Source organism: Akebia trifoliata, chromosome 11 (assembly GCF_017979445.1).
Source record: "Akebia trifoliata isolate Shusen 1 chromosome 11, ASM1797944v1, whole genome shotgun sequence".
Taxonomy (NCBI): Eukaryota; Viridiplantae; Streptophyta; class Magnoliopsida; order Ranunculales; family Lardizabalaceae; genus Akebia; species Akebia trifoliata.
Genome location: NC_141385.1, coordinates 3,311,189 through 3,432,647, shown reverse-complemented (window position 1 = coordinate 3,432,647; position 121,459 = coordinate 3,311,189). Strand labels below are relative to the sequence as shown.

The 121,459-nt window shown below is 34.7% G+C and overlaps 10 protein-coding genes, 2 non-coding genes and 1 pseudogene across 27 annotated transcripts; 9 read left to right on the top strand and 4 right to left on the bottom strand.

Moving 5' to 3' along the window:
* Window positions 1–375: 375 nt before the first annotated feature.
* LOC147390386 (protein STRUBBELIG-RECEPTOR FAMILY 3-like) lies at window positions 376–9,943 on the top strand. Of its 3 annotated transcripts, none has more exons than XM_086458136.1 (17): window positions 376–532; window positions 985–1,177; window positions 1,310–1,439; window positions 1,537–1,608; window positions 2,612–2,677; window positions 2,838–2,909; window positions 3,037–3,108; window positions 3,203–3,274; window positions 3,355–3,420; window positions 3,577–3,642; window positions 4,647–5,050; window positions 5,125–5,561; window positions 6,405–6,676; window positions 7,166–7,304; window positions 7,913–8,049; window positions 8,130–8,286; window positions 9,433–9,943. In XM_086458136.1, exons 2-17 carry the CDS (start codon window positions 1,042–1,044, stop codon window positions 9,529–9,531), a joined length of 2,397 nt encoding a protein of 798 aa, XP_086314262.1. In that variant the 5' UTR covers window positions 376–532; window positions 985–1,041; the 3' UTR covers window positions 9,532–9,943. The 3 variants fall into 3 exon arrangements, with proteins under 3 accessions (XP_086314262.1, XP_086314263.1, XP_086314264.1); XM_086458137.1 differs by lacking the exon at window positions 376–532 and adding an exon at window positions 630–819; XM_086458138.1 differs by lacking the exons at window positions 376–532; window positions 985–1,177; window positions 1,310–1,439 and having other exon boundaries at window positions 2,849–2,909.
* A 6,928-nt stretch (window positions 9,944–16,871) lies between these two features.
* LOC147390385 (katanin p80 WD40 repeat-containing subunit B1 homolog KTN80.1-like) lies at window positions 16,872–30,201 on the top strand. Of its 5 annotated transcripts, XR_015182560.1 has the most exons (20): window positions 16,873–17,059; window positions 17,160–17,186; window positions 17,366–17,496; window positions 18,748–18,865; window positions 19,175–19,401; window positions 19,502–19,604; window positions 22,301–22,371; window positions 23,427–23,501; window positions 23,583–23,726; window positions 23,860–24,040; window positions 24,925–25,455; window positions 25,594–25,650; window positions 25,737–25,870; window positions 26,481–26,624; window positions 27,103–27,177; window positions 27,970–28,082; window positions 28,271–28,387; window positions 28,629–28,697; window positions 29,683–29,969; window positions 30,105–30,201. XR_015182560.1 is itself a non-coding variant. In XM_086457521.1 (19 exons), the coding sequence occupies exons 2-19, from the start codon at window positions 17,162–17,164 to the stop codon at window positions 29,741–29,743; spliced, it is 2,373 nt and encodes a 790-aa protein (XP_086313647.1). In that variant the 5' UTR covers window positions 16,873–17,059; window positions 17,160–17,161; the 3' UTR covers window positions 29,744–30,201. The 5 variants fall into 5 exon arrangements, 4 of the variants coding, with proteins under 4 accessions (XP_086313649.1, XP_086313647.1, XP_086313648.1 ...); XM_086457521.1 differs by having other exon boundaries at window positions 25,740–25,870; window positions 29,683–30,201; XM_086457522.1 differs by having other exon boundaries at window positions 26,493–26,624; window positions 29,683–30,201.
* Window positions 30,202–35,802: 5,601 nt separating this feature from the next.
* Window positions 35,803–41,372, top strand: BRD4 (bromodomain 4). 2 transcript variants are annotated; one of them, XM_086458854.1, is made up of 5 exons: window positions 35,803–36,348; window positions 36,947–36,996; window positions 38,355–38,432; window positions 39,597–40,188; window positions 40,682–41,372. In XM_086458854.1, the coding sequence occupies exons 1-5, from the start codon at window positions 36,199–36,201 to the stop codon at window positions 41,195–41,197; spliced, it is 1,386 nt and encodes a 461-aa protein (XP_086314980.1). In that variant the 5' UTR covers window positions 35,803–36,198; the 3' UTR covers window positions 41,198–41,372. The 2 variants fall into 2 exon arrangements, with proteins under 2 accessions (XP_086314980.1, XP_086314979.1); XM_086458853.1 differs by having other exon boundaries at window positions 39,567–40,188.
* A 1,514-nt stretch (window positions 41,373–42,886) lies between these two features.
* Window positions 42,887–51,644, top strand: LOC147390383 (secretory carrier-associated membrane protein 1-like). Its single transcript, XM_086458342.1, has 14 exons — window positions 42,887–42,998; window positions 43,110–43,194; window positions 44,592–44,657; window positions 45,333–45,449; window positions 45,539–45,601; window positions 46,170–46,203; window positions 46,326–46,448; window positions 48,538–48,600; window positions 48,721–48,814; window positions 49,653–49,698; window positions 49,815–49,882; window positions 50,054–50,102; window positions 50,731–50,796; window positions 51,283–51,644. The coding sequence occupies exons 2-14, from the start codon at window positions 43,138–43,140 to the stop codon at window positions 51,367–51,369; spliced, it is 933 nt and encodes a 310-aa protein (XP_086314468.1). The 5' UTR covers window positions 42,887–42,998; window positions 43,110–43,137; the 3' UTR covers window positions 51,370–51,644.
* Window positions 51,645–58,195: 6,551 nt separating this feature from the next.
* LOC147390382 (putative sugar phosphate/phosphate translocator At5g05820 pseudogene) lies at window positions 58,196–58,660 on the bottom strand (annotated as a pseudogene).
* A 2,280-nt stretch (window positions 58,661–60,940) lies between these two features.
* LOC147390381 (ADP-ribosylation factor GTPase-activating protein AGD5-like) lies at window positions 60,941–68,800 on the top strand. Of its 3 annotated transcripts, XM_086457920.1 has the most exons (12): window positions 60,941–61,135; window positions 62,524–62,582; window positions 62,801–62,891; window positions 64,642–64,696; window positions 64,805–64,895; window positions 65,015–65,246; window positions 65,901–66,120; window positions 66,286–66,467; window positions 67,210–67,476; window positions 67,583–67,641; window positions 68,309–68,468; window positions 68,651–68,800. In XM_086457920.1, the coding sequence occupies exons 1-11, from the start codon at window positions 61,085–61,087 to the stop codon at window positions 68,466–68,468; spliced, it is 1,467 nt and encodes a 488-aa protein (XP_086314046.1). In that variant the 5' UTR covers window positions 60,941–61,084; the 3' UTR covers window positions 68,651–68,800. The 3 variants fall into 3 exon arrangements, with proteins under 3 accessions (XP_086314046.1, XP_086314045.1, XP_086314047.1); XM_086457919.1 differs by lacking the exon at window positions 68,651–68,800 and having other exon boundaries at window positions 68,309–68,566; XM_086457921.1 differs by lacking the exons at window positions 62,524–62,582; window positions 68,651–68,800 and having other exon boundaries at window positions 60,947–61,135; window positions 68,309–68,566.
* A 1,799-nt stretch (window positions 68,801–70,599) lies between these two features.
* Window positions 70,600–73,204, top strand: LOC147390380 (F-box protein At1g61340-like). Its single transcript, XM_086457922.1, has 4 exons — window positions 70,600–70,806; window positions 71,591–71,883; window positions 71,967–72,041; window positions 72,542–73,204. Exons 2-4 carry the CDS (start codon window positions 71,638–71,640, stop codon window positions 72,836–72,838), a joined length of 618 nt encoding a protein of 205 aa, XP_086314048.1. The 5' UTR covers window positions 70,600–70,806; window positions 71,591–71,637; the 3' UTR covers window positions 72,839–73,204.
* Window positions 73,205–74,291: 1,087 nt separating this feature from the next.
* On the bottom strand, window positions 74,292–74,364 carry TRNAF-GAA (transfer RNA phenylalanine (anticodon GAA)). Its single transcript has one exon. It is a non-coding gene; the product is annotated as a tRNA-Phe (tRNA).
* A 100-nt stretch (window positions 74,365–74,464) lies between these two features.
* On the bottom strand, window positions 74,465–74,537 carry TRNAF-GAA (transfer RNA phenylalanine (anticodon GAA)). The gene has a single exon. It is a non-coding gene; the product is annotated as a tRNA-Phe (tRNA).
* A 5,190-nt stretch (window positions 74,538–79,727) lies between these two features.
* LOC147390377 (uncharacterized) lies at window positions 79,728–80,718 on the top strand. The gene has a single exon (XM_086417469.1). It carries the CDS (start codon window positions 79,821–79,823, stop codon window positions 80,583–80,585), a length of 765 nt encoding a protein of 254 aa, XP_086273595.1. The 5' UTR covers window positions 79,728–79,820; the 3' UTR covers window positions 80,586–80,718.
* A 2,197-nt stretch (window positions 80,719–82,915) lies between these two features.
* On the top strand, window positions 82,916–86,872 carry LOC147390376 (uncharacterized). 3 transcript variants are annotated; one of them, XM_086457658.1, is made up of 6 exons: window positions 82,916–83,237; window positions 83,770–83,835; window positions 83,951–83,979; window positions 84,138–85,302; window positions 85,384–85,608; window positions 86,536–86,872. In XM_086457658.1, exons 1-6 carry the CDS (start codon window positions 83,196–83,198, stop codon window positions 86,602–86,604), a joined length of 1,596 nt encoding a protein of 531 aa, XP_086313784.1. In that variant the 5' UTR covers window positions 82,916–83,195; the 3' UTR covers window positions 86,605–86,872. The 3 variants fall into 3 exon arrangements, with proteins under 3 accessions (XP_086313784.1, XP_086313783.1, XP_086313785.1); XM_086457657.1 differs by having other exon boundaries at window positions 82,918–83,237; window positions 84,081–85,302; XM_086457659.1 differs by having other exon boundaries at window positions 82,919–83,237; window positions 83,717–83,835; window positions 84,081–85,302.
* A 1,260-nt stretch (window positions 86,873–88,132) lies between these two features.
* Window positions 88,133–102,222, bottom strand: MRE11 (DNA repair and meiosis protein (Mre11)). Of its 5 annotated transcripts, none has more exons than XM_086457652.1 (26): window positions 102,019–102,222; window positions 101,681–101,796; window positions 101,525–101,568; window positions 100,684–100,819; window positions 100,188–100,345; window positions 99,605–99,695; window positions 98,501–98,620; window positions 98,350–98,418; window positions 98,046–98,137; window positions 97,773–97,875; window positions 97,565–97,672; window positions 97,387–97,449; window positions 97,248–97,319; window positions 97,056–97,133; window positions 96,913–96,975; window positions 95,760–95,822; window positions 95,587–95,650; window positions 94,190–94,272; window positions 93,130–93,243; window positions 92,947–93,024; window positions 92,431–92,499; window positions 92,034–92,305; window positions 90,583–90,700; window positions 90,135–90,314; window positions 89,147–89,339; window positions 88,133–88,362 (listed from the first exon to the last, which is right to left on the bottom strand). In XM_086457652.1, exons 3-25 carry the CDS (start codon window positions 101,539–101,541, stop codon window positions 89,193–89,195), a joined length of 2,358 nt encoding a protein of 785 aa, XP_086313778.1. In that variant the 5' UTR covers window positions 101,542–101,568; window positions 101,681–101,796; window positions 102,019–102,222; the 3' UTR covers window positions 88,133–88,362; window positions 89,147–89,192. The 5 variants fall into 5 exon arrangements, with proteins under 5 accessions (XP_086313778.1, XP_086313777.1, XP_086313781.1 ...); XM_086457651.1 differs by having other exon boundaries at window positions 101,649–101,796; window positions 102,019–102,221; XM_086457655.1 differs by lacking the exon at window positions 89,147–89,339 and having other exon boundaries at window positions 101,649–101,796; window positions 102,019–102,217.
* A 2,842-nt stretch (window positions 102,223–105,064) lies between these two features.
* On the top strand, window positions 105,065–115,208 carry LOC147390374 (external alternative NAD(P)H-ubiquinone oxidoreductase B3, mitochondrial-like). Its single transcript, XM_086458243.1, has 10 exons — window positions 105,065–105,261; window positions 108,006–108,279; window positions 109,909–110,115; window positions 110,501–110,751; window positions 111,560–111,779; window positions 111,919–112,023; window positions 113,089–113,361; window positions 113,495–113,616; window positions 114,579–114,698; window positions 114,874–115,208. Exons 1-10 carry the CDS (start codon window positions 105,173–105,175, stop codon window positions 114,959–114,961), a joined length of 1,749 nt encoding a protein of 582 aa, XP_086314369.1. The 5' UTR covers window positions 105,065–105,172; the 3' UTR covers window positions 114,962–115,208.
* The last annotated feature ends 6,251 nt before the right edge of the window (window positions 115,209–121,459 follow it).

Here is a 121,459-nt window from a genome sequence, read left to right as displayed (position 1 = left end):
TTAACAAGGATGAACCAATGGAGTGGGCTTCACTTATAGTGTAGAAAAGGGTTGTAAATGGAGAATCCAAAACCGTTAGGAATTGGATCAGACCGTTGTTAGATCGAGTTTTAGTGGATCTGATAATAACTAGATTGAGCTTGGATTGGATCAAATACGATATGCTATACAAAATATAAATAAAGTTCTTCATATCTCAAATAGTTGACCCAAAAACCATGCAATAGGTAATCAAATCGGATTGGAACAGATCAGATTCGGGTCTGATTCGATCCATTTGACAGTAATCTTAATAGGTTTAGATGGGCCGAGTATGACGAAAAGCCCATTGTAAACATCTGTGCAACTGTTTACCGTTGAAAAATCTGGCAGCGTCAAGTAGGAAGTTTCGGCCCAGTCTCTCTCTTTCACATTCTCTCTTACAATCTCACTCATCATGTTCTTAAGAGAGAGAGAGAGAGCTAAAGACAGCACTCTGGTATCTCTGTAAACATTGTACGCTTGGCCTCGTCTCTCTCCACTTCTCCGTTAGGTTAGGGTTTCCAATTTCTCCTTTTTTTTTTCTTTTTCTTTTTTTCTTTTTTCTTTTTAATTAAATATTTATTGAAATTCGAAGAAAAATTCTTTATAATTATGTTTCTGTTCTTAGTTTACTAAGATTCATTGAATCTTAGCTTCTAAGTTTAATGTAAATTTTCGCTAAAATGTTCATAATTTAGGGAGATCTCTTCTTGTAAATTTTGGCTAAAACCTTTTTCAGGTTCAATGGCGTTTTTCACTTGAGAGTTCTGTTTGAATGCATGTTTTGAAGCTTTTAGGGTTCGTGAAGTTAGTTTTCTGCTTATTTCAGTTGGTTTAGTTCTGAATCTTCGGTGTCCTTTAGTTTGATTTTGTTTTGGAGAGTTTTGTTGTTGTAGATAAAGAAAGTGATGATTTACTGTGACGTAATTGAGATCTCTTACATGTTTCTCTTTGGTTTTTCAGATTCAGGAGTTTCGTTTGGTTAGATTTTCTCCAGTTTTGTTCTAGATTCAAGTTATAATGAGTTTTCAGGGTGTGAGTAGGGTGAGATCATCCAGGAATTACTTGAATTGGGAGATCTACATACAGATCGTCATGGGTTTGATTATGATCTTTACTGCAACATTTTCCCATGGATACACTAACCCAGAAGACGGTAAAGATGTGTGTGTGTCTGTGTGTTTGTTTTTGACTGTATATATTACAGTTTTTGAAAATTCTTAAGTATTTGTGGTGTTGTAATTCACTTGTGTGAGCTGAATTTTTTGATGTGGTTGGAAATTGTCAGTTTTTGCAATAAATAACTTATTTGTTGCGCTGGCCAATCCTCCCCTTCCGGGATGGATTCCTAATGGAGGAGACCCATGTACAGAGGCTTGGCAAGGTGTTCAATGTGTTGGTTCAAACATAACCGGAATGTATGGAAATATTTCCCAAATCCCTTGTCATATAAAATTCAAAATTCCCAAATTAAATGTTGAATTCGATTTTACTAATAGCATTTTTGTTTGACAGAATCATTAATGCTGCGAATTTGGGAGGAGAACTTGGCAATAATTTACAATACTTTTCTTCAATAACCGCATTGTAAGTGTTATTTTTATATCATTTTATTTATTTATTTATGATTTGTTATTTGGCTAATCATGCAAATTTCATTGTAAGTCTCTGATAGACCCACCATCCACATGGTGCACAGTTCAATTGAAAGGACCCATATAGGAGATTTTCTAACCTAAAATCAGTTCTATTGGATGGTTTGGGATCATCATAATTTGTCTGATTTTGGGTCGTCTGTCTAGTGAGCATCGAATAAGTTGAATGCTCCCCCTTAGTATGTGGTGTGCCATGTGGAAGGACAATTGGACCAAGCATCAAAATTCATTCCCCCCCTCCCCACCAAGGTATTAAATTTCTTTTTCAAGATATATTTTGAGTTCTCAGGAGGTAGAATGTGACCTAGAGTAGAAAATTGAATTTTTATTAGGAAACACTGGAAATATTGATAAGTTTTTCATTGAAATTTTGTAAACAACAAAACAAGCATGAAAGTGCAACTTAAGCTGTTGAAGTACAAAAACAATCTCACTTTTTTTAGACACATTTTGTATTGTTCTGATTATACATTATTAAGTTCATACATCTTCATCTGTTTTTTAAATTTTAGTAATAAAATACTAATGTTGTCAACTACTGAGAATGTAATTATTCTAGTATTCTTCTAAATTATGTAGAAATAAAAAAAGAAGAAACAATACAGTTTGGATGGTTTTACGGGGTTCAAATGCTATATTTACCTAAATTTTGAATCTATTGATGTAAACTTGAGGAGCTAATCCAATTCGAAATTTTACATAAGAAATTTGTGCAATGAATGGAGATTTCTATGGAAATATTGCAAAAAAGAAATGTCGGTTCCTTTCGATGTTGGTACTTGGGGAAAAATGAATATATTGGGAAGTGTTCACCAAATCATGAAAATTTAAGACCTTGTGCCAAAAAAATTCTGAATTCTTTTCCATTGTTCAACTATGTTTAATATGTCTATTTGAATACCTTCATTTATGTTTTGGTGCTATTTTTGAGGCAGAGATCTGAGCAACAACAACATTGGGGGGAGTATTCCATCCAATCTACCCGTTACCTTGAAGAACTTGTATGTTTTGTTCTTGACCATTCTATTATGATGCATTTATATAGTAAACTGGTTCACTCATATCAGCTTTATGTTGCTTGTGTGCTTGATCATGAACTTCTATATGGTTCTTAAGCACACCGTCTTATATGAAACATATGATTTTCTTCACCTGTGGCAGTTTTCTTTCAGCTAACCAGTTCATGGGAAGCATCCCAGTTTCTTTGTCCTCACTAACTCAATTGACGGATATGTAAGTTTGTATTTATGTTTTGTTTATCTTGAGGCCTAGTGTTGGAGCTCTTATGGTTTTTATTATTGGTTTTTTTTTTTTTTGAAGTCTTTGCTGTTTTTTTTTTTTTTTTTTTTTTTTCTCTCAGGTCACTCAACAATAATCTTTTAAGTGGAGAAATACCAGATTCCTTCCTGGCCCTTACGGGCCTGATCAATTTGTAAGGGTCCTGTTTAATTTTCACAATTATTTTCTTTTCATATTCCATTTGTAGGTTCTCAACGGTTGATATGGAATCATTTATCCTTTTGCAGGGATTTGTCCGGTAACAATTTGAGTGGGCAGCTGCCAAACTCTTTGGAAAACTTGTCATCTCTGACCACCTTGTGAGTAATTATCTTTACAGGTGTGCTTTTTTCTTCATATCATCAATCTTTTTAAATTCATTGAACTTCTTTGTTTGTAGGCACTTGCAGGATAATCAACTATCTGGGACTCTTGATATTTTGCAGGATCTTCCTCTGAGAGATTTGTAATCTTTTCTTCCACTTTGTGATTTAACTTTGAACTAAATTCATATAATTTAGATGGTTTTAGTGTTTTGGTATTACTTTCAATGTGGGATATAATAGGGACTTTTATCTGCATTTGTTTTTCTTATGAATTGTATTGTTTTCTTTTTTGACAGGAATATAGTTAATAACCTGTTCTCTGGACCTATACCTGAGAAGCTGTTGAGTATTCCAAATTTCAAGTAAGAGTTTCGGAATACACTTGCTGGGCTTACTTGATCATTGAAATATATTACTTTTAAATATGAAAAGATTATGGTTTCAGATATGGAAACCCTGTAAAATTTGACCCACTTGAGTGTCCAGGGGTTTCTCCATTGATTAGCACATAAGACACGGAAGGGAAGTGTTTAGATTAGCAGAAAGATCTAAAATTTATATAAATAAAATATAAAGAATATTAAAATAATTTTCTTTCTTTCTTTTTATACATGATGCTTGTTTCTTAGGTTCAGGGATCTAATAGGAAAATAATACCATCATAATATAGAAACTGGTATTTGTTACTGTCAAACATGTACATCAGTATTTACAAGGATGCCCTTTACAATCATGTTTATATCGAAGTATATGATTTAGAATGTATTGAAAGCTAATATATAGAGAAATTTGATGTACAAGGATACCCTTTACAATCATGTTTATATCGAAGTATATGATTTAGAATGTACTGAAAGCTAATATATAGAGAAATAGATGTACATGGACTACTGAAACACACTGAGCCACTTTTTTTGTCAGGGGTAGGCATTCTGCAATAATATGCTATCGTAGGTTTGATCATGCTTATCAAGGAGATAACCTGGCTGCCTCACTACTATGATTTGTCAATCCTCTACTTAAATTGATCCAAATTGGTATCCTGACTCTGGGACAACCAATCACATTACATCTGACCTGAACAATCTTATTATTTGCAGTGGGATGAGACCAAGATAAATTAATCCATTTTCTTGGTACTCTGTCCAACAATTGTGGGATGGTTTTCCTGCACACCATTTTGGTAGAAACTTTGAACTGTTCACACTATTTAATTCTTTTTTGTGATACATTAGCTTTGGCACTCAAATTTAAATTTGTTTGTCATATTTTGTACTCGGTACAAGTTTTTAAGACGGGAAATGAATGTTGGTCCATTAATAGTTGCTTTCTTTTGACCTTTGGCAACTGCGGATGTACTGTGCAGAAATAATGGAAACCTATTCAACACTACTGTTATTGCTCCATCAACCCCACTGCCACCCCCACTCCCACCTCCACCTCCATCTCCACCTCATTCTGGGGCACCACCAACTTCTGAAGAAACACCCGGGAAACAGGCAAAAGGACCATCTGCATCTGAAGGTCTAAATCCTGCAAGAACAAAAAAATTTTGGACAACTAAAAGGGTTGTTTGGATTTCAATTGCGGGGGTGTTAGTTTTTATTATAATTGCATTAGGAACTGTGCTTTTTATGTCGAGATGTTGCAAAGAAAGGCAAGTGGCTGATGGAATCCCCAAGAGACAGGAAATGAGTGCACTTAAAAGCCCCAAAGAGAAGGCTAATAGCAGTGAGTCCTCAGTTCAACCAAACAATCAAATTGATAAAGGTAAATTATTTTATTTTGTTAAAAGATTTCATTTTGCTTTAATAAATGGCTTATTGAAGATTTTGTCTGAACAGTTCCAAAAGAGGCAGTTGTGAGACCAAAGGATGAACATGAGATAGAAATTAGAACACCTGGTGCAATTCCGAAACTGAAGGACAAACAGGAGACGGAAATGAAACAAATGGGCTTGATTTCAAAGCAAAAGGAGCATGAGATAGATATAGGAGGAATGATATTAATGGAACCTCCCCCACCCCCTCCTCCTCCTCCCCCTCCCCCAACCTCACCCCCACCCCCTCCTCCTCCTGTTGAGAAAGTTATCGTAAATCCGATCGTGCCTACCAAAGTAACTGTAGGACAGCCTTCTGCCAAAAGTCTGAATCCTCCTACTTCTGTGAGGTCTTTCACCATCGCATCTCTTCAGCAATATACAAACAGCTTTTCTCAAGAAAATTTTATTGGAGGTGGTATGCTGGGAAGTGTTTACAAGGCGGAGCTCCCTGATGGAAAGGTAATGTTCATTTGGTTTTGAGACTATCTTATTAGGTTAGACTAATATTTAGTCTCATTATCTGGTCTTCTCTATATGAAGAAAACTGGTCTTCTTCTTGTTGTTGTTGCTGCAAACCAACCAACAAAAGTAACGCATATATTGAAATCTTGTCCAAAACAGTCAAATTATGAGGATCAGGTTAGTGGAAAAGCCATTCGCATAATGTATCACAATATTGACCTATATCCCATGCTTCCTGATTTATGCAGATAAATTATGTATCAACCTTTATCCGATACAACCTACTTATGTTACCCTCTCAAACAAGGACCCTAAGAGCTCGTAAGTCATAACCTTTTATTCAGACATTACTTAAAAAACAATAAAATAAAATAAAACAACAACAATCACTAAATGTTAAGGATCTTATGAAGTCTGAAGTTTTGAAGTAACCCTTTAATAGGAACAATTGAGACGAGAATGGTGGAGGCATCTTAGACAAACCTTTCCACCATACCATCTTGGTGCCATATGTTGGTACCAGATCTTAGAGTAGGGCATGGTTTTCTCTGTTAGAGCCTTCAAGATGCCAAACCTAAGTACGGTTTCCCTTCTTTTTGTTTTCAGTTTCATTGGTTGTTATAATCACTGTAATACCTCAAGTAAATCTAATTGTATAACTGCAACATCCCTTCTTTGAACAAATCTGTCCTGGTATGCACGTGGCGTCCTTGTGCTCTTATTGGACATGGTTTGTCAATCCCTCACTTACTCGTATTTGCTTCTGTGTTGTGTGCATGTTTCTTATGTGTGCATAGAATGGCTTCAAATGCTGACTTCTATTCTTTTACTTTTATTTAGTTACTGGCAGTCAAAAAACTGGACAATTCAGTTTCCAGGCAGCAAAGTGAAGAAGAGTTTTTTGAGCTGGTGTCGAGTATCTCTAAACTGCAACATGCTAATATTATTGAGCTTGTGGGTTATTGTGCGGAGCATGGGCAACGGCTACTTATCTATGAGTACTGTAATAATGGGAATCTCCAAGATGCACTCCATGCTGATGAAGAACTCAATAAGAAGCTTTCATGGAATGCCCGTGTCAGGATAGCCCTTGGAGCTGCAAGAGCTTTGGCGTAAGTACATCATCCAGTTTACATTCAAATGATCTTTGGATCACTTTTATCTTGTTCGTAGATGTTCTGATATGATAAGGGTACATTGCATGTGTGTAGAAGGCATAGGAAATGTATTAAAATGGGAGGCAAGCTGTCTTCTCTATTTTTTCTTGTAACCGAGTTGTCCGGGCCTCTTAGAGTGGCTGACTAATCCTCGGGCACGTGCAGAGATCTTCTAGGCCAATAAATGATGGCAATCACCATAGTGAAAGTTGTAATGAGCAAAAAAGAGAAGTCCAAGTCGATTAGGATTATCTTTTCAATTTGAATTTTGGCATAGGTGATCTCATAGATTGGAACATTAAATAGAGAGCTCCCAATCCCCTTATCCATGGACATCCGGGAGTACATGTTCTACCGGTACTTCTGTCCTTACATGGGTATTCCTCTAGAGGCAATGTGATCATTTGGTTAGTTAAATCTTGTTTATTTGTTTTTGTGACGAAGGTATCTGCACGAGGACTGTCAACCAGCTGCTGTACACCGTAACTTCAAGGCTGTCAATGTTCTACTTGACGATGAGCTTGCAGTACGTGTCTCTGATTGTGGTTTGGCTCCTCTAGTATCATCTGGTTCTGTTAGTCAGGTAATTCAATCTTCTAAAATCTGCAATTCTGGTGGTTATTATTACTACAATTTTTTTTTATAAGCTAATTTTTTTGTGCTTCCACTTGGATAAACCTGTTTTAATGAGATCAGTAACTTTTGAGAGGATAGGTCTTGAACCTTGGTTTGTGATATCAAGTTATCAACACCTATAGACTTTACCAACTAAGTTAGCTTGCACCTTCCTTAGTACACATGTTTGGGATGTTCACCTAATAGTGTATTGGATCGGATGCATTATAATAGGTGTATTGTGACAGGCCAAATCATGTTCTTTTGAAGATTAGGATAAATTTTAGGATCGGATTAGTTATAGTGTGCTTCTATTTTGGTTTTCCTCCATTGTCTACATAAACACTTTTAGGGTCGGTTTGATTGCATGGAAATTCATTTTCTACTGATAATTATTTTTCCCGGAACATCCTGCAACTGAAATGTGTGCGTACCCCAAATCAAGTTGAGTCTGACTTAAAGTCCTAGTTTTGAGTTGAAACTTGCCCACAAAATTACATCTATCTCAACTCTAAATTCCTGTTTTTTTTTCTAATTAAAAACAATGGATACTGACATTGGTATGTTTACTTTCAGTTGTCAGGACAACTCCTCTCGGCTTACGGTTATGGTGCTCCAGAATTTGAGACAGGAACTTATACTTATCAGAGTGATGTTTACAGCTTTGGAGTTGTAATGTTAGAACTCCTTACAGGGCGAAAGTCCTACGACAGGTAAGTGCTGCATTTAACCGATTTGGGTATAATGATGGCTTATTTTACAACTAATTTTGTTCTTGAAAAACTATTTGTAGGTTACGACCTCGAGGAGAACAATTTTTGGTGAGATGGGCTATTCCTCAGCTTCATGACATCGATGCATTGTCAAGGATGGTTGATCCTTCCCTCAATGGAGCTTATCCTGCTAAATCATTATCACGGTTTGCTGACATTATTTCCCTATGTGTTCAGGTGAGTTTCTTTGCAGCCTTCATTTCTGATTCAATGCACATATCTTAGTTAGATCTTCGACTAAAGTAGCACATCTTTGGGTTCAGAATCTCTTAGATGGATGTGGATGTTGTACACGGCAAGCTTGACAAACCCAATTCACTTGCATGGTTTGATATGAAAAGAACTTTGTCAAACATCCAAAAGAATATCCTAGAACTAGTTTCAATCTATAACATGTCGGCACTTGCAAAAGGCACAAGTCCCCCATTGACGAATATTTTATAGGGATGACAGATTAGCCCTACCTAACCATTAGAGAAACTATATGGTAGTATCAGGTATAAATAAGGATGATTTGGTTGTGGCACACTAGTGCACCTTTGTAGAGCTGCAACTCGGCCGGGTTTAGGATCAGCCTGCGCCCAACCCACACTTGACAAATATCAGCCCATGCCAGTGCCCAACCCGACCTCGGGCATGAAATGCTCAACCCAACCCAACCCAAGTCATGTTGATTGGGTTTGTCAGGCTGGCTCATTCCTCAATAATATTAGATAATTGAGAAATGATTATGACTTATTTAAAGATAAGTGGTTTGTAAAAAAATATAAAGTTTACAATTATTTGTCTAAAAATATATTTCAAAGTTCACAAACATGAAACTATAAGCAAATATTAAGAAAAAGATGATGATGATTAACAAAAGTTTGATATGCGAATTGTGAATGAGAAATAAACAAAGATATTTAAAAATATTTTTAAATTATAACCATATTAAGTTCGGATTTGGGCGACCTAATGTCTTATGCCCAAACCCAACCCCGTTTGGTTCGGTCAAATTTTTTTTTGCCCAAACCCGGGACCGAGCCCTAGCTAATTGTGCCCACACCTGACCCAAGGTTGGGTTGAACCCATCAGGTTTGGTTTTGGCCCGCCCAAGTTGCAACCCTATACCTTTGCATCTCGGTGGGACCCACTTCCACATAAGATCTTTGCCACAAACACACATATATTACTGGGATGGTCTGAGTTTCAAATATTTCTTGGATCTTGTTATTTTGGTTATAAAAAGAACACTAACAAATATATACGATGTTTATTGTTTCTTCTATCATATCATCATTTAATAAAAGTAAGTCAGCTAACCTCGAGACTCTTTTGCAGCAAGAACCAGAATTTCGTCCACCCATGTCTGAAATCGTTCAGGATCTCTTAGGCATGACACAGAGGGAGCCCCTGAGTAAGAGGTCAAGAGGGAAATAATTTTAGGCTTTGAAATGATTTTAGTGAAGTCAGCTCAAAGCTGATGAGGTGAGAAGCATACAAAGCTGAAATCTGCCGACAGTTCGTCATGCATTAGTGATGGTGTGAAAACAACTACAAACCTGTGGCCTTTGTTGACTCTGTAGATGATTCATGTGCTCTGAAGAATTCTTTTGAATGGAAGCATCAGAGTAACCCCCACTACAAAATCCTCTCGGTCCCCCTCCTGTTATTTGGCTCTTGCGATTGGTTTTTTATTTTATTATTTATCGTTATGTTCATTAAACTTAGCTGAATTGAATTGTGTTTGATAAAAATGTGCTAATCCAATTGTTATTTGTGGCACAATTGTGCCATACAATTTCTGTCTTCTTTATTAAGAAAGAAAAATAATGGTTTTCTGTTTTTGTTCTTTTTTCTTTTTAACTTTCAAATTGTTCATGTTGCCTTTTCTATTTCATTTCTTAATGACCCAAAAAATAAAAAAATCAGAAGTCAACTTGATCCTAGCTGTTCAACTGCATTATTTTCGATTTTGATAAAAAAAATTAAATTTTTTTTATAGGTGTAAAAGCTCATTAGATGGTATCTCTCTTCACGGAACTATAGATCATTTGCCTTGGGAAACACCCAAAAAAATCGAAAATGAAAATGATTCATACCCAACAAATACATCAAAAATACCTATAGGTGATAGTGCTATAGAAAGTTAAGTCCATCTCTTTAAGGTCACAACATACTATCATGTTCTGCAATCGACGTTGGTGATGGTTTATTTTGTGGGTATTTTTCCTTTTGGATGTCCCTTCCACTAACGTACCCGATGTACATTGTGTCAGTATCCTTTATCCTTCATTTTTGGGTTATCGTATAGCCCTTTTCCCAAGTAGCTCTTTTTTGAGATTTGAATCCAAGGCATTGTATTGGCTCTATATACAAATTATACAAATTCTACCAATACATCGAAAATACCTACGGTGTTAGTGGTGTGCAAACATAGAAATAATAGACCAATTATGCCCCCCAAGGATCAACTTTAAACAAAATCTTCAAAGGATGGTCCTAAATATTCTTTAAAGATTTTGTATGATAAGGAAAAAAAAAAAGATAAGATCTAAGATGCTCATAATCATGACAGAAATCAAATGTTCTTTCCATCGAAAATCAAAATCTTACTATTTTTTTCCCTTGTAAAGACGACAAATTGTGATCACGATCAAATCTCTCGTACAATACTCCTTCTAGATTTGAAAGTTGTGGAATGTTAGGTAAGCCATAAGAATGAAATGAAATGTTTGTAGAGAAACATCTAATAAAATATCAAAGAGATAGTAAAGGAGATATCGAAAATCAACAATAATAATCACACAATGATTTGCTTTTGGTGTTTATATTTTGTAGAAAAGGTGTGTCCACAAGTAAAATCTCTTTTGAGATTAACCTATTTTTATACTTGCTTGCAAACAGTTCCTACGTGCTGACCAACACATCCATGCCTAGAAATAAAAATAAATAACCAAAATAAATATATAAATCCAAAATCTCGAAATGAGGACAAGTAGCAGATTGGGGGTATGTGCAGGGTGCATGGATCACTCGTGGACAAAGTTCAAAATAAGAGTTTCTTGAAGAGGACAAGTTCTCTACACAGACAGAGGAGAGAAGGTCAACCAAAAAGTGCTGAGGTAGAGGTCTTCTATTTTCCACGTGGCATAAATCTGTTGGACAAATTGTGATATAAAAACACTCAAACCAAACTATTATTGAGAGTAATGATTATTGGACATCCCAACATGGCATATTCAAAATACTCTCCTGATGTGGCATGTGCTAGGATCATAGATTTTGTATCGGGATACACAACTGCACATTCTGATAAATTTATATAATTGTGTATCCCGATGAAAGAAAATCTATGATTCTAATACATCCCACATCAAGAGAGTATTTTGAATATGCCATGTAGACAAATTAGATTATTATGACTCATTTATTTATCACTAAAGAGTTGTGATTTTTGAATGCCCCGTGATTTGGTATGGGTTGAATCATAGATTTTTTTTCTTGGAATACTCAATTGCACATCTCCATAAATATGTACAATTGTGAAGAAAAAGAAATCTATGATTTTAACACATGCCACGTCATTGGGTTGATTCTTAGTATGTACGTGGGTCACTAAAATTAGGTGGAAGTGTAGAACAAAATATTGGTGGGGTCAAAGAGTTACTAAATAATGAAACATGTGGGCCCATCATCTCATGTGTTCTACAAGGAATCCTAGACATTTCCACACATAAAAAGTGGTTGGACCATGAATTCTTTTAGTTATAATTATAAATGATCACAAAGAACATTCTTTTTTTCAATTTTTATTCATTAATATTGATAAATTTGGTTGACCTTACAAAAAAGGAACATTTTTGTGGTTTATTATTTTATAAAAGACATAAATTTGTTATAAATGTTTTTTTTTTTTTTTTTTTCACAAGTCTTTGGATCCACATGAAAATGAATTGAAGCCTGATTTTTGGTGTTGATGAATTCATTACCTGATCGATCAGTTAAAATTACATAAAGTCCGAAATAGTTTTAAAAGAATTAGCAAATAACGCTAATGATATTCTGACTCGAAAATTTTCACTCGGTCTGTACCCATTTAATGTGGTAAGGGCACATAACCATTCATCTTTTCCTTGTGTATCCCGAAGAAAAAGATTCATGTTTCTGTGCCCTTGCTACGTTAGTCAAGTACAGAACGAGTGAAAATTTTTGAATCAGAAAATCATGACTCTTAGAAATAATCATTAAAATCTATAAACTTTCGGGTTGACTTAATTTTTTTATTTATTTATTCACTCTTATCTAAATTCATTTAGGCCTTCCTTTCTCATTGAGCATCGTAGTGAATCTTTTTAGATTGGTGTTTTTATTTTTGATCTCAATATTAGGATCCAAATTTCAATCCGATTGGATTTAATCTGATTTGCATAATTTACATAAATTTGGATCCATTCTAATTATTATTTAGTATAAAATATTGAGTCGTGATAAACTGACACTCTTGACACTTGACATGACAATGCGTAAAACCATTGATATTTTTTCTTCGTGATACACAAGGAAAAAAGATCTATGATACTATTCAAATGCCACATCAAGAACGTCATTTTATCATTGGTCTAAAATATTTAAATAAATGTCATATGTTTAAATTAAGAATAATGTTGAATTGACCTCAAGATGGGACCTCACATCGTACACCATGACATGAAAGTGTATGAGAACCATAGATGCTTTCCTTGAGATATGAGTGGACCTCACATCGTACACCATGACATGAAAGTGTATGATAACCATAGATGCTTTTCTCGAGATACGAGTGAAAAGCAACTATGGTTCATTTCCACTTTTACGTCAAGATGTGCGATATGAGGTCCAATCTTGAGGTCACTCTAGCACGACTTTTAAATTAAATACGTAATTTAATTTGAGTCGTGATAATATGACTCTCTAGGTGGCATACTCAATCGACTCCCTGACGTGACAAGTTCTGGAGTGGTAGATTTGTACGTCTTGAGATACATGAGTGCACTTCCCCATAAAAAGTGTATCGCGAGGCGTATAGATCTACAATTCCCAACATATCCACATCAGGGAGCCGATTGAGTATGCTACCTGGCAAGTCATATTATTATGACTCATTTAATTCACATAGTTACTATTTTATCCGATCAGAGCCTAACAAATTGGGATAATGGTTGATTAGAACCTATCCTATAGGCTATCAAATTGGATCCTTATGAATCCAAACCCTCGATCTAGATCCAAAATTATTCAAATAAATCGAATTTCGGTCTAATCCGATCCATTCACAGTCATAGGTCCTACCAATGTCACTTTTAAGAGAGAGAGAGAGGTCTATCTTAAAGCATGGGAACCAAAACAATCCACTGAGAATAAATCCGAGTATGACCCTCTTTGGGAAAGTTGAATAGAGTTGTCGATAAAATCCTCTCACCAACAGCTCAACCATGTGTAGAGAGTTGTTGATTAAACGAGTTTCTCTAAAAATCAAAATCAAAATTCAAATGAATACCCATAACTTTAAGAAAATAGGGATTTACTCAAAAATAAATAAATAAATAAATAAGAAATTTGTGTTTTTTTCCTACTTTTTCTTCTTTTTCATTTGAGTCGTGATTTTTTGATATCCCCTTCGACACGCATCACCTGACGTGGCATGGGCTAGAACCATAGATTGTTTCCTCAAGATACACAACTGTACATCCCCACAAATATGTGTAGTTGTGCAATCCAAGGAAAAGAATCTATATTTCTAGCACATGCCACATCAGGGGCGTCAGAGAATCATTATTCTTTTCATTTTTCTCTTTTTTTTTTTTTTTTTTCAAAATATATTTTAAAAAAAAGTTTAAAAGATTTAGGGAAAAAAAACTAATCCATTATCCTCAATTGGACAAAGACAATATATTCTTAAAAGTAATTCTAAAGAAGATTAAGTTTCTTGACAATGATATTAGGACCATCACTTGGATGGTAAGAATAGATTACCTACAACTAAAATTAGAGATAAAGTTAAGAGAAAGAAGAGAGTAGAGAAAGATGAAGTAATCTGAAGGAGAAAGTACCACGCCATGCTAAGTTAGTTAAAGTGTGAGTCTTGATCTCACGAATGAAGTATGAGTTTGTTGTTAAGAAATTTTTGTGCCAAACTGATGAACTACTGGCATGACGCCGTGTGTCTTGAAAAAGCACTAAAAATTTGAACTTCTAACCGGTCTTAAATTTTCTCTCCATCAACCAATCACCCTTGCTTTTTCAATAACACACATGACGTCATGCCATTGGTTCATCAGCTTAATAAAGAAATTTATTAATAGTAAATTCAAACTCCATGAATTGGGTTTAAAATCTACCTCCCCTAATAATTATTGACTTATATATTTAAAAAAAGAGTCACATTGGAGTGACCTCAAGATTGGATCTCGTATCCCACATCTTGACGTGAAAGGGGATAGAAATCATAGATGTTTTTCAATCGTACCTCGAGGAAAGCATCTATGGCTCCCATACACTTTCATTTTAGGGTGTGCGATGTGAGGTCCAATCTCAAGGTTACTTCAACATTATTCTTTATAAAAAAATGAAAAAAAAAAAATTGTTATATTACCTTGAAATAACACTTGAAGTAGCAGAAGATCATATAAATTTTTTCTTGAGATACAAATGATATAAAACTTGAGGATAAAGGACAATGAATGGTTCTTTGCATACTTGAGTGCTTCATGAAGTGTTATTTTGAGTCATGTAATAAGGTTCATAAAAATATTGTTAACCCAGAGGATATTGTAAAGACTCCACCCCCTATTTCTTTTATTTTAGTAATATAATTAATTGAATTTACTTTGATTAGTGTGAAATTCCTTAAATATCTTTGCCTTCTTCAAAATATCATTAACGATTCTTGTAAGTAGAGCATCTTTTTAAAGGATATATAGAGTAAGGAGGAACATTTGAATAAGTTTGATTCTTTATCAGATCGTAAAAATTCACTTTTCAAAAATCACTTCCTTATCTTCGAGATCAAACATTAATTATAACAATGTGATAGATGATTCATTGGGATTGATAGATGTAGCTTAATAATGTCCAAGCAATTTAAAGGAGATTTAAAAGATGTGAATTTAAAATACACATATATATATGGTTCCCGTTCCCCACTCTAAGCTTTACCCTACACTTTAACAAACGTGTTTTGTCCTACATAGGTTAGAAGTTTTGGAATGAGCTGATTTTTGGTGAGGATGATCTCTATGGTGAGGAGATCATCCTCACCAAAAATCAGCTCATTCCAAAATTTCTAACCCCATCAAAAATGATTTACAAAAATGGACGATCCACAATTTTTCAACTTTAAACATGGGATTAAAAATTTCGGAATGGGTTGATTTTTGGTGAAGATGATCTTCTAATCATAGAGATCATCCTCACAAAAAATCAGCCTATTCCAAAATTTCTAATCCATGTAGGACAAAACACTTTTGTTAAAGTGTGGGTAAAACTCAGGGTGTTGAACATTTCCCTATATATATATATATTTAACATGGGTCCTGTTCGCCACCCTTAGTTTTACCACACACTTTAACAAACGTGTTTTGTCTTACATGGGTTAGAAGTTTCGGAATGAGCTGATTTTTAGTGAGGATGATCTCTATGGTGAGGAGATCATCCTCACCAAAAATCAGCTCATTCCAAAACTTCTAACCCCATCAAAATTGATTTACAAAAATGGACGGTCCACGATTTTTCAACGTGTAAACATGGGGTTAAACATTTCGGAATGGGCTGATTTTTGGGGAGGATGATCTTCTAATCATAGAGATCATCCTCACCAAAAATCAGCTCATTCCAAAACTTCTAACCCATGTAGGACAAAAAACGTTTGTTAAAGTGTGTGGTAAAACTTAGGGTGCTGAACATTTCCCATTTAACATTAATGGTGGAGTGACACAAATGAAGACACAAATATTGTGATGACGCGCAACTAACCGTAAATACTTTTTACTCGTATTTTTATGAAAAGAAACTACGGTTGCGCGCCACTATGTCATTGTCTCCCATTTGTGTCCCTGGGCGCTTTTTTTTTTTTTTTTTAATTGAGACGCAAGGAGTAATTTGATTCTTCGTCCTTTGTCTGCATGCAGGCCATCTCTGGTCCTAAGCCACAAGTTTTTAATTTGGCGTTCAAATTTCAAATATAAACTTCTGTCGTATCCAGGGTATTTTCGTATTTTCAACAAATTCAAAACAAATGTAAAACATGTAAAAAAAACTTTGAAGCGGAGGCAGCCTACTTCAAAATTTTGAACAAACCCTCTTCATTGAATTACACGTGGCATTTAAAAAATATTCTAAAATTTGGTGAAGTGTAAGAGCGTGAAATAAATTCAAAATACCACGTGTCTTCTTACGAGGATGGTTGCTTCAAAGTTTTGAAGCAGCCTGTTCGTATTTTGATCAAAATTCATGTAAAAACTGTCTCTATCATTGTCTGAATTCTAAAACCGGGAACTGCTTTAATACTTTTACGGTTTTATCCTCCAGTAACATTGAAATTGACATCGTTCAAACATGGTGTGTATAGAATCATAGATGCTTCTCAATTGTATCTCGATGAAAACCAATTATATGGTTCATTACATATCTACGTCATCAATGTGTAAAACGATGTCAATGTCAATGTTACTTCAGCATTCTGCCTTTACCCTTCTCTCTTGGTCTTCTCTCTCTACTTTCTCAAATTTTACTTAAAAAAAAAATTAAATAAAGCAAAAGACACCCCCTTCTTTCCGAGCTTTTTCTCTGTAACAAAAATGGTGAATCTCAGCTACTCTTCCACCTAATAATTCTCTCTGAATCCAATTCTTCTCTTTAATTAGAATATCTCTGAAACTCCGCTCTGTATTTCTTCTCCTTCTGAGATTCACAGTTGCGTTCACACCAGGTAAATTTACAGCCATTCGGTTTCTCATCCTTTCATCAATTCAGTCTCAGATCTTGTTATAATTTAAAGATAATTAAGTAGATTTTCTGGATTCTTGCAGAGATGGCGAAGCGTGGTTACAAGTTACGTATCCTTTTTAGTTTAATTCAGCTGAAATGGCTGGTTTGAACTTTGAATGAGCTTTGGTTTTAGTAGTCTTGATCTAGGGTTAGGGTTTTGTGATACTTCATACTTATCTTTGTTGATTTGGAAGATTTTTTTGGTTGAATTATGACCATTTGCTTTTGCTTAACTGAATTGATTTAGAGGAATTTGTAGCTCATGCATCTAATGTCAACTGTTTGAATATTGGGAAGAAGTCGAGTAGATTTCTTGTAACTGGTGGAGAAGATCACAAAGTGAATCTTTGGTCAATTGGAAAATCGACTTCTTTGCTGGTCAGTTTAATCTTCAAAACCTTTCCTTTATGACTTGTGTTTTTTAATTTCTTTTGCTGTAATACAGATATTCTCTCAAATCAGATTAAAGAAAAAGAGAAACCCTTATCTACTATGTACCTTTCTGTAGATGATACTGAACCTCACAAATTCTATAGTTTAATCTCCAATTGATGATGAATTTTGGAAGAAAACACTTGTTGGTATTGTTTTAGGAAAAGAATTTTGGAAGAAAACACTACTGTGTATTGGTTTAGGAAAAGAATTCTGGAAGAAAACACTTGTGGGTATTGGTTTAGGAAAAGAGATTTCAATACAGCTGCACTGAAACATAAGTATTATTTTTCTAATCCATCTTTTTGGTAACTAGTTCAGCTTGTAGCTTCAACTTGGGTTTGATGAAGAGAATTAGGGCTGTGCCATCAAGAACACGTGCCCATAACCACAAAATTCTCAGAATATTTTAAAATTTGCTGAATAAGGGATTAAATTGGTGAATCAACATATTAATTGATGATTTTTATTGATTCATTGCCAAATTTGGTAATATTTTTTCCCCTTCAGCCTCAAAATTTTATCTTCTTTAACCTTCAAATTTCAAGAACGAGATAGGGTCTCTAGAGAGGTTGAAGATGATGGGTTTTGGGAAGAAATCCAACAACATCATTTGTATCATTGTATAATCACTGAAACATTCCCAAACTTATTCAAATAAACCGAACTGAACCCCTCAAATAATTACCGAATCTGAACTTGATTACTATGCATGTACCTAGCTAACCCAATCCTGCAAGAACCAAATAAACGAAAGCAAAGGTACTAGGCATCGAGGAGCTTCTGTAAAAGCTACTCCCTCAAAGCTGTTTCACAACCAAAGCAAGCTAACCCTTGACAAAGCCAATTACGGAAAGAACACATGCAAGCATAACACTCAAAAGGGATATATTATTCCTCCCTCAACAAATTTTCATAGTTCCACTTTTTCACTACAGCTGAAGCATGGTAGGTACAGTTTAAACTCTGATAATCAAAGGCTGATTCTCTTTATGCTTATTTAATTTTGATCCTGTTAGGCATTTCAGGTAGACAAGAAATTTTATGGATTATTTCATTTGTCCATAAGTGATAATAGGTTTTTATAGATAAACTGCTATGTTAGAAGACTCTAACGCGTCAATGGGTCTCTCCGTAGGTCAACATTTCTTGCTGTGACGAAATCACACTTATCTTTTTGTGTGTGTAAATTTGCAGAGCCTGTCTGGTCACACTAGTTCAGTAGAGTCTGTAACTTTTGATTCGTCAGAGGTTTTGGTGGTTTCTGGAGCTTCTACTGGTGCGATCAAGCTGTGGGACTTGGAAGAGGCAAAGAGTGAGTATGATTTTACGCCCATTCCCTTCTCTCCCATTGACTGGATAAATTGAAACCCTTGTCTAAATAATTGGTGACTTGGCTCACGGAGTTACCACTTATAAGTTTGTGATTCTTCAAATCATCTGAATCAACTCAGCCACCTCGCTGAGTTGATTCAATGAAGGAACCTAACAGTTCATGGTTTCAGATCTGAGTCCTTACTCATGTGGATTGAAACCTGCTGCCTACAACACCTCTGTTGAAAAACAAGAATTTAAGTTGGGTATGTGGACTTCTGATGTGCTTGTTATTTGCGTTTGAATGTAGTTGTTCGCACTCTTACTGGACACAGATTGAATTGCACTGCTGTTGAGTTTCATCCTTTTGGAGAGTTCTTTGCATCTGGTTCTTCTGATACTAATCTTAAGATCTGGGATGTTAGAAAGAAAGGATGCATTCATACATACAAGGGTCATACTCAAGGAGTTAGTACCATTAGATTCACTCCTGATGGTCGTTGGGTTGTTTCTGGGGGGGATGATAGTGCTGTTAAGGTAATGGTGGAGCTTACTATTGGCACTGCAATTTGATCTACTCTCACTCTTTGATTGATACAGCATTGCAAGTAATGTCTATTTTGAACTATCTGAACAGGTTTGGGATCTAACTGCTGGCAAGCTCTTGCATGAGTTCAAATTCCATGAAGGACAAATTCGATGCATTGATTTTCATCCTCTTGAGTTCCTTCTAGCAACAGGTGCTTATGTAATTCCTATGCACCTCAGTACATGTATTTTGTGCATTTCTGGTTGTTGTTGGCTTACTTGTTAGTTTTCTGTTTGAGATGCTGGTATTTGAGTGGTGACATCATGTCTCCCAACTGTTTTTAATATATACTTGCTTTAAGGACCCAATGTTTTCCACATATATTTCTTGTTCTACATAAGCTCATGTATCTTTTTGATAAATATAGAGCCCATGAAACAAAGAAAGGAGCTTATGTATGGAGGTCAAGGAGTTCCTTTTCATATGGGACTCAGTTTGTAAAGATTGTGGTTAATTTTGTTTTTTTTTCTCGGGTAGTCATCTCAGGTCCCTTGAATAAATTTAGTTTTCCCATAAAAACAAATGGAGGTTGAGGAAGGCCTACCTAGGGAGAAACTTAAATATATGAAAAGCAGAGACAATACAAGAACGATGCTAAAAAAAATCAGCTACTATCTATCCTCTCCACAAACAAACTTGCATCTAAACAAAAAAAAAATCTCAAAATAAAGACCCTTCAATTTTTTGAAAGCTTGCACCAAATATATACTTCATAAAATTAAGAAATTAACTTACAAAAGGAGGTCGAAATGCTAGAAATTCAGCCTCATTGGATGATCCTATCCATCCAATTGATTCTTTTTGGACAGCCAGAAATGCAAGGGCAATATTCTAAAGAGAGGGGTTATTTATTACACGGTTAAGATCATCTGATCCGAAGCGCAAGGCAAGAATCTAAAGAAATCACTTGATCAAGCTGATCTTTGGTCAAAAAGGTTTTTCATATGATTTCCATTGATTTGATAGTCCAGATTTACTCATTTATAAAACTATGCATCATTTGTGACATATAGACTAGGTACCACGATATGTATAGTATTTTTGGGACTATCTAATGTTTCTCTTTAAAATATTGGTGAATAACTTAGAATCTAGTAGTTTAACATGCATTTCCATACCTCTGTTAGAGTACCATTTGGTTTTAAAGCCCTATCTACCTTCATATTTGGTAAATTGGTTTCTCTTCTGATAGCCTATTTCTATGAATGCATGTTTGCTCAATAGTTTCCCATTCATATCCTGTTGTAGGATTCATAGTTAATATTATTTATTGGATTTTGTTGGGGGAAAGATTTGAACTCAAGACCTTATTTTCTCTTGAATGTGGTTGGTGTAGGGTTTTTCCATTTTTGGTGAAACCTTATTTAAGAGAACATTTTCCTTATTTGTGATAGTAGAAAAGTCAAAGATTCTTTCTTTTTCTTTCTTTTAAGAGTTGTAGAGATAACTCTCTAAATATTTAGTCCCACGTCGGGTAAATATAAGACTTATGATCAACTTATCTCCCACTTTCCTACTTACTTGAGTGTGAGAGAGAAAGAGACTGGGCCTCGCGCGCACATGGGGGCCCAAGACACTATGGGACTGCAGCCCATTGTGTTAGGGGCCAATCCGTCGAAAACCCTTAGTGTGCATGAGATGTGCGCGCAGGGGGAGTGCAAATCTCCAATTTAAGCCTTATGTGAGTGCGTGTGAAAGGCCCACTTTTGCTCAAATTCGTTTGATTCTTTTTTCTTTTTTTTACTTAAAGATCTCATCTCAATCGTTGATCTATCTAACCGTTAGAATTAATCTCTATTGACCGTTTGGATTCCCCAACGTTCAGAAACGAACCAATAAAGGCCCAAACATTTCTCTCATTAATTCATTGGACTGTTGGGCTTCTTTATACCGTTTGGGCTTTAACTATTATAAAAGAGGAGTATGTCCTAGAGTTCTGTACTCAGAAATACAGGCTGCAAACATAAACGTCTGATCTCTCTCTCTTTTGTACTTCTAATTCTCATTGCTCGTACACTGACCGATTTGATCAAGTTTGTAGAAGGTCTGTTATTTCCAAGTGCGTGGTTAACAGATTTGTGACTGTTGAATCTTGGAAACCGATCGCCTGAGACCGACTGCACTGTGAATATCATCCTAAGGGGGCAAAATTGGTTTTAAGTAGAGTGGCTTCTCCGTGCCTCAGTCACGTAATCCGATAAGTTCATTCCAACTATTCTTATTGCCTGATTTATATAACCCTTTTTCTGATTCAGATTTATACATTAGGTTCAACATGTCCAAGTCCTAGGCCCCATATGTTGTCCCCATTTAATAATTTATGAAAATAACTCCTCCACGTGGTCAACTAGATGATTGTATTTGACTAAATACTAAATCATAATCGATCTTAAATTTTTAGTGGCCCTGTGTTGCTTATAATTTTGTATTGATGCACTTAGTGAAGTCTACATTTTTTCTTTTTCATTTTGTGGAAGTGTAATTTTATTAGAGTTCATGGTCCATAAGGGTGTGCTTGGTTGTGAGTTTCTGGCTGTGTGGGACCTATTTAAAGTGGGGTGATATCAAGGGGTGTTGCTATCTACTTGATTTTAGGGAGCGTGGATTAATCTGGTTACTTGTTGACTCAAAAAGTTGGTTTTCACTTGCACAATTGATTCAGAGATGATCTCTTGCTGCAACTTGAAACCCATTACTGAGTGTCCCCCTAAAAGCCCTTTGACTTTGTAATTCTGTGCCTTCATGCCACATTAGCAATCTACTTCTAAAAAAAAGATGCATTTAGCAATTATCATAATTTCATCCATTTCTTTTGGCTGTAAGAATAACACATGAACTGCTTTCCAGGTTCTGCAGACACAACTGTAAAATTCTGGGATCTAGAAACCTTTGAACTGATTGGATCTGCTGGGCCTGAGGTACACGATTTGCTTTGTGTTCTTTTCCTGGAATTTGTACCTTTTGGCCTTTTCTTCTTTCATTTCTCATTTTCCTTGGTTTTAATTATTGAAGCCTCAATATTTTTTTGCCTGTTTGGTTATCTAATCATATTTTATTGATTTTACATGGTGAAGCTGCATGGTATGTATGTCAACATAGATCAAATGTGTATTAAATTCCAAGAACACATGTAGTATGGATATGAGCTGTGTATTCAAAAGTGATAGGAATTAGGAAACACTTAGCGCCTTCATTACTGCAACCATTCGTTTAATACAACACAGAACTGTTCCAACAAGGTCGAAGTCACAGAGAAAAGATTGTAAAGCCAAATCTTTCCAAGCGGCACCTCTTTAAAGGTTTGCCTATTCCTTGATGAATCGGCAACCCTGACATTAGCTAGGTGACCCTAGTCTTTGATCTAGGTGTTACTCATCACAGGTTTCTTGATCAGGCCCGTGGGTGGTAAGTATTGGGTTTGGGCCAATAATGAAAATCATGCTCAATTCCTACAGCTAGAAATCCTGTCAGGCTTATCTCTGGGTGTTTGCCGACCAAGGGTAGACCAAACAATCCCGGGGTCTGAATAATGGTATCATGTGGTAAGTTTTGGCTCCACAAACATCCATGTATATTACAAATACCTCGGGTTTCCTCCATCTATAGTCTCTTCTACGTGTATGCGATAAACACCTTAAGTCTCCTCCATCTATGGTCTCTTTTTTGGCAGATAGATATAGTATATTATATTACCTAAGCTCATCATCTTTTGTTGTAATATATGGTGATCTTCCTAGACAGACACTTGAATGCATAGTGCCTAGACAACTGCTTGAATCCATTTTATTAGCGCTTGCTTAGGCACTATTTCAGGTGCTAGGGTCCTGGCTTGATGAAGCAGTCACCTAGGCATTACTTTGACTACGCAACAAACCCTTATCCCAAAGATTTGGGGTTGGCTTTTGACTACAGTGGATATGTGCATGAAAGTTTCATCCCCCATTTCCTAATAGACTAATTTTGCTTCTTCCAGGAAACTGGGGTACGCTCTATGACCTTTCACCCTGATGGAAGGACCCTCTTCTGTGGATTGGATGAGAGTCTAAAGGTATAAATGTCTTCCATCTTGCAATTTGTGAGTTGTAGGTGGAAAAATGTTCTCACCTTTTCTATGTTTCTAAAACTGTAGGTTTTATCATGGGAACCCATAATATGTCATGATGCTGTTGAAATGGGGTGGTCTACATTAGGTGACCTCCATATTCATGAGGGAAAGCTTTTGGCATGCTCTTTCTATCGAAACTGTGTTGGAGTATGGGTTGCAGATACTTCGGTACTTTCTATTTTCCCTTTCACGTCATAATTTTCTTGTACACTTTTCTGATATGTATTTTGGCCTTTTTTTTTTTTCATTTTTTTCAATTTTTTATATATTATGAGTTCATATTGTTTGCTGTCTATGTCAGCTCATTGGGCCGTATGGAGTTGGAATTTCACCTCGGTCAACTGGCCAAGTAGAGCAGAAATTTAATCTTCGAGAAAGTCATTCTGTAGAGAAACTTGGATGCGGTGTAAAATCTAATACAAGATCGCCAACCATTCCTCAGGATAATGAAACTACAGAGATAAGAAACATATACGTGGATAGTAAGTCATCTTTCTTTTGACATGTTTGCTAGTAGGGAGGCCATAAAACAGTAATATCTATATTCTTTGTGTTGCAAATCTAGCATATTGTATGGCTGGTCCTTTTATAGGTGGCTAATGCTGCAATTGCAATCAGAGTTTAAGAACTCCACTAATGTAAAAATAAAAGAGTTTGAACTCATAGATTCCGCGGTTCCCAAAAGAAGATCTCATGGGCCTCAGTGAATTTATCTGCTTATCATGTCTGATCTTCTTTGTTCTTTTGTATTAAAAAGAAGAAGAAGAAGACAGATCCAGAAATGGATCTTTATATCAGATATTTAAAGTCAAATCATTGAAAAGAATATTTGGCCTACAAGATATCCTTGGTGTGACTTTAATTAGCAATTTCTCGAATTATAGTTTATACTATGTGAGTTTTTCACTTTTTAGTAAAACATGTTATGGTGCCTTCTAAAAGAGGGATTGACTACAAGTTGCCATATCTCCATAATAGAGTCTCAATTGTGAGGAGTTCAAAGTTATAGCTGTAAATTGATGTGAAGGCTTTCTTGCTCTGATTGAAGTGTAACATTTCAAAAATTCAGTAAAGTTTGATTATTTTTTGAAGATGTATTATTCACAAATCATACTTATATCAGTATATCATATTTGCATTGTTCACAAACTTCAGGAAAAAATCGCTTTTTATATATAAAGTTACAAAATTATCAATTTTTTTTTTTTCTGAATTTTAGTAAAAGCTCAAACTTTACTCGAACTATCCCTAATTCAATGAAATCTGAGTCCTCAGATTCAATATATATGTGATTGGACTAGTTTTCTAATGTACTTGTCTTTTCCCTATATAACATTTTTAACCTTTCCTCTGATGCTGTCTGAAGCTTCTGCTAGCAAAAAGATAACTCCAAAAAGAGTTGGGTCGATTAGTGCTCCAAAGGTGGTACTCCCTTCGGATTCATCTGAAATCAGTAATCCATCGCCTCCGAAGAAAAGTCCTGAAATTGAGGTGAATTCAACTGCCAAAGGCGAAGTAATCAAAAAACATTTTACTATACCTGTCATCGTACCTAGAAACAATCCAAATACTGAAAATGCAGTCAACTCTAGAAGAGAATCTATCACCACTGAGAAAATCAGTCCTTCTGTGCCACTTAAGCCAACTCACGTACGAAGGCCATCAAATGGAAAATATGAAACTGAGAAGTTGTCAGTGTCTGCTGAATCTGGCTCTTTTGGCAGAAAGACAAGTGGTTTAGACAGTAAAATAGATCCAAAATTTAATTTCAGACTTTTGAAAAAAGATGAAGCTACTGAAACCAGTGAGGACAACAATACAAACATCAGGAATGTTGCAGAGAAGTTGGAGAGGGTTCTATCACCAAATGTTCCTTTGAGCCCCAGCCATGAAAATTGTTAAGTTCTTCTCATATCTTCATAGTACCTTCTAGCACTTTCTGATTCTGGTCATAAATTGTCTTGTTTAATGGAATTTTTATTCTCTAAATTTTTTTCTTCTTTTCTTTTGTTATATTTTTGAATTTTTTTTGCAGGTGATGAGCCGCAAAGAAACAGTGCAGGAATAAACTCTTCCAAACATGTTAATGGAGGTATGCCTATGAAGATGCTCAACATAGTTACTCAAGAATAACTGAGTGGAACTTGACTTCTCTAGCTTTGTTTTTTTCCATTTCAGCAGTTCAACCAGGAAGGACACGCTCTCTAGTTGAGAGATGGGAAAAGAGAGAGAAAATTAATACCAATGAAGCCCTGATAGTCAGTCCATCCACTGACGTAATACCTGAAACTCCTACACCCCCTCACGTGTCGGTATGTCTACTTTTACCAGCTTTGACAAGATATCTGGGATGTGTTTATAACAACATTCTATCAAGCATGATACTTTAACACTATGACATGTCTACTGTTTGCATCGTCATTCACATGCTCGAGTTTTGGAATTTGATCGATGGACCTTCCTTTGGATATCTATCGGATCCAAAAACATTTCCATATGGTCCTAACCATCTGATTAGTTGCATTATTTTACATTTTTCGTGAAATGTTGAATGCTTTCGATGACTCATCAATTCCAGAATATGATATCTATTTGATGAGGTCTGTGTTTTGGATATATAGTGGAAACTTAGTAGTATTATTAGCATGTATACCGAAATAGTATCCCATCAGTCTCATACTGCCAGGTGTTACATTTAATGTTCCACTATATATTCTAATCACGTAGAAGTCCCGGTAGCTTCCGTCACTTCTTTAAGATTGACCACCTTAGTTTTATTCAGTTGCTAAACCAATATCCGCATCTTGGTTGAATGTGAATGTTGAGGCTAAAGCACCCAAATACAAACTAAATTTCCGTCACATGCATAAATGTATATAGACACATCTGATCAATTGAACTGAGTTTATTTTAATCATAAAGGTTGATGAGCAGAAAGGACAACCTCAAACGCCTGAAAGGGTGTCAACATCTGTGAGGGATGATGATGAGGCTGCTATTGAAGATCTAATGAAAAATCATGAGATAATCTCAAGTTCTCTTCGATCTCGCCTTACAAAATTACAGGTAATCAATCTCAATCCATTCCTGTATATGGTTTCGGGAGTCTTTTATAAAATTGGAATGCATCATAGGACTTCAGCAATTGGGCAATCTTGAGCCTTTCCATTACTGGTAATGTGCAGTAGTTATGCATCTTAAAACATTTTCTGGTATCATATGCATGGTGGTCCTGGAAAACCTAACATCTCCATGCAGTTATCATGAAAATCTATAAGGTATATTTATTGTGTAGTAGTATGTAAATATATAATCTTTCTGAAAAGGCAAATTTGATTAATCAAAATAGTTGACAAACATCACGGGTTTTGTCAAGAACTCTCTTTCAATCAAAATAGTTGACAAACATCACGGGTTTTGTCAAGAACTCTCTTTCCAGTTTTCAGTTTACTGCATTTGGAAAGTCTGCCTTTGTTAATTTTGTTGGTAAAATTATCTTTTGCTGCAACTAGCATAGAATACTAGTTCTGACCAAGTCTTTCAGGTGGTGCGGCATTTTTGGAAACGGAATGACATCAAAGGTGGCATCAATGCTGTGGGGAAGTTGCCTGATCATTTTGTAGGTGTTCTATTCAAGCATTTGATGCGTTATTCTGTATTTTGCAATGTTATCAAATAGCATATGCGAAATCGCATATTGCACAAAATATGTTTTATTTCAAAAAAATAAATAAAACAGTAAAAAAAAAAGAAAAAAAAAGGGGGAAATGTTAAAAAAAAACAGAAAAATATAAGAAAATAAGAACAAACCTATAACAATATATTTGGATTTTGGATAGCACACATTTTTTAAATTGAATAAAATTGATTACATTTAATCATTTAGTAACAAGAATAAAAGAACTCAAGAAGCTAAATAGTCAATAATATATAAACTATTCATGATACGAAGGTGGCCTACTTTAATTACCAATTTCTAGTTCTAGATAATTATAGTGGATTCTGCTTTAATAGTTTAATCATTGGATACTATGATCTTATGTTAGAATACATAAACTCAATATTTTGAAAAAATAAAGTAAAAATAGAATTTAAAGAGAATATATGCAAGTGAAAGAATAAAAGAAATAGCTTGTAATAATGCATGAATTGTGGGGTGGAAATAGGGTAGTTGTTGGAGAAGATAGATTAAAAGAAAACTTGAATTTAATGCTCCAATAGTCAAATCATTGCCCATTGGAGTAATATGCCATCGCATACTTTTGTATGCCATGGCATAATGAACCAGAAACCCTAAATCGATGCGATTTACTCATAGAAAATAGAATATGTGATTTCATTTGACAACACTGGTATTTTGGTCTTCTTTTGTGATACATACAAATAAATGATTTCTTGCTTCATGATGCAGGTTCAAGCCGATGTGGTCAGTGTTCTCATGGAGAAAATGGACATTTTTACCCTCGATCTGTTCTCTTGCTTGCTGCCTGTGGCTACGGGCTTACTGAATAGCACGATAGACAGGTGTTTTTTGCTTGATCCACATCTTTTTTTGTGTTTGAAAAGATGAAATAGTATTAGAACATTGGATCTTGGATGTCGTGTAGCCTCATCTTCCTGCAATGGCTTGAACCACATCTGATCCTAGTGGATGCATGCCAGTATAGTTCACATATCTATAGTTGCAGATGATGTTACTTGAAAATGTACAGGCACACAAGTGTTTCGTTGGATGTGCTACTGAAGCTTGTCGCAATCTTTGGGCCAGTAATCCAGACAACGATGTCAGCCACTCCATCTGTAGGGGTCGATCTTCATATGGAGAAGAGGTATTAGATTGATGTTTATCTGGAAATTATATCTTTTGAGAGCTTCTATTGTCACACCAACTTTTACTAACAGCACCCCAAGTGTGTGCTAATTCTTTGGTGATTTACATATGAATAGGGGTGGTGTTAGCTAAAGTTGGTGTGGCAACAGAATATCTTTATCTTTTTAGTTTTGTTTTCTAATGATGTCTGGAACTTAATCACATCGATGATTTACCTATTTCTGAACAAATGAGTACAGGCGTGAATGTTGCAACCAGTGCTTTGCCCATTTGCAAAAGATAAAGCTTGTATTACCTTCGGTCATAAGGTAAGCAAGCTTTCTTGAACTATTAACTTTAACTGGTTGTCTTGGAAAGAGGCAATGGGGTTCCTTCACAAATGGTCAATCAACTTTCTGGCATACTGGTCACTGGACACTCGTCTAGGTTGATGCAATGTGATAAGAAACAAATAAATGAACTTGACGTTCATCATAGTTGGCTCAATTATTGCTCCAAGTACTGATATTATACTTCTATTCCCAAATCCCTGGGAATAGCCACCGAGTGTTAGTAATGTTTTCATTGTTCTTTATACAGCTTTAAGTTTTTTGATATATTTATTATTGTACTGAATCTTTGTTTTACTCATGAAGTGGTAAATATTTATTATGAAATATTTTTCAACATAATTGTCACTTGTCAAGCCTTTCATGGCAACTAACAGTGTACATTTTTGCTTTTCATATCAGAACAATATTTGGTTCTATCAAATTAACATAGAATTTTATCCATAATTTAGAATGATTTATGAAGCAATATTTCAATTGCACTCAGTCATGGCAACTCTCATACTTACCTCCAAGCTCCAATTTGTTGGCCATCTTTATTTGTGATTATCCAGGGGTTTGGGTGGCAAATAGGATGAGAATGGAGTTTCTAAAATGCAGTATAACTTTGCCTTCTCTTTTAAATTATAAAAACTGCTGTATGAAGTTTTCCCTTACAATTTTAGGGGGTTCCTTTCCTTTTTGTGCAAAATCTGTAAGGGATAAAGAGGTAGGGTTTTGAAGATTCTTGGGTAGATGGGATTGAGTTTGTAGTATTAGAAGCTGAGGAGTATGGTTGGTTATGGGTTTAGTTATAGGTGGGCTTTGTTTGTTTCTGCTGTTTTTGTATTTGGAAGGTTAGCTCGACTTGTCTTTGATAATGAGTTTTACTTATAACCAAAAAAGGCAAGCCTTTTTGCTGAAGAGCTTGATCAGTTTCTTATTTCGGTTTACGAATTTTTTGTTTTTGGTGATTCTGGTGCAGGAGAGGAGGGTTGCTTGCCAAATGTGCCCAAGAATTGAATCTAGTTCTTCAAGAATCATAATCTACCATTGTCATCCAAAGCCTCTTGATATAGTGGAAGGGTCACACATTGTTACCTTTTTTGACAATACACATGAAATGCAAGCCTATTCAACCCGAGGTTTAACTTGGCGAATCTTATACTTAATGGGATAGTGCTCACGTTGGAATCTCACGATTTTGATGTATGCTGCCTTCAATGCCGCCTACTGCCATTACAAACCACTTACACTCCTGGATCTTTGAAGGTGAAGTCAAACTAATACACGCTTCATCTGCCAATGCTACTGTTTTTTAGTAGAAATGTATTTTCTCAGTGTGTCCAAAATTACGATTGTCTAATCTTATGCAGACATGATATCCTATCGATTCTTTTGATGCAGGTCCTGCGACATGATTTGTATGTATGTAACAATGTATGAACTTTGCATTCGTATTGAACCCAGTACTATTCAATCAAATAATACATAGTACTTTGAAGCCAGCTTTGTTGATTTGGTGTGGAAGTTACTTGGAAATCTTCAAACATTTAGATTTATAATAAATAAATAAAACATAAACTCCAAGTTGGCTTGACTTGGTTTTATGGAATGCAGGTAATGTAGGTAGGCAACATTAACTTCATTGCAAGATAGGTAACAACCTTGCAAGCCTTAAATCTCTGAACTCTAGTAGGAGGATTCTTCCCCCTCGCATGACACTTCTTCAGAATTCCTCTCCTGCTTATGGTCATAAAAACAATTTAATTTCTAATTTTAGATAATGCTTCGGCTTCCAACATAGAGTCATTTTCTGTTGTGTCTCTAAGCTTTGAACCCAATTCGAAAGCTTGAAACTTGATTCAGGCAGAGGGACTTAGCTTTTGAGTAAATGTCTGTGCAAGGGTTCCTTGGGAAGATGGTTAGAATGGAGTCGGGTTCATAATTCGGTTTGGTTCCATGTATAATACCCAGAGCCGAAAGCTAAAGAAACATCCAGTCCAATTCTTATTGGTTTTGGTTCCCGTTCCGGGTATGAAATCCGTTGAACCAAAACCGACCCTATAAATAATCTGTATCCGGTTGGGACTTGATAAGAATTCCTCAAGAAAATAAATTTTTGAAAAGAGTGATTATGTGTGAATATATGGGTGCATAATGTTAAAGTGACCTCAGGATTGGACCTCACATCGCACAGCCTCATGTGAAAGTGTATGGGAATCATAGATGCTGTTCCTCGAGACATTAGTGAAAAAGCATTTATTGCTCCTTTCCACTTTCACGTCGAGATGTGCGATATGAGGTCCAATCTTGAGGTCACTCCAGCATGACTCTGTATGGATTCATTTTCCATGGGTCTACGGATCACGACTATCTAAACATGCAATTCAACGGTTGGGATTTATTTGTATCATGATAATACACATCTTCAGAATACTCATCCCGGGGATAAAGTCCAATGGTTGGATTGCACATTTTACATATTTATTTATTTTTCAGGTCAAGGACGTCAATTGAGAAAACTTACTAACTGGGCTAATTAGTTACTGTACAAAAGCTAGGTGGCATTTAATGAAGAACTTACACTAGTAGGTTTTATTAAGTAAAGTTTCTTTAAAACAACTTGAGTGTGGATCATGGGTGGTATTAGGGGTGCAACTTGGTTCGGTTTGAAGTCAAAACGGAACTGAACCAAATTACCATAGAACCAAATCAACCCGAACCGAGCTCAGTTCGATTTGGCTCAATTCGATTCTATGGAGTGTCAATATCGTAAAATCTAATTGAATCAACATATTTTTAATAAAAATAAATAAATATGAATATGAAATCATTAATTATCCATCAATAAAAAAAAAATCATTAATGTATCCGTTAAAAAAAAATCAAGTCTTTTCATCAATTAAATAAAGTCATTAATCCCATTTATCCAAAAAAATGTCATTAATCTATTTATAAATTAATAATATTTATTTATAATTTTATAATACAAGGATCCGGTTATCAATTTGCTTCGATTCTTACAAGACATGAACTAAGAATCAAATTAAATTGGTTAGTTCTCTATTTTGTTAATTAGAAATCAAATCGAAATTCATTATAAATCGAATCAAATCAATCCAAAACTCTTGATTTGATTTGGTTCTTGGTTTGAATAAGACAAGTTGCACCCCTAGGTGATACTACCTTACCCAACAAGCCAACACCATATTTTGCCACCTGGCAATTCTTTTGAACCCCACCGAATAAATGTGTGCCCTAAAAAGAGGTTAAACGAGATACAGTAACGTTACGCAACTCCTGGAGTCCAATATCCGCAGAATCGCGAATCGCTGATAGCTGCGTGTTTGTAATTATCTAAAGAACTAGGGTTTTAAATCAGCATTATCACTTAGAAATCTTATTAAAAGATCAAAATGGCTAAAATATATTGACCTTTTCAAACAATGTCGAATATATCCTCATTTCTAATGAATCAGCGCTTTCGCAACAAACTCTAGTACTGTAGCAAAAAGACGAAACAATTGAGAACTTTCAAATGTCGAACGTCTGACACGTGGGAGGAGAATACAGGCTACCGGTTGCCTAGGTCATCGGTATTTTTTTTCCACATGTCACTATCTCATTGGAAGTTGGACACCAGAATTTTCCTAAGCAAGTCATTTTTCTTTTTTCTTTAATTATCCTTAAAAAAAATTAGAATAATGGTCAAGTTTGTCACCGTTGACAAAGGAATAATTAATATGGTCAACAACCTTACAATTTCCCCACCATTCTTTGGTGCACTATGTGGGAGTGGGACCCAATTGACTCAAGTTGACGTGTGGTGGAGAAAATATATTCTCAGGAAAATAAATTTTACAAGTTTGTGTAGAAAATTTATTTTATTATAATACACAAATTAATGAAATTATTTTAAGAATAAAAGAACCCTCTCTCTCTCTCTCTCTCTCTCTCTCTCTCTCTCTCTGTTCTTTTACACCTTGAAAAAATATTACTTCTTATTGATCATACTTTTCGATTATTAGTATCATTGTCCATTCTGTTATCCCTCATAATTTTGTCTTTTTCGTAGAATGTTTAGATTCTCTTCCCTTCTTTTAAGGTTTTTCTTCTCTAAAATTACTTTTATGCGTTTTCTCCACTATTTTTTTATCAAAGAATTTATTTTCATTTTCTTCTAATTTATTTTTTGTTCAAAAGAAATTCTTTCTCTATGGTCTCCTCCCTCTCTTTTCTACTCTTTCTAATAGTATTATTCTTTGTCTTTAAAGATAATTTTAGAAACCAGCTATTTGCACACCACCCATTACAAATTGCACTCCACAACGTAAAAGTTTTCCCTTGCACTTCATTTGTATTATTATACTTCAAAAAGGAGAAAAAAAAAAAAAAAGGTTTGCACTTTTTTATTTTCTTCTTCAACACAACCTACAAAAATTTATTAGTGTCCATATATTTATGCAAAAGAGATTTTGCTAATTTTTAATCAATTTTCTCAATAGGTCAAGATACATTTTCATTTTAACTTGATCAATTAATCAAATATCTTAAAACAAAGAGGACATAGGTAGAATAAGGAAGATGAATCCTAACAAAATGCAACTTGTAGGTTAGGAGAGATTTTTTTTAGTAATTTTTAAGATTATGGTGCAATTAGCTGATTCTTAATTTAATTTTTTCCCTTATCTTTTCTATCTATTTCCTATGTTTATTCATGGTCTCTCTCATGTTCTCTTCTCCTCATTAGTTTTAGATTTGAACAAAGAGACAAGGGTGGATGGTGAAAGACTAAGGGAGGGGGGGGGGGGGGGGGTTAATGGCAATTTCAGATCCAATAAGCAGCGAGTGTCGATAGGTTATGAGTTCAATACCCAGTATGAGCAGGATTTCCTTGAAGTCACCTACAAAGGTGCACCTTCACTTACCCAATGCGTGTGATTTGCGGACATTGCATGTGCTCGAGGGAAGGACCCACATGCTTTGACTTCGGCCCTGGCTCTTCCGATTTTAATGGCAATTTCAGATCCAATAAGCAGCGAGTGTCGATAGGTTGTGAGTTCAATACCCAGTATGAGCAGGATTTCCTTGAGGTCACCTACAAGGGTGCACATTCCCAATGCATGTGATCTGCGGGCATTGCATGTGTTCGAAGGAAGGACCCACATGTTTTGACTTCGGCCCTGGCTCTTCCTGTCTCCCTAGTCAGACACAAGTTCAGACACCCCTCATCATAAAAAAAATAGGAGGGGGGGAGGGGGCTCCTCTCCCTTAAATATATATATAAATATGTGATTGGCGTGTAACAATGAGAAGGGAATGTGAAATTAGAAATTCTCTTTTAATTCATTCCTGAATTGAGATAAGATTAAAAATACAATAGCATATTCTTGTCTCCATAAGGAAATCATTTGCTTATAATTGAGTTGGTAGGAATTGTCTTTCCCTTAAAACCAAAAAAGAAAAAAAGAAGGTCCATATTTTTCCTTGTCAATCACACTTTTGATGGGGAAGAAATAAAGAAAGATACCCATTCTTTTTTATGAATAATCATGTAAATCTTAAAATAATGGCTCTGATTGGGAATCATGAAATAAACATAAAATATTGACCATTAAAACACAAGAATATGTTATGGATTTCTAAGATAAATCTCGAAAATTGTATTTTTGAGAATCTAAGGGTCTCAAATTTAAACTAATTAGGGTGGTGTTAAAATCAAACGCATGGTTCCTTTGATCAGATGGCTAAAATCATAGTCACAAAGTCAGAGTACGGGTTTACAACAACAAGGGAAAAAATGTTAAAAATAGAAAAAAAAATGATAAAAAATAAAAGACAAAAATATATATCTAATGAAAATTCATAAAAACAAGTTAATATCATCAAATCAAATCCCATATTTTTACATTTATGAATTACCAAATTTGATTATGTATCAAATCCCACATTTAAAAGAAGATAGAAAATAAATAATTTTTGGTCATTGTGAAAAAAAGCGATGATTTTTGTTATAAATGAAAAAGTTGCATTTTTCGTTTATCGTTTTAATCATCAAGGATGCAATTTGTGTTTTAAACGTGTTTTTTTATATAAAAAGTCGCGTATTTTTGTTACTATGGTTACAATTAGTCATCCGGTGCAAATTCTCATGAAAAAGACAACGTATTTGACCAGTTAAGAAAACCATAAAGATCAAAACAATATAAACCTTTAAAAGAAAGGATGATTTAGAATACCCCCCCACATTTTTATGAAAATTTGAGATACCCTTGTTTTCAAATTGATGATATACCCCTTAACTTTTCGAAGACTTATAAAATGACTTAAATACCCCCATGTTTTTTATATTTTTTTCTCTTTTAAATCTTATCACCTTCCCACTCTCCTACATATAATGTAAATTATTTTAACTCATTCAATTTTATCTATAATTTTTTGTAAAAAATTCTTGACTTTTTTTAATCGAAAAATCCATTGTATCTTATTCTCGAGTTTTAATGGTTGAAGGAGAGAAAATCTTAAAGTTCAAGAAAAATGTGAAATATATCCATCCTAATGCAAGATGATAGCGGATTATGGGAAGAACAATATTTATCGCTTAAAGGTTGAAAGTGCAGATTGTGTAACTTCAATTAATATTGTAAGGAAGACTAAGGTCAAGGGTTATGTCATCAATTTGAAACACACAAATACTTCAAATACTCACCCAATGAATTGGATTTGGATTGGATCAGATCCATATATGAAAATCTGGAAAAGGATTGGATTGGACTTAGAACCAGAATAGGATCTAGTATTTATCAGATCTAATTTTTATTGGATCTCAATATTAGGATCCCAAATAGATCTAATTGTTTTTGGATCTAACAAATTATATAAATTTAAAAAATATGTATTAATTTATATGCCTTCCTACATGTTTTTGGATCATGATTCGAATTTGGAAAATGGTTGATTCAGAACTGATCCAATATGTTACAAATTGAATTTAAAAAGATAAGGGTATATTATGTAATTTTTTCTAAAATAAAACCATGGGATAGGCATGTCAATTTAGAAAGATAAGGGTATATATGAGATAACAAAAAGGTGGGTAGTAAATGTAGAGAGAGGGAGAGAGCCAGGGGCAAGAAGCGAGAAAGACGAGAGAAGAGAGAGAGAACTTTCCCTCGATGAGAAGGAAACCCAACTAATCTCTCAGATAAATCGAATTAATCTCTCCCTCTTTTATCTTCTCTGGTTCATTCTTTTGGTTTTACTATTTTAAGAAGAAAAAAACGACTAAAACCACCTTTCTCTCCTCCAAAACCACCTTTCTCTCTTTTCCCACATATCCAATACCACCAATCCTTCTTCAAAGGAGATTTATTCTCTCTGGGTCTCTCTTGAGAGAGAAGGGGGACTGATATTTCCAGGCAAGGTTTGATACAGTAAGGAAGAAGAAGACGTTTTTTATTGGGGTACACGTGAACGGTTGTGATTCGATACAGGTCAGATGGCGGTGATGGACATGATGATCAGATGGGGTACGTGGGAGGAGCTAATCCTCGGTGGTGCCGTTATCAGGCATGGGACCCGAGCCTGGGAGGACGTAGCTTCGGAGCTCCGAGCCAGGACCCTCTCCCCCTACAACTTCACGCCAGAGGTTAATTTCTCGCGATATTTTGATTAGTAATTCGTTTTCTCGTTGGAAAATCTGCGTTTTCTTTGTTGTAGTTTTCTTTTTTGTTTTCTATGTGGCAAATCGAAGTTAACGGCCGTTATAACGACGTTAGAACTGTTTATTTCAATTTTTAAAAAAGTGGATTTAACTGCCGTTATTAAAGACGTTAGTTTTGTTTATTTAATTTTTTTTAAATAACAAAATGGATTTATAATTAGCTTGCCTGGGGGTCGATTTATTCTAGAAATTCCTATAAATTTGATTTTAGATGCCGTCAAATTTGACGGTCATTTAGATAGAATCTAGAATTACTAAAACACCATAACCTTTTCCAAGTTTTACGAGGATACCATTTAACGACAAAATAACCTTTCTTAAAATAATAAGGCAATATGTCTATAATTTATTTTTATTTTTTATTTTTACCAAAAACACCCTCACCTTTTCCTAGTTTTACAAGTATACCATTTAAGAAGAAGATGCCTTTTTTGAAAAATAATAAGGGCAATATCCGTCCATAACGTATTTATTTATTTATTTATTTCGATTTAAAATAACGCAAAAGGACCCTTCGTTGCAGATATGTAAAGCCAAATACGAGGACTTACAGGACCGTTACTATGGCTGCAAGTGAGTTGGCAATATTTATTTGTGACTTTGTTTATTTAAAAAGTAAATTAAATTTCTTAAATTGAGGAAAGTTTCACGTTCCACCGTAAATTTCTTTCCTCTTCTACCCTTACTGTTTTTTTTTTTATTTCCAGCCAGTTTTGGTACATTTTGTATAAAGAGTCAGTGGTGATTTTGGTATTTCCTCCACTCAGACTTAGAATACCGTGAAAATGAAATGGTTCGGGACAGATTATATATAGATCCGTTTAAAGATGGGTCGGGTTTGAAACCAGGCCAGGGAATATTTCCACCTTGGTTCTAGATTGGATATGGATCTTGCACTAGCACTATAATTGGTTATTGGGGGGGTTGTCTCGGATCCATTGGATCATAAACATATATTTAGAGAGCTAGCACCAAATTTTACTAACGTCACACCAATTCTTGTGTAAATCACCAAAGAATTGCTTTACCAAAACGGTCTTGTCTAAATCTATATAGGGTGTTTTACCAAAACGGACAGGTATCTTACCAAACTTTCATATAATATGGATTATGTCTAAGCTCTATTTTCAAAATATTTATCAAAAAGTGCATATAAGCAAAAAATTTATTGAGAAAAGGACAAGAAGTCCTTAAGAAAGGATACAAATTAAGAAGAAAACAAAGGTAAATTTTTTGCTGTATTAAATTTTTGGAAAATTTTCAGTTGTATAAAATTCAAAATAAGGATATAAAGGTAAATCTAAGAAAAGACAGCAGAATGGATGCCCATTTTGGTAAAATTTCTGAAAAATAAGGGAGGCCTTGGTAAGTGTGGTTTGTGGGGTATTGCATGTAACTTGGGGATTTGAGCGAGATATAGTGATCTGAGGCTGGTTGCCTAACTCCTATTAGTCGGGCCTAGGGGTCCTGGATTGGGATCCGTTGACTCATGGAAGAAACATCTAATCTCAATCATGCAAACATAAAATCCAACAGTTGAGATTTATCTTCGATATAAATATCCTAAGGATTTGTGTTATCTGGATACGTATAAATCCCTACTGTTGGATTTCGTATTTACACGGTTGAGATCATGTGTTCTTTGTGGTCTGGACATGAGAGATACTTAGGATTTGTGTTATTTGGGTATGTATAAATCTCTACCATTATTTGGATACGTATAAATCTCTACCATTTGATTTCGTATTTACACGGTTGAGATCATGTGTTCTTCGTGGTCTGGACATGGGACATCCCATCATTAAAAAAAAAAAAAACAATAAGATAGCTTTTGTATATATTTCTTTCAAAATAAGTGGATTTTATATGTTTTATTTCAAAATTACCCTTGTAGATATACAAGGATGTTTATATTATTTTTTCCTCATCAGTGCTTGGTTTGAAGAGCTCCGAAAGCAACGGGTTGCTGAGTTGAAAAAAGAGTTGGAGAAATCAAAAGACTCAATTGGGTGAGTATTTTCGAATTGGATTTGGCTTGTTAGGTCTGAAAATGATTTCTATTATTTTCATTTTTATTTGCAAAATATTTTGAGTAATTTTTCTTGAAAAATATTTTCTAGAAGATATTTTATCAGTTTTAAACTTTATTGAATATTATTGCATGATGAGACATCTATGACTGTCATCCATTGACCTTGATTTGGTCTGAGTTTTACATGGAGTAATAAGAATTACATACTCCTGCACCTTGGGTCCATTGACAGATGAATGTTAAGGCCCACATGTTGCAAATCAGATTGATTGGTGATTTCCATCTGTTCCATATGAAATTTTTTTATAGTTGGCTTGGAGTTCATTCATTGCCCAATTATCTATCAGTTTGATTTCTTGTGTGTAGAAGAGGTGGGTCAGACTTTCATAGTAACTGCTCAATACTTAGATGAATAAGTTTGACTTGGTAAAGATCAAAGGTCAAAGATAGAGACCTTGGACCTGTTAGGGGTATGGGTTAATGGTCTAAGTTAGACCTCTGGTCAAAGGTAAAACTTGGATCCTTGATCCATTGGCGTGGGTTGAATCCGTTCCATTCGCATCCTTAAGTCTAAGGGGAACATGCCATTTTTTCTATAGTCCTATCGATTCTCTGCTTCAAGTGTAGTTCTAGAACTCAACGGGTCACCATGAAACTCAGTCAAATTTTGAGGTGACTTGGTGTACAAACTTGAAAGAGTCAATTTACTACGCAAATGCTGAAATCATCGAGTCAACTCAAAAATCCACCAAGTCAACTTGAAACTTGGCCAAATTAAGTCTAATTTGGTTTTTGTTTTTCCTTTCTTTCTTTCCTTTTTTTAACAACAAATAAATATGCTTTTAAATGTCAACATATAAAAAAATAGTTCTAACATACAATTTATTGACTCGCCCGAGTTGAATCGACTTGTCAGATATCCTGGTCAAGTTGAGTTTTTGAGTTCATTAGATGGATCATATTATTTTTCCTATAGGAACCTTTCTCTATGTCTCACACTGAAAAACAAATAATGAGGAATTATGGGTCTGAAGGGTCGGATCATATTTCCAATAAGAACCCACCTCTCCATATCTTCTAGTTTTCGCTCATATGTCTTTAATCTAAACAGTTATGGGAAATTCAACTACTACTGTGTCAGGTCTTTGGAATCAAAGCTTGAGAAGCTTAAGGCCGAGAAAGTAGAGAACTGTAACGTCAAGTACAATTCTAGCCAAACGGAATCACCAGTCTCCATTGGAAACTCGAATGGAGTCGAATCTTCTTGCAAAGAGACATCTAAGGATGGACCATCCGCAGGTAGTTTCACCGAAGAAACACAAACTAATTGGTTACCTGAAGGTCAAATTCCCGCAGCAGTGTCAGCTCGAGAAACTGAAATCAAACCAGAATTATTGGAGAATTCAGGAAGAGAGAAGGTGATAAGTGTTGAGACCATTGGTGGTGGTGGTACAAGGAAGAGGAGAGGGAAGAGGAAGAGGAAGGATTGTAACAAAGAAGTAAAGGTTGGAAGTGTGGAGAACAGCGACATGTTGAGTTCCGCTGATGTTCATATGGAGAGTAGAGATAATGAAGAATCGATGGGCGATTGTGATCGAATAATTAGATCTTCTGATAAAGACGGAGACAATAGTCATACTGGTGGGGAGGATGTTGATGATCTGATGGGCATTTTGAAATCGATTATGGAGAACGAGAATGCTCGTTTGTTTGTTAGGCGACTTGATAGCCAGGTTGGTATAAAGGGCTCTTAGGAAGAAACAAAAATGCTTTTGTTGGGAAACTAGTTTTGAAAGGTTTAGTCCTGCACACCTCCTAAAAAGAGAGATTCTATTGGCACACCAACTTTTGCTAACACCACCCTCAATTCATAAGTATTTATAACCAAGAATTAGCACACATCTTGGGGTGGCATTAGTAAAAGTTGGTGTGGCAATAGAAGCTCTCAAAAAAAATGTCAGATGGATCAGTATTCATATCAACGATTCTTAGCCATTGGATTTGAGCATTTTGCATTGTAGTGGAACCCACCCATTGGCCTCTTAACGGAGACTGCCATGAAAAATGCTCAAATCCAATGACCAGACATTTAATGCCTCATGTGACCAATGTCGTTGCATTTTGATTTTCAATTTTTTTTAACAATTTAGTGACTTTCATGCTATTATATTATGATAAATAGGTCAATAAAAGTACTCTATATAATCTCCTTTGTTATTTTGACAGAAAAGAGCCAGGTATAAGAAAGTGATCCGTCGGCACCTAGACTTCAATACCATAAAATCAAGAATATCTGAACATTCGATCTCATCATCTAGAGAACTCTTTCGGGATCTACTTCTACTATCCAACAATGCTCTAGTTTTCTACCCAAAGAATTCGCTTGAATACATATCGGGTCTATCCCTCAGAGACCTCATCACCAAAACTTATAAGCAAAACACACGAAATTCAGACAGAGTTCCGGGTCGTGCTACTGTGACTCCGTCTGTACCACCAGTCCGTAATACTCCAGTAAAGCCTCGAAGTATACGTCCATGTAACCACAAATTAGTTGGAAAAGATTCCACAGAAGGCACTTCAACTCAACAGAATAAGAAGGCATGTGATGCCGAATCTCCCAAGGAGTTGCCAACGGTGGTGAAGAAAGGAGTAGGTCGACCAAGGAGGTTTGGACGTACAAGTGCTCGGAAACGGCCTGTTACCCCATCAAAAGGAAAGAAGAGAGCTCGAAGAAGATGAAACTTGAAACTGCTCCTTTTTCTTCTTTTTTTTCAGGGGTTGGGTTGTAAAAAGTTCCATTGAATTATTGTTACATCTGCAATGGTTGTATAGTTACAAGCTTACAGTGGTTGAGGAGAAACAGTCCTTTTTTTAACATCAAAGAGAAAGAAGAATTTGATGTTGTTTGATCAAAGCAGATTGATTGGTGGATGGCCCCACCTCTACATTGCAAATGGGGAGTGAACATGCCAATCCTCACCCATATTATCCCAAAGAGTCGTGTTTTTCTAACACCCTGACGTGGCATGGGTTAGAACCATAGATTTTCCCCTTGGGATACACAACTGTACATCCCCATAAATGTGTGCAGTTGTGTGTCCTGAGGAAAACAATCTATGTGTATCGGGACATATGCAGAGGGGGCATCAGAAAATCATTATGCTATCCCAAACTATCCAATCTCAAAACTGATCTAATCAAAATGATTTACTACACAAAGTAAGATTTATAACCAAACCCCCCTTTGTTTGTTAATTTACTTTTGATATTAGAAGTTGGAAATTTCTTTAAATAATGAGTAATATATCTTATTCTGTTAAAGATGTTTTCAAAGATAACATTTTTTTTTTCTTTCTCAACTACCATTATACTTTAGCTTTTGTTGACTTGGCAAGTTATAAAATATATGAAATCCAATTTTGGGGATAAATGCTAACATGATAGCACTTTAAAATTGTTTAAAGTGGTTTTATCTTCACCCTTTGGATTTAGCGTTTAATGATTGGGATTTCATGTTTTTTATGAGTCAATTCTTTATTATAATGTCATATTTCACTTATTCATGGAGACTAACGTAGTTAATTATAGATGGATAAATGATCTTATCCATTGGGTTCGCTTCATGGCTCTAACAAAAGTTATTTAGTGTAAACTCGAACAACATGTCTTTTTATTTATCTATTTGTTTGCTTCGATGATGGGTAATTCCATGTTTAATGGGTTCAGTAACTCGATGATGGCAGGAATTGAAATCTGTCTTCAATTATAATTCCCCACATCGAACTCTTTCAAACTGACGACATACCCTTTGACCGATATTTTGAAAAAATAATTGAAATAGCCAATCTCATGCCCCAAGCCCTTGTTTTTTCCCGAAAAACAAAACCAATTTATTCCAAGAAACAAAAAATTCAACTCTCTTAAACCATTGATTTATTCAACAAAGTCCTCTAAATTCAAATCATTATTTATTTTGTTTCCATTGATTTAGTTGATGGCCATCGATCCTTTCTCAAAATCTCGATAATATAGATATTGGAGGACTCGAATCTCATCTTGAGCTAATATTTCAATTAGGAGAAAATTCGAGTATTGAGTCTTGTCCCTATCGACATATTTTTAATATTTCAAGACAAATGAAAAGCATTCAATGTTTCATTCTAATTTTGATTGAAACACTTTAAGATGGTACAAAACTTTAAATCCATTCTCTGTTAATTGATGGAAGGGCTTGTAGAGAAATAAATGGAGGAAAGTTGAAGATGGAGGTATTTCAGTCATTTTATTATTCTCTCACAGAAAACCGTAGTCAATGGATTAATTAATCAACAGCTTGAAAGTCCAGGGGTTTCTATCAAATATACAATAAAATCCGAGGGTATCTTAAAATTATCCTAAACGCAGGTTCTAAAGTAATCAACCTAATCGGTCAAACCCGCGAACAGTTGGTTGTTGTTTCCTTCAGTTTTCTTTCTCAAAAAGACAATTTTATAAGAAAACGAAGGCTCGTGCCTCGTCCATGTCTCTCTAACTCAAAAAGGTCTAAGTTTGAAAAAGACAACCCTAATTTCGTAAATCTCGTCTTCCAATTACTTCTCTTTGAAGATTTCTCTCCTTTTGAATCTTCAGATCTTTGGTTTTCTCATCTCAGTGATCGATTTCCAGAGCTAAGATCTCTCATGGCCGGCCGTTACGACAGAAATCCCTTTGACGAAGAAGATGTTAATCCGTTTGCGGTGAGTTTGTAACCTTTATGTTCATGTTCTTGGTTTCTGTTTCTTTTTATTTGTTTCTTTTTTTCTGGATCTCCTTTGGATTTAATTGGTTTGGAGTCTTTGAAGTTTAAATTGCAGTAAATCGGTTGAGTTTGGTTGTTTATGAAGTCTATATGTGAAATTAGAGATCTTAGGATTGGAATTGACTTATCGGAAAAATAAAAAAGTTGTAGAATTTTTGGTATTTTTTAAGTTGAGTTGTAAGTTTTTCTACTCGATACAATCAGAGAATTGGAAAAATCATGGATTATGGTGTTTCAAGTATTAGATCTGGGTTCCATGTTGATTTTCTTTGGAGTGAAAAGACAATATGAAATTGAGATTTCTATTTTCTGAACAATTTTGATTTTCCTTTTTTTTTTTGTTAAGTTCTTTTGGATGTTTAGGGTGTAATTCTAATGAACCATAAGTGACAAGGCTCTATGGTTGTGAGGGAAGCTTCTTTGTTATCTGAAATTCATTTGTCTTATTAATTGGATTAGATTCTGGTGTTTGTACAAGTAGGAAAAAAGGGTTGGTAACATGATCTTAGGTGTTTTTTGTGTTGTTGTTTTTGGATGCTCAAGTGTTTAAGGAACTTGAAGAGCGCCAAGATCTTATAGTACGCATTCGTTATATGATGACTTTTTGTGGAAGAATTAAGGATTGTGCATGTATGGCCAGTGACCGATTGGCTCTACATAGAGCTCTGTTTGCTATGGACAATGGTGGAACTAAGTATTGGTGGTGGTGCTGGTGGAAGATGCAGTCTAATCATTTAGGTAGGTGATATTTCTACTAGCAAGGATGCATTTGAAGTGGGATTAATGATTTGACGTTAGAAGTGTAGAACTTCATATGGAATTTTCATGGGTTGGTTGTATGTGAGAGGGAGGGATGTCGGTATGTCATGCTTTGGTATTCAGAATGTTCAAGGGTATGTTAGTCTAGTGATTCATTCACTATGTGCATGATGGTTAAATTTGCTAAAGTTTGAACGTATTGGGATGTGTTGATTATTGATAGTTACTTTTCAAAGGCAGAGGGGGTGTTGCACACAATGGAATATTTTGTACTTGATGTGAGGAGCAATAAATATCTTTTGGATGTGCTCATCATGTAGAGAATGGTGATGGTGTTTGCTACTAATTTGCTTGATCATTTAATTTTCCGCTCTTTTTGTTTCTTTTTCATCTATGTGGGTAAACTTGAGATTCTCGTGTATACCGCTTAGCTGAAGCTCTTTAATTTTCTCTTTCCTTATCATCGGTTTTGGTTATACTCTAATAATAAAAAAAGCTTTGGTGTATTCTTTTGGAGAAGTTTACATAGTGGGATCTTAAGCAAGTTATCATTTTTCTAATATTTTTTATTGCCAGGATACAGCAGGTAGGGGAAAAGCGTCAGGTCAATCAAACTATGGTGGAGGAGCATTTTATACAACTGTAAGCTCATATTTTCTTTTATTATTTTTTTTTCTCAAGAGCCATTGTTTTTTATTAGACAATATATCATGTGAGAAGAAACTGCAGAAAACATAATCAATGTATCTAGTAAAGAGTTTGCTTTGAATCAAAGCATGAGCTTTGTTTTTGCTTCACCAGAACAATACATATAGCAGCTTAATGACATTTGGATTCTTTATTATTTTCTATTTGAAGCCCATGGTATAATTTCTTTAGGATTGTTTATTATGTTCTATTTGAAGTCTGTGGTATTGTTCTTTAGTTCCAGTTGTGTCCCAGTTCTTACTCATTGAGGAGAAAATTTGTATCCTAGACCTCATTATTGTGTCATATACGTCCTTGTTTTCTCGTTTCTTGACCACTAGTGCTTGAGCATGACTGACAAATTTATACAGATTTTAACTTTTTCCTTGTAAACCAACGGTTAGTCCTTTGCTTGTTTACTTCAAACAAAATTTAATCTCCTACTATACACTTTCTGTGCTACCAGAATGTTGTTTCAAAGGTATGCTTTTGTTTCGTTTATTAGGCTTACTTCTTTTTATGCACTTCTCTGTGGATCTTTTGTTGCACAAGGGACTGCTTTCATTTTATTCGTTTATGTTATGCTTTTCCTTCTGATCTAACATATCATTATCTTGGTGAGATATCCAGAATCCTGGAAGTGTTCCTCCTGCCTCAAACTCAAGGCTTTCTCCTCTTCCTCCTGAACCTGTAGACTTCAACTATGATCGTGGTGCAACAATTGATATTCCTCTTGATACATCACAGGTAGTTACAAGAGATCAATCCATATTTTCCATCAAGATATTTCTTTTGGTGAAATGTAAAGCTCAAATAATCTTTTGTCCAAATTTTAGGATATAAAAAGGAAGGAGAAGGAACTTCAAGCTAAGGAGGCTGAATTGAAGAAGAGGGAACAGGTACTATATACCAATATTATTGCAGACTAGAAGGTGGCATGTGCAAACACTCATGCGTTGAAAGGGTGATTTGAAGATTACATAGTAAAAAAATATTTTTGTAATTTTGCAAACTAGCCAACGTGATTTTCGTGGCTTGCAATTGTGCGATTGCAATATATATATATATTTGATTTTGACCAAAATAACACTGATTATATAAAGTTTAAATGTTAAGGTGAGAACATTTTTGGAATCCAAATTTTGTTGTCGAACCACTTCTACTCCGCCTTCCTCTCATTATAATGGTAAAGATGAGTGAAGAACATGCAGATTTAATGGCATGCCTCCATCTAAAACAGTAGCTTTATGTACACCACATACGTGCTTGTCCCCACTCCCCACATTGATTTTCTTGGTCAAAATAGATTTTTTGATGTCATACAGATTTAAAAAATTATTTTAATAATATTACATGTATGGTGCCTTTAATTTATTTATTTTTCATTTGCATCTTGTTATGTTTGTCTTTATTGAAGTATTTCTTAATTTCTAGTCATGTCTGATTAGTCTTTTTGATGGTATGCAGGAAGTAAAACGGAAGGAAGATGCTGCAGCACGGGGTATTTCTCACTGTTCAATTATAGTACTTCAATTTGTTATATGTTTGTAGTTTGTACCACTCAACTAGGTTGGTATTTCTACGTAATCTACCCATTTGATTGTTTTTGGGGTTTTTTGACAGCTGGAATTGTCTTAGAGGTGAAAAATTGGCCGCCATTTTTCCCCATTATTCATCATGATATTGCAAATGAAATTCCAATCCATCTGCAAAGGATGCAGTATGTTGCGTTTATGACATTGTTAGGTATGTTACTTTATGCTATTGCATGGATGTGACACTGGACTATTTCTTTTATGTTGGAGTGCAACTTCAATGCAAAATTTTGTCTTTTTTACTAGCAGGATTCCAATTGCTATGTTAATTTAGGTTTAGCAATTTATATTGGAACATCTTGCCTAATGAGAGAAGGCAAAACTAGGCAAGCTACTCAAATGAAAATGTAGCTTGCATTCATCTCTCAGTGATAACATCCAAAATACCTTGTAGGTTCCACATTAATATTTCTGTCACGGTTGATAGAACTTTCAGGGAGATTATTCGTGTAGACAATCTTGTATGAATGTTTTCTGTTATCCTTTTCTTTAGGAAGCATTGTAGTGTTCTAGGTTCAATTTCAATGACCAAGAGACTATGATGTTAAGACACACCATTTCGTATTTAGTGACCTAATATGTTCTCATGGCATCAGAAATAGTTCTGGTATATATAGTTTGTAGGGACCACATATCCACACTGAAGATCATAAAATTGGCTTTCTGTTTCAGGTGATTATGTTACATTAACCGCCATAGCTATATGAAAATCCTGGGGAATGGACATAGGATAAGTAAATTGAAAGATCTTAATTCTTAACAACAAATCTAGTCCATGGGTTTGTTTACTTACATCAGCACCAGAACTTTGACATTGATGCAGAAGTAGAGCAGAGTGAGGCAAGAGATTGCATACATCAAAGCAAAGATAAAACCAAGTAGAAATACTACTTGTGAGAATCAAACAACTTAGCTTCCTTAGAACCGAATTACACTTTATGTTCTACCTATGATTCAAAGTTTTGTTCTGTTTTGGCAGAACTATCTGGTTTCAGCTGTGATTGAAATGTAGCATTGACCTTGAGACATTGAATATTTTGTAATGTTTTGGTTGAGGCCATCTTGGTTTTCCTCCTAATCAAAACATTGCCTTGAAATGAGATTTTAAACCTTAGTTGCACTTGTACCCAAATTCCATGAGAAATAGCATTTCATTTTGACACTAACAATCTCAAATACAGCTCCTTCAAAATCCGAGATGGCGAAGATAACAGAACATCCATTCTTAGGAGAATCTCCATCACTTCACAGTTCACACATCCTTTCGTAATCTAACATTGTCATCCTTCCCTACTTTGAAGCTGACACCCGACTTGAACATTTAGAGAATTTTTGCATTTCCTTTACAAATCCCGTGGTCATTCAACTTCTACCTGTCTACCAAATGATTTTGTGAGCCTTATTCGCACCTTCCAAAGTAAATCTTTGATTAACATGTCGAGTCCAGTGACAACACCTGCCAGAATGGAAGCAAGGGATTTACTAATAAATAGGAAAACTAAAAAGAGTATGTTTGATTGAACTCTTGCCTCCTTTGGTAAGTAGATATTCTTGCAAATGTGAGCCTCCTCTTGCAAATGCTCTTCAATGTTCATTTTTCCCTAAGTGGAAATCGTTGAAGACCAAAATTGTTGAATGACAGCACAGCTTCTTGTCAGATGAACATGATTACTTTATTGCAACATTTTGATGCGCCAAAGTTGGCAGACGAGTAAGGGATTATTTTAGGTTGACCAGTTGCATGCCTTCTATTGTAATTGGTCATTAGAGTCTACCCTTTGGCATACCATTATACATGGCAGATAGGCAGGGATTGGGATTCCCATTTGATTGGTTTTACTGAATTTGCTCTTACAGAAGTGCCAATAAAATGGTAATCTATATTTCAATGCACTTCTCCTATGTCTTTCGAGATGTATTTGGAAGGAGGATGTAGACAGAGACATGTATGAGTGGTTTGTGTGTGCTTGTGTCGTCCAGTTGGTATTATAGGGCGACAGGACTAAGGCACAGTTTAGAAGTCTTCCCTTGTAAAGTTGTAATCATGATCATGGCTGCACAAATCATATCGCTTAATTTTGTGTTAGTACGGTAGACACTGTTAATTGTTTAGGTTTTATTTCTGTATCTTAAGAAGAGCTTCTATATGAACCACTCAAGATGTTCTGCACCTTTTGTTTGCTAAGCTTTTCTGAATAACAAAAATGACTTGCTGTTTTTGAACTCTTTCTTTTGTGCAGGGTTGGCAGGTTGTCTTTTTTGGAATGTCATAGCAGTTACCACAGCCTGGATTAAAGGAGAAGGTTGGTTAAAAAATAAAGCTAATCTACCTTGCTCCGTCTTATTTTTTGCCGTATCATTTATGTCAAATCTGGTGCATCCCTTTTTATTGTAATCTTGATCTTGCATGTCTTATGCTTTAGGTGTAAAAATATGGTTCCTTGCTATTATCTACTTTATAGCTGGGGTGCCAGGAGGCTACGTGTTGTGGTATCGCCCTCTTTATCGTGCAATGAGGTACTATCTTCTATGGCTATTCCATACTTGTGATCTACCTTTACATTTATTAGGAAAACTTCGAATTTCTAGGTATATTTTGAGTTTTTGTACAACTTGGAATGGGTAAATTTTCACCCCAGCGTGGAAATAGTGCATTTCTGGGAAATGATGGAAATATTGAAAATTTTCCTTCAAACTTCAGGAAAACACGCATGCACACGCACGTTGACTCTGTACTTTAAGGGTCTGACAGCCATAACTAACTATTACTATACATGAAAACAATCATATTTCATATTATTTTAACCCTAAAATCAAATTTTGAAGAAAAAATAGGATTTTGATGGATTTTACTTTGTTGAGAAGTTCAATTTACTTCAATTTTTATATTGGTTGGAGGAAATAATGCAATTAAATATTGCAATTTTGGTGGAAATACACTGTTCACGAAATGAATTGTTATCCTGGCAGAAATTTTGTGGGAAAGAATTGTAGGTGTGTTGTGCTGGTACTTGGGGAATGGGAAATACTTCACAGAATTTGGAGAAATTATGAAAATTTAATACTTTGATCTCACCGGTCACCTGAGCTAGAACGATCTAATTGGATGCTTGTAATCATTTTGATATGTCACGTTAGTCCCTCATGAAGTTGTAAAAATCCGATTGTTTTGATTATTTGATTAGCTTGATTTTGGATATTGATCTTTTTGGTTAGACCAATCAAATGGTATCTTCTAATCTATCTACAACAGACTTTATGCCATATGTTGCACATGGTTTGTAGAATAAATTTATGGTCTTATCAGTTTGGGATCTTTTTTCTTATATTGATCACATCATAACCCTTTCTTCAGGACTGAAAGTGCTTTCAAATATGGGTGGTTTTTCATGTTCTACTTGGTAAGTTATGTATTCTTTTATTTATTTATTTATTAGTATGGATATTTCACAATTTCTTTTCATAGGCAAAAAGCGGAAATCCCTCACTTATGTGTTGTTTTTTTTAATGGATACAGCTTCACATCGGCTTCTGTATCTTTGCTGCTGTGGCTCCTCCTATTATTTTCAAAGGGAAATCTCTAACGTATGTTCCACTTATAAAATTAGGAAGTTGTTTTGGCCTTTTAAATTCTTATTCTCTCTCTTCTCCCTCTCTCTCAATCATAACGAGGGACCTTAAGCAACATCAATCTCTTTTAGCATTCTTATTTATCTGCTAATTGTGATGGTTCTCTGATGTGATCTGGTGGAACAGGGGTATCCTGCCTGCGGTAGACGTTATTAGCAACAATGCTTTGGTTGGGGTAAGCTTAATAATTTTAACCATGATTTTGTGCTTGGTTTGCCCAAGATAACTCGAGGGCTAAACATGATGTCAGTTTTAGAATGTCACAATTTTCCTGTGCAAGAATTTGCATGTGGCATAAGATCAGGGGACCAATGATATGCTAGCTATCGTAGCTTATCAGCTTACAATGGGGAATCAATCAAGAAAACTGAGAATGTGACACTAGCTGATACTATATGCTACTTACTTAGCTACAGCATATCAGTGACCACCCCTATCTTGATGTGGAAAGATGCTAGTTTTTACAGATTAATTGTATACATGGTTTAGATGAAAGTTTACATTCCAGGTTTTAGGTTGTTGCCTTCATTTTTCAACAATCCAAGTTGCAGTCACTGAACTAAACTTGTTTTTACTGTTCACCTAAGTTCAAGATATCTTTGAACAAGTTGGGATCCACAAGTCAATTTACTTGGCTGGGCTCTGAATATCAAGTCTGAATTTTAATCTTCTAAAGAATTGACTAATAGTAGTTCATGTTGCCAAGTTAGTTCATCCTCCAACTTTTTGGTTGTATGAAATACTCAAACCTTTATTGCTTGTGAAGCTAGAAGATTTATCCTATCAACTGACTTCTTTTACAGATCTTCTATTTCATTGGTTTCGGACTCTTCTGTGTTGAATCGTTCCTCAGCGTCTGGGTTATCCAGGTCAGTGTGTGTATGTTTATATTAATGTTCAAATTGGTCGCAACATGGTTGGACCGATTTTGCTTTTATTATTTGTTTTAGGATAAGACTTTATTGTCGTTGTTGTTTTACAGAATTTTAAAATTACGTGATTTTCCCTGTATGTTTTTATCGTGGTTTGATTATTAAAGGGTCTTCCCATTAATGAAATTAGTCTTTGTCGAAATCTTACTTTTGAAGGAAAAAAATTCAAAATTTGTCAAAACTGGTGGTTTACTCAGTTTCATTGTTGAACCTCCAGTTTTGTAAAAGTCATCATCTCTTTACGAAACACTTGTTCTATTTGAACTGGACCAATTATATTAGGAAAATTGGTTGGACCCGGTCAGACTACTAGTTCTGTCTGTTTTTTTAAAATACTGGTTTATATGTATATGTGTATTATTCATTTGGGTAATGCTTCTGCGCATTTCTTCACCGTCACGTGTTCTCGCTTCCAATATGCAGCAAGTATACATGTATTTCCGAGGTAGTGGCAAAGCTGCAGAGCTGAAGCGTGAAGCTGCCAGGGGAGCCGCGAGGGCAGCGCTATAACAACATGGTCATTACTGTAATTAAAGCGTGACGCCAATAGTAATATAGTATGGATGTGTTATCAATTAGCAATGAGATAGAGAAATTTCTTTACATACCATAGTATGTTTCCTTTATTCTGTTGTTTAGTGCCACAGTTTTTCTTGGGATATCTATCTGTGATTAAAGTGAGAGAATGATAGAAATGTAGGAATCATACTTAGCTGTTTTTCTTTGATGTTTGTGTGTCTGTAATATGATTTTATTGAAAGATTTATTGTTTCTTTTTCTGTAAAGTTTCGATTCATACGGACAGAGAGTTCAGAAATCTTTATTGTTGGGGAGAATCTTGTGGAAATGATGGCATGTGCATGGCTCCTAAATTTTTTGTTTCCCCTTATTCCATTAATGTATTAAATCTACAAAATCAGAGTCATGGATCTTATGCAGGAGCTCCGAAATTCTCTGAGGTCTTTCTTATCTTCCATGAGAGGCATAATTTATCATTCGACCATTGAAAATCAACTCCAATTTATGGTCTCTGCTGGATTTCCCAATCTATATAGTAAAACTGGTCTTGGAATTTTGTGGAAACAAAGATATCCTACATTAATACTTAAAGATTTTAGAATGATTTTACAATTTGTCAAATCTTTGCCCCATAATAATCCCTTTTTGTTTTGTTTGTAATGACATGCATTGAACCAATCTATGACTTTATTAATTTCCTTTTTTATTGTTCATGCATCGTTGCTCCACATTGATTGAATACGATTCTGAGTTCTTCCATGATCACAAAGGTCTAAAATTTAGAGCCTAAGTAAATATTGAAAATCTTAAAAAATGGGGTAAATGGTAAATAATGTCATTTCTATGTTCGTTAGGAGTGACGAAATTTATAAATATTTCGTCTAGAAAAATAAATTTTTTTTCAAATCTTTGCAATTTGTCAAATATGCTAAAAGATTCTATAATTTGTCAAATCTTTGCCTATTAATAATTTTTTATTTTTTTTATTTTTTTTGTTTGTGCATCATGGGCTCAATGTTGATCAAATAAGATTCTGAGTTCTTTACGAAAACAAAATCCAAAATTTAGAGCTTAAGTAGCTATTAAAATATTGAAAATGATTGAATTGAGGAAAATGATCGATGGTTCTGTGATGAGGGCCTATGTCAAAGGGGGGCATCAGAAAATTGCTATTCTAACTTTTTGAAGAAAAAAAAAAATAAAGGTTTAAAATTTTGCCTCAAGGCAATGTTCTAAGACCATCTCGATCGTGACAAGAACAATGAATCATTCAATATTTCGGTCCTTCCTCGGGTGAAATCAAAATGTATGAAATATCAAACAATGTTCTTAATAACAAAAGATTTGACGTTGGATGGAATGGAATGAAAGAACAAGATTCATTTAGCCGATCCCAAATGTTTTTTATTATAGCTAGAGAAAATAAACTTATGTTCTCTGTTGTAGCATTTCCTCACCAAATTTTTATATGCTTAGTATAGGTAGGAAGCAATAGCTTTTGATATTAGAACTACTTGTATTGTATGTAAGTTTCAATTCTTTAATTGCATTCCCTTAGACTATACTTGGATTCAGAGAAATGGAGAGAAGAAAAGAGAAAATAAATGTGTTTCTCTTCATTTCTCTTGTTTAGATTGTTAAATGATGAGAGAAGAGAAAAGAATTGAAAGGAAGAGGAGAGAAAAAAAAATGAGTTTTCTTTCTCTCTTAAAGTGGAGAGGAGATGAGAGAAATGAAAAAAAAAAAAAATTTAATATTTTATAGGTTCAACTCTGCCCTCAGATCTTTTTTAAGATATTTTAAAATTTTAAAGTTGTCCTAAGTTCTTTCTGTTAATTCAAACATGATGGAGAAGAATTGAATTTCTCTTCTCTTCTCTTAATAAGTTTCTCTTCTATCCAAACATGATCTTTGGATTTGTATCACAATGGATGAGGTGGGAACTAATCAAGAAAATTTGGGTTTGAGATTTGGTCAGAAAAAAGGTATCCCACATCAATTTTAAAAGATTTTAGAAAGATTTTACAATTTGTCAAATCTTTGCCTATTAATAATATTTTTTTGTTTTATTTGTAAGATACACTGAACCAAATCTCTAACTTAATTAAATTTCCTCTTTTGTAATTTATCCATTGTGGGTTTCACGTTAATCAAATTAATTCTGGATTCACAAGAATTCAAATTTATAGCTTAAGTAAATATTAAAATGTTGAAAATCTTAAAAAATGGGCAAATGGTAATAATTGTCATTTGTTTGTTTGGTAAGGAGTGAAGAACTTTATTGATATTTTGCCTAGAAAAAATTAAAATAGCAAGTCATGCTTCAAGGTTTTTTTTTTCCCCCATATATCCTCAAATGTATATAAAAACAAATAACCATCGCATTAGAATGTACAGTCGATGTACATTTTAATGTATTCTCCCCCTGTGATCTCAAGTTCGATTCTCACCAAGTATTAATATCAGTGGCCACAGACCGTAGGATTAAAATCCTATTTCGCAAGCCTTGTTCGAGGAAGAGGGCATAATTGGTGCGCGCAAGCTGGCCCAGATACCCTTATAATAAAATAAAATAAAAACATTTTAATGTTTCTTCAGCATTATCCTAGTAACAATTTGTCAAATCTTTGCTTATTAATAATTCTTTTTTATTTTATTTGTAACATATATCATAATAAATTTGTAACTTTATAAAATTTCCTCTTTGGTATTTTTATTTATGCATCGTGAGCTCCACATCGATCAAATAAGATTTTGGATTCTTCAATGAACAAAAAAAATCCAAAATTTAGACCCTAAGTAAATATTAGAATGTTGAAAATCTTAAAAAAATGGGTGAATGGTAAATAATGTCATTCATTTGTTGGTTAGGAGTGAAGAACTTTATTTATAGAGTGGTGATAATTTAAAGCCCCCCACCCCCCTCGACATACGCCCCATCATAATAGAACCGTAGATCATTTACCTCGGGAGACATAAGAAAAAGATTTATGATTCTATGTATCCCGATGCAAATGATCTATAGTTCTATGATGGGGGGCGTAGGTAGAGAATTAATAACTTAACACATTACTAAGTTGGTGTGATATATTTATGGTCACTCTAGTCCTGCAAACCAAGATTAAAAATGTCTCGAACCAATTTCTTTGGCAGGATCAAAATCGAACTCTCTCAACCAAACATTTCAAAACTTGAAATATTCAAAGGCAATTCAAAATGGGACGCATTCGAGAGACATCTAAAATTGATAATTATCTTTACACAACCACCCGGATATTGTCCCTTTTTTTAATGTTTTCTACAATACCATAAGATGCTGTTGAATCTTACAAAGTGGATGACATCCAAGAAATGTAAAAATAGTTGTCACTTGTAAATATTTTCCGAACACGACCCATTCAAAATATTAGATGTTTTGGAGTTAATGTTCCATATTTCAATCTCAACCGAACCCAAATGTTTCAACCGAAACAGTCTGAGATAGGTAACGTACTTCAAAATTAAAATCATGCATAGTGCTAAGAGTTGTGCTGGAGTGACCTTAAGATTGGATCTCATATCACACATCTTGACGTGAAAGTGTATGGGAGTCACAGATAATTTTCCTCATATCACTCACTTTCACGTCAGGCGTGCGATGTGATGTCCAACCTTGAGGTCACTTCAGCATTACGAGGAGACCGAGGGATATTAAATGTTGAAATCTTTCAAATATATATTTTAAGAAAATAATATATGTATTAACAATTACATTGGAGGGTAGAAGCACATTGGATATCACATTTACTATTATAAAATAAAAAAGACCATTTTACCCACGACTCTCTATGGATCCTCACAAGAAAAGATGCTTTTTTGTCCACTCCCATATAAGACCATCTTTTCTCTATTATACCCCACAACTTCTCCCTTGAATGGTTTTCATTGTAGAGCTATGAGTAAGGAAGTAAAGGCCCAAACTAAGGTTGGAGTTGGGATTGAAGTTCTATGGAGGGCTTTGGCTAAGGATTTCAGCCTTATTTTACCAAAAATAGTTCCAAAGTTAGTGAGAAATGTAGAATTAATTGAAGGAGATGGTGGCCTTGGAACTGTTATGCTTTTCAATTTTGGTTCTGGTAAGTCTAAGCAACTTAATCTCTTAGACCATTTTGTATATATTTGATTTAGATTTTATTAAGATTGTCAATAATGGATTCAATCAGACCCAAAATTTAATCCAATTCTAATCTAATAATTATGGGTCCAGACAAGGATTTCAATTCCAATGAGGCCCCGATTAAAAATCCGGTTTGATAATTAATCGGATTAGTTTTGGGTCAACCATCTCTCCATTTGATGGTGATCCGATCTAATAATGTGTTTGAAATAGGGCTGTCAATGGATCGGATAAGACTTGAAATTCAATTCATTCCAATCCGATAACTTTGGGCCTAGATCAATGTTTTAGATTCAGATAAAGATGGCTTTCGATCCGAAATTTTATTGGATGGGATTTGGATCAACCATCTCCCGATCCGATAATATGTTAGAAAGTATATAACTTATATTATACATTTGAGATATATGAAGTGAGTTTTGATAAAACCCCGATCTGACACTTATCGGATCAGTCCCGAATCCGATCCCTATGAGGATGGTCTATGTTACAAGATCATTTTCACCAAAAATCAACCCTAAACTAATCTCCATATGAGGGTTTCATTGTACCATTTAAATGTTTAACACCAATTTTTTTTGGGAACCATTTGCAGATGTAACAAATGTGACATACCAAAAGGAACAAATCGTGGAACTCGACGAGAGTCAGTATCGAATTGCGCTACAAGTAATAGAAGGGGGTCATTTGAACCTTGGTTTTACTTCATACAAGACAGTCTTCCAGTTAACTAAAGTGGGAGAGACTGAGACATTAATTGATTTCTCAGTTATATATGATAGAGAAACAGAAGAGGTTACCATGCCACAAGATACAACAAAATCAACTTTGGGTTTCATCAAGTACTTGGAAAATTATCTATTGCATGGTAATGTGTGAACTCATTCTTGATTTTGGGTTCGATTGGATGATCAAACTTGTAATATCTAGATCTCATGACATCGTTGTTGTAGCCATTCTCTCAATAAATGGAAAAAAAAAAATTAAATAAACCCAATGTTTTAAAGAATCAATGATGATGTGCAGTGTGTTTCTTTTAATTGTCGATCCCAAGCACGGATGAACAAGAAAATGCTTGTGTGACCCTTGATCCAGAGTTGGATCTTGAAATTACAAACTAAGCTTAGGGTTTCTATTTTATGTGTGTGATACAATTGCATTTAAAAAGAAATAGAGTATCATCTAAAATGTTGGAGATAACTTTTCAATGAAGAGAATATTTATGCAATTAGAAGTTCAAATCGAGACACCGAGAAAGCATCGAAACTTATAACATGTCAAGGCACTAATCATTAGGACACGGAGAAGGCAACGATGAAAAGGCAACATATATATAGAATCGATGAAAAACATTTAGTTAACTTTAATAATGGGTTTTTTTCAAATTAAGTGGAGCTTTTGTTTTTGCTTCGAAATAAGAGTGATGTACCGATGTTTCTCACCTCTCGCTCCCCCTCTCCAGATATCCACATTGGAGGGGCGGCTTAGCAGCGGCAATACGAAGCACTCGTCCCTCTACCCACGATGTATGCACCCGATGAACGAATCAATCCCAGGCCATAAAGTTAAGATGTCGGGACCCGGGATCAGAAAGGTCCCTACCGGCGGTTGGAGAAACCATAAGTCCAGCCTCATATTAGATTGACCCTTCCTCCCTTCTCGTTTCATTCATTCCTAGGCCTAGTTAAACCACTGAGCCATCTATTCCAATCATTATTTATCCAAATCAGAGTCGGCCCCAGGCCAAGTGACAGTTTCGATTCATTCACGACCAACTGGAGGAACCGAGACAAGTGATTCCTCTCCCTTCTGTTTTCCTAAGGATGCCAAGTTTATTAGTTAATGCACACATCGGGAGAGACTTCTTTTTAAATCCCCCTTTACTTGTGGACGGTCTTGAACACTTAGTAAATTTTTCTTACTTAATCCCCCTCACCCTCATCTCCATTATAATATTTTCATAAAATATCATTTTCTCACCTCTTTTTAACATAATAACAATCCATCAATGAGTTATGATCATTTGTGACGAAGAATGATGATTTGAAAATAATATAGCTATAATTTCAAATATTTTAATATACTTTTCTACTAATTTTGATAGTAATATTTATGATTTATATATCATTTTAAAATTATATATATATGGGGACGGTTCAGCAGCCCTAAAGTTTGCCAAGTTTGGTGCCAAACATTTTTTAAAATATGGGTTAGAAGCTTTGGAGTGAGCTGATTTTTTGTGAGGATGATCTCTATGATGAGGAGATCGTCCTCACCAAAAATCAGCTTATTCCAAAACTTCTAACCCCATCAAAAGTGATTTACAAAAATTGGACGGTCAACGATTCTTCAACTTGTAAACTAGGGTTAGAAGTTTCAAAATGAGCTGATTTTTTGTGAGGATGATCTCTTCACCGTAGAGATCATCCTCACAAAAAATCAGCCTATTCCAAAACTTCTAACCCCATCAAAAGTGATTTACAAAAAATGTTTGGCACCAAACTTGGCAAATTTTAGGGCTGCCGAACCGCTCCCTCTATATATATATATATATATATATGGGTCCCGTTCCCTGGCTAACGTTTTGCCCAACCGTTTACCAAACTTACTTCAACCATTCGATCTATCGCGATCTGACGGACGCGTTTTAATTCCGTCGTTTTATAAACTTATACAAATATTACAGCGCAATCCCTCATAATATATTAATATTATTGTGACGTCCCTCTTCTCTTTAAACCAAACCTCCCTCTTCACAGTCATGATGTAAGCAAACACAGCAGTGAAGAACGGTGTAGTTGCACCTATAGCCTGATTAAACGAAACAGGAAGGAATCGAAGTGAAACATTGCCACTAACAACAGAGGCGCAAAAAACAAAGCTAAGCATAGCGATCTTCATGAACTGAACACGAGATCTGATGGTCTGCATAGGAACCATCTTGAACCAAGAGATTAAAACGTAGCTGAAGAGATAACAAGCTGTCATGTGGCACATAGTGAGGAAGATCGGATACTTGAATCCATAATTGTTAAGGAGATACTTGTTGAGTAACAAAACCCCAATGTTCGAAGAGTACCAAGCCGTTACGAGCCCGATCGTGAAGAAACGGCTCGAGCTCTTCATCGTTGACTGGATCTAAATTTGGATTCTAGAGGTTTTTTTTTTCAAATCTAAAGAGATAAGAGATCGTGAGAGGAACTAAAACATCGTAGATCTGTTAAAATTGTTGTTAGGGTTTTGAGGATGAAATAAGGAGTTAAAAGGGGAGAAAACGAAGAGAGATCTAAAATTTGAGACAACCAATCATGAATTTAGACAGAAATTGAGAAGAGAGAGAGCCAGAGAGAGTTTGTAAAGTTCTCTTCGAAGAGAGATAGAACTTTCTATTCTGTTCGGTTTGGTTTAAAGAGAAGAGGGATGTCACAATAATATTAATATATTATGAGGGATTGCGCTATAATATTTGTATAAGTTTATAAAACGGCGGAATTAAAACGCGTCCGTCAGATCGCGATAGATCGAACGGTTGATATAAGTTTGGTAAACTGTTGGGCAAAACGTTAGCCAGGGAACGGGACCCTATATATATAGGGTAGCGTTATTTGGCCAACATTTTGGCAAACACATTTTTCAAAACATGGGTTAGAGGTCTTGGAATGGGCTGATTTTTGGTGAGGATGATCTCTACGGTGAGGAGATCATCATCACCAAAAATCAGCCCATTCCAAAACTTCTAACCCCATAAAAAATGGTTTACAAAAAATGGACGGTTCATGATTTTTCAACTTGTAAACTGGGGCTAGAAGTTTTGGAATGAGCTGATTTTTGGTGAGGATGATCTCCTCACTGTAGAGATCATCCTCACCAAAAATCAGCCCATTCCAAGACCTCTAACCTATGTTTTGAAAAAGTGTTTGCCAAAATGTTGTCAAACTGTTGGCCAAATAACGGGACTCATACATATATATATATATATATATATTATATATAGGGTCCCGTTCGGCACCCTAAGTTTTACCACACACTTTAACAAATGTGTTTTGTCCTACATGGGTTAGAAGTTTCGGAATGGGCTGCTTTTTGGTGAGGATGATCTCTATGGTGAGGAGATCATCCTCACCAAAAATCAGCTCATTCCAAAACTTCTAACCCCATCAAAAATGATTTACAAAAAATGGACGGTCCACAAATTTTCAACTTGTAAACATGGGGCTAAACATTTTGGAATGGGCTGATTTTTGGGGAGGATGATCTTCTAATCATAGAGATCATCCTCACAAAAAATCAGCCCATTCCAAAACTTCTAACCCATGTAGGAGAAAAAACGTTTGTTAAAGTGTGTGGTAAAACTTAGGGTGCTGAACATTTCCATATATATATATATATATATATATATGGGTCCCGTTCAGCAACAAACATTTTGAGAAACATTTTGGCAAAACATGGGTTAGAGGTTTTGGAATGAGCTGATTTTTGGTGAGAATGATCTCTACGGTGAGGAGATCATCCTTACTAAAAATCAGCCCATTCCAAAACTTCTAGTCCCAATTTACAAGTTGAAAATTTGTTGACCGTCCAGTTTTTGTTAAACCATTTTTGATGGGGTTAGAAGTTTTGGAATGGGCTGATTTTTGGTGATGATGATCTCCTCACCGTAGAGATCATCTCACCAAAAATCAGCTCATTCCAAAACCTCTAACCCATGTTTTGAAAAATGTTTTGCCAAAATGTTTGTTGCAGAACATTTCCCTATATATATATATATATATCTATATATATATATATATATATATGGGTCAGGTTCAAAGGACAACCATTTCTACACACATATAGACAACGTGTTTTGTCTTATATGGGCAAAAATGTTTGGAACGGACTGATTTTTTGTGAGGATGATCTCTGTGATGAGGAGATCATCCTTGCCAAAAATCAGCTCATTATGAAACTTCTAGACCGTCCAATTTTTGTTGAAAAATTATAGACCGTCCAATTTTTGTAAATCAATTTTGATGGGGTTACAAGTTTTGGAATGGGATGATTTTTTGCCAGGATGATCCCCTCATCACAGAGATCATCCTCACAAAAAATCAGTCCATTCCAAACATTTTTGCCCATATAAGACAAAACACGTTGTCTATATGTGTGTAGAAATGGTTGTCCTTTGAACCTGACCCTATATATATATATTTTTTTTAATATTTTAAAAATATGTAATAAGATCAATTTGAATTTCATGTCAAACTCAATAATATGACCACTTTGGAGAGAGAAAATATTAGGAAAGCGAATTTGGTTCAATCAAAGAGAGGAAGTAAACATTCACACGTGCCACAGAACATGATCAACCGAAAGTCTCCATTTTCCACGTGTCGAACCAAGACACCGAAGTAAAAAGAGTCTCAAAGACTCAAGACGCCATTTCCGTGACTGCGTCTTCTTCATTTCTCTCTCACGATTCTCATCTACAGATTCGAGAAAGAGAGAGAGAGAGAGAGAGAGGGGACTTTCTCTTCGTTCTTTGGCTCCCTCTCTCTGTATCTGGGCAGCATGAATGAGAAGGCCAACGTCTCTAAAGAGCTCAATGCCAAGCACAAAAAGGTCCCACCCCCTCCCTTTTTTTTTTTCTTATTTGTTATTATTATTTACGATTTTTTGGTTTTTATTTGAATTATTTGTGGATTTGATCTTAGCATTTAAACCTTAATTGCGCATTGGGTGCTTTTTTTACTTGACGGAACCGATCTAATATGTGATAGTAAGAACGATGTTAGGATTTGGAACTTTTAGATCCTTGAATAGGGTTCCAGTTTGGTGGTAATCCGATCGATGCATTTAGGGTTTAAATACGTTATCAAAATTATTTCTTTGTGTCTGTTTAATTGAAGCCAGAGGGAGTTTTCAAGCACGAATCTTGAAATTGGGGTTGATTTTTATAGTACGGGTTCATTTGGATCTTAATATTGTCTACCGGGACAATTGAGTATTCCAGATTCATGGGTTTATTTTAGATATTTATTGGGATTGTTGACCTTATTTGTCTATGAATTTTGTTAACATGAGCCCTAAGGGCACACGTTAAAGTGCAATTAATACACTTTGGAAATTGGAATCTAAGAGTATATTGGTAAAAAAATAATTTTTTCAAGGTTATTTTTGGTACAAAATCCAATTTTTAAGTGTTTTTATTGCACTTTAATGTGTGCCCTTAGGGCACACATTAACAAGATCCTTTGTATATTTGCCTAAGTTTACATTAGATTAGAAGATTAAGAACCTTGTGTTGGTCGGTATTGGGCCACTCTCCATCCAAGTGGTGGGTCTAGAGATGTATGACGTTGTTTACACAGATAAGGCTTTAAAGGATGAAATGGTAGAGATGAGGTGGATCCAATGCCCAACTTAAACGGAGAAGACAACCGTTATGAGTGGAAGGGTTTAAAACGAAGGAGTCTGGATTCCATGAGAGAGTTAAAAGTTCCCTCCAACTTGGTTGCCCTTGTAGCTTATTTATGGGGAAAAGTTGTACCAAATGATTGAAATACCCCTATCATCCAATGACTTCTATGTGATGTATTTCTTAGATAAAAGGCACCGAATGGGTGGTTGTACAAATTGTGATAATCTTTTAGTTATTGAACCTACGTCCTCCACCCCACGTCGATTGTGCTTTTGCCATACACTCATAACCAATCCATATGACATACATGTGGACCGATTCATTTTGCACCATCTTCAAATGCCCAATCTAAGAGTGATGCTAGTTACTTACCTTTTTGTGTAGTTTTATCCTTACCTTGTGTTGATTGGGTTTTCAATGCAAAGCTTAGTCAGTTAATCCATTTACTGTATGCTTTGTTTGAGCCAATTTCTGTTACCAATTTTGTTTAGTTGATAAAAGAGGAAAAAAAAAACCTACTCTCTCTCTCTTAATTTGTTTCTCTTGGACCTTAGATGGATTTTCATTTTGACTGTTGTGTCATTTGCAGATATTGGAGGGGCTTCTTAAGTTGCCAGAAAATAGAGAGTGCGCTGATTGCAAAAGCAAGTATGTCTTTGGGGGAAATAAAAATAATGTACATGACTGTTAAATTTTTTGCACCAGAGAAAACAATGTCAATCTTGAGATAGTAAATACTACATAAACAAACAACCACAACCAAGTGAAATTTTCTGAGATTATCCTGAAAGGCTGATCAGAACTTGTTTATTGTTGAGTGAGATTCATTCATATGGGCTGATAACATCATCTTGTTTCCTATGCAGAGGTCCAAGATGGGCTAGTGTAAATCTGGGAATCTTCATATGCATGCAATGTTCTGGAATCCACAGAAGTCTTGGGGTACACATATCAAAGGTGATATTTTATTTTTGAGTTGCATTCTTTATATAAATGTCAATATGATGGAATCCAAAAAATGTTTTGCTTTTGAGTCGCATTATTAATATGATGGAATATCATGTATAGGTTGATTTAGTTGATTGGGCCTGTTAAAATTTTTAGGGCTTGTTTGAGCATGCATAAATTGCACAAATAGAATGACAAACAGGAGCTTGCTTCAAAATGCATATATGGCACAAATAGAATGGCAGACAAGATATAAATTTCTATACCCAATTGAATGGCAGGTGAGATATAAATTTCTGACTGTGTTACCTTCACTAGTTTAACTACTGTCAGAAGCTGCAACGCACTGTACTAGTGAATTTTGTTTTTTAACGATAAAATGATTTCATTGCACCAATGAATTACAAGAGGACATGCTCACATGGCAGCCCAAAAGCATACACGTTCCCACCTAAAATGGATGACGTAATGATCTACATGACCAGACACGCAAGGCTTTTTGTTAGTACTGGTTGTTCGTCTTGATCACTGAGCTTTCTCCTTTCATTATTAATAAAAATTAAATATACCTCTAAAATTTCCCACCTTGGGAAAAAAAAAACTCTCCTTGAAGAAAACCCTTTTGAATTTGTCATGGGCCTTTGACCACAAGAACAGTAGAGCTTTGATATCCAAAATCACAGCAGGAATCTCCTTTTCCTTACCTTCAAAGGCTCTAGTGTTCATATTCCCTAGTTCCAAATTTTCCCTCCAAATTGCAAATGGAAAGAGACTCCATAAGATCCTTCCTTTAGCATTAAATGCATTGCAATACCAGCTATGGAAAAGATCAATACAAAACGGGGCAAACTCCAATATATTTGTGAAAGCTAGTGGAAATGGGACCAAATGACACTTGTGAAGGAGCAATGAAGGAGATGATTCATAGATTTGACATTTTTTTTGCATATTAAACAATGGTTATAAATGATTTTACCTCGGAGGATTAGGTTATCATTGTCAAACTCTTATCAAAAGAAGCCATCCAAACAAAAAAGGCAACTTTGGATGGCACTTTTGATCCTCATATTTCCAATGGATGCACAATTTTGATCTCTGGTATGAGGCTTTGGTTGACATTAGGAAAAACCCTCCTTCTTCTAGGAGCTTTCAGCATTGAAAACCCTCTTATTTAAGGAGCTTCCAGCCTTGAATCTTATCCCAAATGTCAGGGCTGGCAGCATGAAATCTATTTTGCTATGTATGTGTGATGCATCGATTTGTAAGTTATAGTTTGAGAATTTCCGATTTGGTGTGCAATGAAATTTGTTCCTTTAAACTTGTGGCTTGTGTTTACTTGCTAGTCCATATTTTGATAGTGAGGCAGAGAAATAAGGTTTCTTCCTTTTTAAACTCATTCACATAAATGTCCATGTGTTCTATAATTGTACTCTTAATTCTTACATTACATATACATTGTCATTTTATACTGCATGTTCTGGAGAAAATAGACTTATATGAATTCCTCTCATTCTTATTTTTGTTACCTGTGGAATCTGGCTCCTCAGGAAAAAATTTCCCTAGAACCCAAGTTTATGTTCTAAAAAAAGTATACATATATAAAAAATAAAAATAGAAAATCTCGTTTTATGTTGTAGGTTTTTCTTTATACCTGAAAATTCCGTTCCTCTCAATTCACATGGGAAGTTATAATTACCCTAGTGGCCAGTTACAATCTGCAACATGCCCCTTCTGATTTTTACTTGGATAAATGCTGTAGGTGAGGTCTGCAGCACTGGATACATGGCTTCCAGAGCAGGTTGCATTTATTCAATGTAAGCTTGTAGATTCTTTCTTAGACTTTTGTTATTGATGTCAAATCTACGCCTAATTTGCAAGCAACCTGCTTCATTTTTGACAATTTGGTTGTGGTTGCATTGCAGCAATGGGGAATGAGAAGTCAAACAGCTACTGGGAAGCAGAGCTACCCCCAAATTATGACCGAGTTGGGATTGAGAACTTTATCCGTGCAAAGTATGTTTCCTAGAATGCTCATTAATCAGTAGATTTTGTTATCCTTTTTTTGTTCTTCCTGATTACAGGCTTTAGGTTTTGTGCTATGTTTTTTTTACTAATTAACGTGGTTTTGTCAGGTATGAAGAGAAAAGATGGATTCCGAGGGAAGGAAAGACGAAATCACCTTCAAAAGTACGGGAAGGGAAGGTTTCTGTATATAAGCATGGATCTGGCGATAGAAGTGGTAGTGGATTAACAAACAGCACTGAACATTATTCTGAGGGGAGGAACATCCCATCACCTGCAACAAAGAGTGGTACCCATGCTGCAAAAACCAGTATTCCCTTGGCTCCTAAAGTATCTGACCAGGTAAATTAATTTATATGTTAGTCTTTTATCTACTTGGATTCAGTTTGGTGTTCTCCTCTTTTTCAACACAGCTTCAGCATGGATTTCATTATCTAATACAGTTTTTGTTTTTCTTTCTCCAATATGTACTTCACTTGAAGCATGTAAAAGAAGTCTTCATGTGAATTTTTTGTTTTGTTTTATAATTCATAATGTATAATAAATGCTAATCAATACCTTGAAATGACAGAGGAAAAAGTAAAACTTAAAAAATCGAGTGTCGCATTAGAACCCATTTAGTGTCGGAATCTGTCATGGGCACTCCACCATGTTAGAAGAGTCCATGCTACTAGACTAAATGACTTGATCAAATTGAGAATTTAATGCTAGGAAGAAACCATTAGTTACACATAAAAATACTCAAGTGCTTCCATAGTGATATGGTTTTTTTGCTACATCCAACTACTATAATAGGTTAGGCATATATAGGCCTTGTGTCATACAGAAGTTACTAATCGTAATTTTTGTAAACCTACTTCATATTTTATAGGGATGGACTTAGTTTCCCTGCCAAGCTTTGTTTGTATGAGATTTACTTCCTCTAGTTACCCACTTTACTTTCCCTATTTAGGATTTAAAGAATCTGACATCTGACTTGTTTTTCCTGATAAACAGCTCTCTCCTACTCCAAAACCGGCAGCAGTTGTGCATACTCCAGGGTCTGTTGCACTGAAGGTTGAATCAACGACAAAGGCAACTAATGCTACACCAGTTGCCTCACCTCCAAAAGTTGATTTTGCTACTGATCTTTTCAATATGCTCTCTGTGGATGGTCCGAGTGAAAATGGTTCAGAGACTCCTTCCCTTGATGATGATGCTTGGGCAGGATTCCAGTGTGAGTGTTTCTTTGCCAATCGGCAGCATCATATGTAATCATTGCTAGATTTGATGCTTTTGTTTGCTAACATTTTCCTTGTGAGAGGGTTCTTAGTTTTAGTTGGTGCAATTACATTAATTTTACTCCATTGTTTCCATCGACTTTGAACTTCGAAATTTACAGCTGCAGAATCCGCATCTTCAACAGAGAAAGAAGATGGTCACACAAAGCCAGTTGAAAGTAGGACCCAATCCACATCTGGACTTGAGGATTTATTTATGGATACTCCATCACTCACACCAACTCCAGTTTCAGAGAAACCTCAGAAAGATGTAAAAAGCGACATCATGAGCCTATTTGAAAAGGTATATGCCGTAGAACCATCTTATGTATGTCTGTGAACTGGTTACTATGAATGGATGGATCCTAGTCAAATGAAGTGACCTGCAGCATTGAACAGTGAACACTAACAATGCCATTCTAGTAAACTTGATCCTAGTCATTTGTTAGTGTCAGTGTGTTGAAAAACTCGCTGCCTTTCTTGTAAACTTGAAATTTTGTAGGCAGTCCTAGTATAGTATAAATGCTGATTGTATCATAAAGCAACTCGTTTGTTTTTTTCTTTGCTTGAGATGACTAGCTTTGACCTTGATTTCAGGTTCCAAACTTTATTTTTCTTGTGAAGTGGAATTTTTTTCTAACCCAGTCCCGTTGAAATTGGACTTGGAAAACCTATTTGGAGTTGAATTTAGTGGATAGTGTGTGCATTTATGGTGTTTGTGAGGTGCACCAAGTTTGGTGCACATTTTTTACCCTAAAATTCGTTTAGGAATTCTCAATTAAGTAAATTTATAGTGTATGGGCTTGCTTTGATGAGTTGTGCCAAGTCTAGGGCCCCTAACAAAGCTGAGTTTTATCTGTAATAGTAGTATATATTACTATTGAGATTATTGTTACCATTTGCCAATATGGTTAATATTTTGTTGTATTAATTTACATTTTTAGGCCCAATAACTGAAATGGTTATAATAATTATTTTATTAATTTTTGTTGCCTGGTTTGGAAAAGAGTTATGTTTCTTATGTTATAGTGTATGATATGGTGCAGTCCAATATGGTCTCGCCATTTTCCATCCGCCAACAGCAACTTGCTATACTGGCTCAGCAACAGTCTCTTCTCATGGCTGCTGCAGCTAAGTCCACTGCCGCCGGGGTCTCAACAATTCCTATCAATACCCAACAGCACCCAGGCTCCAACGGTGCCCATGTACTCATGGGCAGCTTGCCGACTCAAAACTGCCCAAACCTCGGATATCAGTTCCCTGGCATGATCATGCCTGTAACGGGTCAGAGTGAACTACAGAAATATATGCAGGTGATTTCTCTTAAAATGCCAAAATCAAACATGGGGTACTCTTACTTTGATCCAGAATGCATCAAATGAAACTTCATCTTATTTACAAATTTTTCTTGTGCACCAGACGGGAAATGTCAGACCATCACATATATCAGGGGAATCTGTTTCTTTGCCAACATCTAGGTAATTCTATGAATTTAGTTCTGCTTGCATCTCCACTCTTATAATAAAATAGCTTGCACATTTTATAAAAGAATGAAACTATTATACAATTAAAAAGGATGCTTCCCCAAAGATGGCAAATTGGCAAGAAAATCTGCTAAACAGATTTGTAGCATAGGTGAGGATGTTGATATGGATGAGTGGAAAGATTAGGAAAGATAAAATTAAAAACGAATGCATTCATGAAAAATGTAGTAGTCGCTCCAATGTGTGATATACTTGAGCAAGTCAAGTGAGATGAACATATTCAACTAAGGTCGACTACAGTCACAGTCAAAAGAAATATCAAATTGAAAATTGAAAATCCTAAAAGAGAGAGGAAGACCCAAAAGAACTTGGATGAAGATAGTGAAATATATGAACTCGCTTTTAATAGAAAAAGGGTTAAGTGGAATGAAGAAACAGAATCATTTAGCCAACTCTGAATCTTTTGAGATACGACTTTGTTGTTGTTGTCATACTAGTAGCATTAAACCTGAAACCATCACCCTACGCATGTTTGTGATATTTAGAATTTATTAATGTCAATTATTTAATATTGTTGGAAAAGCTATGATAAACATTTCAGTTCTAATATACACTAACGTCATCTTATTTATGATATGTGGCATTATTTTCCAATTTACAGCGTGTACACTATTGGGGAAGTTGCTCCAACCAACAGTGTAAGCACCAGCGGAGTCAGTAGGCCTCCTTCAACATCCTCTGTTTCTTCTATCACGCCAACCCAATCCGTGCAAGATTTCGATTTCTCATCATTAACACAAGGGATGTTCTCAAAACCATAGGTGATCGCCAACATAATGGAGTAAACAGATATTTGATGTCTTACTGTACCGGACTAGTTATTTTACGGAAATCTAGCACTTGTGGGATTTCTCCTGCATTTGGGGTGGTTGTAAGCTCTTTGTAGATTCAGCTTCAGTTTTTTTTTTTTTTTTAATCCTGGCTTCATTTGTATGATTATTAGGTGCACTGGAGTAATAAAGCTGGGTTTGAGGTTCTATCGTGAGAGAGGATGGAAATATGCATTTTCCCATTTTTCAAAGTTATTATTATCATTATTATTATTATTATTATTATTTTTTTTTTTTTGCTTAGTCAAAGATTAATTATATTGTGAAATTCATCTTTAAAAAAAAAAAAAAAACAAAACCATTGGGCAACGCATATTCTTGTTTAGAAGTGGAAAATTGTATATCCTCGAGCCTCTCTCATGCTAAACCATGTACCTCTCCAATGCTTTATCTCAAAAAATTGTCATTGGTATGTTTTGGTAATTTGATAAATAAATAAAAAAAATACTTTTTTATTTGTTTGAATGGCAATTTGGTCAAAAGAAAATTTAAAATATATCTTTTATAACCTAAAGTCACTTTAGCAAATTATGACATAATAAAATTAATGTCAAATATAACATCGGTTTTAGTAAATGTTATACTTGAGAAGTACTTAATGAACCAGATGGAGGGATTTTCAATTCCACTCATGACTAAAATCTAATATGTTTCGACCAATAAATAAATAAAAATGAATCTGATTGAGGGATTTCTTTCTAAACTCAACCCTAATTTTTTCGGTTTTTCGTAGAGAACCTTTTCTTTTTTAATGCCCCCACCTCCCTTTCAATTGTTGAGATCCATGATTTAAGAAAGTTCAAATTATTGAAATAAGCCTTTGTTTGCATTAATTAATATAATTGACTTTCTACAACTATCTCGAGATCAACTATTCAAATTGTTGAGATCAACCTTTTACAATCATCAATCTCGTTATCTCAACATGAATCATCAAGATCAATGATTCTAATTGTCAAGATCAACGATTTGAGTTCATCATCTTATTAGGGTGAGGGAGCATTAAGAAAGAAGGATTTTACTAACTAGGTTGTTCAGAAGTTAAATTCCTAGAACTGAGGATGCGTTTGGAAAGACATCCCTATCACGATGGATTAAGTAATTTTTCCAAAAAACCAAATTCTAAGCAAACATATCTCCCAGGTCCTAAAGCTTTTATCCAATTCTATGATCATTGGTCAACTTAAGTCGTTAGTATTAGGTTATGTTTGATAACAAATTCAAATTTTAGAAATTTCATCCAGCGTCTCTCATCGTTGATCAAAACTTCTTAATTTCGATTCTAAAATCTGAAATTTAAAACATAACAAACGAAAATAAAATTCCTAAAGTCAAAATTTTAAAGATGGACCACCTCCATTTAAAAGTTTAAATTAAAGACAATTCTCTATATTAGGGATTAGACATGATAGAAATTGAACTTCATTGAAATTCTTGAGATGATTATATTATGAGTGTCAATGGGTACCCATTTAACGAATCAAAAAGGAAAAGTAATCAAGAATTAAAAACATTTTAAAGAGAATTTTTTTATTATTGTTTCAATTTCTCATTCCATCACTTTAAGAATCCAAATTGGAAGTGATTCCATTGGATTCATTTAGTAATTCTAGTTCTAGTTCTTTTAGGAATCGAACAGTAATCGATCCATTGACACCCCTACATTAGTTTAAAATCTAATCTAGAATGAAAAATCATCAATTTATCTCTGTTCTCTACATCTTTAAAAATGTAGTTTTCCATTTCAGTGTGTTATAATAAATTTTGGTGTCCAACCATCCTCCATAACCACGAGGTCCATTAGCCGCCCAAAATGACCAACTTACTATACACGAACTTTCATTTGAAAATCTCTGTCTTCGATTAGTGACACGTGTCCCATCTTCCAACGGCTCTTTAAGCAAATTAAAATTGAAATTTTTTACCGAGACCACGAAAAAAAAAGCGCGTAAGAACAAATACACGTGTACACATATCATTCGTGTGTACACCACGTATCTCGTTTTTATTGGATAACAAAGTGAATGAAAGCTCACACCAAGCCCGCAAATTTCGAAACGAACGCGCATTGTTGAGGTGTTTGGAGAAACCGCGTAGATATATTTGGTAGATTTATAAAAATAGAATTTTGTTTCAAATCTGTAACTGAGGTTTTAGTTTCACTTCGAAAGGGTTTTACAGAGTTTGTAGTGTTGAGATTATTGCAAGTTCAACAAGAATTTGAGAGTTTTGTTCATTTTCTGAGAGAAACTTCGTGGGTGTTCATCAGGTATGGATGTAGGATTGATGTTAATCTTTTCTTTGGTAGTTTATAGATGTGAATTGGTTTTTATTTAATTTTGATGTTGGGGTTTGAATCTGTGATCTGTAGATGGTTTTAGAGTTTAATGTGTTTTTTTTTTTCCTGTGATTTTCCCCTTTTCTAATCTCTCAAGTTAGGGTTTTGATGAAATTTGTCGGTTTTTGTTTATTTATGTTGTTGGGTGAAATTTTGAAATAAAAAAAAAACGTGATTTTTAGAACTGCTCCTTGTTGAGTTTTGAAATGGGGTTGGGTATGTGTTTCATAGTCTGTGGGTTTTTTTTTTTTTTTTTAATCTTGAAAAGGAAGGGTTTTGGTTCTGTTACTGCTTGTGAGAAAACTTTGAATAAAAATGTGATTGAAGTTGTTCTTTTTTCAATTTTGATGAATGGGGATGATTTTATAATTTAATCTGTACTTTTTCTTTTCTTACTTTGTTTTCTCCAATTTCCCTTTCTATACATGAATTTGGAGTTTTGATTCTGCTACTTTGATCAAATGAGACTTTTGTTTTTTTGGAAGGTCTACAGTTCTATTTCTGTTACTGCGTGCAACTAAGATTGAAAGATGTGGTTTTTATTTTATTGTCCTTGTGAAATTAGGGTTTCTTATTGTTAGAATGAAGGATTAGGTTCCTGTTTTTTGTGGATTTTATAGCTACATTAATTTGGAATTTAAATGTTCAACTCCCTAATCTATTGTAGTTCTTATACTTAATGCCTAATCTATTGTAATTCTTATACTTAATGCAGAACTTTGAAGACTACCTGTTTTTGTATAGTCTGAAAATAGCAGTAGAATGGCATTGGAGAAGAATTGCAATACTAAGTTGAAGTGTGCTGGTTTGAATACTTCGGATGTCGATGCAGCTGATGAAGAATTAGGTGTTGTTCGTTTTACAGGAGCAATGGGGAAGAAAAGAATTCTCATGTCGAACTATAAACGGCTACATGGTTCTTCTCTTAGAACTCCTAAGAAGAAGTCATACAGTGCAAGATTGAACTCAAAGGGATCAATATTGGAAGCTCTGCCCCAAGATATCTTGGTGAGTTTTGTAAGCAAGAAGCCTATGCTGAATGTGTTTTATTTGAAGAATTGCAGCTTAATAATTCTTGGGTTTCTTTGCAGGTAAGGATATTATGTGGTGTAGAGCATGAAGATCTTGATCAACTTTTCCAAGTTTCAAAATCACTCCGAGAAGCTGTAAGTTGAAAATCTACAAAACCCATTTAAATGTTAAACATATTAATATTTTTTTTCCCGTCGTAAATGGGTGTAATAGGTCCCATAAAGACTTTGCATACCCATCGATGCAAAAATACAATTAAGAAATGGTGAGTTGGAGCTGGCTCCAGCTTCCTGCCTAAACCAAGTAAATGGACGTTTGGGCACTGACCTAGGGGTGTGTGTGTGTCTCACACCAGTCTTATAGGCTAAGGTGTCAGTGTTGATTTGTTTGCCCATGAGGGAGACCCTGGCAAAGCTTCACCTTTGATGTGATCGAAGTAAGGCAAAGTCACCTATGGGTCGAATATTTCTTGACCTCCAAACCTTAGACTTCCGGACTCCCCTTTTTCGGCTAGAAATGGCTTTCATAGGTTTTACCCCATGGGGTGACCATAACTCATCCACGTATTTAGTTCATTTTGTACTATTTATCGTGAAACCTAGTTTTGATTCATCTTTATTGTTTTCCCTTTCAGACATTGATTGCCAAGAATTGGCACTTCGCATTTTGCACCCCATCGTCAAAAACCTCTTGTTTGAGACCTTTCAGTGATCTCGATGATGAAAGCAAGTTAGATATTAAGGATGCTCCAAAACAACAAAGACGTAACAGATCACAACAAATGAGCGGGAAGAGACTTGCTGACATCACCATTGCCTTGTTCCATTCTCCTGAGGGAGAACAATGGTCAAGGAGAGAAAGGTGCCACCTCAGTGAGGTAAATTATGTGTGCAATAATACCACAGACGTAGGATCAAACCTTCACACTTAAATCTATCCACACACAAAAAACACAATGGTCAAGGAGAAGATCGTTCATAGAGATAAAGATACCACTTTTGTGAATTGTGATATTCACTTTCTTGTGAGTATTCTTATTTATTTGTTGTTTTATTGTTGTACTTAAGTTCTGATCGATGTGATGTCCGGTGATTAGATTTTTGTCACCAGTAGTGTATGTAAAAAAATCTGTACAAATCATTCTTCAATTCTTTCATTGAAGATTTCTCTCCCAATGTATATGTATCCATCATGGAAGAGATTGGGTATTTCCTTCTTTTCTGTTTTGATGTAGCACGAAGACGTACAGGTGGATTTAAGTAATCAGTATTCTAATAAAAGTATTTGTTTTGTCCAATATGAATGTTTGTTTGATTCTTGTGCTTTCTTTCTTTTTTCCTGGATAAAACAAGCAAAACAAAGTTGTTTCACCCATTTCTATTGTACTTAGCTTCATTAGAAGGGGCTAATGTACAACGATGGTGTTGGGACCGAAGAAACACATGTCAACCTGAACCATTGAGTTATTCAATGGCCTTGGAATGTTTTGGATTGTTTAGGTTGAGACCATGTCGGATCTTCTCCCAATTGAACATTGCCTCGAGGGTTGCTTGCAATAAAGCCACGGTAAAGCAAATTGAATGGAGGAACATGATTGTTAAGACCCCAAATTGTTTTGCTACGGCTACTACGATGATGACAAGAATACCTTATAATCGGAGGTTCAATATATTATACAATGAGGTTTCATGGCTGAAAAACCTTAATAAGATTCTCTTTGGTGTCTACTCTGCATTCAAGGTGAACCCTACTTTTGATGTCAAACAGCTCAAAATTTATGAGACTTCAAACAGTATGGATTTTTTAACTTCGGCTTTTTGTTAGATTAGAAATATAAGAATTGGTTGATGTCCTATAAGAGCTTTCCTAGTATTCAACTTTAATTGTTTTTAAAAAAATTTAGATTGAAGGTTTTGAAAGAGTGAGAGCAAGACCAAAAGGATTATGAATTGATATGATGAAAGCAGATATGAGCACTCATTCAATAACAAAATACTTCGTTCTAAATAAAGTGGAATGGAGGAATATGATTCATCTAATCTAGATCCCCAATTCATGATGAGGACGAGTCAAAATTAACAAGGTGTGGTGACCAAGACCACACCTCAGGAATGGAGGTCTTGAGTTCAAATCCCCCCTCTTGCCATGCAGCCAATTTAAATCTCGTCCAATACGTTTGATTTGTCTATCCATCCCGTTGGTGGACGATACCAAGACATATCGGACGAGTTGTCTCGGTCTCGGATGAGATTTAAAACCATGATCATGTGAGCTCCAATGTACAACAAGACCCCTCCTGGTATGAACCTGCTGAGCCCTTTCGGGTTGGGGGAGAATAATTTTTTTTAAGAAGTAATTATAGGAGATAAAAAAAAATAAGGAAATGCGGTGAGCGTGGATCGAACACGCGACCTTCAGATCTTCAGTCTGACGCTCTCCCAACTGAGCTATCCCCGCTTTGTGTACAAGAACTCCACCAAAAATATAATCACTTAAGTAATATGCTATTATTGCAATTTAACTTCATTCAAAAGGACTGGATTAAAAATATGAAAAATGCGGTGAGCGTGGATCGAACACGCGACCTTCAGATCTTCAGTCTGACGCTCTCCCAACTGAGCTATCCCCGCTTTGTGTTCAATAATTTCACCAACAATAAAATCACTTAAGTAATATGTTATTATTAACATATCATAAACTAATTTTGTTATTTTTAACTGCAATTTGACTTCATTCAAAAGAACAGGATTATAGAAAATATTGACAAGGTGTACAAATTTTTTTTTCAGAAATAAAATCATTTCCATTATAAATCTCTAGGTGTGCTGCTTAACAGGATGATCAACACCATCTATCACGATTCACAACTCATGATAGTCAACCCAAAAAAAGAAAAAAAAAAACTCGTTTTTTCTCAGACCCCCCCCCCCCCCCTATCTTTATTCCTACCTTCTATCAATCGAAATAATTTCTTTTGGCATCTTTATATATTTGTATGTTTGTATATAATTTGTTTTCAAGGGAACATGAGTTCATCATGAAAATTATAATGGGAAAAAGAATTCCATTTTTTTAGTGAACCTCAGAAAATGTCAAATAGAGAATTGATTTTTGGCCTTGGGGGTGGTGGGGGTAATAATTCGAGTATGACATTATAATGCAGGAAAAAAACAATGGGTGGGAAAATGTGCAATCATACACTTGAAAATTCATATTTTCTAGAAAAAAAAAACTATTTTCTTGTTCATTTTCCATTGTTCAATCATATTTGTCATTAGTTGTAGGTATATAGATGTTGATGACCATTTATAATCTGATTCAAGGACTCCAAAATCAAAGATCATCATAATTGCACCCTCGGTTATGTAATATATAGATTGGATGGTTATGATTCCTCGATCAAAACAGATTGATATTCGTCTTTAATATATGTCAGATAACTAATTTGATTTAATATGTTGAGTATTAGTCTCCTTTGTATAAATTGTCTCAAAAGATATACCATTTTGAGAGAACAAAAAAAAAAAAATTTTGTTGGAGGGGGGGTGCAATTAATGTGAAAAATCAGGAATTTATTTGGTGCTCCCCCTTTGATCCCACCAGACATCCTTTCGGATCTGAAATCTATTAGACCCCAATTCGGTCCATTTGATGTCCATTGGGCTGACAATGGTACAGTGTGGGTCTATATAGGTATAAGAGGAGATCCTATCAGAGGGTTAGGGTCTCACATCAAGTGACTCACTCACATGTATGGGTTCCCTTTAATTGATGGGTCTTAGCTCATCAAGTATTCTTTTCCAACCATATGTAAACATATTTACTTCACTTCACTGCTCGACATGTTAGCCATGGACCCATGGCCCATCTCTCTCTCTCTCTAAGGGGATATAACCCAACAAAATCCTTTAATACCTTATCAAGATTAAAATTTCAGCTTTAACCCATACATACATACATGAAAGCTTGCAGAGGGAACTTATGGTTGAAATTCACACACACACAATATCCCATTCAACTCTTGTTTTAATTTTTCTTTTTATATAAGTCAATCTAGGATTTAATGGTAGACCCAAACTTCCATTTTAATATTGTAGAGAGAGAGAGATCTTTGTCCAACTCCATATATATGAGACCAATTCATAGAATTTGAGAACTTAAAAGGTAAGTATCTTTGCATCTCTTTCAGCTTTTCTTCAAAGAAATGCTTTTAGAGTACTTTGCCTTTTGTAAAGGTCACGTGCATGTGACCATCAAAATATCATTTCTACTTTCTAGTGCTTTCAATGGACAATGGACAAGGTCCAGGCTTGGTTTTGTTTATAGCCCTGGCTCACATTGACACCTTTAGACTATTTTAGATTTATTATTTCACATTTCCACCCAATTTAAATTTTCCCCGTTGTAATTTCTTAGCTCGAATTAATGTTAAGAAAATAGGTGCAATCGAATAAAAAAAAAATTCAAAAAAACAAACACAAGACAAGATGTAATCACACAAAGATTTTACGTGATTTCCTCCAGAGAAAACTCGTAGTTACAGTTACAATCTTTCACTAAAAACTAGAAATATAAATACTCCAAGAAATCTAATTAGGATGTTACATAATATTAGTGAAATTATGAAAATACCTATGAAAAAATTACTTTCGGAGACTTCACCCCCAATGAACTTAGCCCTGAGCTCAACAAGCATGAACACGTGGCTGGATTTACAGTACTTGCTTGTAACTAGTACTATCAAACTCCACAAACCACAACAATCAATGGGATCATCATATTAAATCAAAACTTCTCACACATCTATATTTTGATTTTTCTCTCCTTGATCTTTTTCTTTTATCGCAAGACATTATTGCACAAACCGTCGCGTACTCTCGAGTATAGTAAATGTGTGCCTCTAATGACGCATTAGATGCTAATATGCTATTAATAACTTCTTTCATGAGAAGTTTGTATTAAATTCAAACTTGCTCAAAAGTCATTAATCTTCCAAACATAAATATTCCATGACAAATTTCTAAGATGAAAATCTAAAATCAAAATTTGGATTCTCTTAAATTTCCCCTCTAAGCCAATGATAACAAGTTACGAATTATACGATTATCTTCTTCATTTTGAATTTTTCAAATGTATTATATTTCATACTCTCAAAATATTTCTATCATCCGGCCGAAAAATCAAGACTTGATTTTAGATAATATTTAACCAACTATTACCTCGAAATTGATCCATTATTCGTCAGTTTTGCCCTAATCTTCATAGAGATGATCTTAAAGCTGAAATTTCAATAAGAATGAAAAAAAAAATGTCAAACTTGAAGCCTTTCTTTTTATTTTATTTTTTAGAGAAAAAAAAAAAAAAGTTGGGGAGCCTAACCACCAAAAAGATGCCTTCAAAGTTTGTACAGGCATTGACCAAAGGATAAAGAGAGATGTTTGGAAAAAGCAAGTAATAATTCAAGCAAAGATGATAACGCACTTCAGTGACTTTAACACATGGCATTGTGTTTGCTTTTATTTACCAAATTGCCACTGCATTTTTCAGATGAAATTCTTTAAAAATATATATATATTCTTTTTTCTATAAGCAAACTCTTCATGTCACCTTTACTACATTGTGAATTTAGAGATCCCTTGATTTATGGTAAAATTGGATTAATTTAATTATTATCATAATCTTCCATGGTTTAAAAAATTGTGAAAGATCAAGATGACTCAAGGGAGTCATCTATGATCCCTCCATGTTTTGGTGAATATTTGAGATGTCCCCGTGTTTTCAAAATATGGCCATGTAAGCTATATTTTAGTTTAATCAGGAAGACGGACAAATTTATATAATAAAATACAATAATAGATCCTATTGTTATTGTAATTTTGTAGGAGATAAATGTCTCATTTAGCTAAAGTCTTACTTTATGTATTTTCTCTTCACTCCTTCAATTTTATAATCTTTCTTCCCCTCTTGTTCAATAATGTCTGTCTTATTTTACTACTTTTCTCTTTTATCCCATTTTTTTAATAATTCCCTCTAACTCTACTATCTTTCATTTTTTACACTTTTAACTTACTTTATTATCATTAATAACTCATCTCCTCATTTAATAATACCTCTCCAACTTCATTATTTTTTCACTTTTATCTCCTTAACCCAAAGAGGATGCCCGTGCCTACCACACGGGGGAACTTTAGTAATGATCTAAGTATCCTCATCTTCAAACTCTAATCAAAACTCTTTAATTTTCTCCCTAGTTCTTCCAAAGTTCATTAATAAATTATTCTTAATGTATCAATTTTCATATTTGTTCAATGGTCTTCAACATCTTAAAGAAAATCTTTAATTTTTTTACTCAATTATTCGTCGCTTTCTGCTTCCCAAAAATCCTAACTTGTTTATGAGGAGGTATGAAGGTTGAATGTGAGGTTAATTAAAAAATTATTAGAGAGGTAGATTTCTTTTATTTTTTATTTTAAATTCTCATTTTAATGCATAATTAATTTTAATTTCAAAAATGGTAAATTACCATTTTTCAAAATTAAAATATTTCACTAAAAGGTTAAAGATATTTCTATTTTATAAAACACTATTTTTTTCCTCACTTTAATTGAAATGTTTTAATTAAAAAAAAATGATAATTCACCATTTTCAAAATTAAAATGATTAGTGCATTGAAATGGAAATTTCACAATTTTCAATGCATGATTTGGTAACTCAAGCCTAAGAAGTTAAAGACAATTAGTTTTTGGGATAGAAAAATCAAGGTTTTGACTAGAAATCAAAGATAAAGGTAATTTCAATCATTTTTAATTAATCTCAAAGAAAATTGAAGTTAAGAAAACATATTGTCGGCTCAAAAGCAGGGGTATCTAGAATATTAACCAAAATATTAAGGGGTATGTCTAAATAAAAGCATTCGCAAAAACATAATAGTGATAACCCCATTTGATGATAAAATAAGAAAAAGTATATTGCCATTTTTTTATCATGTACAATGAAAATCGATGACAACACAAGTCAGAAGAAGATCCAATGTTTAAGATTCTAAAATAATGTAGAGTATGATTCATTCAGTCAACCCTAGAATATTTAAGACAACTTTTTTTTTCCTATGAGGTGGCCAACCAATTACATAACTTGATAAATTCATGTGTAGGATGTTTAGAATGTGCAACAAAATATGTAAAAACCACAAAATCAAATAAATATCTTTCATTTTTCTTTTCTTTTTTGAGTGAGAGAATAGGAGCATTTTATGTGAATAAATAAAAATAAAAAAGATTCGTAATAATCTAACTTATCCATGTGGCATATTCAATAAACCCCCCTGATGTGACATGTCCGGAAACCAAAGATTTGTACAGCTCGAGATATAAAATTGTACTTTTTTATTGGGAAGCACAATTCTATATCCCGAAGAGTGCAAATCTATGATTCACGAACATGTCACGTTAAGGGTGTTGATTGAGTATACCACGCAGGTGTGTCAGATTATCATTATTCAAAAAAAAAAAAAAAAAACTAAGGAATTGGCCTAATGGCAGGCCGAGCCTTGAAAACTCCTCATGAAGGGTAGGTCAAGTGTTCAAAATCTCACGAAGTTATAAATTCTTTAGGGCCACCCTCTAGGACTAGTTGACCCTTGACTCAACCTGTTGCACGTAGGACTTTTCAAGGGGGGTTGCATGTGACCGTGGAATTTTCGGGTGGGGAAATCCGCAATATAAAAATAAATAAATAAATAAATTTATAAAAAGGGCATTTATGTCTTTCTCCTGAAGCATTGCAGTCTCTTATATATTCCATGCCTCCATTTTACGCTTTCCCCTCCACCAAAACTTTAAAACCCATCAAACTCTCTCTCTCTCTCTCTCTGTTTCTAACCGCAATTAAGTTTCTTTATTAATTCCTTCTTCATGGAGAAGGAAACTTATTCTGGATTTTCTTCTCTTTCTAGGAAAATTTTGATTGAAATCATTGGGTTCTTCTCTGAAACACTAACATTTATATCCTCTTTTGCTTCAGAACCTCTGTTCTCAATCTTCATCACTTTATACACTTTAATTCTCCTCTATTTCCCCCAAATCTTCCTCGACCTCATTTTCTCCCCTATTTTAATTTCAACTGGAATCCTCTTATCAACGATTCTCCGCTTAGGATCGATTCAAAGATCCGAAAAACAGAGTCTTTCAGCGTTACAACACGAAGATCCAACATGGGTCAGCTCCGAAACGGATACAGAAACCGAAACGAAATCGACTACAGAGATGGGTGTCGGAACAGAGCGATTTTTTTGTGAGTCCTTCGTCGAGTGGAATGTGAGAGCGCCATTAGAAGTCATATACGAAGAGTACAACGAAGGAGAAGAAGATAATGAAAGGGAGGAGACACGACAAGTGGGTATCGAAGAATTGGTGTCATTATCCCTTTATTGCTCAGAATCTGACACAGGGAGCTCATCTGACGGTGAATTTCCGGCAATTGACGAGTGGGATTTGGCGGAGAATATGTGCTTTAGGTGGGAAGAAGAGATCAAAGAGGGTTTGATTGAGATAGCCTTGGATGGTAAGAGAAGTTTGAATTTTCAGGTTGAAGAAGAGAATCTGATTGAAAACGATCTCTCAATGGTCGGAGATCCGGTTGACAATGATAGTTTTCCGACGTGTGTCAGATTCACTTAATGTGGATTTGGGGATTTGTTACTTTTTTGTAATTTTGGTTACCGTTGTATTATATCCATGTTCATGTATAGTAATCACTCATTTGAGACGACTTAATGAAACTTCAAAGTTCAAAGGCTTTTATTGGGATGAATCGACGAATATACCCCCCATGTCTTTACAAAGGACATGTGACCATGGTTTTTAAACTCGGTTTTTAAACTCGGTATTTCATCTCGTCTCGTTCAGCTCCGATATCGAGTCGTCTCGGATGAGTTATCCGATACGTTTGAGACGTCTCATGAGACAAATCAATAAATTGAATTGTGACTCGTAAATCTCAATCAAAAAATGACTTTGTGAGTTGGTCTCATTCAGCTCTGATACCGAGTTAACTCGGACGATACGTCTCGATCTCAAACAAGTTTAAAAACCATGCATGTGACATACTTATTGCTTTTGAGATTGGAACTATTCCTTTATTTATATGAATAATGTTGAATTAACCTCAAGATTGGACCTCATATCACACATCTTAACGTGAAAATGTGTCGGATCCATAGATGCTTTTCATCGATATAATGATAAGCATCCATGGCTCCCGCACACACTTTCACGTTAAGATGTGCAATATGAGGTATATCTTGAGGTCACTCCAGCACGACTCTATTTATATTTATTATACCTATGATAATCAAAATCTTACCTCCCCATATGAGTTTTATTCCTTAATTCAATTATGTCTAAAATCGTATCTTTTATTAATTGAAATTAATGTGTGTGATGTGTATTTGTACATATAGCTCTAAATATTAATATTTATGTAAAATTAGAATAATTTTATAATCAATTTAAGAGATTATTTAAAAAAAAAATTAAGTACATGATCTAGTTTTATAGAGTCGTGATAATCTGACACTCTTTTTCAGACGCCCCCCTATACATCCCTATCACAGAATTGTAGATCATTTGCTTCGGGATACACAAGAAAAAGATTTATAATTCTATAAGTATCAAGTCTGGAAGTATATGGGGGGCATCTGAAAAAAGAGTGTTAGTCAGTTTTATAACATGTTATGCTATTAATATAATGTAAGACTATTATATAATTTTAAAAAATTACTAACATGAAATTATATCATCTCTTATCATAAGAGCATTGATAATGTAACATAAAATCATTTTTTATAATTTAAAAGGGAATTTTAGTAAGACCTCCATTAAATAAATGGTCATCCCGATAATTGCAAAATACAAGATTAGGTAATTATGTATTTACTCAAAATATACTTCAAAAACTTAAATTACTAGATCAATATTTAAATAACATTTATTCTTTGTAATGAGATCCAGAACTATTAGAATTATTAAGATATTCTACATTCGGAATTATAGATAATTAGTCTCTATGTTAGATTATTTTCTATATCTTTGTTAATGTAATATCTATGAATACCCTAATAAGGTTCATGTAATCATTATCGAAGAATCCTCAATAAATATTCATTTCTTCTACACACATCAAATGAAAGAAATACAAATCTCTCTTATGGTAATCTATTCTTCACCAAGCAACGATAATATAAAAAAAAATCTAATATCTCTTTGTAAATAATAATTTGATCTTTATTTGATATTCCTAACGTTATTCTGATCTCATCTCTACCTCTTTTCTATGTTGAATTGAAGAACATGTTGGTGAAAAGCATTCCAATAGCATAATTCTACTCAAACCATCCAATTATAATTTATTCAATAAATTATAAAATTAGTTTATTCACATTTAATTAGTTTATTTATCTTTTTTACCAAGAATTTCTCATACTAATCCTTAATATATCCAACTAGAATTATTTAGTAAAATAATTTGGCATGCATGAAGTATTTATCTTAATATTTGATAATGGAAAATCAACAAATTAAAACATAAAATAGTTAGCTTGACTCAATTAAAATTGAGTAAACAACGTACGAAAATTCGTTTAATTTAAAAAGACAACTAATTCAATTAAAATTTGTCAAGTCAAATTAAAAATTCATTCAAGTTATATATCATACTTAATATTATTTTTTAAAGTTAGAAAATAAATATATTCCTTAATTTTAAAAATTAAAACTTTTTTTTACTACCATACATTTATTTTCCTTGATTTTAGTTTATTTCATTATGAGATATTCACTTATATTCCAAAAATTGGGTTATTACAACAAAACCCTAGAAATAGAAAAAAGTTACCAATTTCAGAATCTATTGGATAAAAGTAAGCAGAGCCAGGTTAATACAATGAACTTGGACTATTCTATCAGAATTCTCTCTGATTATTTTGAATTCTTCAACGGTCACTAGAAACAGAGTTCCATGATCAGATCATATATGATACGAAGAACCATTTGTTGGAACCCATTAACCAATCCAACGGTGCAGATTAATCAGAATCTGTCCTTTAGAGGAATCTAGAACCGCTACATATTTCACACTACAAAGCCCCATTTCTTCCCTGTTTTTCAAACACAAACCAAACCATCAAGAAATGGAGGATCTCATACCGCAGAACCTGTAATCGATCACGGATTCTGTTGTTTCAACTATTAGGGTTTTAGATTTTTAGTTTAGAAGATCAAAGAAGAGAGATGAGTATAAAAAAATCATCAGTTGATAACTGGAATTTTCTGGTAAACCCCTAATTTCTTTTTCTTACTATCTTTTAGTGTTTTCAGTGATGTTTTGTTTGGATTTTAATGGAATTTTGGGAGTTTTCTTTGATAAGAAACTATGGGTTTTGTTTAATTTGATATTCTGGATTCTGGGTTTATCTGGGATTTATATGTTTTGGGTTAGTTTGTCTGCTTTTGTTCTTATTTAATAGGTTTTCAATTGTTCTTCTTTAGCTGGTGTTCATGTTTGATTGTTTTCTTTGGGTACTAATGGAATTTTGGGTGTTTTCTTTGATAAGAAACTATGGGTTTTGTTTAATTTTATATTTTGGATTCTGGGATTTATGTGTATTGGGTTCGTTTATATGCTTTTGTTTTTCTAATTTTGTAGGTTTTTTTTTTTACTCTTCTTTAGCTGGTGTTCATGTTTGGTTTAGGGTTAATGGGTTTTGAGGTTATTTCTTCCTAAAGAATTATGGTTTTTTATTTGTTTGAAGAACAATTTGATTTGGTGCTGAGGAACGTCAATCCCTTCTGAATTGTTCTACAGGAAGAAATTGATGCACCCATGTGGGTAGATCTGGCACTAGATTCTAAGTCCATGGATCAAGACATGTGAGTTCTTGGAGAAATGACTTGGGTTTTTATTCGAATTTGGTTGTTCTCTTATAATTAATACAAACCGACTTGATTTCTATGATACCTATTATTTATTTTTTGTTACATTGCAGGACGATGAGTGGTTTCAAGTGGCGCATCCGTAAGCATTTTCAATTTTTATATATTAATTTAATTGCTTATAATTACACTTTGTGTTGATCAATACTATGAGAAATTATTATTGATTGATCTATGTTTTAGGTCCCATCAATGCTCATCACACCACTTAATATCTGCATTTTCTGTTTCAAACGAAAGGAAGACAAACCCAAATGCTGACTTACTTGGGCCATCGTCTCCCAAGCTTCCATCATCGGTCTCAAGATCAAGAGGGAAGCATTACAGAAGCAGGAAATGGAGAGGGGGTGACCTTGTTTCCATGGATAAGCAGCATCCGATCAGGGATTTTGTTGGAAATACTTCTCGGGTGGTTTCGGGATCTTGTCATGAAGTCAAGCCCAAAACCAAACCCAGTTTTCGAAATACCAAAGGCGCCTCTATCTCGAAAGCAAGTTTGGTTAGTGAAAGCAATTCAACTAAAACCATGAGACCCAATTCCCTCAAAACCAAACCCAGCTTTCGAAATCTCAAAAGTGCCTCTATCTCAAAAGTAAGTTTGGTTGGTGAAAGGAATTCAATTGAAACCATGAGACCCAATCCCCCTCGAAACAAACCCGGCTTTGTACGTTCAGAAAGCACTTTGAGTTCAAATACAAGTTCTGTAGTTGAAAGTAATTCAACCATCAGAAGTGGACTTGATTCTGTTAAACCTAAATCCAGCTTTGGCGATTCAAGAAGCTCATACACAAGGAGACCCAATTTCCCCAAAACCAAACCAAGGTTTGGAGATTCAGAGAGCACATCGAGTTTAAATGAAAATTTCATGGGTGACAGCAATTCAACCAGTTTTAATGGGCTTGATTCCGCTAAAACTAAATCCAGCTTGGGAGACTCAAATATCTTGTCAAATTCAAATGCGAGCACTGTGACTGAAAGTAATCAGCGAGAACAACAAACAGTCTCTGAGGTTTCTCATCAAATGTTTGGCCATAAAAGTGAATTATTGTCAGCTGTAAGGATCAGTTTAAGGAAAAGTTGTGTAACAAGACAAGCATCAAGGGTGGAAATCAAGGAAAAGAGACAATCAAAAGGATGTAAGTCACCTTCGGGCAAATCTAGTGTGGGTTCCACAAAAAATTCTGGATGCAAACACAAGGACACAACGCTTATGGCCTTGATGAACAAAAACGTAACCTTGGAGTCTAGGGAAGTTGTAAAAATGGATCAGCCCACCAAAAGAGGTAAAGGTACAAATGTTTGTAAGACATCTAGTGGTCGATTGCTGGACCTCAATTCTGATTCTAAACAGAAAGGGAAAGTCATTGCCTTGAGATCTGTCCATCAAGAAATATCAAAATCAAAGGTGACAACAAGCTTTGAAAAGTATGTTTTTGGCACCACAAGTATGAATAGACTAATCTGAATTAGTAAATAAACCTTGCAGGTCGTATATCGGTCGGAGCTTAGAAAATCTTCGTGTCTAAATAATGTACAAGTTCGATTAAATGATGGTTCGAAAGCTAAGGAGAGCGTGGCCAACACTAAAAGGGTGGATGCTGGAAAGAAAGCTAACGGCAAAGAGAACATTGTTGGGAGCATGGTTCGGAGTCAGAAAGCTTCAAAGAATGGTTTTGAAGTAAAGGATGACAAAGCATTGTCAGATCCTAAGGTATGAACTCTATCTCAATTGGTTACTTGTGTTTTTATTTTATTTTTTTGGAAACTGGTTTGTCTAATAAAACAATCAAGTGATTGGATATTCATTGGAGACATAGAACTAACATTTTTCCGTTTTCTCTGAACGGTTTTCCATATTTCTAATTCAATCCTTCCTTATGCCTGCTTGTTGAGAAAAATGGTGGTGGTATGGGAGTCCTTCCACTTTCCAATAACCAATTTGATCTTAGAGTTTATGTTTCATGTCTTGAGGAGCTTTTCCATGGAAGTAGGGAAAAGTGATTGTCTTTATCCGTTCGATTTAGCTCAGGATATAGAAACAATCTTAGTTTTAGTTTTTGATTAAATATAAGAGATTATTTGTTTATATAGAATATATCTCACATTTATTAGATCATATGTCTCCATTGAATAAGTCCCATACTTGATTAACACAACAGTTTAAGAATTGTCATCAACGTAGCAAAATGCCAGGGTTCCTCCTCTTTCGGAAGGCATGAACACAGCTCGAGGTTATTGGTCCAAACCAATCATAGTCATCAAATAATGAGGAAAAAGAGCAATATTTATGTAACCTGACACACTCCTAATCATAACATACATGTTTCATTCATATTAGTTTGAGTCGTGCTGGAGTGAATCTAAAATTCACATTGATTCACACTCTGCTGATGTGGAGGTGTGCACGGAACCATAGATGCTTTTCACGCGTATCTCAATGAAAAGCATATATGGCTCCGTATACACATCCACATCTGCAAAGTGTGAATCGATGTGAACTTTAAAGTCACTCCAGTATTATTATTCTATTAATTTTTTGCCAATTGCATGTCTAATATTAAGTTCTGCAGAAAATATTTTTGTAGTTAATGTAAACTGGGTTTCCTTCATCTCATTATAATGGGTTATGTCTAAACAGGGTGAAGGCAATGGAAGAAACAAAGGGCAAAATCTAAAGAATGTGGTTCAGAGGTTTTACTATCGATAGAACGAAAATTACAACATGTACATAATGTAAATCTAGCTGGTATAGAGAGAGGTGTGAATCAAAAAGTATTGTTTTTTTTCCAGATTCTGGTTCTTAGCTCCTGTGATTGTGAATGAGTTCTCTCCACTATTTTGAGGATTATAGATGAAATGCTGTTGACCTTTTAATTCAGATTTCAGTATATCTTGAGCCAATAATGTAACAATTTTTTGCTGCTCATTCATCAGCTTGAATTTCAAAAGATGACAAACACCCCACATTGGATTAGTTATATATTGCTCTAGTTTATTTGTTTATTTATTTATTTATTATAATAAACTATGTTTAATTAATTTGTAGCAAAATCAAGAGTAATGTTGAGCAAATTTCGAACCTGATCTTGAGTTTAAAAATGGGCAGCAACTGAACACCCAAATTTAAAAATTAAATCCAACAAAGAAAATTTATTTATTTTCAATAACCTAAAAAAAAAAATGGGAGCTCATACAATTTCTCTACTTCCACATGGCACCCACATGGACGTGCGATCCATATTCATAATAGGTCCTGTCCTTTTATGTACACAGATGAATGAGTACATATGTCTCACTAGGCATCAATATAGTACACTAGTGGGGCCATGGCTCGAAGCTTCATTCCATTTTTAGTGTTTTGATGAAATAATTGATTTCCTCGGATCAAAATGAAGTAACAAGCTATTGACCCCAAAACATTGAATGTTTTGGTTTGGAGATGCTTCGATTATATTGAAATATATCAATCAAGTTGTGTAGGTATTCTCCTAACTGAAATATTGTCTGAAGATGAAGTTTTAAATCTTGTGTGGGACCATGTAAATCAATCTGTTGTGTTGAACTTGCAAAGGAGACCCTACCAAGCATAAAATGTATAGAGTAGGCAATTTCGACCTACATCACACGTATGACTTCCTTTCTTTTTTCTGAACCCTAGATAACTAATGAAGTTAGTTCAAGTCTTGAGTTTTGATACTACGACCTGAGTTCAAAACCCACCTTCGCCTACAAATTACTAACCACTCACTCATGAAAACAATAATAATAAATAAATAAAAGAATGCAAGCTGGATGCCTTGCAAATCACCCAAGCAGGTCGATTTCTCACTTACAGTGATCTAAGAGATGGATTTCATCAAATGGTTTCGTCCCATTGATTGTATCTGCCACGTAGAGCTATGCATATTCCATTGATCATCAATTGTAGTTAGACAATGAGTTTCCACATAACATACTTTAAGATAACAATCTGTGGATTATATGAAATTGACCAATAAGAGATTGTTGGAAAGAAAATAACTTAAATTGTCTTAGAGATCATGGGATTTTTGTACCTTTGGTCTAAACAAAATTTGGAGTTTGCGGGGATTACTTTTGAAAACTTTATTTTTAATGGAACTCTTTTTGTAATCATTAATGTTTTAGCTTTTATTTGTTTTATAGCTCTTTGAGAGGCCTCCTCAGCCTCCTTGTACTTTGTCCCCCTTGTTTTCATCAATATATTACACTTATCAACAAAAAAAAAAGTAACTTAAATTGCAGAACCACTAGCGTGAGCTACCACGTTACTGTAACAATCACAACAAACAGGAGTAATGACAAGATGTATGCAAGGAAATTACACCTAACATTTATAATCTGTTCTAGCATATATAACTTGAAATAGAACAGTATTTGGGAAAACAAGCTAAGGGAATCTCCACTGTGGAGATCATCTCCTTAGAGCGCCATAATTCCGTGCAACCTGCAGAAATAGAAACAAAGTCAGGTCCAACTGTAATGTTTGAACAAGTAAAGAACTGTTACTCAACCGCACCATAATTTATGTTTTCATCGGGTCTACTCAAGTATGGAATATTTTGATCTCCAGAGATGGGGAAAAAATTGCACTATTTTTAGGGGTGATCTTGGACCATTGGATCCCTTGAATTATGTTGCATGGATTGAGTACAGCTGTCAGAGTTTGACATGGATTCAGAAAACCCCAAAAAAAATAAAATCCATGGACACTTTCATTATATTAAAAACAATGTAAAACAAAATTTATTTATATAAGAATGATGATAATAAGGATTATGTTATGAGATATCTAATGACATATTAATTACCTATGGACAAGAGAATACATGTATATGATGTGATTTTTTTATTTTTATGAAGAAAATTTCAGTTGGAAAGGATAGAATAAATAATTTTCTCAAAAACATTAACCAATATCTTGCAATAAGGAAAGGAGGAACAAAAATCAGATGTGTAGAACAAGAATTTGTGGAGGGTTGGAATCCAACATGTGTCTTACTTGGGTACTCCATCATTTTAGAAGAGTCCATGCAACATAACCTAGACTAAATCCTAAGCCTATAATTACAAATCCTAAGCAAAATAACTCCTTACAAGAAAAATACTACCAATAAGTCCCTAAACAAAAATAAAATTAATAAATAACCATATTTCCTATAGAGAACACCCTTCTTCAATCATTGATCCTCGCATCATACCCTTAGTTAGAAAAAGAAAGTTGACATTACCAACGATAGCGTAACTAAACATTCCGCATTCCCCACCCATTGCAGTTCAAACAGCATAGAGAACAATGCCATTCGGACAAGTTGTGATACGTACGAACGTTGTAGAAGTTCTCTTCGTGTGGTTCCAAATCCAGCGCTTAAGCCATTTGACCTCCAATTCCAGGGATCCAGTTTCATGGCCATAGTTTGTAACCTGTGCACCCAACAGCTTACCTCCCAGTGGTAATAGAGCCATGCGCTCAATAGCAAGACAGTGACAGTACGAAATAGACTTTAGTAGGCCCCCTTACCCACAGGTACATAATGAAACTTGATGCATTTTGACAGGGCCTACTACACTACAGTGTAGTGTAGTTAGGGCCTACATTTTCTCCGCAGTTTTCTATTGGCACACTACGGCTTTTCAACCTCCACTTGCCCAGAAGAAAAAAGGGTATGGATCGTTTTTGGAGCTAACCTATTCAAGCTCAGAAACTAGTAGCTTTTTTTCCTTACTAATAACAGCCTGCTAGAGAGATGCCACCCCAACCCCTCAAGGGGAGTCAAAGAGCTTGTTCTAGTTCTAGTTTCCTTCATAAGAGAGTTTCTCTAAATGATAAATCATTTGGGAGAAGTCAGTAGGGAATCAAATCAGCAACAATGTCAGTTTGGTTTCTTTCCTTAATACATATATAGGAGGAATGGGTTCGCTACCAACGGAAGGAAGCTATCAGCAACCGACTCAGGGCTTTCTATCTATAAATTGAGCCATTACCAAGGAACTAATTCATTCAGAACTCAGTTGACTGCTTCCATAGATAAGGCAGAGCGTCCTTGGCTCAGCATTACAAATTTGTAACAAATACTAAGGAGCTTTAAAGGCAGAAGTTGTGGAGGGCTATAGAAGCAGAAGTAGCACCTTAAATGAAATAATTTGAGGTCTAATTTTATTTTAAGAACTTGGAAAAAGAAGGAAATTTCTAAGGCTACTGAAAGGAGTAACACTTACCCGAGGTTGAGCTTTCTTTAATCTGTTTGGCATGTCATCATCGTCATCATCATCATCTTTGTTCATGAGCATCTTATTTGATGAAGAGTTATCTGATTTCCTAGCCCTCTTAGAAGATGAAGTAGCAGCCCTCGCAGCTCCCCTTTTACGCCCTTTACCTTGAATGTTTTCTTCATTCTCCTTAAAATACAAAAGAAAGAAGAAAACTTGATAATCACAAACCTATAGATTTAGAACTGGAGGAGAAAGAACAGATTGAGAACACTACAAAATGTGGGTTCCTGAGAAGAGTTAAATGGTATTAGTGCGTAGGATCTGGGATTTTCAAGGAATTCGACCACAAGATCAGGACAACGACAGTCAAAGACTGCTTGGTGTAAGTTTACATGGGCCACTCTCTTAATCTCAAGAACAATAGCATAAATCAGAACAAGAAATTAATCCGTACCGAACTCTCAAGGACCTCATTCACTCCAAATTCCTCTGCTTCATCACTTGGAGAATCCACATTATCTTCTTCATCCGCAATACTTCGGACTGTGGCTGATGCAGCCACTGATGCAGACCTGAAATAGAAAAGCAGATAGTATGAATGAGCACTGATAACTTTCAAGTTTACCTAAAAGCAATTTGAGAAACTTCACAGACAATGTCTTAATGAAGTGATTAATATAATACATATCAGATGTCCCACACTGCAAATGGGTGAAAGCAAAAGAAATGTGTAAAGAGGTACAACTCATTGTGTACCTTTATGTCAATGACTTATTATAGAAAAACAAAAATGATGAAAAGCAAGATCAGAGAAGACAGTTCCTTGTGCATAAAAAGACTATACAAAACTACCCGTTAGAGAGTTGGATAGGTTATTCACAGTACCAAGGATACAAATGTGCACAATACCATAGTTTGACCACAACTCAAAATGTAATTTATGGGGTCTATTAAGTCTCTTGAGGTCCCTACAGCATGCCAGAAACTAATGACAACTGAATAACTTCACATAACACAAAAGATAAAGTAGAAAAGATTTCATAAAGAAAACTGGGACAGAAATAAATATGTTTTGTGGTTACGTGAAAGTTGTCACTCAAAAAGGGAGGTGACTTCAGTAAAACATGCATAAAGGCAAGGGGTCAGTTAAAATTGATGGAGAGGAGATACCCAAAACTCACTGTTTCCTTTATCCTAATTCTATTATTCAAGAGCTTGGTGGCCCAGGTAGAGATGTATTCTGGAGAGTTGTGTTGACCCAACATGCATACTAATCAAACTAAAAAAGAAAAAAATTACAAGGGTATGATATGCTTGACAGACCAAAATTTTGGGCAATCAAGAAACATGTATATAATATGAGTAGTTGAGATGGATGAGTAAAGAACTCAAGCAGATAAAAGGATCCAAAAAGAGAGGGAGAGGTGAAAAGGGACGTGGTTTGACACACAGAAAATACTCAAAGTAGTATCTTTTAACGAAGGCTGTGGCTGGTATAGAATGGGATGGCAGAGCAGAATTTGCATAACCAACCCCACACAATTAAGACTACAATTATGATGAAAAGCAGATGTTTAAGTATCTCAATTGTAATTAGTGAATAACAAAAAGAGGCAATGTTCTCATACTATAGATCAAACTCTCATTCTCAGGATACCAGCTAGATAGAAATTCTTAGGCATTCTAATCTTCTATCGTTGAGTCAGGACATTGTTTGAACAGTATTAAAAAGAAAATTTATATGAAAGGTAGAAGGCTTGTCTTCTATTTATTATATGATGATATCGAACAATCAAAATTGTGTTTCCTCTTTCAACCTCAAATGTAAAAAAACTTATAAGGAGCAAATATGTTGTACAATTTTCAAAACAATTGGAGATATTGTAAGATAGTGCAGAGTCCAACCTCACAGAACGGCGGATGCTCATACTTGCATCAAGAGTTGTTTGCTTTAAACCCCCCGTGGCTCTTCCCCTTCCTCTGCCTCTTCCCCTGCCTCTTGTAGATGCCTTGCTTGTACCAAGTTCAGAAGCATCATTGGACGACCTAGCAGCCACAGATGACCCTTTTCTGCCTCTTGTAGCAGATTTTGAGCTTGAGAACAACTGGGTCGCATCTTCGTCATCACTAAAGGAATTTAAACTTCCAAGACCTGCTGGACTTTTACCTCTTGTATCCTATATAATTCAGAATGCAATCGTTGGAGACATATTGGATGACCAAGATGCTGAGGAGAAAATTCCCTGGAAAGGGAATTTTATTTGCAATTCTGTCAGATCAAAGCAACTGTAGGTATGTCTACCTGTAAACTCTGTGAAAAGGAAGTGAACTTTGCACCATCCTTAGACTGGGACCTTTGTTTTACACGTTCCTGCAAAAAAGAAAAATGGCATAGTGGCCATATAAAAATAGAGAGCTGCTATTGGGACCCACTTTTACTTGTTACACCCCAATTTCTTAAAATTCATCACACCACAATTAAATATGAAAGCACACTCTTCAAAGTTCAAACATTATAAACATTTGGCTCAAATTATAATCTCAACATTATAATACTCATTCAAACAATTTTAGTAGTTGTTTACTATAATGATAAGGCTCATATAAAATCCTAAACCCAAAAAATAAACTCTAGCAAAAAAAAAGAGCTTCTATGGGCACCCCAACTTTTACTTATACTCAACTATTCACTTATTTTCTTTATTTTTAATTGGGGTGTAATAAGTAAACGTTGGGGTGCCAGTAGCATCTCTCTAAAAATATTGGATATGACTAAGAATGTAGAGTAACAAAAACAACAGTATCAAAAGCTTCTTGCCTGCATGCATTCCCCGACTTTAAGAATTAAATCTTCCTCTTCAAACTTCAGAGTATCCGGTTCCTGAGAAATCTTATTCTGTGACAATACAAAATAAATGTTTAGTCAGAAAAATGTACCCCAAAAAAGCCCAAGGCAATAGACAACAGTTTCAGATAAATCAGGAGACAAAGGATTACTTACACGTGTTTCCTCAAGATTGTACTTCAAGCAAGAGTAGAAAGCCATTTTGTCATCCTTGTTAACAAAATCGTGCAATGCAACATCCAAATCATTGACAGGGAGGATCTCCATTTTCTGCAGAAACCAAAAGGTATTTTATGGTGCCCAGGAAAAGGAAAAAATCTGTCGACAGTCAAAACATCATGTTGTATTGTTTTCAGTATTTTACTTTGTTCAACTTCTGTATACGTAGACAGAAATAGACATTCCAATGCTAATGTTCATTGGATATGGTTATCGAGAAAAAAATAGCAAGTTCAATGATAAATTCCACTGAAGACAGTTATTTCCTCATCCGAATTGACCAGCCATTGGAAAGAAAATTAAAATGGGGATGCAAGTGACGTAGAAATATAAAGTATGCCACAAAACAGCTCTCTTCAGTACTTCTAAGACACAGCTGACATTGAAAGCCGAGTGTAACATACGCATATTCTAGAAGTGACAACTTTTTTTTTAATAAGTAAAAGATATTTTATTAAGAAAAATAGGTGGGGTCGACACAACCAACCCGAAGAAAACAAGCAAAAGCAAAAAAAAAAAACAAGAAAACCACGACCCAGGAACTCCCAAACACTACCCACCTCAAGATTACACACCCATCCCATCTTACAAGGAAGTCTTCAAAGAAAACACCCCTAAACCCCTCAAATAGCTTACACCAAAAATACAACAAAGCCACAAAGAAACATTAAAATCCAGCAAAGGCATCTCCTTTCCTTCAAAGATGCATCCATTTCTTTCCTTCCATAGGCTCTAACAAATGACAAAGGGAACCAGAGATTTCCTGGAGACTGGAGCTTGCTTGGTTATTTGGATGCAAGTCTGTTATAAGTCATATTCCTTTTTCTTGGACACATCATCAGAACACCAGTAAGAAATACTTTTAAAGTCCACCAGGATAACAAGAAAAGTATCATAAAAAGTTTCATGGTGAACTAGAGTTCCATAGGAAGGATATATACCACATGAAAACATAATATTGTACTTATGGAAGAACTGAAAGTAGAAGGTTGAGTACCAAATTACTCTCAGCAACCAGAGCCTCAATATTTTGTTGATTTAGTTCTTCTGGGCGAAGCCGATCAGGATCATCTGTCTTCTCTACAGTCCAACAAAGAATATAAACTTATCCCCTTGCATTTAAAATAGCAAAATGAAATCCCACAAATACAACAATGGATACCCAACAAAATTTCCAGGTAAATAAGACTATATTGTATGTCTAATGTAGTTCTAGTAGAGAATAATCTCTTTTACATGAACTTGAAGAGATTTACAGTGCAAAAATAAAGGAGGGCCAAAACAAGATTGCCAAAAGCTTGTCCAGATTTTTAAACTTGACCATACTTAGTAGAATCTCAGAATTCAAGATTTACAAATGAGCAGAAGACCACATGCATTTCAAATGCAATGTTACCCTAGACTTCTTGTAAATCAAACTTCCTCACTGTCTGATACTTCTTTTTCTCATGTGTGGGTACAATAGGCAAAGGTCTGTAGAGTGCTGCACTCCAGATCTTTTCACTATAGTATGAGATTTCTTGCCCTGCTTTGTACAGATCATCCATCTGATAGACGACTCAGCTTTGTTTACATGGTTAGTTCCCTTGTGCATGTCAACAACAAGGCAGCTTCTGATATCCATCAGCAATACAAGGTTTACAAAGAAGGCGACTTGATCAGGGTTTATCATGCAAACTGCAAAGCGAATGATTCAGCTAGCATATACAACGAACTGAGGGTGAAGAAAGTGGGAACATGAAGAATCACCAAGAAGATTTAACGACACATCGAAGAAACAGAGTTCAATGTCACAGACTTGTACAAGATAGGATTCAGGCCTTCACAAAAGATATAGCACTTTATATAATTGAATGCTCCTATCCCCAATGCTTTGGCAGAGTGTAGTTGATGATGAATGAAATAGATTCCCATTCATACAAAGCAGCCTATTATCGACTCTCTAAACTAAATCTGTAGAGTTTACATGGGTTCTAAGTTATGAGGAATTTGATGCAAAGATCATAATAAATGGATGGCTGCTTAGGCTTTACTTAGGGTTACATAGAATGGGCTTTTGCTTGCTTTCCGTAGAAAATACTTGGCAGACCTGATTCAGAGCATGTTTTTTCTCTTCTTATTTTCCCCTACTTGAATTCACTGGTTAGCTTCTTATTCTTCTATTCTCTCCAAGGGCTGCGTCATTCTAGTTAATGATAGTTCGACTACCACGTAGCCTTATCTAGTAATCAAGTGCTTTCATTGGAGGCCTTATTGTAGAAGAGAAAGGACACAATGTTCATCATTATTTAAAAGGAAAATCCTAGCGACAAAGATACACCATTTTAATCCAAGATCATGCAAGCAAACAAAGTAGAATAAGTCACTAGCAGACCAATCAATGACTTTGATTACCTCCAACAGATTGACGTTTTTTTGCAGCCTTTGAGAAAATAAGAATGTCCTGTGGATTTGCAACCTACACAATCTATGAAAAATCAATCAATTTAATAAAAAAAAGTTTCTCAAGAAACAGTGATATGATAACAATAGCTTTTGTAACTGTACTGAATGGTAAATGGAGCTACCTTCCCAACATACTTTTGCCCGAACCTTTGAGGATTTATTGTCATAAACCCAGAGTAGTCTACCTGTCAAATCATACAGAGAAACTAGTTGTGTTCATGACCGTTAAGGAACAAATGATGCAAAGTTGGATGCTATAAATCCTTATCCTAGTAGAATATAAATGTATTAACACTTATGAAGAAAGGATATCCTGAGCTTCATGGAATAATTATTATTTGGCAGTCAAGATTCAAGTACGAAGAATGGATATCCTGAGCTTCAAATCACACAGGATACCAACACAATTAACTTTTAGAGGTAATAATTTATGCTTTAGGATCCTGTTAAGGATTCATCAGTTATGTTAAACAAAAAAAATGTAGACTTATCTATCTAGCAGAACCAAGATTACGCAATTCAGATCAAAATCGAGTGAGTTGTGACCAAAATATGGACAAGGTATACATCCATGGCAAAATTGCCAAGTTCATTTCTTCACGTTCATGCGGATTTGAGCAAATTACTTTTTAAGATCTATGAGATATGTTCTAGATATTTGAACAGTTGTAATTTACGAAAAGACAGTTGTCTTTTCCTTTTTAGTTCTCAATTAGAGGGATGAGATTAGAATATATGAAAATTTGAAATTACGAAAGGAACTTTGGGATCTAATGCCTTGGAAAATTATACATATTTGATGTAACCATTTTTTAAGAACTCCTACGAATACAATTTATGTTCCCCCAAATGGGGTCATTCTTCTATATACGAGTGATTTACAGAGTGTAATTGCAAACATCATTTAGTGCAATGCTAATTAAATCATGCAGTTTAGTTTGTAGTCTTTTTTTTCCTCAATGCATCATGCCACATACTTGATCTTCTTCCTCTAAATAAATCCTCTACATATATTTTTCTTTTGGAACAGTATTCCATTCATTCAGTTTCCTTAACTCCTAGTCCTGATTGAATCCCCACACCTTTGTTTAAAATGTGCACATGTTATCCTTTGCTGCAGTTTAAATATTGGGTAAAGGACACGACTCTTCATCATTTTACTTATTGGATCCAAAAGGACTTCACCCCATCTTTCTTTAATAAAGTAGAAGGGAAAACTCATTTCAGCTACAGAAGCAGTTTATTTTTATACTTTTACAGGTAAATGCATCATACCATGAAACAGGGAAAATGAGGGGGGGAAAATTGAGCACAACCAAATTGAACATAATGGAACCACTGCAAACATGTTCCCAATATTTAGGCAGATATTTCTTGGTACCACAGTTTTGGAAGATCAACTTATGATATAAGAACACCTTTATTCGAATCAACGGAAGTCTGAGCTCAGACCTACTGACAGCCTTTTGGCTAGCTTTGTCAATCAGATCTCTGACCTGAAGCAATCAGAACTTATTATCAATTAAAAAAATGAAAAATATATAGCTGCCAAAGATTATAGTCATTGCGTGACGACAAGGAAGATGAAGGACTAAAAAGTGCATTATCACCACTCTGTCCAAATGCTCGAGAACGGATGTTTGATCATTGGGATCAATGTCAGATTCATCCTTCAATACAACCTAAATCATGAGCAATGATTAGTTTTGCAAACATTCAATGAAGGAACATAAAATGCCACTAACTTACCTCAGCATATTCGAAAGTTCTCACTGACTTTAATGGTATCTTAGTTGGACGATACTGATTTCCCTATAACCAAAGCATCAAACATCGTATGCACCATGTAATGAGATGGAGAAAAAAAATCCAAAACTGGATTTAGCAAATAAGGAATGATAAAAACAACATTTTGTACCAAAACAACCTTAATTTCTAACAGAAGTACATGCTTAGGCTTTGATTCCCCTTCGATTAATGACGTTGCAACAGAAGAGCCTGGCTGAGTAATATGGAAGCCCATCCCAGAAACTTCCTGTTGAAATCAGAAGCCACCTTTAATAAGAAACTACAAAATAAATAACAATCAGGTAACAAGATGGATTAATTCATGGAGAAAAAGCTATAAGACGCACCTGAGGATCAACAAGGCATTCATGTTCATGTCCCCACACTATGAAGTCCAGAAATCGAGGCAGGAAATGCTCATTTATCGCATTTTTAGGATTTGACTTTATTCTACAGAACACGGTAATTGGTTACTGAATGGTAGTCAAAAGGATGGACATTTTTAAGTTTCCCATTACAGAAAATATAAATGCTTGTATTCAAGGTTGGGTTCCAGAAGTTCAAGATGCGTCTATTAGTTTTCCTTTCACCCATTATTGAATATAAAGACAATGAAAGACCTGTTTTGATGGAGGACAAGAATGTTGAACCAGTCTGATACTTGACACCCTTCTTGAGCTTCAGGTCGCATCCATTGTACAGCATGTGGTGTCTAATGTATTAAAAAGTAAACCAAAAATAAGTTAGTATAGGGCAGCATTGCCCAGATGACCTTGTTATAGTTGGTTGACTGATCACCTCTACCTCTCTCGCAATATGCTTTCCTTTTTCAATTTCTCGGTCATACTGGACACCTTTGTATCTTTGTTTCTCTCTATTTGTCTAAATGAATCATATTCACCCAAAAAATTCAAATAACAATACCTGAAACATTCTATTGAGCCGTTCATCTCTAATATTACCAAGTCCATATAAAGCCACAGCTGTTGAACCCTGGGATACAGATAGAACAAGAATTTTAAGAGGTGCTGTAAATAAGTTACTCTCCCAAGAATAAAATCTTATTATCACAGACCTTCCTGATAAGTATAGGACAAAGAGTGATCTGACCAACACCTGAGCCTCCAAGGACCATTTTCCCAAAATAGTTTACAAGATTGCAAGCAGAAAGGATATCAATTGCAGAAAGATTGTCCTGTCAAAACAGTACAGATGACAATTTTGATCACGTGATGATAGAAAAACTGGTAAAGAAAAGGCAAATTTTAAAGGTCAATTGACTAGCTCACAAGAATCTACCAGTTATTGATATTTTGGAACTTAAAATATTAATAGATGTACAAACTACAATCATCAGCTGCATCCCTACAAGCCCAATATGAACTGCCTACAAGACCCACAAGCAGAAGTCCACAATTTCCACTGACAAGTGGTTTTTGTTGCTTAGCCATAGTTTAAAATATCATCTTCCCCCATATCCACATCCATATTCGTTGTCTGTTGGGGGATCTGGAAGGAGAAGAATTGCCATGTATTTGATGGCAAGGAATGGATCACTCAATGCCAGGTATTTTCATTTCATTCATTAATTTATTTTTTTGGTGTAAAGTCTTTAAAGATTTCTTGTGTAGGTGGGAGTGGGTCTTTAGCATTTCTCTTGAATATGGTGTTTGGCAGATGGGTTCTCCTTTTGTATTTAGGTTGTTCATCTCAAACTCATTTTATGAATAATTATATATTAAAAAAAATGGTTATAGATTAACTTAGTAATCCCAAATACAAAGAATAATTCCCCTCGTCCCCCCACCCCACCAAATAGAGTAATGAATAAGGTCGTTTGTTCTCTCCTTTGTTAACTTGCACAGACAACGCCTGTTTGGGATGGTAAATATCTGCCAATCAAATGGTCTAGGACAATTGTTTTATTCAAAATGGTAATCCATACAAAGATAACGTTCTTCGATAGCACTAGAATCTTCAACAATGCAAGCTCAAACTTCTCCAAGATATTGATACAGTTTTTTTTTTTTTTTTTTTTTCTATTCTTTTGTTGTTTTGATAGGTTATTAATGCAGGATATTTAATATGTTACAAACAAGAAAGAAGAAGCCCAAATGCATGAAACCACTAATGTGTTTAATAGATATAAAGATATCAATTTGTACAATCCTTTGCATACCACTCCCGCAGGATCATCATGATTCCCATGAATACTGAATACTGGCAAGCCGACATTGAAGTGGGGATCTTCATAATTCACATGACCGAATCTGAATAAGCAAATTGGAAACTTTTAGAATGTATAGACAACTTTGCCTACAAATTGGCAGCTAATTTATTCGGATGAAAGAGTGGGAAAAAACAAAACAAAGGGGAAACACAGGGAAGTTTTCCAGTGATCTTAATGATGAAAAAATAAATCTCCAAAAATAAATCAAGCCATTCTATGTGACCAAACAGACTTTAATTTTTTATATACTTTTGAAGCCGGAATGCAAAAATAAACTAAAATTAGAAAAGGTACTCATCATTTGAAATAGCTTAATTGCATGAAAATAGAATAAAAATAATAATGAAGGGAATAAAGTTTCAGAAGTGGGGATTGGAAAAGAACTCAACCTGATCCAAAGAAAATTAAATCACAACAAGCCCCAAGTCAGAGCAGGGACTCAGTTTAATGGGTTGAGTCATACTAATGTCTCATGTTTCTGAACAATTAGCTACAGAAAATACAAAAGTATGAATGCATCAGAAGACATTACACATTTGCAAAGTTCACCGTCTGATCACTGACAACTTGGAATGGCACTGGTCGATCATTAAGGCAATAACGACGGAGTATCTCAATGGCCTTTACTAAGGTTGATCTTGAAGGCTTATTCTCATGGAAAAGATCGCCACCGAGAAGTAAGAAGTCCACCTGCAGTCCAGATTGAAGTCAATATAATGCACATCAACTGACTGTTTCATGACATTACACACATAGACAGGGAGAAAAATATTTTCTTAGATACAATGATATAGAAAGGATAACAGAATTTAAAAAGATAAGCTACATAGATGTTGGAAGAAATGGCTAATAGTACATTAAAAAAATGAAATTGAATTGTCAAGTAATGCTTAATGAAGTCAACAAGACCATTTACGAGAAGTGGTATCAGATATGGAAGCAAACTAGATGCATTGAAGACCTAGGAAAATATAGAATGGCATACGAAAAATAAAGGTAGTGTGAGATAGGCCAAATGTGGGTATTACTTGTTTTTGCTCTGCTATTGAGCATATCTCTTCAAATGCTTGAAACGAATCCATTCGACGTATCTCATCCTTCTCCATATAACCGAGATGGCAATCGGTTGCAACAAGCACTCGAAGTGTGTTGTTGGCATCCTCCCTGAAAGTTCTTTCATTATATAAATGACACAAGTACACTTGGGTAACTATATATAGAATGCACATTGCCAACAAAACAAGCAAATATCATAAAACATTTTTATCACATTCAAATTTCATGCCAAAAGCTACACGGGAAATGTACTATAAGATAGAAAATGTGATGGGTTCAAACCATTGAACCCACTATTCTAAACAATCCAATAGAGGAAGTTGTAAGAACCACCGCGTTGGGGTTTCTTTAGGATGCAACTGATCGAACCATTACACCCAGTTCGACTAATTTTGGGGAAATGAGATTTCGCTGGTGGGGCTCACCAGTTTGGCTGGCCCGAATGAATGAGGAAGTGCCACGAATAAAAAGATAAACAATACTAGAGTGACTGCACAGGCCACTGCATTCAACACTGAGCTGATGTGGACCATAGATGCTTTTCATTCGTATCTCAAGGAAATGCACATAAGGTTCTCAGCACGGCTCCAAGTCAGCGTGGTGTTGAAAGTAGTGTCAACGGAAATCACTTTAGCATTTTTCTTAAGAATCCATGGGGCTATTAGCACAAACAACAAAATAATCTAATATTTGATCAAATACAAATCAAAGTGATCTATGGGTAACAGATATTTCATAAGCCCTATTCCCTAATAATCTGAAATTATGATTAAATATTTGTCTCCCTGAAAATCATGAGAGAACAGATTTTACCGTGAAGAGTCTCCCATTTGGTTGCAACTGAACCTCTTTAGATCCTAAAAACAGATTAAAAAAAAATTGTAATTATACATCATGGGCAAAATAAACTAGTCTATTAAAGGCATGTAATCCATACTGAAATTTGTGTCTCAGTTACGAAGATTGAACTTTTAACACCAGAGATTTGAGTTTGATTCAGTGTTTTGGAGTCCACCCAAGGTGAACTTAGTTGATTAAGAACAACTGGGGGATGATTCAGCCAAAACGAGATCAAAAATGAAACCCTGAAAATTAACAATAATCATATATTAATAACTGATAGAACACTACAAATATGAATTCAGATACATTGAATTTCATAAATAAATCAATATGAACTATGAAGTATTTATTACTTATAGAGGAAGAAAAACCCTAAAACAGAGACATTTCTAAAGAACGGGGCGAGGAACCAGAGAGAACTTGATCGAATAAGAAAAGATTTGAAGAGAGAGAGAGAGAGTCACCTTCCTGCGTCTTCTATAAAGCCGAAACGAAGGAGATTGGATTTGGAACTAGCGGAGCTACGAAGGCAAGTGGTGGCGGGAATTTAAAATGGCGCAAATAGGATCAATGAATATGCAATGATGTTGGGCACATGATTGATTAATTCTATCCGTCGGATTAGATAATTTTTTATCATAGATTTGAAATCATAAGTTTTTTATCCATCAGTTTGATCCATGATGAAAATGTCCAAATTACAATCTTATAATTTATAAATCACCAATCATCATCACTCTAATCAAATAAATGCGAGGACCTAGGGTATTCCGATAAAGATTAATCTTGAAGGGACCTCAAGATTGTATCACATATGGTACATCTTGATGTGAAAGTGTGTAAGAATCATATATGTTTTTCATTGAGATACGAGTCAAAAAGCATCGATGATTCCTATACACATTCACGTCAGAATAAGCGATATAAGTACAATCTTAAGGTCACTGCAACATGACTCTTCCACGATCACAAAGTCGAGTTTTCTCTCTTTCTTTTTTGTATTCTGGTACTATCTTCTTTACTATTATAATAAGAGAAGGCAGAGTAGAAGGGATTGGACACTAAATTTTAGATCTCACGGATGCTTCCTATTTTTACATTTAAACTTAATATAATTGGTTAAAAACCTGAGAAAAATATCGTATTAAAATTATGTTAGTTAATTTTTAAAATTACAAAAAATATCTTTTTAATTATATAATATTCAAAAAAAACCCTTAATCAATGTCTTAAATTAGAGATGAGCTCTTTTGACACACGTGCGTTTGTACATGCCACTTTCTAATTGTAATTAAAATTTAAAAGAGAACTCATTTATCGGTTCTTCATCCATTCAAGTGATCTCGATGTTGAACTACCTGGCATGTGCAAATCTTCACTATATTTGTATTGAAAAACAAGTGGAGTCATTTTACTAACTTATTTACAAATACATACTAGGAAAATGCACATGCGCTTCACATGGATTATATATTTATTTTAAATAAATTAAAATTATTATTTTAAAACATGAAAAAACCAATGAAATAATTAATATTGGTGTTATCTTATATTCCACGGTTTATATTTTTAGTATATATATATTTATGACTGTTACATATTTATTTATGTTCGATTTTATTATTTATTTCACATCTCTAAATTTTTGTTAATATTTGATATACCTCCTTTGAAACACAACGTATAATCTGAGGAGAGAGGGGCACACACAGGGGACATCTTAACATCCGCATACCCATAGATGCGTTTCTCTAAGTATAGGATCTAAAGGACGAGAAAAAGTGACAAAATCTGTAAAATGTAAAATTTATTGTTTATGATGTTTTACAATTACGATTGACTAATGATAATATGACCCTCATTTTTTCAGAAGTCCCCTTACACGCTCATTGACCTGATAGTTGCATAACCATAAATCTTTTTATGTGTATACCAAGGCAAATAATTTATAATTATGTGATGGGGGTGTTTGGGAAAAAGAGCATTAAATTATCACGACTCTTTGTTTTACTTTGGTCATTTCATTTCTAAAAGAGTAATGATTTTATGACGCCCCATCTAACATGCATTCCCTTGACGTGGGTATTTCCAAAGATTTTTTCCTCAATATGTACAATTGTGTATCCTAATAAAAAATTTATGATTCTAGTCCATGCCATGTTAGGGAGCATATGAAAATGGGTGTGTTGAAAATCACGACTTTTTCCAATACCTTTCTGTGTTACTGTTCAACAATTATAATATTTTTAACACGGGGCACTCTCCATGCCACTGTAAAAGTGTTGCAAACAAAAAAAACTTTGAGAGTTTCTATTGCCGCACCTACTTTACATGTGAATTGGAGTGCTGTTTAGCACAAACAAAAAAAAAAAAGAGGTTTGACAATGAAATCTCTCTAACTTCTTTCAAGAATTCCAGAGATCCAAAAAAAAAAAGAGGTTTGACAATGAAATCTCTCTAACTTCTTTCAAGAATTCCAGAGATCCACAAATCTCGCGGACACACCTACATGGAGTATCCCTTACTTACAAAAGAGTCCAACTAACTTTACTAAGTTAGTACGGATGTTACCCTCACTAAGGGTTCTTAGTCTCAACTTGTGTATCCAAAACCATGCTTTGGAGTAGCAAAGGACAAAATTCTATGAACCTTAAATAAAAAAGTTATCTTTTATAAATGATTTTTAATTTTTAATTTATGAACTATGTGAAAGTTTGGTAGCCATCCATTTTTAATCTTGGATCAAGTCTAACAGATTATTTTTTTTTTGAAATATTTTTTTAGTTAAAACATTTCCGTGAAATTTAAAGGGCCGTGGTGTTGGATTGCCAAAGTAGTAATCCATTTGAGTAAAATGACTCTTTGTAAGACTTAAAATCTTTATTAAGGGAGTAAGAAAAATATTTCTCTTTACAAAATTATTCTCCTTAGACAATGTGATATATGAAACACTCTCTTTATTAATTTAGTAATCGTTAAGGTTAAATAGATTATCAAATTGACAACTCATTATTACAACCCTTTAAATTTCATTGAAAAACTTATATCCTAATAAATAAAATACAAAAAAATAAAAATTATTGGACTTGATCTAGGGTTTTGAAAATGAATTATTTATGGACTCCAAAATTTAAAATTAAAATTTAATAGTGTGAAATTACCTTTTTTTAATTAAGTAAGAGAATTTTTTCCTTTACATCACCATGTGATCATTTTTTGGAAGCCATGAGTGAGTTTCACAATCCTTAATAAGATTGGAAATCTTACTAAATAGTAAGGCTAGATTTGCGCATGTGAGTTACTTCACCACTACACGTTTCCAGAAAATACCCAACAAAAAATAGCTTAAAAAGAAAATCTCGAACGAACGGTTAGGACTAACAACCACGTGTTCAATTTATTCCTCTAAAGTTGGAAATCTTGACTTTATAAAAATGACAGACGTGTCCTTCTTTCTTGGACGACAAGTCAGGGTAATCACGTTCTATTCGGATTCACAGCACATCTCACGTTCTCTTCTCTTTCCTTCTTCGGTTTCTCTCTGAGACCTCCTCTCTGCAACTAATCTTTCTCGCATTTTCTACACTTTGGATCGAAGAAGAAAGAAAATTGGACAAAATGCGAGTTTTCTCCTTCTACGAGAGAGTCTCAAGAGCTTTTCATGATTATCCTTCTCTATCCAAGCTTGTTGTTCTCTTCACCGTCAGGTTTCTTCCCTAATCTTCTTTGTTTTATGTTTCATCTATCTGAAACTATTGTTTTATTTGTTTTCTTTTGGAAGATTTTGTTTCGTTTGATTCGGTCGATTTAGATCCTACGAGATGCAAGTTTTATTGACAAAGTTATAATTTTCTTTTATTTAGTCCTAACTTTACGATTTAGATTTCGGTATCGGACGAGTTTTATGAAATTTACTGTTTTATTTGATGGATTTAACCGTGTAAACATGCTTTAGATTTTGAAATTTTGAGTTTTACTGGATGAAACAGTATATAATGATCGACGACACTTATATTTCAGGTAATTATTGGTTATTAGTGTTTTACCTCCCTTCAACTATGGCTAGATTTGCTTTCTGGTGGTAGATTTTGATCTGTTTAGATTCTAAATTTAAGATGATTGAGTCCATTTAGATCCTAAGAAATGAAAGTTTTACTGAAAAAGTTGTAATTTTCTTTTATCCATTGGACAAGTTTGATGAATTAAACGGTGTAAAAGTGCTTCAGATTTCGGAATTTTTTGTTTAATTTGATGAAACGTATATATTTAATGATTGACAACTATGGCTAGATTTGTTTTCCTGTGGTAGATTTTGATCTGTTTAGATTCTATTTTTAATATGATTGAGTCGATTTAGATCCTAAGAAAGGAAAGTTCTACTGAAAAAAGTTATAATTTTCTTTTATGTCTTGGACAAGTTTGATGAATTAAATGGTGTAAAAATGCTTCAGATTTCGGATTTTTCCGTGTCATTTGATGAAATATGCATGGTTTAAAATATCGAAATGTATCGGTCGATACGTTTCGGGACCGGCCAAGACCGATACGAAACATTGACCCCGAAACATTAAATGTTTCGAGAATGTATCAGTTTGTAGAGAATGTATCGGTTTTTTCATTAACCAAAACATTTAATTGATACGATACTTTAAACTATGGAAATATGCATATTTAATGATCGATATGATGCATACTTTTGATTATTAGTGTTTCACTCTCTGAAACCAGTGCAAGATGTACTTTATTGTGGATTTTATTCATTTTAGATTCTATTTTCAAGATAGTTGAGTTGATTTAGATCCCAATAAAAGCAAGTTTTGTTGAAAAAGTTACAATTTTATTTTATACAGCCAGAATTTTATGGTTTAGATGACAGAATCGGATGAGTTTGATGACTGAATGGTGTAAAAATGCTTCAGATTTCAGTTTTTTGAGTGTCATTTGATATGTAATGATCGATAAGATGTATAATTTCGTTTGTTAATGGTGTCATAGTATTCTTTTCAACATAGGAATTAAAGTTCGATGGAATAGAATTTGTGACAATTTTATAGTTTAGATAATGTAATCAGATGAGTTCGTTGAATTGAATGGTGTAAAAAGGATTGGTCCTTTGATTTTTTGAGTTCTATTTGATGAAATATGTATATGTAACTGTTGATAAATATGCATGATTTTGATTATTTGAGGCATCACAATATTCATTTTGATGTAGATTTTTATTTTTATTTTTATGTAGGAATAGAATTTATGTTAATCTTATGGTTTAGATTGTGTAATCCAATGAGTTAGATGAATTGAATGGTGTAAAAATGCTTAGAATTTGAATTTTTAAGTTATATTTGGTGAGATATGTATGTGCAAATTTTTTTAGTTTTATTCTAATGCTTTATTTGATTAAATATGTATATGTAACGATAGATAAAAATATATAATTTTTATTATTAACAGTATCACAATAATATTTTCAATGTAGAAATTAAGGTTTGTTGGAATAAAATTACTAGTAAAATAGATAAATTTTGATGTACCCAAAGTCAACTTGATCAGATAAGTGTAATTGGGGCGATCAAAGAGAGAATATGGATGGTTTAGGAAAATATTTGTGGCTTGATTTTGGTCAATTACGTGCGTAGTAGGTCTCCTTCGTGGATCCCACCCCCTTGGATGTGTCATAAATATGGCAGAGGCAGGGAGGACACATTCCATCCTTCTGCCCTGAGCCCTGATCATAATGGCCTTTTGAAATGTTAATTCTTCATGCTTTTTTCTATTTTTATCTTCACTAATTAAAATAATAATAATTAAATCATGGTTTAGCATCAGATCTTTATTAGATATGATACGGTACTCTTACAATCAAAATGGTTTGGTATTCATACCATGGACTAATGTTTTGGGTTTGATTAAGAAAGAGAAGCCTGTTTAATACATTGGTCTTTCCCATTTATAGCTCAAATTAGATGATTTGGATCTTGAGGGTAGAACACAAGGATGTCGAGAAAAATGCTGATAAATTAGGGATACAGAGCTCACATCATGATAATCTCAAGATGAAAATGGAATTTGGTGTTTGAAACTTGATGTTCTAGGTTGAATTAGATCTGAAGATGCATTATATATGCGACTGGGATTTATAATGAGAAGGGTGGACAAAGCTAACCAACTAGGCTTCTTGGAGAAAGCAACACATATGATTATTTTTCTCCATTTCCCCTGTTTTGTTCTTTACCTTTCTTCTTCTTTTCAGTGTCAGAAAAAGTATTCTCAGTATCGGGTGACCATGAATATTATTGTTTATCTTCCTCATGATAGTGTCTGTGTGTATATGTGTGTGGGTGCTCGATTGTATGCAAACAATGTAATGTATCTTATATTTCCTATATTTTCTCATTTATTATTGTTTTTTTCTTTTCTTTTCTGGCTTGTGTATTCTATGTTGATATTGCAGTAGTGGGGGTCTCGTGGCATATTCCGAGTCGAAATCATCCCATGGGGCGATTGCTGTTGATGCTCACACAGATACCAAAAGGAAGAAAGTGCTAGTGCTTGGAACTGGATGGGCTGGCACCAGTTTCTTGAGAAATCTGGATAGTTCTTTATATGACATTCAGGTGGTGTCACCTCGCAATTATTTTGCATTCACCCCCTTGTTACCAAGTGTCACATGTGGCACGGTTGAAGCACGTAGCATTGTTGAGCCAATTCGTAACATTATTAAGAAGGTAAAGGCAATTGTATTCAATATGTGTTATTACATTTCTTCAGTTGTGTCCCTTTTACCTAATAATATGTGTACTTGCTCAGGGAGTTTGTCTTCAGTCTGAGGGTGTACACAAACTTGATTTTAGAACTGATGACCAAGTGTTCCCATTGTAAAATTTGTAAAAAAAAATCTCATAAGGTGGGGAGAACCAGTGAATTCTGAGATTAAAAGACAAACGGGGAATTCAATCAGTAGAGGATAATGACTTTAATTATTGAGGACCTCTCAATGCAATTGAGAAACTAGAAAGAAAATGATTCCTAAGGGATCAAAAAACAGTGGAAATTTTTCTGAGGCTTTCTGAGTTAAAGTATAACAATAGTTAGAGTAAAGCTATTGCTGTCGTGCCGATGTTGTCCATTGGAACTTTGGATCTTCCATCTCTCATCATCATAGCCTTAACCCAAAATTTCGGGTCAGATGAGCGAATCCCACACCGCCTCTCAATTTTCTGTCTAAATCCATGTCTTCTTTAAGTGTGTCCGAATCCACTCTGAATACCTCAATTCATGTTGTTTTTGGTATTTTCTCTCTTTTACAACATTCAACTTGCATCCTAACTGGGGCTGCAAAGTGACCTTTGTTACACATGACCAAACCATCTCAATGGACTTTTATCTTAGCTTATCATCTACTGGGACAACTACTACATTCACAAATGTGTCCTCCCTTTTATATGTTCCATGGGGATGCTTCCCATTCGAGCATCAATTCTGCTTATTAGGTTATGCTCACTGTAAAACTATGCAACATAGGCACAAAATCATGTTTAAGTGTTTTCAGACATGACCCCCTAAGCCTGATAGATCAATACATGATACAATTAATTTAAATGATTATCCAAGTCTTGCCCTAACTTTTTTGTGTCATCTACACAAAGCTTATTCTGCCATTCCTTTTTGTTCAGGGTCATGTTACCCTTAAAGCTTACAGCTCCAAATACTTCCTTAGCTACCTTGATTCATGTCCTTTTGCAGCCTCTCCCCCTCCCCACAGCTATTTTAGATCCTTCGACGTGCACCAGTCTTCTCCTCATTGGGGCCACTGATGGTCCATTGAGCATGGACAAGCCATCTCATTCAATTCTCGGTTATTTTATCTCAATTGGAACTACTAATATGTTTGCGTGGATGCATTCACTTCTGTGTACATGTTTCTTGATTGTCCGACATTCTGAGCCATAAACATAACTGGCCTTATCAACTTCTAATAAAATTTCAACCAAATTATATTTTGTTATTGATGGTATATAATTAATAATTAAAATATAAAAAGTAACAAAGGACATCGATTAATAACACTTCTTTTAATTAGATTTGGATCATATGTGAGATTTATTACTGTGGGGAGTGTACAACTGTAAAGTATGGAAATGAGTTCAGGAGCTGGGTTTGCTTGACCCACAAATCATTTAGAACTGGGATCCTGTGCTGTGTAATGCCAACCCTGGTACTTGTGGATATGAAGGATCTGAGTAACATGGGCCTTAATTCCTTTATTTATCAGTGATAACTGTGTCAACTTTTTGTAATTGTCATCAGAATATGATTTACTTAGGTTATAAAGAAGACTTTTATTTGTTTGGCAGAAAAGTGGAGAGGTTAGTGTTTTGGAAGCCGAATGTTTCAAAATTGATCCAAAAAACAAGAAAGTTCACTGCCGATCTACTCAAAAAACAAATTTAGAAGGGAAAGAAGAATTTATTGTTGACTATGACTACTTGGTGGTTGCCTTGGGAGCTCGTTCAAATACATTCAACACACCTGGTGTCGTGGAGAATTGTCATTTCTTGAAGGTAACTTTCCTTTGCTACCAAGTTAATATGTTCTCCAGCAGTGACATCATCTTATCAATAGTCAATAAGCCTAGGTATGAGGCTCATTGATTTTGGCATCAGACCCTTCATGTTTTAAAAAGATTAAAGCATGTGAAAGTTGGATCAGTACCGACATAAACATGCGGAAAAACTGACAACCAACATCCTTGTTTTTTTTTTCCCCACTTTCTTCAAGCTGTCAGATCATTTCACTAACCACATAATATTTATAAAAGGTTGTTAGGCCTATAAACAGATTCTTATGGAATGAGGTTAGTGTTTGATACATTGCTAATAGAATCTACACCACATCTTTCATAACCAAAATGTTGTTTCCTAATGAAAAATGCACTTCTTCACGCAGGAAATAGAGGATGCTCAGAATATCCGTAGGAGTGTGATTGACTGTTTTGAGAGGGCTAGCCTCCCCAACCTAAGTGAGGAAGAGAAGAAGCATAATCTTCATTTTGTAGTTGTTGGTGGTGGGCCAACAGGTGTAGAGTTTGCTGCAGAGCTTCATGACTACATTCGTGAAGATTTAGTCAGGCTATATCCTACGGCTAAAGACCTGGTGAAAATAACACTTCTTGAGGCCGGAGATCACATTTTGAACATGTAAGGAAAAATATTGTAGTTTAAATTCTTCCCTTATTGGAATCACAAATATGTTGTTAGCTATTGTCATATACCATCTTAGATGAAAGATAATTTCTGTACTTCAGCAATTCAAGCACTAACCAGCCTCGATTTCTGTTATGGAATCTTGATGAGTCCCATAATGTATGATAGAAGACTGAAATTTTACCGAACTTGCAAACTGAAGGCCCTGTGGCCACAAAACACATATGGTTGCATCAATGCAGTTCCCAAAAAGTTTTCATATGATCCTACATTAAGAAGATCAGAAATTACACCATTAATAAATAAAGTAAATGCTAACCTTCACAAGGTTTGGACGAGAATGAGGAGAGAACTTTGTCAAAATCTTGGCAAACCCTTTCTAATTTATTTTTTTTATTTTTTTGAATTTTCTTTGTCCCATTGCTATGACTTGGATAAACTAACACCCTTCTATTTGAACTTTTCTGTTTAATTATGGTAGCAAAATAGTCTAGTGAACATGAATTGTAACACGACCCCTTATATATTCCACTTATTTTTTAGTCGAATTATAATTGACTCTTAAGGTATTTATCTTGAATACATTCAAAGGTGTCAGCTTGCCAAGTTGATTAAATCTGTGAGTGTTGATACTACCCGGGTGCAAAACCTGCCTTCACCTACTAATTACTGACCACTAATCTTGCCTTCCTAGCCAAACAAAGAAAAGATTTCTTAAATACATTCAGCATTTTTTACTTGAATAATCCATTGTGATTGCCTGAATTATTGCTTCATTTTCCTAAAATGTTTTGGTTTGCAGGTTTGACAAAAGAATTACAGCCTTTGCAGAACAAAAATTCCAAAGAGATGGTATTGATGTGAAAACAGGTTCCATGGTTGTCAAAGTAACTGATAAGGATATTTCTACAAAGGAAAGATTAAATGGAGAGCTTAAGTCTATACCATATGGAATGATTGTCTGGTCAACTGGTATAGGAACCCGCCCTGTCATAACTGAATTTATGCAGCAAATAAATCAGGTTTATTGCTCTAGTCCTTTGCCTTCCAAGTTCTTTATGTTGAGGTTATTATGGGTAGGCATGTCTACATATGGTGATGTATTTTTTATTGGACATTATAGCTTGTACTGAATTAACATCTTTTGCCCTGACCACACAGACTAATAGGCGTGTTTTAGCAACTGATGAATGGCTCCGTGTCGAGGGATGTGATGGAGTATATGCACTTGGTGACTGTGCTACCATTAATCAACGCAAAGTCATGGTATGCAGAGGCTTTTTGTGATTTGTTCCTTATGTTTATTGTAGGCATTACAATATGGAATTTTATTAGCTTGTTAAGTTCTTATTTTCTGTTCTAATTGCTTCCTCTTCCTTTGGTTGTGGGAAACCCTCGTTGGTTGGGACAAGTCCTTCTTTTCCTTTGGTTGGCTTCAAAGTAAGATTTCCAAGGAAATGATCTAGCTAACTGATAAAGAATCTCTCTGAAAAATATCTTGCACAAACCATTATGTGTGTTCTTTCTGATAGAGAAAAAAGAATACATGGGTCAACCTGTTCGCATGCACATTTTGAAAGTTGAAACTGTAGTTGGTGTCAACCTCTTTATTTGAAGGTGCTGTGCCAGACACCTTTTACAAGTGTTAGTCGACACACCCACATGTTTCCGTGTCATTTTTATATAGATAGCAAAGGAGTTATGTCTGTTCTCCCTCAAGGAACTTCTATATGCAACTATTTATTTGAGGCCTATAAACAACAATGTTGACGACGATGAAAAAGCCTTATCACAAAGATTTGCAGTCGGCCATATGAATGTTGTTCCTCCATTCCACTTTGTCCAAAGCCGTCTTTTGTTATTGAGAATGAGTTCATATCTACTTTCATTGTCTCCATCCACGTTCTTTTGGGTACTCCTCTCACGCTTATAGGACCTTCAACTTGAATATTTCTTCTAACTAGATCTGTTATTGGCCTTCATTGAACATCCCCAAAACCATTTCACCTGACTTTCACTTAGTTTATCGCTTATTGGAGCTACTCCTACATTTTCCCGTTTGTTTCTGCATGTGTTGTGTTTTGGCCTATATAATGTAAAAATACATCTCACATCGTTGGAAAATAAAGCTGCAATCACCTTGATCACAATTATGCCAAATTCATTTATTAATCAATAGAGGAGTCCTTTAAAGTAGAACCACCATAATGTTACTAGATTAAACAATCTAGATCCATACATTTGTTAGCATACTTTAGCATTCAACAAATATTACTGTAAAGTTCTGCTAATTTTTTCTTTCTTTTTTTTCCTTTGCTGATGTGATCTTAGGAGGATATCGCCGCAATATTTAGTAAAGCAGACAAAGACAACTCTGGTACCCTAACATCTGCAGAATTCCAAGATGTTGTTCATGATATCTGTGAAAGGTACCCTCAATTGGAGCTCTACTTGAAGAACAAGCGGATGAGAAATATTGTAGATCTTCTGAAGGAAGCTAATGGGAATGAGACCAAAGAATCCACTGAACTGGATATAGAAGGGTTCAAGTCAGCTCTTTCTCAAGTGGATTCACAAATGAAGAATCTTCCTGCAACTGCGCAGGTGAGTTTTGGGTCAGCTCTCCTACTGAGGTTGTTTTCTTAGTGTTAATGCTCCAAAATTTTCTCGTACATTCTAATGACATCTTCCTAGTAATCATCTTCTTACATTTTTCTCTTCTATGGTGTCTTTTCAGGTTGCCGCTCAACAAGGCCAATACCTAGCAAGGTGTTTTAACCATATGGAGGAGTGTGAAAAGAATCCAGAAGGTCCACTTAGGTTCAGGGGATCAGGACGCCATCGATTTCATCCATTTAGGTACAAGTTCAACTCTTTTCCTTTAAATCCATTTTTCCGCTGCAATAGAGCTTTGTCTTTTATCAAGATTACTAGATTGGAGACATCTTTTGGATATGATGACAACCAAGTTTTTTTTTGTTTTTTTTTATTTTAAAGAACGAACGTTTTACCATAACGGTAGAGAAAGATTGATAAATTACCCCTTCAGTCAGGTTTTCACAATAGTTACCATAAAAAACATAAAAATGACCTTATTTTAGTCTGAAAAATGAAAGAGGTCATCAGGGAAGCATTGGTAGAGTGCAAATCACTCAAAAAATTACCCACAAAGGCATATGACAGTATAGATTGAAAGATATTCGACCACGAGAAACCCTGGAGAGTGAAGATCAACCAAAAAACTTCCACTACTGTGTTAGGAGAGTTAAGATCAATTGAAAACTAGGTAGAAAATGTATACAGTACCAATCAGGATTGAAATTTCTTTGATATTTGTAAGAAGGTTGCTTTTACATATTGTATGTATTATGATAATTATTAACAAAACCTTGGTCTTTTTTTTGGGTTTCTCTTATAAGAATGGCATATAAGAAATTAACGATTAATTAGCGTAAGAAAATTAACCGTTTTGGAAAAACAAGTTATTTACCAAAACATTTAAAAAACTGTTTTTGGTTGGCACGGTAATATTCCCATCTTTCAATACCATTTTGGCAAATTTCTGAAGGAGAAGACACCCTGCTTAGTTTTGTTGTTAGAGATTCGTAACACATTGTGTCCAATCCAAAGGCCTAAGCAAACCCGAAAAAGTTGCACGCATTTATAGGAAACAAAGTTCACACAAATAAGTGTCATTTTACACGAAAATATTTTTCAGAAAACTATATGCTAGAAACCAAACACAGAGCTGAAAATGTAACGAACTTGGGATCTTTCCCTAATTGCTAATGACTCATCTTATGGTGTCTTTCCACTCAAAGGTACAAGCATCTTGGGCAGTTTGCTCCATTGGGAGGAGAGCAAACAGCAGCACAACTGCCCGGTGATTGGGTATCGATAGGACACAGCTCGCAATGGCTCTGGTATTCTATTTATGCAAGGTAACCTTCTGATTGTCCTACATTGATTTTCTTGATCTCCATTTCTTTTTTTTTTTTCTTTTTGTTTAATAATAAAATTTTATATCTATAAAAAAAATATGTATTTGGCCCATCAATATGGTTTGTTAGCAGATTGTGTGATTCCCTTATTATTATTTTTTCATTCTACACCCAGCAAGCAAGTCAGCTGGCGTACCAGGGTGTTGGTGGTAACGGACTGGACAAGGCGATTCATTTTTGGGAGGGATTCAAGTCGCATTTGAAGGCTCAATGATTCTTTTACGTGTTTGTTTACCAATTACTAATTTTGCTTATTTTTCTAAACCACAAGTTTATTCAACATGATCAATAAAGATTTTGAGTTTGGTAATTTTTTTTAATTCAGAAAGATCGATTATGTAATAATTTGAATTTTGTAAGAGGATTGCTCTGTATAATACCACTTTTACAGAGTGACGGTTTATTATTTTCACTTATTCTAAGGAAGAAAGCATGTTTCCATTACATATTCATCATCATCTTCAACAAATTCTTGTCCTACAACTTTGGAGCCAGCCAAGCGAATCATGTTAACTCAATTCTATTATATATATTCTAGTAACATAATTCTCGGTGTGTTCAAGCAGCTTTGGAGATCATAGTTGCATGCCATGGGCTAGCCTTAGCTTTAGTTTTTACCCTGATTTTTCTATAGAACAATTATGGATTCCTACTAGGGATTAAGGTGAGGTCGAAGATGAGGTTTAATAGATTAAACTAATAATCTAATTGACCAGAAGTTAACCAAGGAGTGTTGGGTGCAGTGGCCAAAGCCTCCTCCAAGAAGGGAGCAACCCACAAGGAGTTATCCTGGCTTATTGGTACATGTGGTTTGTGGGGGTATTGCATATATCTGGGCGATTTGAATGAGATATGGTGTTCTAAAAAGTCAGTTGCCTCCCCCTTACTAAATGGTCCTATGGATCCCGACATCCCATCATAATAAATAAATAAATAAAATAGAAGTTCTTATTGGACTTGGACTCCAAGAAGCAAAACAATATCAAAGGGGACTTTTTCAAAAGTGGAGTGGACTCGACTTGAATATGTAATTTTGGGTAGGTTTTTTTTTTCTCTGTGAGATTCCTTGCGGCTGAGAGAGTTATAGAGGATAGTGTGTGTAGTAATCTTTATTGTTGATATTTGATTTTTCTCCCTTCTCCTCCATCGACGTAGGCAATTTGCCAAACCATGTAAATATGTGTTCTTTGAGTGATTGTTTTCTTCTTCGTTTCTGCTATTGTTAAGCTTCCGCACAACATGTTCTTTTGTTTCAAGTTGAAGAATTGAGCGCTTTAAATTATTTCCAACCTGCAACTATAAACCCTTGATTTTTCTTTTCAAAACCAGTCATCTTCAATCTTTTTTGTAAAAAAGAATTTACATGACTCATTAACTGTAACATCCTACTAAACCATTGTCTTGTACAACCTTAAAATTTTATTTACTTCATCCTTCAAACCTCAACAACTAGATACAACCTTTGAAGTAGAAGATGAGGGAATTTCGAATAGAAAAATCAATGTTTTCAATGAAGATCAAGACAACACTTGAGTATTAAAATAATTTACCATTGAGGTTGTAGAGATTGAAGATGACTGATTTTCCGAGGTCTAAAATGAGAGCAGTTAAAAAGGTCATTTTTCACTAGTCTATGACAGAAAACTGTGATCAAGAACAAAAATTTACCAGTTTAGCAAAAATTTAATTCTCGATACAGTAAGTTTATCGGTCTGAGAAATATTTTTAAAACATGTTTGTCCAGTAATTTAACTTTGTGCTAATATGATAATTTTCCCTTTTAAAATCATGGTTTTATGTTCTAACTTGCAAATTATTTTAGCAAAAATCAACCTATTGCTATTGTATCATCATTGTTAAGGTAAAAATATGAGCACTTACATGCTCTGAAATTCACCTGACAATCATGATTTAATGAAAAACTATGCAACGAGGAACAAATTTTCAACATTCTTTCGAATATAGTAAGAAGAGAAAAAGAAAGAACATCAAGATTTTTTACTAGGTTTGTTGCAAATAACGACTACATTCCCGATCTCTGATAGCCAACATCACTAGGGTAAATTTATTTTACAAAATTTTCTCCTCTTTTGAGGGCACCTTAGTAATAAGCATTTGAGGGTGTTTTGATTATATATATATATGGGTCGGGTTCCGTAGACCCCCATTACGACCCCCTTTGTGACACACCGTTTTGTCTTATATGGGCAAAAATGTTTGGAATAGGCTGATTTTTTGTGAGGATGATCTCTACGGTGAGGAGATTATCCTTGCCAAAAATCAGCTCATTATGAAACTTCTAGCCCCATGTTTACAAGATGAAAAATTTTAGACCGTCCAATTTTTGTAAATCAATTGTGATGGGATTAGAAGTTTTGGAATGGGATGATTTTTTGCCAGGATGATCCCCTCATCACAGAGATCATTCTCACAAAAAATCAGTCCATTCCAAACATTTTTGCCCATATAAGACAAACGGTGGGTCGTAATAACGCCATCCTATATATATATATATATATATATATATATATATATATATAGGGTCAGGTTCAAAGGACAACCATTTCTACACACATATAGACAACGTGTTTTGTCTTATATGGGCAAAAATATTTGGAATAGACTGATTTTTTGTGAGGATGATCTCTGTGATGAGGGGATCATCCTGGCAAAAAATCATCACATTCCAAAACTTGTAACCCCATCAAAATTGATTTACAAAAATTGGACGGTCTATAATTTTTCAACAAAAATTGGACGGTCTAGAAGTTTCATAATGAGCTGATTTTTGGCAAGAATGATCTCCTCATCACAGAGATCATCCTCACAAAAAATCAGTCCATTCCAAACATTTTTGCCCATATAAGACAAAACACGTTGTCTATATGTGTGTAGAAATGGTTGTCCTTTGAACCTGACCCATATATATATATATATATATATATATATTTTAAGGACATTTATATATATATATATATATTTTAAGGACATTTTCGGTACAAATTCCAATTTTCAAAGTATATTTATTACACACGTTAACAAGGCCCTTTATAATATAATGGAGTAGATGAAATGTTAAATCCATCAAGTCATGAATACTTATAGTTGGTTAAATCGATCAAATCATGTCTCACTTCTTGATTGGTGGGTTTAATGTGGTGCTGGTCGTTTCATATTTTTATTAGAATTCGCAATATCTTGCACATTTGGGACTTGGGCTGTATCCTAAATCTACGTGAGAGAGATGTATCTCTAAACTTAATCTCGACTCTGTTTGACCGATCTTCAGACTCGAGATCAAGTAATTTTTCGATTGGATACTACACCTTTGGAGTCGACTCTAAACTGCCTAATTTTTACAAAATTCAATTATCAAGCACGAATCCCAAGAATAATTGAGCTGATTCAAATCTTCTGATACAATGGTCAAATAGTGTCGATTTGTTATTGAGTCTAATTCATATAATAAGGTATCACGTGTCTAACCTAGATTAAGTGTAATTTATAACTCCCAAAATTATCGTCATCATCAAGTATTATCGCAAAAATGTGAATTTGGGATCAATTGAATGTATTTTTTTTCCCTCCATTAATTTCTATCTTAATTAAATGGGAAGGTTACTTAAAGGATCCAGACGAAGGGATTTATTTCTAAATAGTCCTAAAGTTTTACCTTGTAGCTTGATAGAACATTTAGTAAACTTTTTATTTCTTGATGGTCCTTCATTATTGACAAACTCACTACTTTTTTATTTACTGTCGAGTTAACCACTTTTTATTTATTGTCGAACTCAACGCTTTTATTTACTAAAGTGGTGAAGTCGACATTGATAACACCCACCCATTTTTAATTTTTGAGTTTTTTCAACTAAAATACATGAAAAGATCGACTAAAAACTTGAGATAACAATTTGTTTCGATGATTTCCAAAAAAATATTCTTGATCAACTTTCATCCAAAAACTAAGAAAAAAGTGAAAAAAAAAAAAAATCCAATTTTTTTCATATACATCTTCAGAATGTTTGAAAATGACCACTTCCTTCTTAAAATCTTTCCGAGGAAATGGAATTTGCGAAACTCTATTGAGATGTTAAAAATTCAATTTTTTTATTTTGAAAAAATATGAGTTTGAAAAGTTAGAACATTCAATCGTGAGAATGTGGGAAATGAGGTACAGAGACTATTAAGAAAAGAAATATTTACTAAATGGATTATTAAGAGACCCCCCAAAACTTAAGGACTTTTTAGAAAAAAAAATCCCTCTACTAAGGTCTTTTAAGTAATTTCTAAAAAATCCCTCCACTAAGGTCCTTTAAGTAATTATTCCTAATTAAATGAACATGACAAAGATTTTACACTGATTGTTAATCTGACATAACTATTGAGATTAATAATATAAATCTTATTTTAGTGTTTAAACTTTAAACCTATCTATATATAGCTATATTTCCAAGCCTATATTAGTTGCAAATATGGTCTCACCTTTCTTTTCTCATAGTCATTGTCCATTAATTTCTTATGTTTGTTTGTATGTTTGATGATGATGATAAGACATTAAAAAAAAGGACTGTGGGGGAGGATTTTAGAACATGGAGTTTCTTGGAGTTGGGAGACAAGGGTAGGAGTGTAGTCAAATCCAAGATAGCTCAATAAACATCTTTTGGGGAAATTTTATATGTTTTTAGTTCAAGTGACATCTTTCCTCATTGGACCCTCTATTATTATGGATCAATAAATTAGGTTTGAATTGAATTGGAGTTATATCTAATTATAATTGGGCACAATCTAGAGCAAAAAAAAATATTTCAAATTGATCCAAAGAACAAACCAACAAAATTTTCAAGTAAAATAATAATAAGAAAATGGTTTCAACAATTAAAGAAAAATAATAATTAATTGGGTTAAGATTTGCATAGCCAACTTGATAATTTAGATCAAATTGAGTCATTGGGTTGACACAGTCAGGGTCAATATATATATAGGTCATGACTTACAAAGTCTAGTTTGTAATTTAAGATGGAACTGTTGAGGAAATCATCTCATCCCACACCTCGAGATTTGAGATAAAAACAATCAGATTCGAGTTCCAATTCTTCTATCTTCTTTTTTGATTCCGACAAATGATTAAGATTTCATTCTGACGCTCAAGTGAGTTGATGTTTTAACAAAAAATATCAGCTTAATTTAAAACAATTACATATCTTGACCTTAATTTGTTGTTTCTTAATAATCAAAATGAAAGATGTAGGTGAGGCATCCCTTCTTGCGGTCTTATCTAGACCAATGCTTGGTCATGGGTGGATTGTCCTTTTTAGCCATCTTTTCCGAAGCTCGTGCTCTCAATCTCTCGGGACCATGGCTTTTAGTGCCAGGGTGTGGCTAGACTAGTCGTGGGCGTGGCTAAATTAGTCGTTGCCATCTTATGATCCACGAGATATGTCGGCATCCTTCTAAGCTTATTTGTTTCATAGACGCTCGAGTGGATTTCTCATTTGTCAAGGATTCCACCTACTCTATAGATAGTTGGCTTCCTATTGTCATATATTCAACCTATTCCAAGCATGTGGTGTACCCTTCAAATATTATCATCACGTCTCCGTGCATGGGTTAGGAGGTCTCCTGATTGCGAAGCCAATCATCCTATCCCACCCTAGTAGGTGGTATCGAATCGGGTCCATCTCTTTTATCAGACTTGATCGCATTTCAAGATGACATGTGTACTCTAGATGGAAATTCACTCTTTTACCCCTATAGGAACAATGTTGGCTAATCAAAGATCTACGGATTAGGCTCGATTTCATTGCTTGAGATTGCCCGTTTCAGTTCTACTCTATTTACAAAAAATTAATTTGTATTCAATTAAGGTAAAAGAATATGGTATGAAACTAGTTAATTTGAAAATATTTTGGGTTCGCCATTCATAAATTTAGTAGACAAAAAAAAAATGATGATGAGGCGTCAATAACGATGGTGATAACGAAGATTACAATAATTTTTTATTAATCAGTGATTAAAATGGCAAAACAAAGAAATGAATTTCATTGTATTTCAAAAAGTTCAACTATATAATATGTTCTTATAAACATAAACATATCTTTGTTGCAATAATGGTCAAACTATTCTTATTCATTTGAACTTATTGATCAGCCAATTAGTAAACAAAAGTAAAAACCCTTTAATGCTTTGGCCCAAAGATTTATAGAGCATATCTAGTTGTTCCTTCAGTGCTTTGGCCTAGCAAACCTAGGCTTAAGTTAGGAAATAATTTGAGTAGATCCCTAAAGTAGTATAGTTCAAATAATGTCACCAATAACCTAAATTATGGTGTTAAAGGGTTAGTTTCAGTTTGGTTCCATGTATATTCAGATTCAAAATCTAAATAAAAAACATCGATTCTGATTTTTATCGATTTTGGTTATGGGTATGAAATTTTTGAAATTAAAACTGACCGTACAAATTCTCAATATTTAATGGATATATACGATAAGATAGATAGATAATTATTTTTATTTTTATTTTTCTAAAAAAGGTCTAACATGTAATTTCCTCGCATAGTAGTACCTTTTTATGATTCCTTACATGATAGTTGATATTATGGTTTCAAAACTCGATTTGATGTCTTGTCTCGTCCGTGGATCAGATTGAGTTGTCTCGGACAGGTCAATTTGTTAAACTGGATTTATATTGATTGATATATGTAT

What these genes read in the sequence shown, in the direction of transcription:
- LOC147390386 (XM_086458136.1), top strand. Translation starts at nt 1,042, where the DNA reads ATGAGTTTTCAGGGTGTGAGTAGGGTGAGATCATCCAGGAATTACTTG. An exon ending in TTTTCTTCAATAACCGCATT is followed by an intron (nt 1,609 to 2,611) that starts GTAAGTGTTATT and finishes TTTTTGAGGCAG; the next exon opens with AGATCTGAGCAACAACAACA. An exon ending in TTATTTCCCTATGTGTTCAG is followed by an intron (nt 8,287 to 9,432) that starts GTGAGTTTCTTT and finishes ACTCTTTTGCAG; the next exon opens with CAAGAACCAGAATTTCGTCC.
- LOC147390385 (XM_086457520.1), top strand. Translation starts at nt 17,162, where the DNA reads ATGGCGAAGCGTGGTTACAAGTTAC. An exon ending in GATTGGATGAGAGTCTAAAG is followed by an intron (nt 23,502 to 23,582) that starts GTATAAATGTCT and finishes CTAAAACTGTAG; the next exon opens with GTTTTATCATGGGAACCCAT. An exon ending in AAGAAACATATACGTGGATA is followed by an intron (nt 24,041 to 24,924) that starts GTAAGTCATCTT and finishes TGCTGTCTGAAG; the next exon opens with CTTCTGCTAGCAAAAAGATA.
- BRD4 (XM_086458853.1), top strand. Translation starts at nt 36,199, where the DNA reads ATGGCGGTGATGGACATGATGATCAGATGGGGTACGTGGGAGGAGCTA. An exon ending in CCTACAACTTCACGCCAGAG is followed by an intron (nt 36,349 to 36,946) that starts GTTAATTTCTCG and finishes CCTTCGTTGCAG; the next exon opens with ATATGTAAAGCCAAATACGA. An exon ending in GACCGTTACTATGGCTGCAA is followed by an intron (nt 36,997 to 38,354) that starts GTGAGTTGGCAA and finishes TTTCCTCATCAG; the next exon opens with TGCTTGGTTTGAAGAGCTCC.
- LOC147390383 (XM_086458342.1), top strand. Translation starts at nt 43,138, where the DNA reads ATGGCCGGCCGTTACGACAGAAATCCCTTTGACGAAGAAGATGTTAAT. An exon ending in GAGGAGCATTTTATACAACT is followed by an intron (nt 44,658 to 45,332) that starts GTAAGCTCATAT and finishes TGAGATATCCAG; the next exon opens with AATCCTGGAAGTGTTCCTCC. An exon ending in AGCCTGGATTAAAGGAGAAG is followed by an intron (nt 48,601 to 48,720) that starts GTTGGTTAAAAA and finishes CTTATGCTTTAG; the next exon opens with GTGTAAAAATATGGTTCCTT.
- LOC147390381 (XM_086457920.1), top strand. Translation starts at nt 61,085, where the DNA reads ATGAATGAGAAGGCCAACGTCTCTAAAGAGCTCAATGCCAAGCACAAA. An exon ending in GCAGGTTGCATTTATTCAAT is followed by an intron (nt 64,697 to 64,804) that starts GTAAGCTTGTAG and finishes GTTGCATTGCAG; the next exon opens with CAATGGGGAATGAGAAGTCA. An exon ending in TGCTTGGGCAGGATTCCAGT is followed by an intron (nt 66,121 to 66,285) that starts GTGAGTGTTTCT and finishes CGAAATTTACAG; the next exon opens with CTGCAGAATCCGCATCTTCA.
- LOC147390380 (XM_086457922.1), top strand. Translation starts at nt 71,638, where the DNA reads ATGGCATTGGAGAAGAATTGCAATACTAAGTTGAAGTGTGCTGGTTTG. An exon ending in CTCTGCCCCAAGATATCTTG is followed by an intron (nt 71,884 to 71,966) that starts GTGAGTTTTGTA and finishes GTTTCTTTGCAG; the next exon opens with GTAAGGATATTATGTGGTGT. An exon ending in CAAAATCACTCCGAGAAGCT is followed by an intron (nt 72,042 to 72,541) that starts GTAAGTTGAAAA and finishes TTTCCCTTTCAG; the next exon opens with ACATTGATTGCCAAGAATTG.
- LOC147390377 (XM_086417469.1), top strand. Translation starts at nt 79,821, where the DNA reads ATGGAGAAGGAAACTTATTCTGGATTTTCTTCTCTTTCTAGGAAAATT.
- LOC147390376 (XM_086457657.1), top strand. Translation starts at nt 83,196, where the DNA reads ATGAGTATAAAAAAATCATCAGTTGATAACTGGAATTTTCTG. An exon ending in TTGATAACTGGAATTTTCTG is followed by an intron (nt 83,238 to 83,769) that starts GTAAACCCCTAA and finishes ATTGTTCTACAG; the next exon opens with GAAGAAATTGATGCACCCAT. An exon ending in AAGAAATATCAAAATCAAAG is followed by an intron (nt 85,303 to 85,383) that starts GTGACAACAAGC and finishes TAAACCTTGCAG; the next exon opens with GTCGTATATCGGTCGGAGCT.
- MRE11 (XM_086457652.1), bottom strand. An exon ending in TGGTTGCTGAGAGTAATTTG is followed by an intron (nt 93,244 to 94,189) that starts GTACTCAACCTT and finishes TGGTTTCTGCAG; the next exon opens with AAAATGGAGATCCTCCCTGT. An exon ending in ATGAGGTCCTTGAGAGTTCG is followed by an intron (nt 90,315 to 90,582) that starts GTACGGATTAAT and finishes TTGTATTTTAAG; the next exon opens with GAGAATGAAGAAAACATTCA.
- LOC147390374 (XM_086458243.1), top strand. Translation starts at nt 105,173, where the DNA reads ATGCGAGTTTTCTCCTTCTACGAGAGAGTCTCAAGAGCTTTTCATGAT. An exon ending in AGAATTGTCATTTCTTGAAG is followed by an intron (nt 110,116 to 110,500) that starts GTAACTTTCCTT and finishes TTCTTCACGCAG; the next exon opens with GAAATAGAGGATGCTCAGAA. An exon ending in TGGTATTCTATTTATGCAAG is followed by an intron (nt 114,699 to 114,873) that starts GTAACCTTCTGA and finishes TTCTACACCCAG; the next exon opens with CAAGCAAGTCAGCTGGCGTA.